This window comes from Oryzias latipes, chromosome 1, assembly GCF_053564925.1.
Source record: "Oryzias latipes strain Hd-rR chromosome 1, Olatipes_Hd-rR_3.1".
NCBI lineage: Eukaryota > Metazoa > Chordata > Actinopteri > Beloniformes > Adrianichthyidae > Oryzias > Oryzias latipes.
This window is the reverse complement of record NC_136237.1, coordinates 41,651,301-41,790,763: the sequence shown is the minus strand read 5'-3', so window position 1 is coordinate 41,790,763 and position 139,463 is coordinate 41,651,301. Positions and strand designations below refer to the sequence as shown.

Genomic DNA, 139,463 nt, shown 5'->3' with positions numbered 1-139,463 from the left:
GAGATTCTGGAGTGAGTTGGATGAGGTCATAGAGAGTTTTCCCAGAGGAGAGAGAGTTGTTATTGGACCAGACTTTAATGGGCATGTTGGTGAGGGCAACAGAGGTAATGTGGAGGTGATGGGCAGGTTTGGTGTGAAGGAAAGGAATCTGGAGGGACAGATGGTGGTGGACTTTGCAAAGAGGATGGAAATGGCTGTAGTCAACACTTACTTCCAGAAGAGAGAGGAACATAGAGTGACATACAGAAGTGGAGGTAGGAGTACTCAGGTGGACTACATCCTATGTAGACGAGGTCATTTGAGAGAGGTTAGTGACTGCAAAGTGGTGGTAGGAGAGAGTGTAGCCAGACAGCACCGCATGGTGGTGTGTAAGATGACTCTGGAGGTCAGGAAGAAGAAGAGAGGGAAAACAGAAAAGAAGACCAAGTGGTGGAAGCTACAGCATGAAGAAACTTGTGAGGAATTTAGGCAGAAGTTGAGACAGGTCCTGGGTGGTCAGGATGAGCTTCCAGATGACTGGGAAACTACAGCAGAGATTATCAGGGAAACAGGTAGGAAGGTGCTAGGTGTGTCATCTGGAAAGAGGAAAGACGGTAAAGAGACTTGGTGGTGGAATGAGGAAGTACAGGACTGCGTCCAGAGGAAGAGGTTGGCTAAAAGGAAGTGGGATGTAGAAAGGACTGAGGAAGGTAGACAGGAGTACAAGGAAGCACAGCGTAAAGTGAAAAGAGAGGTGGCAAAGGCCAAACAGAAAGCTTACGATGAGCTATATGACAGGTTAGACACAAAGGAAGGAGAAAAGGACTTGTACAGATTAGCCAGACAGAGAGACAGAGATGGGAAGGACGTGCAACAGATAAGGGTGATTAAGGACAGAGATGGAAAGGTGCTAATAACCCAGGAGAGTGTACAGAAAAGATGGAAGGAGTATTTTGAGGAGCTGATGAACGAGGAAAATGACAGGGAAAGAAGGGAGGAAGATGTGGTTGTTGTGGAGCAGGAAGTAGCAGAGATTGGAAAGGATGAGGTTAGGAAGGCTCTGAAAAGGATGAAGAGCGGAAAGGCCGTTGGTCCTGATGACGTACCTGTGGAGGTATGGAAGTGCCTAGGAGAGACAGCAGTGGAATTTCTAACGAGGTTGTTCAATAGGATTTTAGAGAGTGAGAAGATGCCTGAGGAATGGAGGAGAAGCGTTCTGGTCCCGATCTTTAAGAACAAGGGTGACACGCAGAACTGCAGCAACTATAGAGGAATAAAGTTGATGAGCCACACAATGAAGCTGTGGGAAAGAGTAGTGGAAGCCAGGCTTAGGAAGAAGGTGGAGATTTGTGAGCAGCAGTATGGTTTCATGCCCCGTAAGAGCACCACTGATGCCATTTTTGCTTTGAGAATGTTGATGGAAAAGTACAGAGAAGGTCAGAAGGAGCTGCATTGTGTGTTCGTAGATTTAGAGAAGGCATATGACAGGGTGCCGAGGGAGGAGCTATGGTACTGTATGAGGTCGTCTGGAGTGGCAGAGAAGTATGTCAGAGTAGTTCAGGACATGTATGAGAGAAGTATGACGGTGGTGAGATGTGCTGTAGGTCAGACAGAGGAGTTCAAGGTGGAGGTGGGACTACACCAAGGATCAGCTTTGAGTCCTTTTTTGTTTGCTATGCTGATGGACAGGCTGACAGACGAGGTAAGACAGGAATCTCCCTGGACAATGATGTTTGCGGATGACATTGTAATTTGCAGTGAGAGTAGAGAGCAGGTGGAGGAACAGCTAGAGAGGTGGAGGTTTGCTCTGGAAAGAAGAGGCATGAAGGTGAGTCGTAGTAAGACAGAATACATGTGTCTGAACGAGAGGGATCAAGGTAGAAGCGTTAGGTTACAGGGGGCTGAGGTGAAGAAGGTGCAGGAGTTTAAGTACTTGGGGTCAACAGTTCAGTGTGATGGGGAGTGTGGAAAAGAGGTGAAGAGGCGAGTGCAGGCAGGTTGGAGCGGGTGGAGGAAAGTGTCAGGAGTGTTGTGTGACAGAAGAGTGTCAGCAAGACTCAAAGGAAAGGTGTACAAGACAGTGGTGAGACCAGCTCTGCTCTATGGGTTAGAGACGGTAGCAGTGAGACAGAGACAAGAGGCTGAGATGGAGGTAGCGGAGATGAAGATGTTGAGGTTCTCCTTAGGAGTGACCAGGTTAGACAGGATAAGGAACGAGTACATCAGAGGGACGGCTCATGTTGCCTGTGTTAGCGACAAAGTCAGAGAAGCCAGACTGAGATGGTTTGGACATGTTCAGAGGAGGGATAGTGGATATATTGGTAGAAGGATGTTGGAGATGGAGCTGCCTGGCAGGAGGGCAAGAGGACGGCCAAAGAGGAGATACATGGATGTCTTAACAGAGGACATGAAGTTGGCTAACGTTAGGGTAGAAGATGTTCATGAGAGAGTGAGGTGGAAAAGGATGATTCGCTGTGGCGACCCCTGATGGGAAAAGCCGAAAGAGAAAGAAGATGTGCTGTGGTGCATTTCTGGATGAATACAACCAGAAATTGTTTGGAGGCGCTGACACAGAAAAAAATAAATGTTTTCATTGATCAGTGAATCGTAGGCAAGACTGTCCATGCAGGAAACTGGGCTTGGTGGCAGAAAATTATGCATTTAATAAATAAACCTAAACAGGACAAAATCTGTGGAGACACAAAAAGCAGATGACCTGATAATGTAGAACCAAAACCAGACACTTCTACTCACTGCAGAGAATTTAAAGACAGCTGATGATTAACATGAACCTGGAGTGACTGATAGAGGACAGAATATGATCAAAAACACAACTGAAAAACTGAACTAAACTGCAGAATCCTCCCAGCAACAGATAACATTAAATATTATAAATAATTTCAGCATTCTGGGGATGAAAGTTGTTAGAAATGTGTGTTTAAAATATTATCATCTAGATTCAACTTGATTTATTTTGATTATGTCTGCAGCACATTGAGTCAAACTAAATAACCTTCAGTGTTTTAATGCTTCAACGTCTTCCAAGTCTGTGATAAAGTGAACAAACTCATGTTGACAATAATAAGTTTACATAAAAGAAATGACGATTGTGTCACTTTAGCCTACACATGTATCATAACGGAGTAGTTATCTTTTAGTTGTTTCCTTAATTTCTGTATTATTTATAGGACAAAAAAGGTGTGTTTGCTGCACTTTCCCAACTTTTAGTCCCCCCCCCCCCCCCCCCCTCTGAAATCTTGTGCACATTCCTGGTCTTGTGAGCCATGAGTGTACCTGCAATAGTCGTGGACAAACCTCAACTTAATCTTTGTTTTGCAAAGTTAAGCCATGAAAGACAGGTAACAAAAATCTGCTGCAGCAGGAGGCTGCATGAAATCAATCTGTCTGCAAGTCCATTTGTAGAAACAAGAAATTATATCTAAAGAAAAAAGTAAAAATAATGTTTATGGCAAACTTTTCATGGAGACTGAAAAAACTGTTTACCTGTTACAGTCAGAGAGACTCCTGGTTTACCGGTGAAACTCCCATCAGGTTGGTTTGTCTCAAACTTGAACCTGTACTCAGCAAAGTCATTCAGTCTCAGACCACTGATCCTCAGTGAGCAGCTCTGTTCAGAACAGCGATATGTGACTCTGCCTGCATAGTCAGGATCTTCTCTCAGGTCCAGTGGGTTTTTGTCCTTCAGTTTAGCATACCAGAATTCTCTCTGAACAACAGTTTTCTTGTAACTTATCCAGGGTGGGTATGTGTAGGTGCAGGATATTTCCACTGTGGATCCTTCAAAGGCACAGATGTGTTTGGAGGCGTATTCCACTCCCCATGTTTGACTGTGAATCCCTGAAAAACATTAGAAACCAGAATCACTTTGAAGCAGAAAAAACATTTAAAACATTTTAATTTAACTGCAGTGGATGCAGCAAATGTTCTGACTGATTTATTGCTGATATACGATTCCAGTCAAATGTATGGAAACACTGGAGGGACTGTCTTTTTATTTGTCCTTGAAACTAATGTTTTATGGTGTGATATGTATCAGTAATGTTTTTATCTTGTTTTTTTATTATTATACTTTTAATTAATTAATTTTATTAACTATTTTAATTTTTCGTATACTGCTTCTTAACGTCTGTATTCTGTGTTCTCCTTTATTATTTATGGGACTATGATCATGAAATAAATTATAGTGAGCAATGAGCACTGAGCAATCTGGGGGGGGGGTCACAGCAAGAAGGCCCCTAGTTCAGAACACCCATGGGGGACCTTTCTGTGTGGAGTTTGCATGTTCTCCCCGTGCATGCGTGGGTTTTCTCCAGGTACCTCAGCTTCCTCCCACCGTCCAAAAACATGCTTTGTAGGTTAATTGGTTATTCTGAAGCAGGACTGGCCAACCTAAACCTACTCTAAGTTATCTGTAGGTGTGACTGCGAGTGTGCATGGGTGTGTGATTGTGGTCCTGCAACAGACTGGAGACCTGTCCAGGGTGGCCCCTACCTTCACCCACAAGTGGCAGAGATAGGCTCCAGCAGCCTTTCGGGGACACGGGGCTTAAAAATAAAATCCAAACCAACAGAATCATTGTCATCTGTTATTCTTTTAGTGTTTAAGTATAAACTATTATCTTTTTTTTTTTTTTTTTTTTTTTTTTTTTTTTTAAACTTGTCCTGTCCAACAGCTAGGCAAACAGATGAGAGCTGAGGGCCTCTTGTGTTGGACATATTTTATTTTAACAAGAGGGGTTATTCATCTTCAGACAAACCAAAGGTATGTCTGAATAAACCCCTTTTGTAATTGAGGCCAAACTTTATTAATTTCAATCATGTTTGAAAATCTTTGGTGTTGGACCGGACGGAAAAGGAAAGAGGGGAAGAAGAGAGAGGGACGTTAGAGAGAGGGGGGGGTAGGAGGGTGATAATCGGAGGGGAAAGGGGGTAAGACCATGAAGCAGCATAGAGCAGACAGACTTACTGGTTGTTTATCGTTACGGTTCAAATGTAGTACAAAAAGGGCGGGGCCTGTTCACACACACTCAAATATTATCAACACACCTGCTAGCCGCAAAAATGTCCACATGTCAACATGCACACAAAACAGATAGTGTTCACGAACGCATACCTATGCCTTTAAACCAACTAGTGTGAAATCTTTCATTCATTCAATCATGCAAACTATTAGTGCAAAGGTGAGCCAACACCTGTGCTCAGGTGAGTGTTTATGTTCTTCTAAAATGGATGGTGGAATGTGAAAAGAAGGAGGAGGAGCGCCCAGCCACCCCCACACCCACACCCCCGCCGCAGCAGCAGCGGCAGCCGGAATTCCCCCAACGCCACACGGGAACAGGCAGGGAACAACCGCCCCCCGGGCGACCAAGACCGCCACCCAGGCCAGGGCCAGCAGGACCGCCGCGAGGCCCCCAGAGCCAGAGAGAAGGGAGGCGCAGAGGGAAAGAGAGCGCCGCCCCAGCCCAGCCAGGAAGGCAGCCCCCCGCCGCGCCGGAAGAGCCCAACGCAGGGCCCCACCGGAGAGGGACGCCCACAGCCCCAGACGAGCACCCCACCACCACCCAGGAGTTCCGGGCATCCCCCCGCCCCGACCCCAGGTACGAGCCAGGACCCCCCAAGGGAGACCCGCTCCGCACTCCAGGCAGCCACCCACCCGGCCCACGGTTGGTCCAGGTAGGAGCAAGGCAGGGGCCCGCCGCCCCCGCCCAGGAGGGGGGAACCCCGGGGAAAAAAGGGCGGCCCACAAAGGGTGTTATAAATATGGCCCGACCAGGCTCGGCCATGTTGGAAGTTTGGCGGGGCCCAGCGCCCAGGGGCAAGGACCAGGACCCACCCCCCAGGGACACGAACACCCCCGGCTCTGGTGTAATATGAACCCCCCCACCGCGCGGAGAGAGCACCGCCGGGCCCAGGGAGCCGGCACCCAAGGGACACGGCCGCCATCGCCAAGGGGCCCACACCCCCCACCAGGGAAGGGGTAGGGGACAGATGGACCCAGGTCCCACCTTCCTTGTAAAATGTGTGTGCGTGTATGGGTGCTTGAGAGGGTGTTTGTGTGCATGTGTGTGTGTTTATGTTTGAATGTATATATTGAAGGGGGAGGGGTGTGTGTACTAAGGGGGGTGCAGTTAAAATTGGCGAGTAGGGCACTAAGGGGACATCTCCTGATTACTCACAGTGATGTCCCCTCACCCTCCACACCAAGGGGCCCTAAATGTCTAAGGTGCGGTTAAAATTGGCGGGTAGGGTGCCAGGAGGACATCTGCTGCTTGCTTGCAGTGATGTCCAAGCACCCCCCCTACCAAGGACCCTATATGTCTAAGGTGCAAATAAAACCGAAAGAGGGGGGGGCCCACTCCATACGGCAACCATAGGAGGGGGGCCACTCCCAAGTAGCCCCCCCCCCCAAGGCGCATCGCAGGCTAGACCCCCCACCCCCTCACCCTAATATGAGGTTATATAAGGAAGGGGGTAAGTTGGGGACAGCTGGTAAACTGTCCCCCGGTGGTCAAACAGCCGTCCCCCAGCCCACCCCCAGCAAAGGGGCCAGGGCCACCCAGCCCAGGGGCCCACCCCCGGAGGCGCCGACACCCCAGGCCCGGCACCACCCGCCCCACACAGAGAGAGAGGAGCCAGAAAGCTTCGCCCCCCCCCGGAGCAAGGCCAGGCCCCCTCCCCCAGACGCCGGCCCTAGAAGAGCTCTGGTCAGGCCTCGACGGGATCGAGGAGGCCAACCGGCCGAGGCAACCACTGATTGCCTCAGCGGAGACCCCGACCCGTTAGCCCCCCCGACCCGTACTAATAATGGGCCCCCCCTCCCCCCCAGAACGCCCCCCCACAGGACAGGGCCGACAAGACCCCCACCCCACCCCACCCCAGACCCCGCAGCCGAAGCGGGTGACACCCAGAGCGACCGGGGGCCCCGAGAGGGTTGTCCCGTCCCGTCCCAGAGCCAGGGAAGGGCCGATCCCAGCCCCAGGTGCAGATGGGCAGCCCATCCGGCGCCGCTGGGCCCCCCCCACCCGAGCAGGGCCCCCCGCCAACCCCCCCCAGCACAGGCAAAGGGACCACCCCCCCAAGCCAAGCCAGACCACCACCCCACCCCCCCACCACGCACCCCCACACCCAAGCCCAGAGGACCACGCAGCGCCCCAGCCCGCCCCACCCAGGCACCGGACCCGACCCCCCGACCAACGGAGCCCCCCACCGCCCCCGCCAGGCACCGGAAGCCCCGACCCCCACCCCAAACCACGGCAGAAGGGCAAGGAGCAGCGACGACCAAGCCCCCCACCCCCTACGTCATGGAGTCAACCACAGGAGACCAGAGAGACTGAATTCTTTCAAAGTTACTTGAGCTTTGGGCTGACATTTTTTCCAAGCTGATATGATCAAACAGCAGATTTCTGTGTTGACTTATGTTTATATTTTTCTTGTTTTTTCAATTTATTAAAATAGTTTTTTTGGCAATACAAAGAGTTATGAAAATGATAGATGCTAATCCTTCTTCTATATCGATGGCACTCATGTCACCAAGCACACAAAGTGACGCTGAGGCAGTGATTGAAACCTTAAGCCAGACTGATAAATCGGCAGATACCTGCTGCCAGAGAGCCTGGACAGGAGTGCAGAACCACAGTGCGTGCATGTAGCTGTCGGGTAGATTATTATCACAGTGCTCGCAAATGTCTGAGTTACTGAGACCCATCTTGAACATCCTTTGTCCAGTGTAGTAAATCCTGTGAAGAGTTTTGAGATGGATTAGCTGCAGATTTGGACTTTTTGTCAGTTTAAAGGTGTTTAGACAGAGTTCTGACCAGAAGCTTTCATCTGTGCTGATGCTCAAATCTGCATCCCATTTTTTTGTTGGAAGGGCAATATTGTTATCTAAATTACATAAAAGTTTGTATATTTTGGAGAGAGTTTCTATTCATTGAAAAATTAATCAGAGTGGTAACTACATCTGGTAGCTTTAAATCGTCGTCTTTAATTTTATACTTTTTAGTAATACTTGATTTAAGTTGCTGATATTCCAAGAAGTTATTTATTCCATGTTTGTCTTGAAGTTCCTGGGGAGTTATGAATCTTCTATCAATAATTACGTGCTCTAGTTGTTTTATGCCCCCTGCTTGCCAAGCTGGGAAGTGAATCATTTTTTTGTTAATAAGGATGTCCGGGTTGTTCCAGATGGGTGTCATTTTGCACGGTTGAATTGATGATTTTGATATTTTGAGAAATTCCCACCAGGCTGTTAAGGTGGCATTTATATTAATGCTTTTGAAACAATCCTGTTTTTTAACTGTTTGGCTAATAAATGGTAGCTGTGAAAGGTTGATCTTTCCACATAACGCCTGTTCCAAGTCTAACCATGAGTTGGTTTCTGGATTATTTTTTAACCATTTTAAGATATATTGTAATCTATTTGCAAGAAAGTATTTGTGGAAATTAGGTAGTTCTAATCCTCCACAGCTTTTTGCAGATTTTAAAGTTTTTAGACTAATTCTTGCAGGTTTGTTGTTCCATAGAAAGCTTGATATGGATGAGTCTAATGTTTTGAACCATTTTAATGGCGGTTGTGTGGGAATCATTGAGAAGAGATAATTAACTTTGGGTAAGATTTTCATTTTAACCGTGGCTACCTTGCCCATAAGGGACAGAGGCAGGTTGGTCCAGCGTGTTAGATCGTCCTGTATGCTTTTCAGTAATGGGGTGTGGTTTAGCTGCACCAGTTCTGATAGTTTGGGGGAAAAGTAGATACCCAGATATTTGATATTTCCTGTTTTAACTGGAATTGTGAGTCTTTGTTCCATATTCCTGTTGAGTGGTAATAAAACAGACTTATTCCAGTTAATGGAATAGTCTGATATGGAGGAGAATTCATTTATGATCATTGCTGTTTCATTTACAGATTGTAAATTCCTTAAAAACAGTAATATGTCATCCGCATAAAGACTAATTTTATGATGGCTGTGTTTGGTTTTTATTCCTATAATGCTCTCATTCTGTCTTATTGCTGCAGCTAAAGGCTCAATGAATATAGCAAAAAGAGAAGGAGAGAGTGGGCAGCCCTGTCTGGTTCCTCTTCCAAGAAAAAAACTGTTTGAAGTCTGTTTATTAGTTCTAACTGATGCATTGGGGTTGTGATATAATATTTTGATCCAATTGATGAATGCTTCTCCAAAACCAAACTTATGGAGGGCAGCAATAAGGAACTTCCAATTAACTCTGTCAAAGGCTTTTTCAGCATCCAGCGATAGTACCGTCATTTCCTGGTTTTCAATGGTGGCAAAGTCTATTATGTTAACGAGTCTGCGGACATTATCATCCGAGTGTCTGCCTTTGATGAATCCAGTCTGGTCGAAGTGAATTATGTGAGGAGTGATTTTTTCTATTCTCTGTGCTAGTGCTTTGCAGATAATTTTTACATCTGCATTGATTAGAGAAATAGGGCGATAGCTTGAAGGACTATTGGGATCTTTGTCTGGTTTTAGAAGAAGAATTATGTTGGCTGAGTTCATGTTAGGTGGCATTGATTGGCTCTCATTAATAGATGTGACAGTTTTATAAAATGTTGGTGCCAGTTGTTCCCAGAATTCTTTATAAAACTCAGCAGGAAAGCCGTCAGGCCCTGGTGCTTTACCATTGGGCATAAGTAACAGAGCTTCATGAAGTTCAGACAGCGAGAGCGGAGAATCTAAGTTTGTGATTTGATCCTCATTTAGCCTGGGTAGGTTTACATTATTAAGAAATGAGTCAATACTTTGCTCTGACGGATTGATCTGCGGTGTGTACAGGTTTTTATAAAAGTTTTCAAATGCGTTATTAATTTTGACCGGGTCATGGGTGACATTTCCTGTTTGGTCCATAATAGAGGTGATTGATGATTTTTCTCTGATTAGCCAGAAATTTGCCAGATTTATTAGAGTTTTCAAATCTTTCAAGTCGTAGCCTTTGTATTTGAAATTGTGTTTGTTTATTGATGATGTCATTTAACTGCAGCTTTAAATTTTTCAGATCTCCCAGAATGCGTTCCTGTGCAGAAGCAGCATAAGCAGTCTCCAGGGTTTTGATTTTATTTTCTAATTCTAATACTAAAAACTATTATCTTTTAAATACACCAAAACTTGAAAAACAAACACCAAAATCTTAGCAGAAGTTACCAGAAATGCTACAGCGTTGAGCGTTGTCATGGTTACAGCTCTGACCTTCTGTCACGCTTTAAGATGAATAAAGAGAGAGGGGAGAGATGGTAAAAGTTGAACAACTGTCGGTCAGAAAAAGTGAAGTAACTGCAGTTATTCAGTTGTTCATCATCAGTTTGTTACAGAGAATCCAGACAGAAAACTACAAACTAAAGGCCTGTTCACACGGGACGAATTTCGCCGGCGAATTTCGCCGACGTTTAACGCCTCGTGACTAAACAAAGGCCACCAATGAGAGTGTGCACACCGACGCGAAAAAACGCCATGCGTCAAAGCGTCGCGTCGAAATCTACTCGACCAATGAGAATGGCGCTTTTGCACACGTGTCTGGAGCTTCTGAAGTTACAGTAAAACACAACTTGGGGGCGCTCAAACACAAAACTGCCTTGCTGAGCACACATACCAGCGAAGAAGATAGACGCCAAGTAGCGTCTACACTGCCGCGAAGAAATAATGATGGACATTCTAAAATATCCCCGAACCAAGCACCAGTTGGAGCTACTGGTGCTTGAAATATTCATGTTTTCTTTGTATGATTCTGACAATCGCGTAAATACTTGCTCTCTTCTTCTGAGTGAAAAGCGACTTTAAGAAGCGTAAAGTTGCGCAGCGCCACCTTGTGTACAGGAGCATTTCTGTTTACATTAAGCGCCATCTAATGTCAGGGAATGAAATTGCATGTTCACTCCACTCATCGTCAGCGAAAATCGCCTGGGTGTGAACACAAAAAACGTGGCGAAAAACGCTGGCGAATAACGCCTGGCGAATATTCGTCCCGGTGTGTACGGGCCTTAATGTGATGAACTGCTGAAGACCAACAAGATCCCAGTCCGATCAGAGCTTTTAGAGAAACACTTCTGCTCTGAAAACTCCTCTGTTCTCTGTCTTTGAAGGTTTTTATGTTTCCTGAATACATTTATTAACTTTGAGTCTTTTACATATAAAAAAGGAATTTAAAATGATGATTGTTTATTTCAGCTTACTGTGACAACAGAGTGAAACGAAACAAGTATTTTTTTCTTCCATCTAATTTTAATCAACTCTCAATTTATTTGTTTACAAAATCACTTTTTAAAAAAAAATAAACTTTTTACTGTATTTTATTCAAAAGTTACTGAAATCTTTCACTAATAGACAGAAATAAAGATCCTTCTGTTTCTGTAGATTATTTTAGTTTTTGTTTTGCAGAATGAACTCACAAACTTCAGGACAACGATGCATCCCATAATATCTCAGAGTACAAGAGATCCTGTCTGTGGAAGAAGTCCAGCGTCTAAACGTAAACGTCTGTTGTTGATCTGGTTTCTTCTCTGTTTATGAAAACTGTTTATTGAAGCATTTTAGTCTCAAGCTCATCACTCAGAGTCAGAATGTGAGTTCTGAGGAGAAAATCACCAACTTTAGGATGAATGAACTTTTGGTTATAATAGAAAGAATTGATCGTTTTGCATTTTCTGTTCAACTTTAAATGAATTCTAAATCGGTTCAGTTTCTGCATAAAGCTTCAGCTCACAACCACATTTGACTCAAGGTTGTACACAAAAGACAGTTACAGTTTTAATAATCCAACTATTCAAACATAATTCAAAGTGTTTTTTGAAAAAAAAAACCCATAATTAACAGATTAAAATGAAGCATTTAGTGAGTGTAGTGAGAAAATAAAATGTGACACTGGAGAGAAAAACTCCCAAAACAGAAGATCAGGAAGAAACCTTCAGCATCCATCCATCCATCCATCCATCCATCCATCCATCCATCCATCCATCCATCCATCCATCCATCCATCCATTCATCCATCCATCATCCATCCATCCATCATCCATCATCCATCCATCCATCATCCATCCATCCATCATCCATCCATCCATCCATCCATCATCCATGCGTCCATGCGTCCATCCGTCCATCCGTCCATCCATCCATCCGTCCATCCATCCATCCGTCCATCCATCCATCCATCCATCCGTCCATCCATCCATCCATCCATCCATTCATCCATCCATCCATATCTGCTTCCAGGTTTCTTTAGGTCTCAGCAGCATTAAGGTTGTTAGATTTTTACCTGCAAACCAGCAAAGAACAACAACAAATCCTCTCAGTGCTGCAGTCAGACTCATGGCGTCTCCTCTCTCTGGGTTCCTTTCTTCACAGAGTTCATGAGCTGCAGAAAGAGTTTCAGAGAAAGAGTGCTGCTTTCCATCCTGTAAATGGAGAGGAGGAGTTTGCAGAAGTTACTCTTCCTCTTTCCATCATTAGCATGAACGGAAACAGAGGTGTAAATAAAGAAAACGAGGTGAAAGAACAAAATGATCTTGCATTTTCTTAAGAAGAAAAAGGAACCAACAGACTGTTGGATGTTAAATTTATTGCAGAAACAGTAAACACCCAAGCATAACATTTGAAAACAAGACAGTGATGCATCCTGGGAAATATTTGAAACTGACAACTCACAATAAATGTGTGACGTACACATATATGAGACTGTCAGCAAAATAAAAACAAAAAGAAATAACAATACAAACTTCAAAAAGTAATGAAAGTTTTCTGCACCATAAAATGTTAAATTATTATAAACTTTATTTACTTTGCTTTACGACTATTTAACAAACGTAACTGCTCAATTTAATCTGGCTTTAACATAACTTTTGTGATTGTTTCATTTTTTAACTCATTATTTATTGATCAATTCATCTAATTTCTGGACTTAATGTTTCTCTACTTATGTTTTTAATATAATACCCTTTTTATTTTTACTATATTCATGATATTATGTTTAAATCATTTAATTAATTTTATTGTTATATCTTATTTTATTTTATTATCAGTATTGTTATCTTATTATTATTCATATTCTGATGTTGTTTCTTACAGTGTTTCCTCTTGGGTGTTGTATTCTCCAAAAACATCTCCTGAACAGAAAACATCACAGACGTCATCAAAAAGGCCCAGCAGAGACTCCACTTTCTGCGGGTCCTCAGGAAGCACAATCTGGACCCCAGCCTGCTGACAACCTTCTACCGCACGTCCATTTAAAGCCTTCTGACGTACTGCATTACGGTGTGGTATGGCAGCTGCACCATGGCAGACAGGAAGAGGCTGCAGAGGGTAGTCAAAGCAGCTCAGAGGATCATCGGCTCCCCTCTTCCCTCCCTGTCGGACATCTATTCTTCCCCCTGTCTTAGCAGAGCTGGGAAGATCATAAAAGACAGTTCCCACCCTGGCCAGGGATGGGTATCGTTAAGGTTTTAACGGTACTACTACTCTTATCGATACTGCTTATCGATCCGGTATTTTAAGGGTACTCTTATCGATACTTTTTGAGGACGAAAAATAAATAAATAACAAATTAAGAACATAAAGTGTTTTATTTCCTCATTATGCAACAACACTGTTTTTTTTAACAAAACATTTTACCTTATATACATGAGAATGTTCCAGACGGGATATTCATTTTAATTATTTAATCTAATTATTGTTATTCTTTATGAGCGTGATGTTTCCTTTGATCTTTTGTCCATTTTCCACAACCTTGAATAGACTTTTCTGTCTGTCAAACAAAGATGAATAAGATGATGGAAACAAATTCACTTTGATGCAGACTCCTTTCTATTTGTTTGTTTAAATCCAGTAAACCCAATAAATTATATTAATTTTAGGGATGATAAATATCATTAGTCATTAATTATTATCAAGTATTAGGAAGCAGCTGATAGTTTGTCACGGGTCTGGAATCATAAGCTGTGAATCTAAGCCCCGCCTCTCTACCTGTTTGTTTTGTGTAGAACACGCCGCTCCAGCGCGTTCTACACAAACAGCGCAACTTGCGGTCATCGTAGCAGCAAGGTGACAGGATGGTGGGGGCTCCTTGATGCAAACTTCATTAATTTTACGCAGAAACGGGTGTTCTTAGTCTAGGGCGCTCACGTGTCCCCTACGAGACCGTGTGAGCGCTGCCTTGTCTTGTGTGTGTGCGCGCGCGGCGCGTGCTGTCTGAACAACAGCCCCGCCCCCGCTTGCACACAAATAGACACAGAGCTCTCCGCTTAAACGAGAATACCGAAATTAATATCATAATTAATTAACGGAAAGTTGACTGACTTGGTGAGTTAAATATGGCAGATAACGCTTGTGGGACACACAAAAAAAGAAAAAGTATCTTCTCCAGCAGTACCGATAGCAGAACCGTTCAGGTCAGATCTTAACGATACTGCGGTCTTGAAGAATGTGGCCCCGGGGCTGGTTCAATACAGGGGCACGGTACCCATCCCTAACCCTGGCTCTGGACTGTTTGACCTGTTGCCCTCAGGAAGGCACTAACGGTGCATCAGATCAAGGACAAACCGCCTTAGGAACAGTTTTTTCCCAAAGCCATAACCATCCTGAACTCCCACATGCACGGTCACTGACAGCTCCACCCTCATGTCTCTCTCTCTCACTATGCGCTTCCCATCATGTCAACACCATCTCAATATGTGCAATATCATCTCATCATGTGCAATACATTAAGTGCAATATATCTCTGCCATCATGGACACAGCAGGTTTTTTTGTGTTTGTTATAACTACCCCTCTGCAGAAATTTCTATTGTAGATTTTGTTCTTTTGTAGATTGTACTTCGTAAATTGTGCTCTTCATTTTGTGAAATTATTTTATTTTATTATTATTTTTTTTATTATTATTTTTTTTTTCAAGTTTACTTCTCTCTTGCACGTTGCGGCTTTAATTTCACTGAATGTGTGTGTGATGCGAATTGTACATGTGTACAGTGACAATAAAGGCATTTTATTCTATTCTATTCTATTCTATTCTCTAGGGATCCATCGTTCTGGGGCACTACCAGCTCCGCCTGCAGGGGGTGCTGTTGCTGCTCTCATTAGGCTGCCTGGGGTCCCTCTCTGTGGTCTAACAGCCTAGAGGGGCCCTGAGCTGCTCTGTGGCAATGACCGTCTGCTGTAAAGTGTAGCGTCGTGTGCCGCTCAGGTTCTGACGTCACTGAAGTCTGAGGTGAACAGACTCACAGTAGTCCAGCCTGACATGAAGGTAAAGTTCTGGCTTTGAGGTGAGAGCTAAAGCTCACATCTCAGTCAATTATGACTCCAAGATTTCTAACTTGATCTTTGGTTTGATTCCAGTGGAGCTCAACTCTTCAGTAAATTATCTTCTGGCCTCCAACTGAATTTTCTGTCTTTTTCTTGTTAAACTGAAGGAAGTCTGACAGCATCCAGGAGTTTGGTTGCTTGCAGCAGCACTAAAGCCTTGGTCACATGACCCGTATGGTTGCTGCTGGTTTTACGGTTATTCGGCCATTTTGATGGACTCAAAGGAGATATTTAGTTCCTCATAAGACAGAAACATTATTTATGTACAGCTCCACCTATATGTGGTTGAAGTCACTTCTGTAAAACAGGAACTGCATCTGTCATTCTGAAAGTTATTCAGTAAACCACACATTCTGTATATAGTTAGAACAAAAACATGAAAAAACAGACCTTCAGGTTAATACAAGTCTTTTAATGAGAACAAGTATTTTCAGAGTAAAGCAGGAGTTTGCAGCATTTTGGTCATTCGTGATCAAAAGTTCTTGATTTTGCATTTGAATGCTCTGAGTGAGGAAGCTTATCAGTCAGCTGGTCTGTTTCTCTCTGTCAGGTCACTTTAACCCTTGTGCTATCTTAGATGACCCCCCCCTTACATTGACGTGTTCTCCCTACCATGACAAAGGTGGATAAAGGTGGAAAGATTTCATGTAATCCATGGACACCAGGGAAGATCACAAATCATTGAAGAAAAAAGGTTCACAGCACTGTCTAGTGGGTCTAGATGACCCAACTCCCAATGTTAAAGTGCCTAGGATACAACAAGGGTTACAGCTGTTTTTTAGGAATATGAAACCATAATGAGTCAGGATTAGTCTTTTATATCTATAATAAGTATTCGCCATCTTTTATCATATTTTATTATAAAAGTTCAACCATTGATTCAAAATCAATTGTCTTCATACCTCCCAAATTATATTTCTTAATTAGTTGAGTTTTTCTGATGTAATGGGTCTTATGTCTCCAAATAAATGTATAAATAACTGAGTTAATTGTTGTAACATTCTTTGGGTTCATGTAGAGAGGTTGGCACAGATATAATTCATGAAATTCCATCTGATTTGGACAAGTTTCTTCCAAACATTTTTAACGGTCTAATTTCTGCATTGGATCAAGTTTTTCCATCATGTTTATTTCTTCTGGCTCCACGCCACGTTTTGCTCCACTTAGTCTACATCGTGGCCCATATTAAACATATCTGGCCTAATTTGTCACCGTTTTTCTCGGGGTGGGGGACTGAACTTTTTTCATCCTCCAAATGGGACAAACGAGACAAAAAGTTTGAGAAGCACTGCTCTTCTGAATAAGGGCAGTTACCTAAAGCTTTGTAGTTGTTATTTTTGTGGGTTTGTGTTTTCGTGTTTTTATTGAACTGTTTTTATCTTCTAATTATCAAAGTGCAGCAGTCGACTCTTTTCTATGGCAGCAGATTGATTTGTCTGATAGTTTAGAGACAAAAATGTCTGCAGGTTCTAGAAATGGAACCAAAGAAATCAGAAATACGTCAAGACATTTAAATATTAGCAGTTATTGGTTTAAAATTGGGACTATTTCTGAATCAAATTCCATAAAAGATGCTTTAAAAATCTTTCTGTAGCGAAAGCTGCAGGTGTTAAACATTAACATACGTGTTTTCACAAACATGTCATGAACAAACTGAGGCTCAGGAGGAAACGTCTCACTGACCAATGACAGCTGCAGCTTCTAGAGTCTGACAGGAAAGATTTGTAGAATCTGGACACCAGAGCCAAAAACTATATGTTCAATTTTTTGAGTGAAGTTGGGGTGAATACGTTCTTTGATGAATTTTAAAATAATTCCGAACAAAGTCTAATTTCAATACAATTCCAATAAAGATTGTTAATTGTCTCTGAGTGTTCTTTGCAAAAGAAACAGAATCAATTGTTTTAATGTCTCTTAGCATGAATTATGTGGTGGGGTTAATTTTGAGCAGCATTTTAAAAAAAACTTCTTTCATCTTATTATTTATCATACATTTTTGGGTCACACTCCAGCCTTGTCTCTAAACTGGTAATGAATAGATGGATGTTTATTTTTCAGAAGCCACACTATGACACTAATCATATCCACTCTGAAAGATGCTGTTTGGGGTCAGTTTGCTTCTTCTCAGTGACGCAGCGCCTCCTGCTGGTCGATGCCTTACATCGCTCTGTCGTCTCTCGGTGGTACCAGTGCTTTTATATATTTTTGTTTTTTTCAGGGGGAATATGGTGACAAAGTAAATAAGAAATGACTCTATATGAAGATGCAATAAACATTGTATATTTACACTAAGAAATATGGTAATCATAGTTATTGTTCTATTTTTATGTTGTATAAAGTTTGTAAAATAGGAAAGAAGAGATGATTAAGACTTATTGATGGTCCAGTTTAGTTTGGACGCTCCGCTCCGCATGTTTGGGTGAAAAAGCAGCAGGGATGGACGAGAGGCTGTTTTCAGAAATCTGATGGACGGTGGGCGAAGAACGACGACACTAACGGGCCGAGCATCCGTTCACCTCCACGCCGCCTCACCGCTCACTTTGGTGTCCTCCAGCAGGAACCCTGTGGACGTTTCATGTTGATCAGTTTTATCACTCGAAATAATTTCAAATTTCAAATCTTCTCGTGAAAAGCTTCATTAATGCCTAATTTTGTGCTGTTACAAATCAATTTCAATTAGTATGTGACCATGTGAGTTTTGACCCTTTCCAGAAAATTCAGTTTTATATTGTCGTTTGGGACTGTATTATTTTGGGGATAAATATTTACAAACTTAAAATCTGTGTCGAAAAAAGGTTACAAATCGTTTAATGAGACAGTTGACTTGGAGGGGGACCGTAGAGCCAGGCGGCGGGTGCTCCACTTCTCAAAACCCCCTCTCAGCTCACACATAATGGTATGATCCTTCATCCTCGCATCTGATTGGCCGTAACGTCGGTGCTGCTGACCAACCAGAACAGAGAGTTTGTCGAGCGGAGCTCACATCAGAGGGAAGCAGCGAAACAAACGGATTCTCTTCGAAAACGTTTTCAACTCTGCTCAGAACTTATAATGATCTGAATATGATTACTTTTCATGTAATGAGTTGAAATAAAAACGCTTTCTTCATTTCTTTTCTTGACCTCTCTTAGGTTTGTGTTTTCCGTTTTTGGAATTATCTGGCATTTATAATATAAATATTCTTGAGAGAAACTTTTCAGTCGTGGTTGTAAAGCATCAGCTTCACATATTCTGCACATGTCACACTGAAAAAATAGTTATTTAAAACATTTATATTATAATAAATAAAAACGGGCATTTTAAATGCATATTTACACTTTTTGTTCTCCAACATGATTGAACATGGATTGTTTCAATATTACAGTAAACAATCATTTTGATGCAGGACTATTTTATTCTAAACATTTTTCAACATCTTGACGTTTCCATGAATCTGGCATCTTGTTTCTCTTTACTGTCCGAGTGAAGATTTTTGCCGCGAAGTTTGAAACTCCCGCTTTGGTTCAGCCAATAGCAGCACGCGGAGTTGGAGCGAAATTGTGGAGAGGAGGGGCTGAGGGAACACGTGACCCAGCTACTAACGGAAGAAGAGCTCGTGAGAAACCGACAGGCTTCATCATGAGGAGTACCGAGAAACGTGGAACATACGAGGTAAACGAAAAAATTATCACCTATTTTAAAATATTTTTATGCAAAATATGAATTAATGGTTACAACCTACAGTTGTAGTGATGGGATGATGATGTTGAAGTGTTGCTCCTCTCTGATGACCTGCAGTAATTATTAAAAAATTAAACAAAAGATTTTTCTGGCTGAAGAAAAATTTTCTTTTTATGTGCTGTACAATGTTGTAGTAGCATTTTTCTCACCATGGAAGACGTATATAAAGAAAAAGACAAACATAAAACTGCGTTTTTGAGTATTTTTTTATTCAAAAAGTGGTGAATTATCAGCAGCAGACAGACATGCAAACCACAATCAGCGGACCACAGTCTCCCTGCTCTGCTCCATTCTGATGCATCCACTTGTAGACAAAGAGATCCATGAAGTCAAAGTAAACTTTATAGTCAATCTGTATAATGATTTCACACACATACAAATTGAAATTCAGATTATCTCGAGCTTCAGTCTCAACAGGGAACCTTACGTTCAGATTACAATTTCAAAAAAAAAGAAGAAATGAGTAGAGAAAATAGAGTGACTGTTGTATTTTTCCTCATTATTTTACAGCACCAGTGTACTGGTGGACGGTGCAGTTAGTGCTGGTGAGGGAGGGGAGGGGGGCACCGAGCATCCTCTCAGCTGCCCTCACGATGCGTTGGAGGGACTTCCGGCAGGACGCATTAGACTGAAAAAAAAATGTTGTTTTTAATCAGTTAAAAAGACATCCGTGAAACACGGAGGGAGGTTCAATACCATGTTAAGATGGATGAATGTAGAAACAAAGAGCGCTGCGGACTCTAACTGTAGTTGCAGAAAATGGCCAGAAGATGGCGCGCTTTCTCAAGCTTTGAGTTATTTCTTTGATTTTTGGAGAAGAAAAGTAGTAACTTAAACTTCTGACTATTGTTTCCTGTAAAGAAAGATTCCTAAACGTGAATATGTGCTGATCACTGCAGAATACTGAATGAACTGAGCTTTTCAGATGTAAAGTGGTGGTGTTCTGGGAATTGTAGTTTATATTTATTTTAAAAATATTTTATCTGTTAGGCAGTAGGTCAATACTTACTTGAGTAGGAATAATAATTTAAATGTTATTATATCATTATTATAGTTTTACCTTTTACTCAAATAAACGGTAAAACTGTATATATTTGCCTATTTAAAAAAAAGAGGATGAAAAAATGTGTCTTGTACCGTATTTAGATCAACAAATCTGATATCATTTCTAAGTGTGTTTAGCTGATAATACTCTACACTTTTATACAAACACAATTTCTCTCCCCATAACGTTTTTTTGGAACCACTATATATTTTACAAGAACAAATCTTTATTTTCCCCACATTGGTTTGACAATAAAATTCTACTGTACCGGTGGGTCAGCTTTGGTCGGCACTCAGTATCATTTCTAGAAGCCTTAATCAAAAAACTGTATGTTTATATAAAAGTTGTAGAATATTGAATGTTTTTATGTAGATTACATGGAACATGGATGCTTCGCTGGCTGGCATATTGAACTTTATTTTGTAAAACTGTGTTTTGTATTGTACTTCCGTTTTGTACAATAAAGTTTTTTTTTTAAAGGAGACACTAGCTGATCATTCAAACACTCACTATTACAATTTTAAATCATTTATATAAACTTTAGAGCATTTTCTAAATCTCTTCCGCCAATCGGGACTTTGGCAGAGTAGAAACCTTTAAACGAACACACGCAGCTGACCGGAAACTGACGTCACTCCGATTATTTATATATATATTTTTTATGTTTTAAGTATTTTAGTTGAGCAAAAAGGTTATTTAAAATGACTGTGTTAACATAGTCCTTTTTTATGTTTTTTATTTTTTATAAAAACCTTAACAAACACAATACAAAAAGACACCACAACACTTGCATAACAATGACGTCACTGATATATCCCGCGAAAGTTCAACTCCTCCATTCCCGATCCGCGGGCGCCGTCGTCGGTCCTTTTAGACACTAGTTTGATATTTTTTGAAGTATGGCTTTGCTTTTTGGGGGTTTACTGATAACGTCCGGCATTTTTGTCGGTAAGTTTTCAAATGTCGGTTCGAATCCGCTTCGTCAGGAACTTTGTTGACGTTCAGTTTAAAGTTTAACACGAAAGAATTAATGAAAAATGTCTTTGATGACGCTTTCGTCGCGTATCGAAGGCAGATGCCGACGTGACTTTATTGTGTTTGTTCTTCAGTTTTATTTGTGTTATATTGTGTTGTTTAGTGCTCAGGGAACCCCCTCGCCGTTCACAGTTGCCCCCCCCCCCCCCCCCCCCCCAACGTTTACTCGACGAAAAAGCATCAAAACTAACAAATTCTTCAGATTAAAGGCGGTTTACCTAAAGCTTCGTTTGTCCGAACAGCAATAATGATTCATCTCCATTCGACACATGAATGTATAAAGAGAAACGTCATCACTTTGTTTAACTATCAAAGTTTTCTTGAATCCAGAATCTGTGTCTTCCTGAGAATCCTGAAGGACCCCTGATCTGGTCTGGACTCCAGAACCTCCATGGGTCCAGTTGGACTAATCTGTAATGATCTGTCTCCACAGCAGGAAGTCATGACTCTGTGGCTGCAACCATCCAAGCACAGGAGGGGGAAACGGCTCATCTGCCGTTCAACTTTAGCGGCATCAACCTGCAGAATCAAACGTTGGACCTACGGAGAGTCGATGGGAATTTCACCGACTCCAACAAATATGTGTTCTCCATCCGAGACGGGAAAGAGAACTTTGAGCCTCAGTCTGAGTCGTACAAGAACCGAGTTTTCGTGAACCAAACCAGTCTGATCTCAGGAATCGTGATCCTGGAGATCTCTTCAGTGAACCGGTCAGACAGCGGCGTTTACCGGTTAACCGTCCCCAAACTGAAGAAGACTCAGACTCTGACGCTGGACGGTGAGTCATCTCAGAACCGTCCTCCTTCAGGAAAAGTTACTGATCAGAAATGAATATTTAGACCCACAGCTTCTGACTGAATGATTGTTTTCTGATTGAAAACAGTGAAAGAGTCTGAGATGAAGAACAAAGAAGGAAAATATGTTAATACCACGACTGCAGAGGAACAGAAGGATGAAGGTGAGACGGATCGTAACTAAACAGAAACGTTGTTCTAGTATGTGACTGAAATGATTTTTCTCTTCAATTTTATTTGTAAAGCCCAAATTCACAACAACAGTCGTCTCGATGGGCTTCCAGCTTGTAAACGCCATCATTGGTTTGCGGTCACCCCTGTGGCTTTGTTCTTCATCACCATCATCATCATCATCGTTCCGGTTAAAATCTGGCGTGAGTCACGACTGTAGTGGAGACTAAACCTGCATAGAAGAACATAAAGTAAGTAGAAAATATTCATGAATGTTTCTGTTTTTACAGCCTGGAGCCCAAATGATGAAGTGAAAAGTCCATCCTGTGAGATGAAGATCAAAGAAAAGGACTCAACAGACGTAGAGGACGAACTGCTGAGAGTTTGAACCCACACGGTTTTAGGAGACGACTGGAAAATGATTTTCAGAAGGTCTTCATTATTTCATTTCAGTCATTAATTAATTAGATGTTCTTAAGGCGTTCCTCCAAAAGAAAAGCTTCAAGTCAAACAATTAAGATTCTCCGAACCTCCTGGAGCTTCAGGATCCATCTGGTTAAACTAGAATCCAACAGAAACATTTCTGTGTTCCCATTTATTTAACATGTCAGCTGAGGAGGAGACGTCTGTCCCTCCAACCACTGCAGCCCCAACACTGAGGTTCAATTCCTTTCAATTTTATTTGTATAGCCCAAAATCACAACAACAGTCTTCTCGATGGTTCTGATTGGTTCCTCGAGCTGAACGTCGGTTTGAATCTGCTGTCTGTCTCTGAGTCCAAACGGCTTCAAACCAGGACTCCTGCTGGCTGCAGGACCACCTCTGATGCAGGCTGAAGTAGAGCGGTCGACCTCTGATCAGAAGGTTGTAGGTTTGGTTCCCGTCTTGCCCGTTCATGTGTCAAAGTGCCTTTGAGCAAAACACGGAAGCCTGTATTGCTCCTGCTGGTTACAGGTTTGTGTCAGAGTTCATCAGCAGAACTGCCATCAGACGTCTGTCATCTATGCTGAAAGAAATTCTGATCAACTGCTGATTCTGTTGAAGCTGCTTCAGTATCAAACACTCAAACGTGGATTTGGTTCAAATTCATGAATTTCTATTCTATGGAGTCTGAGACCGTTGCCATGGAAACCAATTCTGTTACTGTAATACTTCAGGACCTTTTTCAGTTTAAAATCACTTTCTGCCTTAAGATTTTAAAGCGCCCCCCGATCATCTTCTGATCTTATTCCAAAATGTCCCCAGTGGTGTTTTTCATAGTAAGTTTTTTCATTTTGAGCCAAAATAAGAATAAAACAAAGAGCCATTCTCTGGGACATAGTTTCTGCAGAGCAGCAGACTTTCATGGATCTATTAGTCTAGAGGTGAATGCATCAGAATGGAGCAGAAAACTTGTGACTGTCCTACATATTTTCTACGACACTAACAGCATTTTGAAATAAAAAATCAGAAATGCGGTTTTGAGCCTAGTTCTCTTTATCCGTGTCCTCCATCATCAGAAAATGCTTCACTGTTAAAAACACTATTTTGATTGAAGTTTACAGTAATTCAGACCAAGATGAAGGAGTCCAAACATCCATATTTATTATTTAAAACAATATTCATTGTTGGTGAAGCAGAAGAAATGGAACACTGTGATATTTTAAAATATGTTCTCTGTTAACTTTTGTCTTTAATTTATTTCACTTCAACCTGTCAAAAATAAATAAATGAAAGAATGAAGAAAACAGAAAAATGTTCATTTTTTTCTTCTAATTATCAAAGTGCAGCAGTCGACTCTTTTCTTCAGCAGCAGATTGATTTGTCTGATAGTTTAGAGAAGAAATGTCGTCAAACTGACAAAAATGTCTGCAGGTTCTAGAAATGGAACCAAGGAAATCAGAAATACGACAAGAGACGTTTTGGCTCAAGACAAAAACTATTTTTGAATCAAATTCCATAAAAAGATGCTTTAAAAAAATCTTTCTGTAATGAAAGATGCAGGTGTTAAACATTAACATGCATGTTTTCACAAACACGTATGTTAACACGTCAAGAACAAACTGAGGTTCAGGAGGAAACTTCTCACAATTTAAGACATTTCTGTCATTTATTGGTGATTAAATATTTTCTCATCACCAATTTCTTTTCCCAGTAAGTTTTGTTTCACTTATTAAGTTTGGTAGTTTAACTTGACCATTGGAAGACAACACTATTATTATTAAATGAATTAAACCTGTTTGAATTTCTCTGCAAGTTTTCTGGATTCCATCGGTTGAACATTCAACATCATATTTTGAAGTTGCTTAACTGAAGAATTTCTCCATTAAAATCAAGAATATTGTTTATAAAACTGATCTTGAGGTCCAACTAATTCTGATGAAACATTGTCTTCCGGTTTGTGGTAATTACTCTGTTGTTCCACAGGGGGGCGCAGTGAGGGGAACCATCAATTGTCTTCATACCTCCCAAGTTATATTATTTAATTAGTTTAGATTTTCTAATATGTTTTCCATATAAATGTATAAATAATTGAGTTAACTGTTTTGACATTCTTCGTGTTCATGTAGAGATATTGGCATAGATATTTTAATGAAATTCCATCTGATTTGGACAATCAGACAACAGTTTTTTTCCCAGAGCAGTCAACCTCCTAAATAAATGTGAATCCCACAAAAACTGTAACTCGTGCAATATCTGAAACCAATGTGCAATATTAAAAATTCCCAGTGCAATATAATGCAATTTAGAATAGTTAAGTAGCTTTGTACATATGTATATTTTCAGTTAAACTCAATTTTATTGCTTTTTTAGAAGATTATCTATTTTATTGTTTAAGCAGCTGGAGAGCACCGGAAATTTCGTTGTCACAAGTTTCTTGTGTTACAATGAATGGTGTGGACTTCCGGAGAACTCCCACCCAGCACGCTCCACTGATCGTCAATGGTTTTTTTTTTTTTTTAACAAACTTTATTGTACATTTTTCAATTTACAGACATTCACAGTCACTTACTTGCTCAATAAACAATTGTTAATATCAAACACACATATAAGACTGAAAAAAACGAAAAATAGTAATATTTTTAACAATGTGTGTGCCTTTTTTTTTTTTTTTTTTTTAATAGATGCTCATATACAAACCAAATTAGGGTGAACAAACGTTATAAATGCACATATAGGAAGAAAAAGGAACAAAAATGAAATAATAGGCAAAGGCAAGGCCAAAACAATTCAAAATAATAATACTTTTGATATATTTTGATAAATGACTGTAGTTTTCTTGTTTTTGTTAGGAATGCATTTAAGACACTTATAATAATCAGAAAAATAATTCAAAAAAATACTAAATAAAGGGCATGTATTTTTCCATTTACACAAATGAATGAAATGTTTGCATAAAATAATAACAACATTAATGACATCAGATATTCCCGGGTCCAGATTTTCCATATAGAAAAGAACATCATATAAGGAAAAAAAGGGAATATTTAAAATTTTGAGTGACAACCAATTGTGTATATCAGACCAAAATATTTTAACCTGGTTGCAACTGTAAAAAAGATGTTCTAATGTTTCAGTTTCAGATGAACAGAATATGCATGGTTCCGATTCAAATTTGAATCTTTTATGTAAAAAATCTCCAACAGGGTAAATTTTAGATATTATTTTAAAATGCGTTTCTTTCATTTTAGGAGGAAGTGGGTACTTTGTGTATAAAGTAAAAGAGTTGTTCATCAGGGTGGTTTCTAAATCGCATCTATTGTTTATACTAAAGTTGCAGAAAATTAATTGTTTAAAGGTTAGAGTTATTAATTTATTGTTGCATTTTTTATCTTTTAGGGGAATATTATTAATTTTCAGCTCCGAAAGTTGTGGTTTGATTTCATTGTATTGTAGTATGTTTTGAATGAGATTAAGTAGAGGTATGGGAATTGCTTTACAGACTTTGTTACAACAGTTACTAGAATCCTTAATCTTGTATTTGGTTACAAACTCATAGTATGATAACAGCCTTCCATCAGTATGCATCAAGTCATGGACAAAATACACACCATTATCATACCATTCAGACATTAACAAGGATTTGTTGTTCACAGTTATAAATCTGTTGTTCCATAAAACAGTGTTGTGGGGGGAAAAGTTGTGGGAGTTGTTGGCATTTTCCCAAATTCTAAGGCTTGTTTGTAAAAGTTTGATAGTTTTATTGGTACTTTTGAAATATTATAATCACACTTCAGCAAAAACTCCAGTCCCCCGACCTTACCGAAGAGTTTGTTTGGGATATGATACCACATAGAATGAGGCTGGGAAATACAGCCTTTTAACCATTTCATTCTAAAAGCCACAATCTGTGATTCAACATCTAAAGCTTTTAAGCCGCCATTTTTATAATCTCTGACCAATTGTGATTTTCGTATATAGTGAGTCTTATTTTTCCAAATAAATTTAAAGAGAATAGAATTAGACAACTTGATGTTCTTTGGGGATGTATATAATGAGTGACAGGGATACACAAGTCTTGAAAAACCTTCCGCTTTGGATAATAGAATGCGGCCAAATATTGATAGGCCACGTCCCAACCATTGATTTAAAGTTTTCTGTATTGTTTTTAGTCTGGGAGTGATATTTACACTTTCTCTATCATTACTATTTTTTGTTATTATTAGACCAAGATATTTCACTTCACTTTTTACAGGTATGTTTTCAATAATACTTTGATTGCAGGTATGTATAGGTAAGATTTCACATTTTTTGAGATTTAGGGTAAGGCCAGATGCTCTTGAAAAAAAAAGTATTTTATTGATAACAACAGGTACCATATTTTTATTCTTTAAAAATAAAGCTGTGTCATCAGCAAATTGACTAATTTTAAATTCCCTGTCTAAAATGTTAATACCCTCAAAATCTGGAGAATATTTAAGAAAGATGGCTAGTAATTCCGCTGAAATTATGAACAACAGCGGGCTAATTGGACATCCTTGGCGAACACCTCTATTAACAGGAAAACTGTTTGAGAAACCTCGGTTGAGTGCAATGTTGCTACTTATGTCTTTGTAGAACATTTTAATTATGTTACAAAATTTTGATTCAAAGCCAAAGGTTTTCAAGGCATTAAACAAAAAGGCGTGTTCTAATGAGTCGAAGGCCTTAAAAAAATCCAAAAAAAGGATAATACTTTCCTGAGGAATAATTTGATTGTAATCTAATATATCTAAGATTAAGCAAGTGTGGTGGTGAATATGTCTCCCCTTAAAAAATGCTGATTGTGATTCGTCTATGATCTGAGATATTCCTGATTTCAGTCTGTTAGCATAGATATGTGCTAGTATTTTATAGTCACAACAAAGAAGTGTGATTGGTCTCCAATTATCAATTAATAACACATCTTTGCCTGGTTTGGGTAAAATGGAAATAATGCCTCTTTTCATTGTAGGTGACAACATCTGTTCGTCGATACATTCATTGAATGCCTCAAACAACATTTCTCTGATGTCAGTCCAAAAGTGTTTGTAGAACTCAGCTGTAATTCCATCAGGTCCAGGTGATTTACCACTGGCCATCTGGGAAACAGCTTTATCAAGCTCATCTATAGTAAGTTCAGATTCCATGAGATCTCTAAATGTCTTGTCTATTTTAGGGACTTTATCATAGATTAACCTTTCAAATAAAAGTGTGTTTTGATTTGAATATTGAGTAGTGTAAAGATTTTTATAGAAGTTGGTGATATAGTCCTTAATATTGTTTTGATCGTCTACTAGAGAGTTTTCTATCTGTAACTTAGTGATTGTTTTTTTCCTTTGTCTACTTTTTTCCAAGTTAAAAAAGTAAGTTGAATTTTTTTCTCCATCTTCCATCCACTTTGCCTTTGAACGAATAAATGCTCCTTTGGCTTTTTCGGTATAGAGTTCATCTAAATTAGATTGCAATTTGTTAATTTCAATGACATTTTCCTCACTCAGTTGAGTTAAATTACACAAAGTGTTTCATTTTGAAATTATTTCAGTCTGTTCTTGTCTTTTTTTTCTAGCCAAAATTTTTCCTTCTACAATTGCAATTTTTCTAATATTAAATTTCAACCACTCCCATCTATTAATAGGAGACAGGTATTGTATTTCTTTTATTTCAGGAATAAGTGATTTGATTTTTTTACAAAAGTTTTTGTTATTTAAAAGGCTATTATTGAATTTCCAGTGGGATGTTCCATTTTTTGGTTGATTTTTTTCAGGGGAAAGAGCCAAAGTGATAGCAGCACAGTGGTCAGTGAGAGGAGAGTGGGAGATATTACAATTCAAGGTTGAAGATGTTAGATTACTTGTTACTAACCAGTAATCTATCCTTGAGCGTTGAGAGTGTTGAGAGTTATTCCAGGTGTATTGAATGTCGATAAGGTCGAGAGAGTTAGAAAATTCAGAAATAATTTTATTGAAATGAGGAGACTTGTGTTGAGTTGGATATCTGTCTTGGTTTTCATCTGGTACTACGTTAAAATCACCTGCAACAATAACCTTGTCAGTTGCATACATCTGTTTCCAGTTGATTATCTTGTGATTTATATTTGTAAGGAATTTCTGATTTTTTGTCCTATTATTGAAACCATAAATGTTAACAAGAATATATTTAGTGTCGTCCACCTCAATGTTAACCATTAGCTAATGACCTTCTGTGTCACTTTTATGATCAACAATTTTACCATCAAAATTATGTAAGAAAATTGCCACTCCTGCTGAACGAGGACTTCCATGAGATAAATAAATGTTTCCACTGCCCCACTGAGATTTCCAAAAATCAAAATCTTCTTCACTACTGTGTGTCTCTTGAAAGAAAAAACAGTTCACGTTAACTTGTGCCTTACAGTAAAGAAAAATTGCCTTGCGCTTTGTTACATTCTTAAAACCACGAACATTTAAAGATAACAAAGAAAGAACCATAAAGAATAGCTAGAAAGCAATTAACTCCATAAAGGGCTATAATGCAATTTCACATTTTTCTAATCGGTTTTCTCAAAGCTGTAATAACATTCAACACAATAACATACCAGCTTTGGATTTATTTTCTCTCTTCTTCTTCAGGAAGATGTCTTTGTCCATTCCGTCTAGATGAAGGAGTGTTGGTTTCAAGCAGTGACCTGATGACCACCGATGACCGCGTATCCGTCCTTTAAAAAGGCCTTGAGTCCTCTCTTCCTCGCCTCCTCCACTCTCGGCCAAAGACGCTGACGAGTCTCCCTGTCTTCTTTGCAAAAGTCTTCTTTGAAGCTAACATTTAGATCTTTGCAGATTTTTGCATTTTTTGAGATTCTCCAGACTTGGTCTCGAACAATTCTCATTCCAAACTGGATGATAATTTGTCTTGGTTGGTTATTTTTTCCTTTCTGTCCCAGCCGATGTACTGTGTCCACTGAGTTTCGTAGTTCCTCAACGTTGACCGACATCACTTTGGAAAGGATCTTGAGAGTTTCATCTCGTGTGATTTCCCCTTCTTTCTCAGGAAGGCCAATAAGTCGCAAAGACCATCTTCTTTTATATCTTGCATGTTCCAGACACATTTCACGGAGAGAAGCATTTTCTTTTTGCATAGACACCATCTGCAGTTTGAGGCGGTTCACATCTTCCACAACACTTTTAACAGCAGCTGTATTTGCATCAACAGATTCTTTAACTTGTTTAACTGCATCTGTGATCTCTTGCAGTTGAAACTCATATCCTTTCAGATATTCGCTTTGAGTGTCAAACTTGGTTGTCAGGGTTTGAATCGCGTTAAAGAGGACACTGTTGGATATTTCCTCCTTGCGTTCTTGTGGAGCATTCTTTTTAATCTTTTTAGGGTTTGGGCTTTTTACCGGTGTGTGGTGTCTGTTGACTCTCGTTTGATCTTGTGAGAGAGATGTCTTCCTGTTCCTCCATCCATTCAGCTTCTCCCTCGCTGCACGTCTGTCCTGAAGCCACTAGATGGTACTCATGGTCTTTGCTAGTGTTAGCCATTTCTTCACGTCGAAGTTTGAAAAATATAACGAAAACAGTGGTAAACAAACCTCTTTCAAGCTGAATCGGTTTGAGAGTTCTTTGCTGGTATTTTCTTTAGCTTTGGTTGAACTTGTCATATAGAAAGAGTTATTATTTCAGGTAAAGCGTCGGAGCCCAAAAAAAAGTAACCGCTTATTCCGCCATCTTGGTAACACCCCCACATCCGGTAACCCGAGAACATCCGGTACCCACACCGGCGGTGCTCCACTTCTCAGAACCCCCTCTCAGTTTACTCACAATGGTATGATCCTTCATCCTCCCATCTGATTGGCCGTAACGTCGGTGCTGCTGACCAACCAGAACAGAGATTTTGTCAAGCGGAGCTCACATCAGAGGGAAGCAGCGAAACTTTTTTTTTTTTTTTTTTTTTTTTTGCAGAATAAAGACAATATATATTTTTTTTTTTACCAATAATACAGAAAAATAAAATAAAATAAATACAAGACATTAAAATAAAATAAAAAATAAATTGAAAAAAAAAGGGGGGGGGGGTTACATAGACATTGCAATTAATCTTAACTTAGGGGGCTATCAAGAAGCTGTAATTTACATATGATACTTTGAAGTTCCATAGCAAGTTTGTTTTCCATGAAGTTTACAGAGTTCTTTATGAAATGTAGAAAAAAATGGTTTGATTTTAAGGAAACGGCATTTATGTATATAGAATTTACCCAAAATAATTACAACATTCAGAATAAGTTCTGTGTTCTTGTTTTCTAAAATAAACCCAAAAATGATATCCTTAATAGAAAAGTCTGCTAAAAGTGGAATCTTGGGGAAAAGCCAATAATGTAAGCTATTCCAAAAGACATCAGAATAAAAACATTCAAAGAAAAGATGCTCAGTTGTTTCAATCTCCACATGACAAAAAGAACAACAATTTTCAGGAATTCCAAACCGTTTTCTTAATAATTCCTTGGAAGGGTAAATACCTGAAAAGGTCTTAAAGTGAACTTCCTTGGCTTTAGGAGGAATGGGGAGTTTTAAATATTTAGTTCGTATTTGTTTCTTTTTTGAATTATTAAAATATTGGGTTATATAATTTGGATTTGAGACGTAGGGAAAGGACGTTACATTAAAATATTCTCTGATTTGAAGGTTTGGGAGTTTGGCAGTTGCTATGTTGTGTCCATTAATCAGAAGCTTGGGGACAGTAGGATGTCTGTAGATGTCATTATGAAACAAATCAGAAACTGAGCTCACAACATTCTGAGGAATGGCCTTAATAATTTTTTCAAAATCTTTTCTATTCGTTAGTGAACCATATTTAGCTGTGAAATCATCAAAAGACATGAGAGTGGCATTGTCATTAAGAAGATGCATTAAAGACCAAATTCCATTTTCAAACCATGTTGGAACAAAGATAGACTTGTTTCTGATAGTGATGTATCTGCAGTTCCATATGGGAGTGTTGTGTGGACTGTAATTGTGTTTATAAATGAGCTTCCAATACATGAGAACTTGCTGATGAAAAGACGAAAGTTGAATGGGAAGTTTCTTATTGTCAAAATCACAACTGAGTAAAAATTGGATCCCTCCTAGGCTGGAAAATATTTTATTAGGAACAATGAACCAAATACTATTTTGATTCCTAATAAATGATTTTAACCAGTTTATTTTTAAGGTGCCATTAAGGCTGTTAAAGTCTATGGCTTGAAGACCTCCATCTTCATATTTTTTAGTCAGCGTACCTTGTTTAACATAGTGTGTTTTCCTTTTCCATATGAAGTTAAAATTGACTTGATTAATAGATTTGATGGCTTGTTTAGGGACACCTATAGAATAGGTGGGATATATGAATCTTGATATGCTTTCAATTTTGGTGAGGAGAATTCTACCAAAAATAGAAAGATCTCTCTGTGCCCAGTTATTCAGCAGAGTCGAACATTTCTCTAGTTTGTCCCAAACATTCAGTTTTTCCAAGTCTGTTTTGTTTTTAGTTATATGCATTCCGAGGTATTTAACTGTGGATTTAATAGGGATATTATAAGCATTCAATAATGTACATGGTTTAATGGGTAAGATCTCACATTTGTTTAGGTTCAATTTGAGGCCTGAAGCTTTTGAAAAGATGTCAATAGTTTTAAGAATCTTGGGGATGTCATGAAGATTATTAAGGAAAATTGTTGTATCGTCGGCTAGTTGGCTTATTGAAAATTCAGCATTTGCAACTGTCAGCTTACCAAAGTCAGTATGTTTGATGAGCAAAGACAGCATTTCTGCTGCTGCAATAAAAAGAAGGGGTGAAATTGGGCAACCTTGTTTTATACCTTTGTTGATGTTAAATCTGTGAGACGTTCCCTGAGGTAAACAAACAGAACTGCTGGTTTCATAATAAAAAGTTTTAACTGTATTAATAAATTTGTTACCAAAACCAAAGAATTGCAGAGTTTGAAACATGAAATGATGCTCAATCATATCAAAGGCCTTGTAAAAATCTAAGAATAGAATCAAACCGTCTGTCTCTATGAGATGTTCATAGTCAATCATATCCAGAACAAGGCGTAAGTTATTATGAATTGAGCGACCTTTAATAAAACCGGACTGCGTTTCAGAGATTATTTGGGTTATGTCTGACTTGAATCTGTTTGAAAATATATGTGTTAGAAGCTTATAGTCAGTATTCAAAAGAGTTATAGGCCTTAAATTATCTAGAAATGTTGGGTCTTTACCCGGCTTGGGAATAAAGGTGATTACACCCTGTTTCATTGTATGTGTTAGAGACCCATTTTGAATAATTTCTTTAAACATTTCAAAAATTAAATCTTTGATATGCTGCCAAAAGAATTTATAAAAGTTACTGGTCAGTCCATCACATCCTGGAGCTTTATCATTGGAGAGACAGCTTAAAGCCTTCTCTAATTCCTGCAAAGTTATTTCTGAATCACAAGAATTTCTAAAATTGTCATCAATCTTAGGAATGAAATCTTTAATTGTCTGGAAAAAAGTATTATTGTGGGATTCGGAATAAGATGAAATGCAAAACGGGGGGGGGGGGGGGGGGGGGGGGGGTCATGTGAGATAGCACAAGGGTTAAATATTCAAATTTTCCAAAAATACAAAGTCTATCCATGCAAGTAAGTACTACATATACCTTTTGGTTTTCCAGAAAATAACTGTTCTTTATGCAATATAAACATAGAAAACACTTGGTCGTCTGTTTTTTGAATGTATATATGTTTACAGTTTTTGGGAGTTTTTTTTTTGGTGCTCATCAAAGTTTCATTTTCCTCTTTCTATTCAATTACAAAAACACAGCGTATTAACCCTTGTTCTATCTTAGATGACCCCCCCTTCCATTGAGGTGTTCTCCCTACCATGACAAAGGTGGATAAAGGTGGAAAGATTTCATGTAATCCATGGACACCAGTGAAGATCACAAATCATTGAAGAAAAAAGGTTCAGAGCTCTGTCTAGTGGGTCTAGATGACCCAACTCCCAATGTTAAAGTGCCTAGGATAGAACAAGGGTTAATTGGTGTAGTTTGTGGTAATAAATTATTATATTTGGCATTTAATACATAATATTAATATATGGATATATTAATTTCTGGGAAATTTTTCATTCATAAGAGCAGATTTTTAAAAATCAAACCATTATTAAATACATTTCATAAAGAAATCTTTTTATATTTATATTGCTGAAATTGATGAAAAACAAAAACGTAATAAAGCTGTCCATTTTTATTGAAGATCATACGTTGTATGACAAACCCTACTATTGTGAACTACAATTCTGATGTTTTTTTTATTTTCTTATTTTTTATTTATTTTATGTTGTCGGTATGTGAATGTGTGTTTCATCTTTTGAAGATCTAATAAAGAAAATAAAAACATGAAATGCATCATAAAGAACTAAACCGTAAAGAAACTGTCTTTGATCCATGACAGTTTCATCTCATATGAGCACAACGAAGAAATACAAAATGCAGTTTATTTAATTTAATTGGTTTATTAATTACAGTAATTCAGTTAATTTAAACAAACATTTTTAAAGGCAAACAAACACAAACGTCTTTACAATCCGGGGAAAACAAGGACCCGCCAAACGTAGTTCCGATTCAATTCCCGCCACCAGTTTATGTGTGAGCAGACGGAGATGACGCAACATCCGGTTGTTTAACCAATGAGCGTCGCGGCCGGCGTCATGATGACCAATCAGGGAGCAGCAGCGGGACATCCGGCGGATGGAGGAGGAGTTGCGGAGGAAATTTTGGCGCAAGTTTGATCTCAGTTCAGCGGTTCGGACAGAATCTGGATCCTGGTTTTAATCTAATCCTGCAGGACGTTTCTCTGTTTTTCAGAGGATTTCTTTAGGATCTCAGAAAGGTACGTTTATCCGCATCTGTTCGGTCTAAAGTTTAAAACCAAACTTGATAATGTTGCAGTTTGTTTGAGAGAGAAATCCGAGGGTCTGTTTCACGACAAAAGAGCACAGTTGTGGAGATTTTGTTTAAATGTTACACTCTCATTCCCGAAACCATGAATCTACATTTTTCTATTCATTATTCTGTGTTTTTCTTAAAGCAGCAAATATGTTTATGATCTGAATTCACGGTTTGATTCCCAAACTACAATTTGGCGCCATTAAAGAGCCAACTTGTTTCCTTCATAGATCTTTGTCATCATAGGGTTAACTTTTAGCGTCGATCATTAAAGATGTGATTGGATTATCATGTTACCTTACGAATGCCTTTAGGAGAAGATAAAACTCTATTATTAAGGTTAATGATCTCAGACAGACTCATTCATTCTCTGTTTAGACAAAGTTTACCCTAAATGGGAGGTTTCGATAGATCAAACGTCAGGAGACACAATTCTAATCCGCTGTCATCATAATTCTCATCCTCCTCTTGTTGTTTTTTTCATCCCAGAGTAACCATGCCGAGCACTCGCTCTCAGAGTGGATCTCAGCCCACGCTGCAGTTCCCTCGCCGTAAATCCTGCAGGGTTTCCCAGAAGACCCCACTGGCCCCTCCGTCCAAACCCGAGTCCTTCACCCCGAGTCAACTTTCACCCCAAAGGCCCGCGGACCCTCCACTGTCACCCCTCCGCCTCCCCGCCAGCCCCCCAAAGCAGCAGAGCAGCGTCCAACCTCTGTTATCACCCAGGCGACCCCGACTGCCGACTCCACCCTCCTCTCCGGCGCTCCAGACCCGGCTGCCGCTCAGTCCACGGAAGCGCACAGGTGAGACCCTGACCGTTTTTACCCCCTGCAGATGTTTACCCCAGTATAAAATTCCGTTTTTCTTCCACAGGTCAGGAAAACGGCTGCAACCTCGGCTCAGACCTGCAGGCTTCTCCTCCAAAGCAGAGCCGGCCGTCTCCAAGAAAACTGGGCAGCGACGAGAACTGCCCCGCCTCTGCTCGCAGACAGCTGATCCCCTCCTCGCCACGACAGCCACGGCGGCAGGAAACGCCCACAGGAAGTCCGGTCCAACATCACAAGGAGAGGCGGCCGCCTGTAGCTCGGCTGTTTGCAGAAAGTAAGAAGAAAAACGTCCATCAGACGATCCACAGAACATAGATTTGAGTAAATAGTTGGCTTCTCCTCTTCGTCAGACTCCAGGTTTCAGAGCGTCAAGCAGGCCCTCCACACCGCCGTCCCGGAGCGCCTGCTGTCCCGGGAGGCCGAGCAGGCGTCCATCCGCCGCTTCCTGCAGGAGAAGGTGCTGCAGCGCCGACCCGGCAGCCTTTATATCTCAGGAGCTCCGGGAACCGGCAAGACGGCCTGCCTGAACTGTGTTCTGCAGGAGATGAAGGTGAGGGGGCGACCCGCTTCATTCCGGGGTTCTAGTGAGGCCCGGGACGGCGTCTGAGTCTCAGCAGACGCCAAAGAACTGCAGTGAGGTTTGGGTTTCCTACTCTGCGTTTGCAGGGCGAGCTGGCCGGCGTTCAGGCCGTGACGGTGAACTGCATGAGTCTGAGGAGCTCGCACGCCATCTTCCCGCTGCTGGCCGACAAACTCCGAGCCCCTGGGGGGCAGAACGGCCTGCAGAGGTTCCTGACCGGCTCCGGACCCGCAGTGTGAGTGAACCAGAAGTGACTGAGCGTTGTTGGTGCACGCCCCCGCTGGCTGTGCCCTCCCCTGACGGACCGGTGTTCTCCTCAGGCTCCTGGTTCTGGACGAGATGGACCAGCTGGACAGCAAAGCTCAGGACGTCCTCTACACCATCTTTGAATGGCCGTTCCTGCCCAAGTCCCGCCTCTGTCTCATCGGTAAAACCTCCAATCGGTTCTGTTTCAACTTCTCTGTGTTTGGGTTTTGGTTCTGATTGTTCCTCTGCCTGCAGGTATTGCCAACGCTCTGGACCTGACGGACCGGATCCTGCCGCGGCTGCAGGCCCGCCTCCACTGTCGCCCCCTGCTGCTGCACTTTGCTCCCTACAGCCGGGACGAGCTGACGGCCATCGTGAAGGACCGGCTGGCACAGGTATGCGCCGCTCGGGTTCCAAGGCTTCTTGGGCCGCAGTTCTCGGTGTGACTCCGGTTTTTGCTGTGCCCGTCCTCCCAGGTGTCGGCCGAAGGGGTTCTGGACGCCTCTGCGGTCCAGTTCTGTGCCAGAAAAGTGTCTGCTGTGTCCGGAGACGCCAGGAAAGCTCTGGACATCTGCAGGTGTGTGAGGTGGTTCATGATCTGTGGTGAGGAACCGTCCTCGGTTCTGATCCGGAGTTTCCGCTGCTTTCAGGAGAGCGGTGGAGATGGTAGAATCCGACCAGAGGAAGAAAAAACTGCAGCCCGAAAACGAGAGTCCAGGTGAGGCAGACCCCCCCCTCAAGCTTCAGCTGGAGGAAGATGTTTGGTCCAAACTGAGACCGAGTCTCTTTCTGTCCCATGCAGCGTCTCGGGTCGGCCTCCCGCAGGTGGCCCGGGTTCTGTCGGAGGTTTACGGCGAGCGCATGGCGTCCCAGAGCGCGGACGGCGAGAGCTTCCCTCTGCAGCAGAAGCTGCTGGTCTGCTGCCTCCTGCTGCTCGTCCGGAGCGGGAAGAGCAGAGAGGCCAGCCTGGGGAAGGTGAGAGGTCGTCCTGAATGTCAGAACCACAGTGTCCGTGCAGACGTGTAACCGGGCCGGTCCGTTTCAGCTTCACGAGGTGTACAGCCGGCTGTGCGCCCAGCGGCAGGTGTCCGGCGCCGGGCAGGGCGAGTGTCTGTCGCTCTGCAGTCTGCTGGAGAGCCGGGGAATCTTCGGCCTGAAGAAAGCCAAAGAGGCTCGTCTCACCAAGGTAGGGGGCCGTGGCGGCCGGTGGGGGCGGGTCAAAGGTCAGCGGCGTGCAATCAAACGGCGCTTTCTCCTGGAACTTTTGTCCGTTTTTCTTCTGCGGTCTGACGGCGTTTCTGCTCCTCAGGTGTTCCTGAAGATCGAGGAGAAGGAGGTGGAGAACGCCCTGAAGGACCGCGCTCTGCTGGGCGCCATCCTGGCTGCAGGCCTCCCCTCCTGATGGATGACCTCTGACCTTTTAGGTCTAATGGGTTTTTTCTCATTTTTCTGAGAGTTTTTATCAGAGTTTTAGAATTTTTTCTTTTTAATCATTTTACTCCGTTCTGAGTTTTTTCACATTAAATTAGTTCTAATGAGCCTCAGAAAGTTTTTATTTTGCTGTAAATAAACAGATTTGAACTTTTATTGCGTTTATTTGAAGAGGAAAGTAATGATTTTACAGAAATTAGGTTTGTTAAAGTCAGACAGAAGATTTTTTCAAACTGCTTTGAAAAACTGTGACATGAAATAAAGAAAAGTCAACTTAAATGGGATTTTCTCTAAATTTATTCACAGCATCACTTAAAACAAACAAACAAACAAACACTGTGCACGTCTGCAAATGTGTAAACATGAGAGAAAAACAGGATTCAAACCCACAAACGTTTAGATTTGTTGATTGTCTCGACACTCAGACGTTAATGGAAACATGAAGGTCGTTCTCCTGTCAATCATCAACAAACCCCGCCCCCCAGCAGAAAGAGGGGAGGGGTTTTCTCTGTTTACATCACTTTGTTTTTCCAATATTTCGTTAAAATGTTTCATTTGTTTACCGACATCTGTGCATTTAAAAAAAAATCATCATTTAAAACTATTTCTCTGGATTCTTTCAGTATTATAAAATATTTCGTTTTTATCTTTAAGTTTTGTCTAAATATTCAGATTTCATTCTCAGGTTAATTTAACCCTTGTGCTATCTTAGATGACCCCAACCTTCCATTGACGTGTTCTTCCTACCATGACAAAGGTGGAAAAAGGTGGAAAGATTTCATGTAATCCATGGACACCAGTGAAGATCACAAATCATTGAAGAAAAAAGGTTCAGAGCACTGTCTAGTGGGTCTAGATGACCCAACTCCCAATGTTGAAGTGCCTAGGATAGCACAAGGTTTAACGATGTTAAAAAGAAAATCTGTCATCAAATTTAGAGAGAATCTTGATAAAGTTCATTCAAAAACATCTAAAGTCTATTTTCTTTTGCTTTTCATATTTAGATAAACAGATAAAAGTTTCATGAATTAAGTTTGTTTAACATATAAATAGAAAAATGCAGAAAAAAAGTGCAAGTTGAGATTCAGGAGTTTTTTTTCCCGCTGTAAGTCAACATTCACTGGAAGTCAAAGTGTATTAATAATAACTTTACAGTTAGCCCTCAGTGAGTCAACAACACAAAGCAACACGGGGATCGAACGCTTCACTACGACACCAAACCGCTGCACCTCCAGCCCCCAATGACCGGAAACAGACGAATAAATATGTGAAAAACTAAAGTAAAAGTGATCAAGGAAGGAGAACGGATCTGCTGATTCCAGAAAGTTTCCTCATCACGTTTAGCTCCAGACTGATCAAATCGATACGAGACTTTTGGCTTCATTCATGAACGATGATCCAGAACGGATCAGAACTTCACCCGAGAACTTTGATTTGAGGCAAACTGAAACCATCCGAGCCGACAGGAAACGTAATTAAAAAAAAAAAGCCTCTGGAAATAAAAGTCCTGCATATTTATCAGATTTTAACCTTAAAACATTTTAACATAAAAAAGTCTCAGCAGCTGCTCTGATGCATCAGAAAAGTCCAGATAAGAGCCAGAAAATGTTCAAATGACAAATAAATCACTGAAAAGATCACAACACTTAAAGAAAAAAATGATGGACTTCAAATCGAACAAGTGATCAAATCTAAATATATTAGTTTTATGCAGAAAACCACCAAAAAAACAGTAAAAAGGATCAACAGCAGCAAAGTTACCTTCAACAAAAACAAGAAACCCAAACATCAATCAAACTCTAAAATGAATAACAGTCTCTGCAATAAAGTGATGATAAATATATTTTCCTCTTTTTGCTGTGAACAGATACTTTAGCTGGTAAAGATGGTCATCCTGTAAGGGAATCGAACCGTCTCCACTTTGGTCCGTTGAGCCGCACAAACACTCAGCTGCCTTTAGAAGCATCGAAGCTGACACAAAAATAAAGATAAATAAAGCTCTACTGTGACGTTTCCATCATGCTGAGGATTAAAGTACATTCAGGAAGTGATGTGGAGCGTCCAGAAAAGAAGATTTCTATTTCGGTTTCTGAAACATCAACATTCAGCCGAGTGCAGGAGAAACTAAGAATCTGAAGAGATCCGGTAGAGTGAAGCGCGCAGGTGTGCAGGAGTCAAACGTGTAGAAAGAAAATCCAACGTGACATTTTTAAACTTAAACTAAAAACAATTTTTGTTTTGGTGAAAATTCGTGAAATAATAGTTTTTTACATCTGAAGAGCTTATTTGTGAATAGAGGTTGTTACAATATCTGCCCACTAGAGGGCGCTCAATACCTGTTTTTCTGTCTTGACATTTTTTTCTGCTTCAGCAAAAACATCATTAATGCTATAATGAAAACAATCATTGGATTAAAACTGTAGGTTTACAAAAAAAAAAAAAAAAATTTTCTAATCTTAAATAGATCAAAATCACAAACATAACGCGATTTATTGATAAAAAACCTACAAAAAAAGTCTACAAACGAATGATTTTGTCCTAATATTTGTTCAGCATTTAAAAATGTTTCTATTTTGGTTTTATCTTCATTTTACAAACTTTTACTCTGAAGAATTATCTGAACCAAGAGGCTAAAAACTTTTATATGTAGTTTAAAAGTTTTTCATTTTATTTGAACTTTGAGGTTTAGCATTACAGTGATCCCTCTCTATAACGCGGTTTACTTTTCACGGTTTCGCCACTTCACGGATTTGCATCGTGCATTGTGTTCTGCATTCTGATTGGCTGAAAATGTTACTCCGCTTCTTCTCTACCTGTGCGTCAATAATGTTGCAGTTTAATATGTACACGTACGTAAATCAGCTTTCCAAATTACGTACATGAAAATCATCTTGCAATTTCAAGTTTCTCTAAAACCCATAGAAAAAGAGCGACAACAACTGTCAATCACTATGTTCTTCTCCCGAACAAACACACACAGCTGCACCGCGGGCTTGAGAAGGAGAAAACACTGCAGCTTCTCAGACTGAAGAGCATTGAAATACACCTGAGCCACTATTTGTCCGTTTGTACTTTGTATTTTTTTCATGATCATTTTAAATTTTCTCCCGTTTAATTCAATTACTCTCGGGTCGCGGTGGGCGGGGCTAATCTCCGCGATTTGAAGCCTTCTGTTTACATCGATGATTCAAATTATTATTTGACAGTATAGTACAGTTATTTGTTGAAAAAAAACGTTTTTAAAGTACTTTGATTTGTGAAACAAGTGCTTGAGCCTGTAAAATGGTTTGTTCTTTCTTTTCAATGTATAATAGAGTATTTAATTGTCAAATAATTGTTAAAAAAAATAGAGGTTTCTACTTCACGGATTTTGCCTATCACGGGTTCTTTCTGGAACGTAACCCCCGCGAAAAACAAGGGTTTACTGTATTCCTGACATTTCTGCAAAAGTATTTTTGTTAAATCTGGAAGTTTTTGTGTCAGTTATGGAGTGATAAAACGAGAAACGCCATGTTTGGATTTTAAACTCCGCCCACTTCCTGAGCGCTCGCCCTTCAAAGCATCGTCAGATTTCTGCTTCCGGATCAGGTGTTTTCGGGAGTCCGGGCGGATCCGTCTCTACCTGACCCGGGCAGAGAAGCAGCGCATGTACTCCGTCGTCCAGCGGTCCTCCGCCGCCGCCACCAACTGCTTCCGCCGCCTCTTTTCCAGGTCCGCCGATCGGGCCCGCCGCCGGTCCAGGTCGGGGGGGCGCTTGTCCGCCTCCCGGCGGGTCTGAGTGCAGGCATCGAACGTGTGGCTCTGACGGGAGAAACCAGAGATGGTGAAACTCACACCAGCGTTTCATTATTGATGGAGGTCGGAGCGGCGGCTCCGGTGACGCCAGGAAGCTCAAACTATAACTATACCGGCCCGGTAACTATAACTTTCTGCATCAGAACGTAGAAAAACCACAAGCAGAGACTTCAGCTCACTTCCCACCAAAATGTGGCGCAGAGACGTCCTAAAAACGGTCAAACAACACAAAGCCTTTGTCTTTCTCACCTCCGTCATCCTCTCGGTCCAGTCCAGACGGCTGGACGCTCTCCGGCTCTCCTTGGTGCTGAACGGCGGTTGGCTCTTGGCTCTGGGTTTCTTGAGGCCGGCTGTCTTGTCGTCATGGGAACCGGCCTGTTGTGCTGGCTCAGAGCGAGAGACTCTGCACCGGTGCCGTCTCCGCGGTGCCGGGTTCCGCGGCTCTCCGTCGGAAGACGCTGAGTCGGCGGGCCCGTTGTCTGTCGCCGACCCGTCCGAGGGTCCACTGGTGGCTGGCGCCGCTGTTCCCAAAGCCTCGCCGGCTCCGTTCACGCCGTTCACCACGATGGATGCTTCCAAACAAGACAGGGGGAGGATGGATTTCACAGACTCCTCAGAACATTTTAAAAATTAAAAGGCAAGATGGTTCTGATGGCGCCATTACCGGCACCGCTGTGGCCCACATTCGGACTCACAAACATCTGCTGGTTGATTCCAAACAGACATGAGGAGCAGAAGAACAGATTCTAGGGTCTGAGCAGAACTTTGATGCTCCTTTCTCAGATGAAACAGGTTCTGTTTTAACCGTGTGAAGGAATCAGCCTCAGAACTGTCAGAACCGCCGGTTCTCCTGCTGCTCACCTTCCTCACCTCCAGTCTGTAGGTCCTCCACAGGCGGCGCTCCTCCCGTTCCCTCCTCTTCCTCTTCAGGACGCACCTTCGGCTTTAGGTCCAGGAGCCTCTGCTTGACCTCTGAGGAGGAAGCTGGAGGAGGAGGAGGAAGAGGAAGAGGAGCCACTTTGTTCCGGGTCAGTTTTGGAGTGGACCAGCCGCTGGAGTCGGAGCCGCTGTCCCAGCCTTCCCAGAACCAGGGCTTGTGGGAATGCTCCATCACCCTCCGGGTCAGACGGTACCTCAGAGAGTCCTCGTAACACTTGGAGAAGGTCTCCCATTTGGGGTCTTTGAACTTCTTCATGTACTCCGTCCTGACCTTCTTGGCCAACATGGTTCCTGGTTTTCCTCAAGTTTGCTCCCCGTCGCTCTGGAAGAAAAGAGTAAAAACGGAAAATCAGTCACAAACATTTATTTGACCAAATGAAGGAGAACGTGGACGAAATGTACGCGGTTCTTTATGGATTCACCACAACGTGTTGCACCGATTTTCTTTGTGTTTCCAGCAGCAAAACTCAACAGGATTTTCTGAGCGTCTGTAAGGAGATCAGCAAACATGTAAACCTGCAACCCGAAGAAGCTGCAGGAATGTCTGCATCTGGAAAAAGGAAGGCTTGAACTGGTGATGAAAGAAACGAGTCTGCCGCCTCAGCCGTGTTCGTGGATCTGGGTCACAGGAAAGCGTCTCGTTTCCCTCCGGCTCCAGTTTCTTTAGGAAACTTTTACTGATCCAGGGTTCAGTCTCTAATTTTCTATTATTTTATGTCCTTTATTCACAGGAGTTACTGTCGTTGACTGGATCTACACCTTCAATCCTGTTCACAGTGTGCTTTCAGGAGAGGATCAAAGCGCCTGGAACCGTCCTGCTGTTGCAGAAGGAGCTTATTTGAGACCAAGTTCAGAGAAAACCAGGTTCAATTCCTCTCCACAACTTTACCAGAGATTCTGCCTTTTTCACGCGTCAACTGGAGAACCAGAAAACTATTTTCTTCTGACCTTTTAAGCATTAACCATTTTTTTAATCATTTTTTTGGCAGCTATTAACCACGACCAAAAATATAAATAAATAGATAAAAAGCAGCAAAAAAAGGAAACAAATGAAAAAACAAATTCTTTATAAATTAATAAATTAACATTCAGTGAAAATGTAATTAATTAATATGAAAAATAGAAACAACATAAGTAACTAAACTAGGAACAGATGCCAATAATTATGTAAAAACAAATTATTAAATAAATAAATATGTAAATAAATATTTTAAAAATAACACATAAGAAAAACAAATGTGAAAAAAACTTAAAAAAAATACAGCATCTAAATAAATGACTACAATATATACATAAATAATAATAAAATAATAATAAAAAATAATTAAAATTTAAAAATAGAACAGTGGCCTAAATAACTAAATAAAATAGAAATGTAATTTAATAGAAAAAAACTCTGTCCACATTTGTTTCCCAACATGATGGTTGTGTCAGAATTCCTCCCTAACTCCTCTAAAGTGCCTTTGTCATTTTCTAGTTCTGTCTGAATCTACAATTCCAAAATCCAGTGTCCTAGAAAATTCCCAGAGGTTTCTGCGAAAAAAACAGTTTGCATCAATGCTCACAAGATCAGCGAATCTAGACCACAATGCATTGCATCAGAACCCTTTTTACCCAAAAAAAATGTATTTAAATGTACTTTTTTAATAAACCATCAATATTTTTATCTTCAGAAGACAGTGGACTCATAAATAATTTATCGCAAAGCGCTCATATGAATTAGATTTTAACTTCATGAAATCGATGATGTCATATCCGCTGTTTAAAAAATAGGAGTGGGCGTGGTGTCCAAATTGTTTTTCAAATCCAGGGCGCTGATGCACTGTACCGTTTTTTAGTGGTTGGGGTGGGAATTCAGACACAGTGAATGAGCTGATGTCACTTAACTCCTCCTCCTTCTGGTCCTTTTGGATTCACACTGAATCACACCAGGGTTCACTTGCCCGTGAGCCTCACAGGTAGGTAGAACTTTGATTCCACAACAAGGAAATGGATTCTTAGGATACAGTTATCTGAGTGAAAGGGTTCCGTAATTAAAAAAAAAAAAGTTTTTTAAATAAGGAAGTTCTTCTGGACAAACAGGTGTTTTTCGGGTGAAATCATTTACCTGAAAGATTCATGTTTAAAACCCTAACAAGGCTATTTAAATTACAGCTAACATTGAATTGCATTTGTTAAATGAACTTCCGGGTTTACCTGTAAGCCACGCCCACCGCCTCATCCATAACAGATTAAACCATGAGGGGCTTTAGCTTCCATTACTCACAACCTTCTTCACGGTCTCCGTCAGAACTCTGTCCGCCCACATTTCTGAGCGATTTTCCTCTCGTTCTTTCTCCGTAACCTCCGTCCCCAAACATCTAAATTATTCATCTCAGCTGGGAAACATTAAACTATAGGATACTGTTCACGTAAATGCGTTTTATCACTAATTTACTGATTTATTCTGGTTCAATCGCACGTTTTCTTATCGTAAAACACCTTGATTTTAATGTATTTTTAAAGTCGCTCTTTAATTCGATGTGATACAGAAATGTATGCTTGCAGTTATGAAATCTAAACGTTTCAAGATTTACACGTTTTACGTTTTAAACGTTAAAAAATGTATGGCTTAGTTAAATCAGACAATTTTGAGCAAAAATTTAACAAAATAAAACATCCGTTCCCTTTTCTTACCTTCCGATCTCCGTTTGTAAACTCGCGCCGCCCTGCAGGTTCCTGCGGCGATAATGCGAACATTTACGGTTCATCCACTGGAGATGGATTCCACGCGAGTCCGTGCTGCTAAATCCACCGCGCTGCTCGGCGGTCGGAAGGCGAGCGTCGCCCCGCTGAGCGACGGCGAAACACCGAGAGCTAAAACAGGAAGTTAGCTTCCATAACCCATGACTGTTGGCTGTGATTTTCACAATAAAAGCAAGTTCACGGGTAATAAAGACAAAACTTATTGTAAAACCCCTTTACTCAACATTATTTTGTTCTTCTATCAACCAACAGACAGAGATAAACTCGTAACATAAATATTAATGTTCTAAATGAATTCACTCCCCATTTTATGATCAGAAAAAAAATGAAGTTTGTTGTTTATTCAAATTAGGAATCACAGAATCATTTCGTTTAGTACAGTGTAATACAGTTAGTTGGCTTGATACCCAAAACTATCAACTTATTAAAATTAAAAGAATAAGATCAAAACATCCGTTTTATCCAATCAAATATATTTGGCTAAATTACTGCTTTTAAATGTAAATGACAATAAATGGAATTAACTAGTTCAAAGCTCTGGTTTATAATACATTAAAACCTAGAACTAGTGTATCTTCGTCATTTGGGGAATTATTTTGAAAAATTGACCCACGTCCGGTGTTTTGCAGTAGTGTTTTCTGCTGCTTTGATTAAAAAAAAAACGATTAAAAAAAAAAAAAAAACTGGCCTAAGACTGAAGGGCTGAAAATAAATGTTCAGAGGAAAACAGACTGTGCAGACTCACTCCTCTCCACCTGAGCACAACAGGTGAAAATTCTAAATATGCTCAGGACCTGACAGACCAGATTTTAACTCCTTAAAGTCTAAGGCCACAACAAAAGGTGTCGTCAGTCAGAATAAAATATTATTCATTTTGTAGATTTATTCTTGCTGGTGAAAATAACACCAGTTTGCACTGATCAAAACATCTGTTAATAAAAATCAATAAAGAAATGGTAGGAGTGCTTCAGAACATGAAATCTGAGGTCATTCTGGGTTTCATGGCTTCAGTTCCAGAACCGTTTACAGATTCACACAGCAGCCGCGCATCAGTTCATACTTTGGTTTATTTTGATGATTCATTTGGTCTTTTATTCTGACAGTCCGAGCTGGACCGCGTCGTACCTCGAAGCTCATGCACAGAAAAGGATTTACATTCAAAACATGACAAATATACGGAATAAATAAGTTATTTACAAGTTGAAAATACGCCCCCTGCTGCTGGAAAACAAATGTCACGCTGGGAGATGCAGCCGGGTCACAGTCCTACAGGTCTGACGGTTCTGACAGTTAGAAGCACTTGCGGTGGACGATGCTCGGGCCGGCCTCGTCGTACTCCTGCTTGCTGATCCACATCTGCTGAAAGGTGGAGAGGGAGGCCAGGATGGAGCCACCGATCCAGACGGAGTATTTACGCTCAGGAGGGGCAATGATCTGCACGGGGGGAGGAAAAGCACACGTTTGGGTTCCAGAAAACGCCTTGGATGGCAGAACTTCGTCTCTTGGTTGGGCAGGCGTACCTTGATCTTCATGGTGCTGGGAGCCAGAGCCGTGATCTCCTTCTGCATGCGGTCAGCGATACCCGGGTACATGGTGGTGCCGCCGGAGAGCACGTTGTTGGCGTACAGGTCCTTACGGATGTCGATGTCACACTTCATGATGCTGTTGTAGGCGGTCTCATGGATGCCGGCGGACTCCATACCTGCTCCGGTGCACAGCAGAGAAACAGAGTTAGGTCAATGATGAGAAGATGGAACCAGAAAGATCAAGAGAAGGAGGTTCTGACCGATGAAAGACGGCTGGAACAGAGTTTCAGGACAGCGGAAGCGCTCGTTGCCGATGGTGATGACCTGACCGTCTGGAAGCTCGTAGCTCTTCTCCAGGGAGGAGGAGGAGGCTGCCGTGGCCATCTCGTTCTCAAAGTCCAGAGCTACGTAGCAAAGTTTCTCTTTGATGTCGCGCACGATCTCACGCTCCGCTGGGAAGAAGCAGGCGGACGTTAGGGTCGTCTCAGCAACGTTCAGAAACTCACTTTGGGTTCGAGCGATCACCTGTTGTGACGAAGGAGTAACCGCGCTCAGTCAGGATCTTCATCAGGTAGTCTGTCAGATCCCGGCCTGCCAGGTCCAGGCGCATGATGGCGTGCGGCAGAGCGTAGCCCTCGTAGATGGGGACATTGTGGGTCACGCCGTCACCAGAGTCCAGAACGATACCTGAGGGTCCAACAAAGAGGTAAGGCCTTAGTCACATGCACCTATACGAGGGGTTAACCCGTACGGGTGCTGCAGGTTTTTGGGTTGTCCAAGTCCGTGGAAGGTCCTATGAGGAGTCAGCATCCACCTGAAAGGACAGCGGGGGCTAAGGCCCAAAACTACACACCAGCGTTGCCGGGAATCCAAATAAAGACACTGTTCCTGTGACTCATTCTGACTCTGAAACAACTTCTCATCAAAATGTCTTCAGGACGAATAGTTTAAAGCCACAAACATTACAGATTTTTTGAAGAAAAGTTCTCCCGACATGCAGCTCATCCTTGACTTTTTCACCCAAGTCTATAAAATGTATCCCTTAACCCCTTATGACCAGAGCTGTGGCTCCAGTGGCGACATTCTTTTGACGATCTCTCAGGTGTTAACGCGGATCCTGGACTCACCTGTGGTTCGGCCGGAGGCGTAGAGCGACAGAACGGCCTGGATGGCCACGTACATGGCAGGAACGTTGAAGGTCTCAAACATGATCTGGGTCATTTTCTCCCTGTTGGCTTTGGGGTTGAGGGGGGCCTCCGTCAGCAGGGTGGGGTGCTCCTCGGGGGCCACGCGCAGCTCGTTGTAGAAGGTGTGATGCCAGATCTTCTCCATGTCGTCCCAGTTGGTGATGATGCCGTGCTCGATGGGGTACTTCAGGGTCAGGATGCCCCTCTTGCTCTGAGCCTCGTCACCCACGTAGGAGTCTTTCTGACCCATGCCGACCATCACGCCCTGAAGGGGGGGAGAGCAGGTGAGCTCAGCCTGTGGGTGGACATGGATTTGATCCTTCTGGTTTGAGCTTTGTGCTGGGTTCTACCTGGTGGCGGGGACGGCCCACGATGGAGGGGAAGACGGCCCTGGGGGCATCGTCGCCGGCGAAGCCAGCCTTCACCAGCCCTGAGCCGTTATCGCACACGAGGGCCGTGGTCTCATCGTCGTCGCACATGTCTGCAGACTCTGGAGGAGGAAAGATGGTGATGCTTCAGCAGGAAGAGCTAAACCTGACCCACCAAACACGGGACATCTGCTCAGACAAATCTAGTTTTAAACAGAATTTCTTGTCTAGATAACACACAAACCTTGTGACATATTTAAGATATAAATAACTGGTTATTACTATGCTATCAGTTACAAAAAAACCTTTAAAGTTACTCTTAATTAATGCCCTTTTGGTTTTAAATAAGGCAACCTGTGTGGCTGATGATACAAAGCAGAGCAACACAAAGTAAACTTTGCTCTACTTAAACCGTCTCAGCCATAATAAACATTCATTTGAGCCCAGCAATATTCTCTGTGTGTTTATAATGAATCCAGAGGGACTTTAATCAATGGAAACGGCAGTAATCAGCCGCTGATGGAACGCAGTTTGTTTTCAGTAATGATGCGTTCAAAGACTCAATTTTAACTCCGTCATTACAATCGAAGGGCTCCAGACTTCAGGTATAGAAAACGTAAAATTAAAGGGTTGTTTATTTTTCTAAATAAATATTAAGTCTGTACAATTATAATTAAACCACGAGTCACTAAAAATTAATTTGCGCTCCGTTCGACTTAAGCACGAAAATGATTTGGCTAACTTTAAATACAAAACAAAACACTTAGAGTAATGTATCTCCCAAGCAAACCAACAAGATATAAAGTCTACATAAAGACTTTTCCAGATTTTAAAACACATAAAGATGTGTTTTTCAACTTGAATATAATAATTTTCCTCTGTCTTTGATTGAATTGAATATACTTCTTGAAAATTCCGACAGCACCCGAAGGCACCAATTCTGCCTCTCCGCCCAACCGATTAAGTTGAACTAAAACAGCCTTCAGTTCTGCCAGCATCCATTAGTTAACCACTTTGCCAGGATTATTCTCCATCTGTCCCGTCACTCATCCTCACAGGAACCATTAACCCCAATTATTGATGCTCCCTCATTTCCTCCAGTCTCCAATCGGTTCATCCAAGCCGCTTACCTCCGTTTGCCTCCGGCTGTCGGTGAGGAAATCAAGCGCTGCTGGTGTAGCCAGGTGACGGCGGTGACATCCCGACAACGCCGGGGTCCTTATATACGCCTTCCCCTCCATTCCAGCCCGGATTCCTTCCCTTTTCCTTCGCTGCAGACAGCTGTCAGGAATGTCCGAAGATCCGGCAGGAATTCAGCCGCCCTTCCTCCATATTTGGTCGCGCGCGGGGGTCACCGCGTGTTTGGAGAGGGAGCCCGCGCGCCAACAGGGACTTATATGGGAAGGATGACACAACCACGCAGGCGCGAGCGCACGAGCCCGTTTATGGAGAGGGACCGGGCTAACCGTTATCGTCGCGTGCGGTGTCCCACACTCCTCGTCCTATAGTTTAACAAAGATGTCGGTTAGTTTTACGGTTTTTCGAACGGTTTTTAGTTTTAAACTCTGTGGTCCCCCCCCCCCCCCCACCATTTTTGTAGTTGTTATTTATGTTTTGTTGATCGACAAAAAAATTATTGAATTTTAAAATGTATCGTTGAAAAAGTAAATTTTACGTGAAATACCGAATAAATTAAAGTCGAAAATGTGTGGGAATGCAGAAGCTTTTGACATGTCAATAAAGAGATAAAAACAAGAGGAACGGACTACATTAAAACAAACAAAACATTAAAAATAAAAACAAATGGTCAGTCTAAAAAACTATAAATAACAAATAATAAACTAACAATTACATGGCACTCAAACTTAAAGTCTGTCATTTAAGTTTTACCTGGGACATTGTATTTTAATGGATGTTAGATTTAATTGGAATTCACAACACAACATATTTTACTGACAATCACTCTTGTTTGGGGATTTAAAATAGAAAAATAAAACAAATATGTTGCTTAATGTATTTCCTCAACACGTTACCATTTTTATTTTTGAAATTAAGTGTTCAAAGTAGCGCCATCTAAATTTCCAGTATTCACTTATCCCTGTTTCTGCAACGACTCCATTGTTTTAGGCCTTCTCCTGTTTATGAGGGGGTCAGAAACGCCATCAAGCCTTTATGAATGGAATGTAAAGTGGTTTCAATGCATAGTATATACTCTTAATTTATTGACTTGCTATGAACAGTGCATTTAAATAAATATTTGCTGCATTTATTCAGATGACATCTAACAAACACAGGTAGAAAAAAATCAGTTTTGTTACAAAACAGTTTACAAACTTCAAACATTACCTGAGCAAGCAGGTAAAAGCAGGTAAAAGCTTGTAGACACTATCAGTCCTCAGATTATTATAGAAGTCAGAACAGGAGACAGTAAATCAAATTAGCCGTTTAGCTTTTGCCCCAAAAGTTTGGTGTTCTTGATCTAATGGAAACAAGTGCAGTTTTGGGTTTGCAGTGAAAATATACAACTCTGACTTTAAGCAAAAAAACAGAAAAAACAAAACACTTTTTTCAGTTCCATGTGAAAATAAATGAGAATTTGGACCAAACGGTTCTTGCAGACATTTTTGCTGATTGTTTAGGTTTACAAATGTAGTTTGATTGGATTTGATTCCCTTTTAATAAACATGATGAAAAAAGTGATAAAGTGCTCACAAAAATGAGTATAAGAAAAAAAAAAACGTATATATTCCGACACCCAATCTTATACTTTTACATATTAAACATATTATTTATGGGAAGAAGACTAATTATAAGAAAAATGGAAAACGCATCAAAATAACATCATGAAGTTTGTTCATTTTTCCGTTAAGAATCTCATTTTCTTATTTATACGTCTCCACATTTTTTTGTGTGATGATTATTTTTTTATTGTGTAACATTTTTACTAATTTTTGATATTTTGAAACCATGTTATTTCACAACCTCACCACACAGACACAAATGCACAGACGTTTTGGGTTGTCCATAGAAATGTTGTCATTTTTCTTTCTCAGTAAATATTCTCTGTCCTTAAACAGTTTCTGCTTTGTGGAATTACTTTTATTTTTAGCTTCATGAATTATTTGCATTGTATTATATTGTATTAGAGTTTTAACTTTTAGTAATTTTGATATATTGAATTGTTAAGACTTATGGAATATTAAAACTAAGATATGAAAAACAAAATAAAAAAGCTAAAAATGTAGCTGTACTCAATATATTAATATATTCGTATTAAAAGTTTATTGGATAAAATATGATGACAAATGTTCACAAAAAGGCTTTAATCTAAATAAAGAACTTCACACTACTACAGAGTAGCAGAGGGAAGTAAGTTAAAGTCACAAAAAAGCTGATAATCTGATTAAAATCTGAATATCTGCAGAGCAGCTGACAGAAATCCTCACTCATGTTTCTAAAACAAGCAGCTCAGGACCTCCAGACAGCTGCAGACGGACTAAAAGGCCTGCAGTGTTTATCCAACTGTTCTCTGGAGCCCACAGAGGTGTCAGGATTCACAGACGCTGAGCGTGCTCCAAAACAGAACCCGACCGGGACCAGAACCAAGTCATGGATCTAGAACGCCTCATTAAAACCAAACCTACAGGAAAACAATCATTTCATCTGAGAAAGATGCTCTTCTTAGTTTCCAGAACAAATCATTTGATGTGAACAATCATGAAGAAAGACAAAGTAATGGATCAGATTAAAAACAATCTACTACTTTTATAAAAACCTAAAGTTAAAAAAAAAGGTTTCATGATAAAAGTCTGCATTATATACACTGATCATACATGATATCACTCCAAAAAAAGATGTCAGTGTTTCTCATTAAATATAAACAATAGAGGAAAACAAGAACAGGAACACCACTTCAAGTTTTTATTATAAACTCTCCTCCTGTCATTTTTGTCAGCTTGCATGAAGCACAGAGCTGTTTTTTTCTAGATTAAGGCTTCTTAGGCAGATTACATTTGTCAGGATTGATGATTAATCCAACCTGCTTTCCGTAGTTTCAATCATCTGCAGCTTTTCCAGCAGAGGATCTCAGCTAGAGCACCAGAGTCGACTTATTTATAGACGAGATCTGCTCCACGTCAGCCGACGGCAGAAAGCCCTGAATGATGCAGCGAAGCGTCTGGAGATCTTCAGAGTCCAGAGATAAAAAAGGCTTTAAGGTTTCACTTTTGACTTCCTGGGAATTGAATAGAGGAGTTTTAGGAAGTGCGACTTATGGAAAACAGAACAAACGTCACTGTAGGTGCAGGAATACAAACGCGTTTATTTAGAAAAGAGCATTTCAAAACAGGGGAGAGAAAAGTCAAAGCTGTGCTGCCGTCACATCTGAGCCTGCAGGTAATGTTCATAATTGGCTCGAAGGACAAACTCAAAGTACGGTTTGGTCTTCAAACTGCTCAGCTCGTCCAGATCCAGCAGCTCCTTGACGTCAGGCAGGTACGTCTGCAGAGAAACACCTGAGAAAAAAACAACGAAAGGTTAGTTTGACAGAACTTCATAAACCTCCACAGAGACGCGCTGGGACTTTGTCTGAAGCCGTGACGGACGGTGTGATGATGTTCCTGGAGCTTGAGGTTCACCTTTAATCTCTCTTTTGTTACAGTTTATATCATCCTTCTCTTTGGTTTGTCATCACTTTTCTTCTATTGGCCCTGACCAGGGAGTTGGCTGCAGTCCCATGGATCTTACATTTCTGAATAATAGCTTCAACTGTAGTCACAGGAACATAAGGCTGCTTGAAAATGATGTAGCCTTTTGCTTTCACATGCTGGTCTGTGATTTTCTTGTTTATGTCCTGAGACGGCCTTTCCCACGTTGAGTGTGGTGCACGCCACGCCACCCTAATGTAGCCCTTTATATAAGGCCACTGACTGATGACAAGACTGTAGACGCCCATGAGGCTAATGAGTGGACTCAACAGTTCCCTTCACATCATTTTCAGTCTCTTCTAGGGGTATCATCCTTTTTGTCCAGGCCTGTTTCATGATTTAGTTTTATATGTATATAATTCCGCTGGTTAAAAAGGAATCTCTGACCTTCATTGGTTAAATTTCATAGAATTTCTGTTTATTATCACTTTTGTCAGATTCAAGTTTTTTCTGTGACCATTGTGAGTTTTGCTTTCATTAACTGAGTGGTGCCAAAAATTTTGTCCTCTTATGTATTTTAGATATTAAACCTTAAGATTTGAAACCATCCTAATCAAACCTGATTAGGATTTTTTCCCTTATTAGTTCAGAGCCAAAAAGCTTTAGGATCCTTTCGTTCATCTCAAGCTGACATTGATACTCCTGTTTTTGTGTTGACCCGATGAGCTTTTCTCACCTTCCTGCATGAGTTTGAGGAGGATCTTGACGAAGATGCTGTCTTTAGCAGCTTCCAGAGGATCATCGTTTCCGTCTGCAGTCGACCAGCTGGAAACAGACAAGTGTGACTAAACGGTAACAGCCAGTGTTTCCGGCGACGCTCCTGTAAGTTACTTCTAAAAAAACATGAACTCACTCGTCCCTCTTGAGAGCTTTGCCAAAGATTTCACATTTTAACGCCTCGATGTCCACGGCGTCCTCCTGCAACACAGCAAATCCTCATGAGTCCACGTTAGAACGGCAATAAAAAAAGAGTTTAAATCAAAGCCGACGTGACCTCTTCCATGTACTGCAGCAGGTCCAGAGCCTTCTTGAAGTCGTACTCGTTGGCTCGTCTGTTGTCGTCGCAGATGTACAGCTGCAGGGGAGACCAAGGAAGCGTTCGACAGGTGAGAAGAAGCCCCGCCTTTCAATGCAAGCTGCGTCCGTGTGTGTGTGTTCACCTGGATGAGGCTGTGAGCGTTGAGCAGAGGCATGGTGTCCGGGTTCTGCTGCTTCTCCTCCAGCAGCTGCCGGGGCAGAGTCTCCTGGTGGAGCAGGAAGCGCTCCTGCTCCACGATCTCTGATCAGACAGAAGAACCACAGCAAATGTGGATTCAAGTGGGCCTCAAGAACCGGCTGGACCGCTGCTAGATGTTCTGAATGGACTTTAAGCCATGTCTTTAATGGAGCCAAGCATCATGTCATTTCTCTTGGTTGTTTATTTTAGGACAGGAAGCAGAGCAGAAGATGCTGAGGTTCTCTTTGGAACCAGGAATGGGACATGAATGGATCCATCAGAGGAACAGATTATAGTCTGGAGATCAGCGCAGGGAAGCAGATGGAGACGTTTGAGAGGAGAAACAGGGAGGATGCTGGGAAAGGATGCTGAGGGTGGAGCTACCAGGAAGGAAGGATGGAAAAAAAAGGATGCAAAGAAAGAAAAAAGAAAGAAAGCATTTACAGAGAAAGAATAAAAGACAAAAAGATGAAAGAAAGGATGAAAAGACGAATGAATGATCGTTAAATAAACTTTATTGTCTGTTCATTAAATAGACAATAAAGTTTTGGTGCCTCCTTTTGCACAAACATCAATTAAATCTTGAAAGAAGGAAGACGTGCATTTATTTTGTTTTTATTCCTCAATAATCATCTATTCATGCCATTTGTTTTGACTGGATGTTCGAGATTAAATGTAATTCAATTAATTTTATTTATTTTCTAAAGCAACTTTCATGAAAATGCTTGACTAAGTTAAATAATTGGTTCAAACTTCCTTAAGTGCATTAAATTTTAAATCTGTGTTTTTATTTGAAGTCAAAATAATGAAAAACAAACATTCAATGTTCTTCATAAACACCATCCATCCATCCATCCATCCATCCATCCATCCATCCATCCATCCATCCAGTTTTTTGTCGTTTGCTTGTGTTTACCGTCCACTTGTTTGTTGATCTGGTCGTCGGGCAGATCTGAGGCCAGCGCCGTCAGCTTACTGAGCGCCAGCAGCGTCTTCTTCTTCACAAAGTAGCGCGTCTCCGCGGTGGCCTGGCTGTACAGCGTCCTGAAGGCCTGCATGGCAGTAGAAGCAGTTTAGGATGGAGGAATAACCTACAAATGATAAATATTTACCCCTTTCTTTCCCAACGTAATTAGGAAAACGTCTAATTCGTTTTTCATTTGTGCTATAAAAAAAACTTTATTTGCAGGTAAAATTTTAAATCCTACATTGACGACTGAAAAAAAGCAGGAATAAAGTGTTTTGAATGGTGGGACCTTAAAGGAGCAATAAGGGCATAAAATAATGTCTGCAGATGTAAAGTTCCTCTACAGATACTGACTCTTGTTTTTTAATTAATGCTTCTTTCATTTAAAGACAGACCTGGTGCTTTTAACTAAGAGGGTCCAATTACTTTATTTCCAGACTAAATCTCCTGATAACTGTGATTCTGAGCTGAGCTGAAGTAAAGTGTCCTGTGCTTGCTGTCGCCGTGCAGCTGCGGGTGTGAGGGGGCAAACGTGGCGTACGCTCTGGTAGTCGTGCACGTGGACGTTGTGGAGCCAGCTCAGGTGCTGGTGGGACTTCAGGAAGCTGGCCAGCTGCTGGTGCTGCGCAGCCGGCTGGGACAGCAGCTTCCCCCTCTTCCCCTTCTCCATGTACCACCGAAACACAAAGTCAGAAAAGTTCTGCAAAGAAAACGAGGAGGAAGAAGATTCATGAAGCGTCCTGACGGTTGGACGCTCAGCTTTCATTCAAGCAACAAGGAGACAAAGTCGCTCCCGAAACTTTTGCCTGAGTTCTGGCAAAGAATTACAAAAAATGGCAACAGATAAATTAATAATCTGTTGAAGCTCCAGAAGGAATTTAAAAATTGGATTTGTTTTTTTTTACTAAGCCATATGATGGAACTGCTGAGAAGGATGCTCCTGTTAGCTGTGGCCTTTTAACCTCTTCACACACAGTTTCTCTCTATACCATTTAATCCTGGACTCCGCCTAATTTAGCATCACCTTGAATGTAAAACAGACTGAAGAATATTTGTTTTACATGACTGGAAATAAATTCAGGTATGAAGGGGTTAAAAAGGCTTCAGAGGCTTTGAGTTTGTAGCAAAAAAAATGCTAATTTATGATAATAAAAAGCATAAAAAACAGAATTCAAAATACTGTTTTTTTATGTGGTTTCTCTTTTGCGAACCAAAGTTGATAAGAAGATAAATTACCCTAAAAAAAAGGTGGAGTAGCAGAAAAACAGAGATTTAGAATTTTAAAAATACAATCTAATAATAAATAGGCTTAAAAGAGATTTGTATTTCTTTTGTTTTCTTCCTATTAGGCATTTATTTGTAGATTTCAGTCTTTTTTAAATCTGGATGTATTTATTCTATACATTAGCTACACCTTTTTCCTTCTGTTCCATCTCTGTTTTAGTTTCCTTTTCAGATTTTATTATTCTGCATATTTTTATGAAGCTTTTTTTCAGGATAATTTAGCTTCTCGTCAACTTTCCTTTTTATACATATTTTTTTACTATTGAGTTTCCTTAAGCATTTTTTATTATTCTGAATTCTCTTTTTTCTTTCTTTAACAAATTTTAACATGTTTTTTTTTTTTGGCTGTAAACCCAAAGAGAAAAACATTAAAAACCTTTTAAAATATGTACATAGGTCTCAAACAGCAGAGATATACCAGTAATACTTTGAGGGTGCTAAAACAAAAAAAATGAGTTGAATAAACGTTTCTCCCTTAAACACCAGCGATGTCAAACACGTTCAGAGACATATCGTAACTTATTGATTGTTAACGTGATCGACACGAATCAGCGGATTCTGAAACGGAGAAAAGCGGTTTGCACTGTTTTGCAACACGTTACGTTCGCCGCTTTTCTCCACTTCACAATCGAGGCGGAGAATCAGAATTAACTAAACGCTTGAAAAGATACAGCCGTCGATAGACACTGGAGTTTAAGCTCTGGTGTTCAAGGGGTTCAGATCAGGAAAACGTGAGAAAAAAATCCCATCAGACACCATGAAGTATTAGCGCCTTTCAGGTACCTGATCTGCAAACTTGGCCATGTAGTGCTGCAGGCGGTTCTGGTTGTCGGTCTGCTCGCACATCTGGACCAGGATGTCAAAGTCGCAGTATTTCTCTGCCAGCGCTGCCACCCACTGGTACTGACCCAGCTCCACTGCAACACAGCATCCTGTCAGCTGCTGACTGTGTCTGATAAAAACATGGCGGTCTCACAGGAGCGTGCACGATGTCGGGACGCCGCCCCTCCACGGAGACTCACGCAGCGGGGAGAGCAGCTCGGAGCGGCGCTGGCTGTACTCCATCTCCAGGCTGTTGTAGCGCTCCTGCTGGGCTCCTGCGGGCCTCGGCTGCTGCAGGGAGGTCAGCTGGGCCACGTAGCTGCTCAGGTAGATGTCCAACAGCGCCACCAGCTGCTCACAGAGGGAGCTGCGCAGCTGGGAGTCGGCGTGCGGGTACACCGAGGACAGGACGATGTTGTGCTGGCGGGAAATGACGGAGCGGACGCCTCCGATGCCGCCTGACGCTGGAGAAAAACAAAAGTGTTTTTCCAACGTCAGCTCCTCAGGGTTAAACGAGGTCAACACTGAAAGGGACTCACCTGTCCAGGGGATGTACTCCGGCTCCACTGCAGCTCTTTCAGGGGCTCTGTACATGGAAGCCTTGGTGTTTCTATACTGACACGCAGCCTGCAGCATGTCCTGCACACAGACACGCATCAGCGGGCTGCACGGAACACCCGTTTGGTCTTTGGCGCCACGTTTACCTTGATGATGCTGTTAACTATCAGCACCACTTCAGCCCACTGCACAGAGTCAACCGGGTACTCCTTCAGACTCCGCTCCTCCTCCTCCAGCAGGCAATCGAACACCGAGGAGATCTGAGACACCTGGGAAAGCGCCGACACAACAATGAAGGAGCCGCCCCGCCGCCAAACCTCACAGTGACGACGCGGCGGCGGCAGGCACCTCTCTGAAGAAGACGTCGGCCGGAGTGAGGCTGGGCGGGATGGAGGTGCCGCTCCTCTGCAGGGCCGCGCTGATGGCCCGGTTCACCAGCTCGCCGTGCTTGGTGTGGTGGTTCTTCAGGACCATGGCGGCCATCAGCTTCTCGGCATGCTCGCACAGCAGCAGACGCGTTGCCATGGGGCTCGAACGCACCGTCACCTGGGTGAGGCGGTCCAGAAGACCCACCTGGACGGAAAGGAGGAAGAAAACATTTTCTTCTCTGACGTGGATTTCTGGATCAAATCTACCGAGTTCCATGTCTGCCATTGTTATCAAAGAAACAGCTACAGAAATATGGAAATCTTTCGTAGTTTGAGAAAAAAGTTTTCACTAAATGACATAAAGATGAGGCCTTTAAGAAGAATCCTTTCTTTGACATATAAACATGAGAAATGACGTCATCTTTCAGGCTTTACCTGCAGCAGGAAGTCCATGAAGCAGCCGTGAGCTTTCATCTTGTCCTCCAGTTGGTGAACGATGATCAGAGACATGAGAGGGAAGCCGGCGCTCTCTGAAACAACCACAAACGAGGGGAAATGAAAAGTTCAGAAGTGGTCAGGGACTAAAGTCACTTTGGTCCAGCTCGTCTTCTCCTCACCATCTGGGACGGACTCGGCCCAGCGGGGGTCTGAAGCCGGGTAATCGTCCACCAGCTCCAGGTTGATCTGAGTCACGATGGCGTCCAGCTCCGCCCCCTCCTCTGCATCGCCGTCGGCAGGGAAGAGCTCGTCTATGACCGTCTGAGCTCCAACCAGGTCGTTCCTGAAGGAAAAAAGACCATCTTTGTCGTTAAGTCTAGTTCTTTTGGAGAGGTGGATCTAAATGTCAGGGGATTTGTAAAAAAATAAACTATAAAGACACTAAACTCTCTAAATCACAGCCAGCCTGCAGATCTCAGCTAATCTTTATGTTTTCTATCAGTTCTTTAAACTTTCAGTTTAAAATTCTTTCCAGCCGAATTTATATTAATATTATTTGTTATTGTTGTTTGAACTCTGTTGTTAAGAATTATTCTTTTATTTTCACTTTTGCCATTTGCATGTTAAAAATAAATGAATTTATGGTGAACTCAACCTCAATACAACTTTAGTTTTGGTCTTTGGACAGAAAACTAAAAAAGGTCATTCTAGGTTATAGTTTTTAACATTATTAGCATCTTATTCAGCCAAACCTTAAGTTTTTCTTATATTTAAAACCTAAAAACTAAAATTCAAGTTGTTTGTTTTAACTGGAGGCACCAGCGTGGATCCATATGAATGAAGTCACACATGAGCTTTTAAGTAAAAGCAGAAGCATCATAAAAGTCGATGAACTCAGGTCAGGAAAATTTCAGACATTTTAAAGATTGAAAAAAAAAAAAAATAAACACAGTTGACATAAAATAAAGTTTAGACTTAGCTTTCTCCAGCTTTTATTTTGAAATAAATCTTTTTTTTACTCAGATCTACAGCATGCTGACCTGAAACACGTCTGAAGGTGTTATAGGAATCTGGGGAAATAAGTCTAACTCCAGTTTGCAGAGACAGTCAATAGTTTTTACTCGCCGTACCGACAGAACTGCAGGAAGGCGGCCTTCAGCAGTTTGGTTTTGTCATCCTGAGCCACAAGCTCCGCCTTGCTCGGAGTCTCCATGATAGAAACCTTCAAAACAAAATAAATTCTGGTCATTTCAGTCTTCTGGCACATCCCAGCAGAGAAGAAGAGTCGGCCTAAATCCACACAGACCTGGAACCGGGCTGACTAAAGCAAGCTCTCGGGAGGAACGGAGAACTGGTGAATCGGATCAGGTTCTGGTTCTGCTCTGATCGTTTTTAAGTCTTACCTCCGGAGCTGCAGCCAGAGACGAGCACAGCGAGTCCTCCATGGTCTCCGGCAGGATGGAGGCGCTCTCTCTGGCCACCACCGCCAACAGGCCGCTGTTCTGGGAGAAAAACACCGGCAGGTCGGCGCAGCAGCCCCCGCCACGCACACCGTCACCTGTCCAAGGGGGGAAGGGGCCGTTTTTGTGTAGTTAAAACAAATGTAGCACCAAAATTCTGCATCAGGAGGTGACTTTACAAGACTATCTGAGCACAAGATGAGCTGCAGAAGCCTGACAAGTGAAGCTGCTAAAAGTATGATCATGATAACGTGAATATTTAAAGCAAAATTTGAAAAAATGTTCCCAAAGGAAACCCAGAAAGAGAAAAAATTTAATTTAAATCATCTACAAGACAGCTAATATATGATATAGCTACAAGACAAAAATCAGAAATTAGTCTCAAGCTCTTCAATTCATTTATAGAATAATAAAGACAAAAAATTCTAACGTAGATTTTGATTTTAAACAAAAAAATAAGGAATTTTCAAAAGACAAGTGACGGAGCTGAAACGTCTGCAGATCTTTGCGGTTTGATTGAAAAACATCTTAACCAGCAAACATTTTAGGTTCCCTTAGAATCTAAAACCCTTGAGAGCAAAGGCATCAAATGACGGCATCGTTTCACCTGGAGAGCTGAAGCTGAGTTTCTCGTCAGGTACGGCGGCCCTGTTGGTGCCCGTGGAGCAGGCGAACACCAGCTCCTCGTTGTACAAGAAGGCGGTGAAGCCAGGAGAGCGCGGCAACAGGAAGCGGGTGGCCTGCAGCGCCGCCTCGCTCTGAGGAGACGTCGGGTTTCAGGAAGAGGGAGAAAGTCTTCAGGTGTGGATGACAAGAACGGGTTGTGGACGAAAAACTGCACGCTTTACCTGGAAAGGACAGGAGTACTTGGTCACCTCCACACTGAACTGGTCAGAGATGGAGGCGCCGTCGTCCTGCAGTGTGATGAGGCAGAAGTAGACGAGGCAGGGGGAGTCCGCCGGGTGCCAGGCGGCAGCTAGGATCACCAAACCGGCTCTGAAGGCAAACACAACGGGAAAGAGTGAGGCTCTGACCAAAATCCAGGAGGAACCGACTTTGACTGCATTAAGAAACGCAGAACGCATCCCAGCGGTTCCTCCAGAACATTTACAGGATTTCTGAAATAACTGAAGCTTCAAAGGTTGGATTTCCCTCTAAACGTCTTTAAAAAAGAAAAAGAAAAAGGGGGGTTTGAGGTTTTACGTTTTCAACAAACAAACATCCTTACTGGCTGAGCTTCATGTCCAGATAGTCCACGTTTGCTCCCTCCTTCATCTCCTGGAAGTTACTGTCGGAGCCCTGAAGACGAAATGTAGTCATGATCTCAGTTCTAGGAGTTTTTAAACCTGGTCTGAAACACGCCCGTCTTCGGAAAAAAAACAGGTAATGCTGGCTGGCAGCTTTTTAGTATCGTCAGATGTAGAAGTCTAACTGCAGAATTTAACATGCCAGCGTGTGGTTGAGTTCAAAATCTCAGAGCCAGACGACAAACCTGCCGTTTACAGACGTGATCAGGGGTCCTTCAGTGTGGCGATCAAGATGAGCTTTTTAGTATATTTGTATCAAAACAATAATAAGAGGCTCCCCTAATTTAATTCTTATTTTTCCTTCTTCAGACAAATGTGGGGCAGCGACTCCTCAAACTGGTCACAGAGACACAGAAGCACCACTGAAAGACGCAGCTCCTGCATTAGATGGAGAAGCTCGCCGTACTGTTAGAATCTCTGAATGATCTCATGAAAAATGACATGGAGACACGATTACTGATGATTTTGTAGAGCGCTTCAAAATAAATCAACCTGATCTCTCAGCATCATCCTCGTCTTGCAGTAAATGTGATATTCAGTTGATGCTTCCATGAAGCGACGAGGCTAAAAACTTTGAACAGTAGCTCCTTCCACACAGGCGTCAAGCAGCCAATCTGACACGTGAATCGTGTTCGGCGTCAATGCAGCACAGCGTGACGTATTGCTGTTAGGAAGCTCTGATAACAGCTGCTGGAACTGTGCGTGGAGGTTTGACTGACCCAGATGGAGTCGGTGATGCTTTCGGTCAGAGCTCTGCGGGTGTCCCAGCTGAAGATGTGCCGCTCTGAGCTGTCGTCCACCTCCCACTTGCTCAGGCTGGAGGAGGTCAGCGCGTACAGGCAGCTGGTTTGTTCCACCCACAGCACGCTGTGGAGCTGAGCAGACACAGCAGTGTGAGGCAGACATGCAAGGATTCCTGCAAAAAGATGGAGGGACTCTTAATGGAGCTCACAGTGTCATTGGCTGGCGGGGACAGGATGCCAAACAGGCTAGAGACGCGGCGTCCGATGCCGGACAGCATGCCCTGACCCTGCTGCAGAGCTCGATGCTGCAGCTTCCCAGAGGAATCGGCACTCGTCCTCAGCAGCTGATTCCTGACGGTCGACAAAACGAAGCTTCCACCCTGAGAGCAGCACAGGCCGTGGAGGAAAGAGCATCAAAATCCGTCTGTTTCAGGAGTGAAGCTAAAGATTCAAACCAGGACAAAAGAGTTCTTACTCTGACGGCAACAACAAAGTTGCAGAGATCTCCCAGATCCACATCTGACTCCTTGTAGTTTCCCTCATGGGCCAGACTCGGCCAGAAACGAGCCGATCCTTCTGCCGTCACCGCCAGGACAGAGATGGACTGAACAAGAGCCGTCTCCAGAGGAGCGGCGGAGGTCACGGCCACGAGGTCGGCGGAGTAATCGTACTGACTGCTGGGCAGCTGCAGCTCCTTACAAACGGATAACTGCAGGAAACAGTGTTTAACCCAACATGTCAGAGTCAGAAAGGGTTTGAAACCATCCAGAGTATGTTGTCGAGTTTGTGCGTCACACCTTTGCGACGGCGGTTTGGCAAATCTTCCATATGATCAGACTTTCTCCACAAACCATCCAGGCCCATCCGCTCTCATTCACCTTCACGGAGATGCGCTCATCAGCTGGAGGGGAAAACACCAACAGACTGAGAAAAATGACCCTGAATTACAAAAAAAACCTCCACTCCAGGCAGAGAAGAGGCTTCTCTCACCGTCAGCCATGGTCAGAGCCTCCATCACTTTGACGGGCAGCGAGGAACCGAATGTCTGAACGTCATAGTTGATGGTTTCTGCGGCTGCGTGGCTCTGCACGCGTGTGGGAGTAGACCTGCATGAGAAACACGCCTCACATCAAAACAAAGCAGTCTGGGCGGGACCTTCTGCTCGCCGCATGTGTCACAGAAGTCTGTGGTCTTGCATGAAGACCAAAATGAAAGTATAGAAAAAAAAATACATTTCCTGATCGAATAGACGCGTAATTCCTCAGTCTGAGGGTTACAGCACAAAAAACTATTTATCACTCAAAGAACACGGATAGAAAAACTGATCACAAAAAAGCTGAATAAAACTAACAGCTAAATTAGTTGAATACATTTCTGTTTGAAAAATTAAAAACTAATTAATAACAAAAAACAAACAATGAAACAAAAAAAAAACAAAAAGGAAAATATTTAGTACCTGGTTAGGGTGAGATGTTTTAAAGTTATTTAAAAAACAACAACTTGATTATAAAATATTTAACAGATGTAGTTGAATTTCAATAAATTTCACATATAATGACAAATAAGGCTTTCTTTTCCATATTACATAAAAATCATGAGGACCATTTAAAATATCAGTAAAAGTGAAATATCAAAAATGTAAAAGGATGCTAAAATCCAAAAGTCAATTAAATTTTAAAGCAAATCAAAAAAGAATAATAATGTTATTACAGTTCAGATTCCAAGGTGTCATTTTTAAAACTATTTCTTTCGTTACAAAAACATTTTGCACATAATTTAATGTTTCTAAACCACAATAAGTCTTATTTTCAAAAATGTAAGGCATTTCTACATTTTACAAAACAATTCATGGATTAGAAAATTGACAAAAAGTGTTTTGACTTAATATATATATATTTTTTAACCCAGCCATTAATCTGCTTAAATATAAAAACTTTTGGGAAATCTTTTAAAAGAAACATTTGCTAAAAGTCTTGAATAATTCTGACATGTTTTCCATTCATTTAAAATCAGAAAAAACACACATTTCGGGGGTGACAAAAGAAAAAGAACAAGCATAAATCCTCTGATGGAATCTAAAGTTTTGATGCCCAGTGACTGAAATATCTGAAATAACGAACTTAATGAGTCAGAAATGTCAAATTGTGAATTTCCCCCCACCTGTGCGTCTCCTCTGTAGCAGTAAACTGTGTTTAAGTGTTTGAATCCGGGTCAATTGAACTAAATTACTATATGAAATGTAAAATCAAAAGCCGGGTTTCAAGCAGAATGCCGTTTCTTCGGACAGTCCACTCACCTCGCCGACAGAGGCGTCCTGCGCGGGGAGAACAGCAGGCTGTTGGCCGGCCCAGAGAGGCTCTTCCTCCCGGGGGTTCGGCCCTGCGGCCGGCGACCGGAACCTGGAACAGTTCTGGGGCTAAACATACTTTGTGCCCCCCTGACAGCCCAAAAGCTCCGAAACTGTATTACTAGTTTGTCTCCAAAGCTATTAACGCGATAAAAGAGCAAAAAACAGAAACTGAATCCCTCGAACCAAACACCGCGCGGTACAGTCGCGTGAATAATACGTCATTATAGTCCCGCCCACATATGTATTTTTTTTCAAACTTTATTGAATGTAAAAATTCAATACAAAACAATGTTAAACAGTGAACAACAACAACGAAGGAACAAGCCAGGGGGTTAATACATTTTATGCATATATATTGAAATTAACACACAGATCTAATGTTTTGATGGCGTTCTTATTATCAGAGTTTCTTATTGTCTTAATGTATTGTTTGAACTCATTGATAAAGATTGAGAAATGAGGGGTATGATTCGTAAATTTTGACTTATGAATGTGCCATTTGCATAAAAACAACAAAAGGTTAATGAAGTACAACTGTTCTTTTTTATGAGATGGACAGTGGGTGATGCCAAACATAACATTTTCTAAGTACAGGCGAAAGTCTGGGTCAATGTGGGCGGAAATGAAATGACAAACTTTAGACCAAGAAGTAGTGGAGAAGGGACATGACCAAAATAAATGTACAGCATCTTCAGGGTGTTCTTGACAAAAAGAGCAGGCAACATCAATATCTTCTTTGAACCTTTGCAGATATAGTTTGGTTGGATAGAATTTATGGATTAGTTTGAATGAGATTTCTTTCACTTTATTGGTTAAAAAGTATTTTGCCCACATATGTATATTCTGAAACCACAAAAAAAAAATATATATATATTTATATATATTTTAATTAAAGGTAGAGAACAAGATTGTTGCAAATCAGAGCCTGAAGTTAAAGGGAATCATATAATAGTAACCTTTGTAGAAGGTTGACTTTAAAAACAAGAATTTAGAAACAAGATCCATGTATCTTCGATTTATTAGTTTGTCACCGCCAGGCAGAAGCAATGGAGCGAAGATACATAGCGGCTAGCTAGTTTAGCATTTCGGATGCAAGAACGGGGAGAAGATAGGCGGGTATCCACGATGGGGCGCCACTGTAATTCAGCGGCGTAGTTTTGGCGGACCAACGGCAAACGGGAACACCGGACCATCGTTAAAGAATTATCTGCTCACGGAACGGGACAAAAAGATATGCAGTGAGTAGCATTTTTAGCTGTTAGTGACGAAAAAGCCCGTCACTATTAAGAGCCACCTACTGGCTAATGCTAAATTGACCGGCTAGCTCAGTTTTTTAGTGCAATCCTCCAGAGTAACCACCGGATTATTTAGTCTTTATGCTTCCGATTTTTTAAAACCAAGATCAGAATTTTCAGTCAGTTCTCACGAATTTAAATATTGATTTGGTAAATATTTAGCCACTGGAACTGTTGGGGGCTTTGCTGCTGTAAATAAACATCATCTTCCACAAAAACTGACTCTCAAGTCCCTCATCATTTTATAATTGACTGGATTAAAACAAATATCCCAAAAGTTGTTTGTGGACTTTTCAGGCCATGAAGAGGGTCCGGACTGAGCAGATCCAGTACGCTGTGACCCAGTACCTGAAGAGGCGGCAGTATGTGGACACCGACGGCTCTTTGAAAGGAGCCAAACTGTCTCAGTCTCCAGAGGAGATGGCTGCCAGCCTGACAGGTGAGCTTTCTGCCCTGGTGCAGCTGGAGTTGTGTGAAACATTGAAACGGATCCTTGACTGTCTTTCTGTTCTCTGTCTGATCTGTAAGCAGTGAAAACAGAGTCTGGCTGTGGGAACGTGGTCTCTGCAGCTCCCTGCCAGTCTGACCCACAGCAGTATGAGGCGCAGTTCTCTAGGCTGCACTCCTTTCTATCAGGTATGCATGTGTGGAGTTTTTCCACTGTCAGTCCAGAGATTTTCAGGATTCAAACATAATTAAAAAGTAATTTTCTGGTGTCTTAATGCCGGACGTCAAAAATAGTCCTGCTGCTTATACAGACAATAGGTTTATTTACAAGTTCAGAGCTTTATTTTTAAGGGTAATTTAGTCACAGATAAAATGTCTGGTTTACAAAATTAGGATATTGACGCCTAAAAATATAAAAATTTACGCTTTAAAAAAACTTTCCAAAGCTATTTGTTAGTGTGTGTTGTTGATGTCTGTGATGATTGGGTCTGATGTCTACCACCGTTGTGTTGATTGGTGGGTCTTCAGCTTCCACAGCAAAGCAGTTCTTGATAGAGTTCCATTACTAAGTTATTATTATTTCGCTGACGAGACTGTGTGAGAAAATTGACAGTTACAAACTGATAAGTTGAAGATGTGTGCGGTGCTGCAAATACTGACAAAAGCTGACATGAGGTCTCTAAAGTGTCTCGCTGGGTTACAATTTCTCACACGCGTGAGGTGAAGGTGCTTTTTCTAATAGGAAACATTTCTCACAGCCACTGAGACCCCTGTTTGTTTCATGAAAACATTGTTAAATTGTTTAAATATTTGCTTATTAAAACTTCAATTATCGAATTCAACAAAAAACACACAGGAGTTGATGACTAAAAAGGCCGTTTGGCATAAAATAGTTACGTTTTTCAAAGGGCATGATCCAAACAGCAGGCCTTGCCTCATAAATGTAGAACCACTGAAAAAGGAAAATAAACAGACACAAAAAAATCAGATCACAGAAAGTTTAGTTTTTGAAAAAAATGTCCTGACAAAGTTGTCTCCCTTCTACAGAAACAGAAATATCTTGGGCTCGGGAGGTGAGCGGCATCCTCTATCCGCTCTTTGTTTACCTCCACTTGGATATGGTGCGGTGTGGCCTGAAGGGGGCGGTAGACGGGTTTTACACTCGATTCCATGAAGCCTTTCTTCAGGACGGCGAGCAGCGCGCCGTCATCGAGCAGCTCCGCCATGTTCTCACTGCTCAGGACGTTGCAGCCAACCCCAAACTCCGAGCTTTCCTGGAGCACAAGTATACTGTTCACCTGACAGAGCCGGCCTACAACTACCTGCTGCGCTACCTGCAGAGCGAGGACAACAGCGCCCTCTGCAGGGTGTTTAGCACACACCTGCAGGTGGATGTGGCAGCATTGAGACGCACAGACTATCAGCTTTATGGAGCAGCTGGGGGCTCAGCTACGGCGCCAAACTCCACCACATCGTGGGCGGGGGTGGATGGAGGAGAGGCTGCAGACGGGGTGGAGGTCCCTGTGGGGATCCCACAGAGCGAAGCGGCCTTGGAGGCTCTGCAGGACTGCATCAAGAAAGTCCGCGAAGGCCCGCCCACTCTCACCACCATCTGTTTCTACGCCTTCCACCACACGGAGCAGATGCTGAACACAGCAGAGGTGTCGCCGGACAGCCGGCTGCTGTCCGCGGGCTTTGATCACTCCGCCGTCAAACTGTGGAGCCTCAGAGCGAGGAAGCTGAAGGCCACGCCGCATCAGGTGGACGTGTCGCGCATCCACCTGGCATGTGACGTGCTGGAGGAGGACGTGAGTTAAGCTTTCCTTGTTCTTTGTCATGTCGGATCATCCGTACATCAAGGAGAACTAAGAGCACAAAAATGTTTCTATTTAGTCCAATTCTTTCCTTTTTGCAGCCGTTTTATAGTCCTTAAGTCTAGATCCTAAATACTTCAAATGTAATTGCTGCTGCTAGAAGACATTAATTCTTATTTCAACCAGCTGGTGGTAAACAATGCTCAGTGCAGTCTTTCATGCAAAAGAGGGGAGGTCAGCTTTTATTTTGAAAGCGGAAAGAAAAACTCAATTTTTCTCAGCATTAGTTGAAGGAACCACATTGCTGGTTTTGGGACTAAAATTTAATGTTTCTGTTACAAACTCAGCTCTACCTGTACTGCACTGTCATGTTTATATTTTTAGTATGACTGAATTTACAGAAAATGGAGACAATGAAGTTTGTCATAGGTTTGAAGCATACCATTCACTCTTTTTTTTGGTATAAAGTGGGCAAAAAGAAAGAGAATCTTGTGTTTAGTTTAATAAGGTAAATAAATCCTTCTAGTAAAATATAATCTGGCTTTTGGTGATAATTTGTAAAACTATAGAAAAGGAAATTATAATAATACTCGGAATAATTTGCCATTTATTTTCTTTTGTGATTATATTATTTTTTAATACATTGTTTTTCAGTCAAACATAAATGTTTAGTTATTTAAATGACAGATTTTTGCCCATTGCAAATACTTAGTCACAATTTTACTTTTAAGAGCTAAAAAGATACCTAAACATATTTCTATTTTCATAATAAAATAGCCTTAATGTGTTGAACGTCTCTTAGTGCATGTAGGTTTAAAACAAAAAAACACTGCAGGACAGAGAAGTCTCACTGGGAGAGAAAAAATATTTTTAAAAACACTTAAACCAACGAATCTAAGAGTTTAGAAAGGTAAACAATAAAAATGAGTTTATTTAAACAATATTTACTTCGTACTTCATGTAAGTAATGATGGTTTGTGGGTAGGGCTGCACGATATGAGGAAAACTCGCGATATGCGATATTGGTGATTAATATTGCGATAACGATAAAATTCGCGGTATATAAACAAACAGCAAAATAACCAAAAACATCATTTCCATTTCACTGCAACTGTTAAAAAATTATACTCCAACTTAGGAGTTGCCCCCCTCGTCGACATAGGGGGGGCAAACATCAAACATAAAAGGGCTCATCTGATTGATCAACAACGTAAACGGGTCCTTCCGATTGGTTAAATGCATAAAGGGATTTATTTCATTTGTTCAATATTTCAAGCTACCATGAGATTGTTTTAGCACATTTAAAGGTAACCATTTATTGCGATTTTCGCCGTCTTTTGCGGTATGCATATTGCACAGCTTAATGTCGCGATAACGATAAATTTTCGGCATATTGTGCAGGCCTATTTCTGGGTAAAGCAGCAGTCTGTCTTGTGTTTGTCTCCAGAGGGATGACGAAAACGGCTGTGGAAGTGAGATAAAGACGCTGAGGGGTCACAGCGGTCCAGTGTACCGGACCGCCTTCCTGACCGACAGCTCCGGCCTGCTCTCGTGCTCCGAGGACACCACCATCCGATACTGGGACCTGGGCAGCTTCACCAACACCGTACTGTACCAGGGCCACGCCTACCCGGTGTGGGACGTGGACGTGAGCCCCTGCAGCCTTTACTTTGGCAGCTGCTCTCAGGACCGCACCGCACGCCTGTGGACGTTTTCTCGCACGTACCCTCTGCGGATCTACGCCGGGCACCTCTCTGACGTGGACTGCATTAAATTCCACCCAAACTCCAACTACCTGGCCACGGGCTCCACGGACAAGACGGTCCGGCTGTGGAGCACCCAGCAGGGGGCGTCCGTGCGCCTGTTCACCGGCCACCGCGGCCCTGTGCTGTCGCTGGCGTTCTCCCCCAATGGGAAGTACCTGGCGTCCGCCGGCGAAGACCAGCGCGTGAAGCTGTGGGACTTGGCGTCGGGGACTCTGTTCAAAGACCTGCGCGGACACACGGACAGCGTCACCAGCCTGTCCTTCAGCCCGGACAGCAGCCTGGTGGCTTCCTCCTCCATGGACAACTCCGTCCGGGTGTGGGACATCCGCAGCTCGCACAGCGGGACGCCGGCCGACGGCTCCTCCAGCGAACTGGTGGGGCTCTACAGCGGAAACACCAACAACGTGCTCAACAACCAGTTCATGGCCTGCAACCTCCTGCTGGTGACCGGAACGGCTCAGGAGAAGACGGAGCAGTGAGGCGGACTGAACCAGTTACACTCAGTTTGGGTTAGGAATCCATTTATTTGTTCTTCCCTCCAGGAAACAGATGGAAAGTGTTTAGTTTAATAGTTTAGAGTCTCACTTTTCAGAAGTTTTCTCCATTTCACCCGTTTAGCTGTGATCTGACCAAAACATTTCTGATTTATAAAAATCCTTCATTTGCTTTTCCTACTGTTGATGAAGAAGTTTCTCTTTTGGTAAATGTTTCTATTTTTATGTAAAAAAACACAAACAGTACAACAATCAGTATCCCAAGAACGTTTCTCCTGATCCGAGAAAATTCAGAGAATCAGTTGAGAAAAAATTCTGCTCGTTAAAATTGACTTTGGAAAGAACATGTTGGGTTTTCTCAAACTTTTGGATGTTTATGGTCCGTAGCAGCAGGCACTGCAGGGACCATAGTTTGCTTTATTTTGACAGTAACCAAAAACAGTGTTAAACGTTTCACAATAAAAGCCCCAACAATTAAAGCTTAACTGAAACAATAAAAATATGACACTCATATTATTCTATATTTAAAAATATGCCAATTTATCCTCACAAAAACTGTTTTTGGCCAATTAAGTTAACTGTGGAACGCTGTAAAGAGAAGTTACATAGCACAAAACTAGATGCATAAAAATAAAAGTTTACAACTTTTTGATTAAATTCAATTAGTCTGGTTGAGCAGAAGCTTATAAGATCAGCAGAGACGATGGAGGCTGGTCATAAGTTCACAATCATCGTTCATTCGTTGTCCAAACAATTATTCCAGTTTTCATTGATGTTCTGCATTTTTTTTCTCTGTTTCCACCTGGACTTGACTATCATTTTATTGTCTGAAGAGTGTATATTAATAACAGGATGACTCCTTTCATTTAGTTGCTCAAACAACTTCAAACTTCTCATTAGAAACAGTCTGTCGGTTTCAGGTTTGTTAGATCTGTGTAAAAATGAAAAAGTGTAAATAAGCCTCGTTTGGATTATTTTTGTCTACAAAATATGATTCATAAGAGCTGAAAAATTATAAAGTTCAACAATAATTTGATCTTCCTTTTGTTTGTTTCTCTTTTGTTCCATGAAGTTCAAGCTAGTGCGTCTTGAATGAAAGACTAATTTTGTTTTAAAGCCCTTTTTTTTAAATATCATTTAGTTTGATCAGAGTTCAGAGACTTTCACGTGTGTTAAAATGTGTTTAAATCATGGATGTAAACACACTGGACTGATCATATGAACAGGGAAGAAAACCTAAAGTGGGACAGTGACTCCGCCTCTTTGGTGTTCCAAACAGGAAGTACCTGGTGGTTATAAGTTTTTTTTTTTTTTACATACTCTTGATAATCCTCATTTTTTATTCTATATGTTTTCCATAGGTTAAGTTATAAACAGATGACTCACTAAAAGTAGGAGGAGTCGGCTCGTCCAACGTTAACATTGTTAGGTAGGGGTGTGGTCTTCCAACAAGCTCAACCCTGATTGGTGAAAGTGGTTGCCATGGAAACATTAAGACGGTCTTGGACCAATCACAGCTTACTGATGACGTCTGCTTCTAGACTTCCTTTGGTTGGAGCTGGAAGTATCAATGGATGACATACTTGGTCGCTCCAGTTCTTGCATACAGTCAGTGGGCGGGACATAAAAGGAATTTTAGGTCTACCTGTAGGCCCACCCATCTGAATCATTTGCTCTAATGTTGCACTAATCTGAGTTGTAAGAAAGTAAAATAGTTTATTAAAACCTCACCACAGTTTTCATTTAACTTTTATTTAACCAGGAAAGTCCCACTTAGATTAAAAATATCTTTTCCAAGGGAGTCCTGGCCAAGAGGCAGCACACTTTAATACAAAAAATACAAGTGAACAAACATCATTAAAACCACACTAATCATGAAAAACAGCTGCACATTATTGTTGCAGTCTCTTATGCTTTGAGCTTTTTCTTAAAAGCATTTAAAAATACCACTTAGATTAGTTTCATGAATATAAAATAGAATAATAAACATCAAAATGTTAATGTGATAATTTTGAGTGCAACATCCGATTCTGCAAAACCTGTGTCACACAGCCGCAACGTAAATTTTAAAAAAGGAGGAAAATTGATCATACGTAAATCTACGAGGGAAAAGTGAGAAACGTGGTCTTAACATGAAATTTTTACAGATGTATTAGGAATGAACCACCTTAAAATCAAGGAAAAAAGGTACGAATGCACCAAGCAAAGACCTCATAAATCAACGTAGAACATGAACCGTGTGATTATTGTGCTGTTTAGTTTACATTCATTAGTGATTTTGCGTCACTTATGTAATTTTAACATTTGCGTCGTATACGCGATATAAGAGTTATACATCAGTGGTTCATGCTTTAAAAGTCTGATAAACATGGAATACCAGGTCGGGGAAACACACACTTGTGTATGGATCTCGCAAAAATCACGCACAAATGCGTATGTAATAATTGTGTGTAAACGATGTAAAATACATATAAAAAAAGTTTATGAAGTATTTTCCAAAGTGTGATAAACAGCTGGTGATTTTATTACCAACCAACCAGCTTTTTTCATAACTTCATTACTTACTCAACCAACAATGAGTAAGTAAAAGAAGTTCAATTCAATTTTATCTGTAGAGCCCAAATTCACAACAACAGTCGTCCCGATGGGCTTCATAATTGAAAAAGTAAAACATAAAATCAAAAAGGATCATGAATACATAGAATTTAATAGGATAATACTAAACTGACTAAACTAAGCTGGACACCCCCCCCCTTCTCTGAAAGGAAAAACTCCTTAAAAAAACGGATTCTGGAATTAACTAAGAAATCTCAGGGGAGGGATCCTCCCCCAGGACACACAGGCGATTAACCAGAACTCTTAGAGAAGAATTAACTCATCTAACTCTACAACTACACATTTAAAGTCCAGCAGACGAGCTTCATCCAGATGGAGTTGGGGGGACGGCCGGGGGCGCGAGTCGAGCCGGAGACAGGATCCACAGCCAGGTGTGGGAGCAGGAGCAGAGACGAGGTACACGCCCTGGTGGATCCTAAGTAAGTTAGATGAATACAGTACAATAACAGTAATGATGTTTAGTTTGAGTCTTAATGTGGTGAAGTACTGTTGTCAGATAAATGCATCTAGACCTTAAAGAAAAACACAAGAAGAATCAAAGTTACGTATGCACAAGGCAGAAAAGCAAGTGTGATGGAAGAGGTCCGCCACGCTTCTCTTCTCAAAGGTCTGCTTCTCCCAGTGCTCCTTTTAGGAAGAATTCAAGTAGGAGGTTAAGTTTTTCGAACAAAGACAAAAGTTCATTATGGGGGGGTCGTATAATGAACCATTTGGCAGGATTCTTAATTCAAACAGTTTTCCTTATCAGCTAAGGACAGTGTGCAGTAAAACCCCCTCAGCCTAATTTGGGATGAGAAGCAGATGAACAAACACACAAAGATGTTTCTAAAAAGGTAAAAATGTCAATCTGAGTTAACATTTAAAATACATTTAACCAAATACATTTAAACAATTATAATAATAAAACAATTTCTTTCACAACTGTCTAGAAAGTTTCAGTAAAATGTGGTTGCAAGACCATTTGGTATAAATACCCAGAAATGCTGAAGGAACACCAGCCAAATCCAATACTCTTGTAAAACTTTATGACATATAAAAAAGTGGATGTAAACAAAGGTGGCGCCCCACAGATCCACCCTGCTTTTCCGCAATGACAGGAATCCAGTGAGTCTGTCACAGGAATGAAAATGACATTCCTGACACCAGTGAGTGACAGACTGACAGGGTGTAGTCGACACCACACCCAAACCATCCGCTTCAACGCAGACACCAGACTCTCCTGGATTATCTGGAGGTTTGTAGTTGGAGTAAATCTCCAGCGCTCAGTTTTACGGCTCTTTTGCGGATTTGTGACTTTGAACGTCTCGTGAAAGTGTTGAGACGGTCCTGATCCTCCTAGAAAACATTTTTCATGTTTACATCTGTTCACTAAGTGCCAAAAAATACAAACTGTTCTTCAAATCTGATCTCCACTTTTGTTGAACATTTTTCCTCTTTTTGTCATAATGTATGTTTTTTCAGACAGAGTTTGAAGACACTCACTATGTTTGTCATCGTCACATGTACAAGAAAATTTCAAAAGAGATCAGTCATTCATTAAAACAAAATTCATGACTAGAAAAATGGACAAAAAGTTCATTGGCCAATAATTGAAATCAATAAATTATTAAAAAAAATAAAAAATAAAAAATAAATCAATAAATTATAACTGATTGATTTTCAGCTAAATAAAAAGGAAATATGTCATTAATAATGAAACACATTGAATAAGAGGGTTGCATTTGTTAAAAACCAGTATAAATAGTCATAAATATAAATAAATTTAACAAGCATTCACCATTGCAAAAATCCAGCAGGTCCAGATTTAAATTTCTAACGCTATTTTTTTTTTTATCTATGTTTAAGATGTTTATAGTTTTCTCACTGGAATCTGTAGTGTGATGAACCAGCAAACCGTCCAGGGTGAAACCCGCCTTCGCCCTCAGTAGCTAGGTAGACTCCATCGACCTTGTGACCTTTGTTAGTCGCTGAAATGTGCTGCTATTACTCAGTTAAGACAATAGTAGTACAATGATCCGGACTGAACTGAGTTACTAAAATGCCCATTAATAAACATCTTTTTGGAATTTTGTGACAAATTAATTTAAGCACTGGGACTAACAGCATCATCAGCTGGAAAACACGGATACAAAAGATTTAAAAACGTTTTCTCTTTCTCCTCCTCTGCTGTCTTTGCCTTTTTTCTGTACATGTGAGGCAAACAGAAAGACGTCCAATCACCAAGTCGGGTCAGTTGCAGTTGTCTGAAGCTGAACCACAGTGAGGGACGAGTGTCGTGTTCACTAAACATGTGATAACCTTTTTATTTCAAACAATATCTGAATAAATTAGTATGACTTCCTTTGTTAAGAAGAAAACATGCAGGTTTTAAAGTTTTTACCTGTTATATCAAAGACATTTAACTTCAAAAAGTAGCAGTACGAAAAATACAATGTTTCTGTATTATTTATAGTTTTAAATGCCAAATGAATAACAATTATATAGATTATATATGTTTAGGCTGGCTGAATCGTTTATGTATAGATTCGTGGAGCATTTATGAAGATGTGTATAAAATCATATGAGAGGAAAAGATACACAACTCTATGTTTGAATCTGTGTGTGTTTGCGTGACCCTGTCCAGCGTGAATTACCCTCCCCCCCCCCCCCCGCCCAGCATCAGTGGAGGTTCCAGCATCCCTGTGGAAACAAAGCGGATAGAATTAAAGACTTTCAAATCGTTGCAAATCTCAAATTGTCCTCCAATTTCTAGTGATCTTTTCTGCTGATGTCTTACTGTAAATCAAAAGGATCTACATTCTTTGGAGTTTTAAAGTGAGAACATGAAGCAGCATTCAGACCAAACCCATTCAGTGTGGGGAGGAGAAACCAGTTTGTGTTTGGAAGGCGTGCACCCAGCGGCCCTACCCTCCTGACAGACCTGCTCCGCAGAGACTCCATCGCGTCTCGCCTCTCCGCTCCACTCGCCCACCTGCTGCCAGAAGAGGAGGATGCCTCTCCAGTCCACTCTGTCCGGCAAGAAGTCCAGCTCCGTCCAGGCTGAGAGCACTCAGTGGGATGGGAAGACGTTTGAGCAGCTCAGGCAGGAATGTCTGCAGAAGGGGGTTCTGTTCGAGGACCCGGACTTCCCGGCCGTGGACTCGTCCCTCTTCTATAGCCAGACCGTTCCAGTTCAGATCCAATGGAAGAGACCAAAGGTACGTACGACGTTCTGCAGTTTGGTTGCTGGGTTTCACTCAGGATGACGGCTCATCTGAATGTTTTTGAAAGTAAAGATACGTCTGTTTCATGCTCCGGGTACAATATGACAGGAGAGGGAATTGTGTTGATTAGAAAGTTGTGTTTAAACTGGCAGCAGAAGAACCAGTTCTGCTTGAAAACTGTGTAAATAAGAGCGTTTACAGACTGGTCACCATCATGCAACTCCATGATCTGCAGAAGACGGAACATATTGATTCAGTCAGACCTTTACCTGTAACACGTCTCAGTTGTCCAGAACCTTAACGAGTTTGCCGGGAAGTTCTCCACCCATGTTTGTGGTTTTTTACTCTCCGTTTCTATCTGGGGCGTTCCGAACGTCTGCCGAACGTCTCGGCTGCCGGCGTGCAGGTTTGTGTCAGGTCTGTTTAAATTAAGACCGGCGTCTGAATCAGGCCTCTGGAATGTGAACACACCTATCAAAGCGCAGCTCTCACCTGTCTTGATCTTAAAAGAACCTGTTTCTTTTCCTGTTTTTCTGCTTGTCTTGCAGGAGATCTGTGAAAACCCAAAGTTCATCGTGGGAGGTGCAGACAGAACCGACATCTGCCAAGGGCAGCTGGGTGGGTTTCAGAGGTCACTTCCTGTCCTGCATGCATGTTCTTTACTCATTTAACAACGATGGTACCTGGTTGCTCTCACAGGTGACTGCTGGCTCCTGGCGGCCATCGCCTCGTTGACTCTAAAAAAAGATGCCATGGCTCGAGTCGTGCCCCCCGACCAGGACTTTGACCACAACTACGCCGGCATCTTTCACTTTCAGGTGCCTCATCGATGGTTGAACACATAAGGAAATGAGTCTGAGCATCTCAAGGACATAATTTACAATATTTGCTGTGCAGCAGAGAAAGTCTGATCAAAAAAGTGAAATCAAAACCAGAAAAGCTCAATTGAAAGGAAAGGCATTTTGGAAATGTTGACATGACAGAATTGGTTTTCTTTCTCAGCTGTTGAAAGTAAGTTAAGTTAAACACAAAGTAGTGCATTCATAGTTAAGATAAAATACCTATTGTCATTTTAAAAGCTAAATTTAAAAAATCTTTCTTTGGTTATTAAAGGAAATCTAATTCTTGCTGAAATTTCCATCATCTTCTGTTGCAGCAGAATCCTCAAACTGAACGGTCATTCCGTCACTGTTATCATGTTTTCTTTCTGCATCTTTTAAAAAAAAAATCCCAGGTTTTGTACCAAAGAATGTCACAATAATTAGGAATAATTCACCGTTTTGTGGTTTATTTTTTTTCAGTTCTGGCAACACAACAAATGGCTGGATGTGGTGGTGGACGACAGACTGCCGACTGTGAGGAACCGCCTCATCATGCTTCACTCCGCCTCCAACGACGAGTTCTGGAGCGCCTTGCTGGAGAAAGCTTACGCCAAGTAAACGTCACGGTGATTCTGACGAGAAGTCCATACCTCATCACCGTTTACCCTCCGTGACATTCTGTCTGTTTTTTTTCAAGACTGAACGGCAGCTACGAGTCCCTGAAGGGCGGCAGCACCATGGAGGCCATGGAGGACTTCACCGGTGGAGTCGGTGAGATGTATGAAACCAAGAGTGCTCCAGAGAACCTGTTCTCCATCATGAAGAAGGCCCTGGACAGAGGCTCCATGATGGGATGCTCTATTGATGTAACTTCCAGCGTCTTTCCTCCTTAACATCTGTGGATTAGCGCCTCCTTCAGGGCAGCCTCAGAATTTCTGATTCTCTCCAGATCACCAGCTCTGCAGAGTCTGAGGCCAAGACGAGCACGGGTCTGGTGAAGGGTCACGCCTACTCCATCACAGGCATGGAGGAGGTAAGGTCACCAGGGTTACCCAGGGAACTGGGGCAAAACTTTAGGCTGCTGGGGAGGGTCACCTCCATGCAGACTGAACATTCATTTGAGCCCTGAATCCATCCCAAACATCAGGTCTCCCCAGGAGCTTTGAGAAGATCCTCTTCCTGATTTATTGATGGCTGTTAAACCCTTCTTTAGTTTGTGCTCTGTGACGACCTGGAAGCCAAAAGCATCTGTATATTTTAAAACAGAAGTTTTTTTAATAAGTAACACAACTTTGATAAAAAGAGAAGATAAAATAGAAATATATCCTGAGCAATTATTTGAGAAAAAAAGTAGCATTAGGAAAAAAAATCTTTAAATTAGAACTTTTTAAGTTTTCCCCCCAAACTAACTCCTTTTATTACTCCCAAACAAAATAAAAGACTATTTTATTTCATTGCTCCAGTATTTCTACATGTTTATCAGATACTTACATCCTTACATAGACGTGTTCTCCCTACCATGATAAAGGTGGAAAGATTTCATGTAATCCGGACACCAGTGAAGATCACAAATCATTGAAGAAAAAAGGTTCAGAGCACTGTCTGGTGGGTCTAGATGACACAACTCCCAACGTTAAAGTGCCTAGGATAGAACACGGTTTAACCAGAGTCAGATGGAAAATTACTCCAATTATTGATCATTAGTACAATGTTTTATATGTTGCGGTTTCTGATGCTTATTTTTACATTTTCTGGATCTTCTTAGTTGCAGTTCAGGGGTCAGACAGTGAAGCTGATTCGAGTCAGAAACCCCTGGGGTCAGGTGGAGTGGAACGGAGCCTGGAGTGACAAGTAAGGAAGACGAAAAAAAAAACATGAAGAGGGTTAAGAAAAACCTGATCTTCTAAAAAAAATATATCTCTGTGTAAAAATTTTTTCTTTCTGAATGAAAAATAATGAAAAGCTCCTTAGGTCAAGCCCAGAAATGTAAGGAAACATTTTGTAGCAGTACTTTGTGGTTGTAATAACTTCCTGTTTGCTACTTCTGATGCTAACATTAAGGCAAAATGCAAATTTAAACAATTAGCTAAAAAAAACAGAAAATAAGGATTTTGGTTATTGGTGTCTCTGGGAAATTTAAAAAAATAGACTGTATTGATTATAAAAAAAAAAAAAAACCAGAGCAACCCCATACCATGACACTCCCTCCTAACATATCACTACTTTTTTTTTAACTGCATCTTTCAGAGGTCACAACAATGAATCAAAACATGAAACCTGATTTGTTTCCTTTTTTCTTTTTATTGTCAATCAGGTTTCAATACGTTGACTAAAAACATTTGATGAAGAACCGCCTCCCTTGACCTGAAGCGGAAAACATTAAAAATTAAGCGAATTCTTGATTTTGACGTATAAACATGACGATCCACAAAGAAAGTTCAGCCTCACCTGCACTTTGCTAGCCATGAAAAATTCAAATTTGAGTCTGCAAATATGATTTCTATGATGTGTATAGATAACTTGATTTTTGTCTCAGTTCCAGAGAATGGAATTACATTGACAAAAAAGAAAAAGACCGCATCCTGCAGAATTCTTTGGAAGATGGAGAGTTCTGGTGAGGGACCAAGAAGGCTTTGATGGAACTTTGATGGATGGAACTTTTGATGGAACTAAAAAAACAAACTAACAGTTTTAAAAATATTTTAGTAATGCTCAGTAGTGGTTTGGTGTTTGTTACATCAGGATGGAGTTTGAGGACTTTAAGAAGAACTACGACAAAGTGGAGATCTGCAACATGACGCCTGACGCCCTGGACGACGACACCAAACGCCACTGGGCGGTCAACGTGTTCGAAGGAAACTGGATCCGTGGCTCCACCGCTGGCGGCTGCAGGAACTACATCGGTGAGATTTGCTCAGTCCTTGTTTGGCAAAACACAGCAAATTTCTGAGCGTTTGTCTTGTCCTTGGCTGCTGTCCTCTTTTTGTCGTCCAATAAAATCTTTGCACTTCCGCAGACACTTTTTGGACCAACCCTCAGTTCCGGCTGCAGCTGGAGGATGCTGATGATGATGATGATGACGTGTGCAGCGTGGTGATCGCTTTGATGCAGAAGAACAGACGGAAACTGAGGAAGGAAGGCCTGGACCTGGAGACAATCGGCTTTGCTGTGTATGAGGTCAGAGGAAAACCAGCAGCTTTGATGTAAACTTTATTAAGAATAAATGTACAATAGCACCGTCTGCAAATGGTTTCTTAATACAGTGAAATATAAATATATATATTGAAAAGTCTTAAATGGGTAATTTGTTAACCCTTAATACTTCAGAGCCTTTTTGAGAGTTTTTACTACTTTATTGTTTGCCATAATAATTTATCTTTAAAACAGTTCTTTTGTGACAAAGCTTGATGTTTAACTTTTTATCACAATTGCTTCTTAATTACAGATTTTTTTCATTATAGTAAACAATAATTACATTGAAAAAACTGAAACTGTGCAAAAAACTCAGTTCAGAGCAGTACATTTTCTTACTGCAAAAATCACAAAAATATAAATTCACTGTTTCTGTGTGTGACAAAGGTGAAAAATCCAAAGACAAATTCAAAATGAATGAATCCAAAAACAAAGCAAAGAGAAAGTCAAAACAATGTAAAAAGAAATGTGTAGAAACAAAAAGCAGGTAAAGCTCGACTAAACATAAACAATGTTCCAAAGATTTATTCCAAAGAGAACGGCAATTATGTGTCATAGCTCTTTTTTAAAATTTCAAGCCCAAGAAATGAACAAGGTTATTAAAAAAAAAAAAAAAAAAAAAACAAAAAACTGTTTTGAACCCTTCAGGTTGAAGTATTTAAACCCGAGCTGGACGTCCTCCGCCAATCAGGTGCTCCAGACAATTTGGGTTCTAATCTGCACACAAATATAGGAGGGAAAGAAAAAGAAAGACAGAACCTCCCACTGCAGCAGAAAACAAAAGAAAAAAGAGACAGAAAACGTACAAAAAACAAACAAAATTAATTTATAAATAAGACCCTTTAAAAATATCAAACGGTAAATTTCTGCAGCCTTTTGTATAATTTCTTTGTCCAGATGTCAGCAAACGGCTTGGAGGAATTATAAAACATACAGTCGTAGCAGTAATGATATATTTTGTTTTTTAGGCACCTGATGATGAGAGTCAGGTGGAAAAGGATTTCTTCCGCTATCACCCGTCAAAAGCTCGTAGCCGGACCTACATCAACATGCGTGAGGTGTCTGAGCGCTTCACGCTGCCCCCTGGGAAATACCTGCTGGTCCCCACCACCTACCAGCCCCACCAAGAGGCGGACTTCATCATCCGGATCTTCTCGGAGAAAAAGGCTGATGCCATGTGAGTCTTTGGAAAGCAACCTGACAATAGATAAGGACTATTTAAAAACACACATGTGCCCCATTTGTCACTTTCGGTTAAAGTATCTGTCAGATGACTAATCCAAATCAAAGATATTTTTTAGTCCAGCTTGAATCTTAGTGTGCAACATTCATCCTTCGAGGCGACCCCAGTCCCACTCCATCCCATCAGAATGGAGAGGAGCAGGGAGCCTGTGGCCCGCCCGGGAGATTTTCTGTTACAAATATGATCTTTTTCAAACAACATTTTAGTGGTCTTATTTGAATAAAGAAATACTCAGAAATGCAGTTTTAATCCTAATTATATCTATGTTTGTCCTCCATAATCAGAAAATTCCACAAGAGCATGTTAAAAATATTAAAAACAGCATTTTTATTGGAGTGGGTCTTCATAGGCTTTTCCTCTATTAATTGGCTCATCCAATTTTCCTTAAATCAACCAAAAACTACAATTCCCAGAGCCCCCCTCTTCACATTTAGTGTCATCAAAACACCTCAAATGTCCCCTGCAGATACCCAAAGAAGTTTATTCAGAACTCTGCAGTGGTAGGGAGATATTCAGAAGATATAAATGTTTGGTATCGATCTAATGTAAATGTTGCAACGATGGATACAATGCTAAGAGGAAGAGTTCCACATCAACAAAAGATTAACACAGTTTACACATCCTCCATCAACTATGAAACTGTGTCATGAATCTGGAAACTTTTCTGTTTCTCAGAGAGCTGGGGAGCAACGTTGATGCTGACCTGCCGGATGTAAGTGAACCTCCCGCAGTGGGTCGTCTGTGTGTGTGTGTGTGTGTGTGTGTGTGTGTGTGTGTGTCTGTGTGTGTGTGTGTGTGTGTACTGAAGCTGCTCTGTTTCTGCAGCCACCCATGCCCACCCCTCCAGAGGAGGAGACGGATGAGGAGAAAAGCCTGAGGAGACTCTTTGACCAGCTGGCTGGAGATGTAAGAGAGCAGAACCAGAACTTTCCACCCACCAGAATCTCTTACGTTCATCATTCGGGTCATTTTCTCCTGATAAATGTGACGGTCGGCTGATCGGACCTGCAGCAGAACTTTACTTTATTAGGACGTCTTTACAGCATCCTTTTCTTTTGTTTTGTTGCAAAGTTTGTGCGCATAAAAATGCCAGCAAGACATTTTCAGGACTTAAAAAAGTACTTAAATAAACCACATTTTTTACTTTTTGAAAACAGAAAAGACAATTTAATCCACCTGTGTAAAAACAAAACAGTTTGAAAAAGAACTTAAAGTATTTTGCTGTGATTTTTCTCCCCTGCGTGTTAATTTCGCAGTTTTTGCTGATCTTTGTTCCATTTTCCCTCCAGGACAAGGCGATCTCTGTCAGAGAGCTTCAGCAGATGCTCAACGGAGTTCTCAGCAGAAGTAAGTCGGTCCCAAAAAAAACTATTTCTACTCATTTCATTTGACAAAAAAGACAGATGTCACAAGAAAGTGGAAGTAATTCGATTTTCCATCCAAAAAGAAAAATCTGCTTTTTTCTTTTCTTTTATTCATTTCAAATTTTAGCCTGACAAAAGTGAGTCATTTGAGTTTAAGTTTAAGTTAAAGAAAGTTGGTGATCACAGAAAATAATTGGTTTACTATAGGTTTTCGTGTAAAATATGATGTATTTATTATGATGTATTTAGTGTGATATATTTATTATGTTGTTTTTATGATGCATTGACATGTGAATGTTTTGTCTTCAGGAAAAGAGATCAAGTTTGACGGTCTGAGTTTGAGCACCTGCCACAGCATCATCAACCTGATGGACGTATCCTTGGAAACGCCTCACATTTACACCATAACTCCTCATTTATCCCACACTTTTGTTATTTTGTGCAACGCTTTATTTTTGGAACATCGTTCAGATCGCTCTATATGATTGGTTTTTTTTTAATGCAGAAGAAACCAATATTTCCTGCTCCTACACCTGGCTGTGGATCCTGTTTCCGGCTCGACTCGCGCCTTTGACTGTCCCCACAACCACGGCTGGATGAAGCTCGTCTGCTGGACTTTTATATATGTAGTTGTAGATTTAGATAAGTTAATTCTTCTCTAAGATTTCTGGTAAATCGCCTGTCCGTCCTGGGGGAGGATCCCTCCTTCATGTGGGCACCCCTGAGGTTTCTTCGTTTTTTCCGGAATCCGGTTTTTTTGGGAGTTTTTCCTTACCGCGAAGGGGGGTCTAAGGGCAGGGATGCCAGTATAGCTTAGTCAGTTTGTTAGTTCATTTTAGTATTTTTCTATTGAACTCTTTGTATTCGTGATCCTTTTGATTTCATGTTTTACTTCGAAGCCCATCGAGACGACTGTTGTTGTGATTTTGGGCTATACAAATAAAATTGAATTGAATTGAATTGAACAAGCACATGATGACAGTGGGCAGAAAAACCTTTTTTGGACAAGACAAAGAAAACCAGTCATTTAAAGTCTTGGCTCCTGTTTAGGAGGCAAATCTTCTATCTGGTTGTTTTCCTGAACGCAGAAACCAGGTGGATAACACGGGGATGATCGAGTTCCAAGAGTTTAAGGTCTTCTGGGAGAAGATGAAGAACTGGATTGTACGGACAGCTTTATGTGGTGACATGTTTATTTGTTGTCATCAGGAAAGCTTCATATCTATCTTTTTCGTGGCAGATGCTCTTCCTGGCCTTTGACACAGACCGCTCAGGGAAAATGTCATCCTATGAGCTTCGCAGCGCTCTCAAAGCTGCAGGTGAGTCACCTGACTGCTGCCGACGCTTTGGCCTGTTTTAGTAGGATAACAGTAGAATTACACAGCTTTGGAGAATAAGTAAAGTTTTTCAAACAGTCCTTAGCTGCAGAAACAGACATCAGTTCCTCGTTACTGCGTACAGATTGTAATCTTCTCTGTGTGAACCTCACATCGCCAACATGACGCGGTGCTTCTCCTGAATGCAGGGATGCAGCTGAACAACCAGCTCCTGCAGCTGGTGGGCCTAAGGTTTGGAGACGACACCTTCAACATCGACTTTGACGACTACCTGACCTGCATCGTCCGCCTGGAGAACATGTTCAGTACGTTCACCAGACACACAATCTGAATTCATCTGACAGGATTTATGTTACCTTTCAAAGTTTATAAAGGTGGTTTGTGTCGTGCAGGAGTTTTCCAGGCTATGGACAAGTTCAAAAGGGGGCGGGTGAAGATGAACATGATGCAGGTAAACTGACAGAAAATGATTGATCTGGTATTTTATATCATTGAAAAATTTCACTCCGACTTTTTATTGATCCTTCTGATTTATTGAGCAGCACATTAACAGATTACTGCTGCTCCTTTTTGTTTATTTATGATTAGAACTTACAGAAATATTCTTCATGTTTCAGTTTCTCATGTTGTCGATGAACGTCTGAAGAGGAGCAGAAAGAAAACCGACAAGAGCAGAAAATCAAAAAGACGTTGAAATATTCTGCCATCTGTTTCAGTTTAAAAGACAAATTCTCATTTTAAATGTCCAAAGTTTGTCTGGTTTGCTTGCAAAACGTTCCTAAACCTGTGAAATGCTGCTTTAAACTGTGCTGAGCTTCTGAAACAATATGTTCTCTACTTGATACATGAAAATACAATTTATAAAGAAAAGTGTCTGTTTTTTCTTTACATTTCACATCTACATGGAAAAGTAGCAAATAAACCAAAACACACAAATACTTGAAAGGAAAAAGAAATGCACCGTTCCTCCAAAATAAGAGCATGAACATCTCAAAGTAGAATCTTATTTTAGAAAAAATTAAAATCTTCTTCCTCTCTCCTAATGTTGTCATTTTAACAGTTTATTGTAAGTTTCTGCAAATCCTTTTCATGAATCCATCCAGCTTCAGAACCGACAGAAGCCCTTTCGGGGTCAGAAATCACAACACCCACACAAAGGTGTAATTTAGAGACACTAACAAATATTTATTTTCAATATTTAGAAGCGGACATTTAAAAAAAATTGCATAAAAACAAGTAATATTTATGATGGTAATCAATCTGTGCATTTTAAACAAATATATTAAAACATTTACTTATAAAGTAATAAAAACATTTTTTTAAAAGTGTTCCACTTTTTAAACTAGAAATTGCTGGATGTTACATGAAAAGCCTAAAAACTGAACATAAAGTCTGAGCAAATAACCCAAATTAATTAAATAATAACTGGAAGAGCCTCCTGTTTTCATGTTAGCCCAAACTGTAACCCAGAATTAACTGAATTATTTACTGACTACTTGTTACGGCCCGACAGCCAAACCTGTCCCAGTCTAGGGGAAATCACAACGGGGCCAGAACATATGAAAAATGGACATCAGTATGTTTAGGAACACAGTTTATTGAGTGGAAGAAAGAACCTGTGTCCTGTAAAACAAAAATAAATCATTACTGTGCTGGTCCCAACAAAAGAAAAGAGGGATTGGAGCCTTGGCCAAAGATAAAATAAGTCAGAGAGACAACTGACCCAGCCACGGTGACCGTCAGAGTCCGCAGCTCCCAAGGCTGCCTGACAAATCTAACCAATGAAAGAAACAAACAAAGCCCGTAAATAAAGACTACCACGGTCCAACCCCGAACTGAAATACCAAAACCCAGCAGTATAAGACTGCTGAGGACCAAGAGGGGATAAAGAGAGAAACAAACCAACCAGCACAGCTCCAACTCAAACCAACTGCTCCTCAGCCTCCTGCTCTGCTCTCTCTGGTTGAGGCCTCCTCTGACTGAAATACCTGGCAGGTGAGCAGAATGATAGGGGATGCAGCAAAGCAGCAGCAGCAGCAGCAGGAAGACGTAACACTACTGAATCAATTATTCAGAAAATAATTTGGATAGAACCACTTCTGAGTGATAATATTAATTGTACATATGGGTTCTGAAAGAGTAAATAAAGAGTGGATAGAACAAAATTAAATGTTAATAAAATCAAAATTGGAAAATTCTATCTTGGATAAAGTTGCCTGTTATTTTTTTTAAATCAATTTTCTTTTTATTTATTTTTTTTATCACAAACAGTATTTTATTTAGAAATATAAAACTGGTCGAAATACATATTTTGGATTAAATAAAAAAACTCTTATATTATTGTTGAGGTGCAAACAATGGTTTTTGCAAGAAATTTACATTTGATGCATTAGAAATAATACTATTATAATATTATAACAGAGATCTCAACACATTGCTAAATCAAGTTATCATTCAGATTTCTGGCAAAGATTTTCATTAAATTTTAACTGTTTTATTTTCATTTTTTTTGGGGGCTGAAGATTTCTTAACACTTAAAAATATCGGATTAACTTTGATTTTCTAGAAGCTGCATGAGGATCTGGCTGCTGTCTGTGAGCAGCAGGACTTTAGTTTGACATAATTTAGTCACATCTGAACTCTAAGACTTTTTTTTGCTAAAATGTGAACAAAAATCTTCTCTGAGGTAATAAAAGATGAAATCAATACAGATAAATTCAGTTTGACATTTTTTCATCAGAGCAAATGAATTCCTGCAGCCAGCTGCCATGTTGGTGTGTTTGTTGTCGCATATTAGATTAGATTTTAAATAAAACAACAATTGACACAATTCTGTCGTTTATCTGAACATGTTGGTCGATTATAGACATCATTTTCAAAAAGTTTAAATGTATTTAAAAGCGTTTAAGGAGACAGAATATTCGCTAAAGTCGCTCAGCAGCGCTCAGCTTTCAGAGGTTTGGGTGACTTTTGAAGGCTCTATTAGGAAACTGGCGGTAGATTCAGAGCTGGACATGAGCTTAATCTGAAGAGACTCTTGTCCGCTGTGGACTGCTTCATCTGGAGTTTTTGGTGTTGCTCCAAAACAGATTATTTACTCTTTTATCTCGAGGAAGAAAACACAAGTTCCGCCATTCCGCCTGCACGCGCGCGCGAGCCGCCTCTACTTGAGTCTCCACGGTTCTCATGGTGTGTTTAACTGCAGCGTCAGCGCTCAGACTTCTTCAAACTCAGTCAGGATCGTTGATCAGCGACAGACCAGACAGTAAAACAAACATGGCAGAAGTAGCTCCAGCTCCCGCCGCCGCTGCGGCCAAAGCCGCCAAGAAGAAGACTTCCAAGCCGAAGAAGGCCGGTCCCAGCGTCAGCGAGCTGATCGTCAAAACGGTGGCCGCTTCCAAGGAGCGCAGCGGCGTGTCTGCCGCCGCCCTGAAGAAGGCTCTGGCGGCCGGAGGCTACGATGTGGACAAGAACAAAGCCCGCGTCAACACCGCCATCAAGAGCCTGCTGACCAAGGGGACTCTGGTCCACACCAAGGGCACCGGCGCTGCCGGCTCCTTCAAGATGAGCAAGACGACCGAAAGCACGAAGCCTGCAGCCAAGAAAGCCGCTCCTAAAGCCAAGAAGCCCGCCGCCAAGAAACCCGCAGCGGCTAAGAAGCCCAAGGCAGCAGCCAAGAAGCCCGCAGCTGCTAAGAAGTCTCCCAAGAAGGTGAAGAAGCCCGCAGCAGCGCCCAAGAAAGCAGCCAAGAGCCCCAAGAAGGCCACCAAGAGCCCCAAAAAGAGCCCCAAGAAGGCGGTGAAGAAAGCCCCCGCAGCCAAGAAAGCTCCCGCTAAGAAGGCAGCCAAGCCCAAAGTCAAGAAGACAGCAGCCAAGAAGAAGTGAAGAAACATCCTCAGAATTCTGTAGAAACAAAGGCTCTTCTAAGAGCCACCACTTCTCCTGTCAGCAGCTCATTCCTTTGGTTTCAGAAAACACAGAACAAATCAGTGCAAATATGAGATTAGTTTGACAACTAATTTGCTGATTTATATCAATCTAAAAGGTTTGTCAGTCATTAAAACACAACTAAGAAATGTTCCACCTTATGTATAAACGTAGATCAGTCCATCATTAAACATAAACCATAAACTAAAAACAATAATTAACAGTTTAAACGTGTTTGTAAAAAGATACATTTGTTTTAAACAAAATGAAAAAACTCAAACTACAAAGTAATACTGCGGAAGTAGCATAAATGTTTACAATTACACTTTGATAAAAAATGCATGATTATTGTTTAGGTCTGCACACTACAGTTTTTAATATATCAACTTCAATCGGGATATGTTTTAATTTATTAGAATTTAGAGACGTTACTGTTAGCAACTGCAAAAGACAATGTTCAAAAAAATATTCTTTACAGTTATTCAAAGTTCCAAAGATTCAAGTAATCATAAGAGGACAAAAGACAAATCGATTTCATTACTAAATTTAATTGTGAATTATTGGCATCTTGTGATTTTAACATGTCAAAGGTTTTTTTAAGTGGATGTTAAACTGTCTTACATTATAGTACTGCAGAGCTCCAAATTACTCTCGATAGAGTTCAGTTTGTTATTGATGTTGTCACAATTTCTCTTGTTGGCCACCTGGAGGTGCACAAGAGCTAAAAATCGGGACCTGGGGATAGGAGAAAAAAACAACACATAGAAGAAGAAATCAGACTTTTGTCTTCTAACAGGTCCTCAGATGAAAAATATATCTCAGAGAACATTGACCTGAGCTTCACTTGCGACTTAGCTCCAAATAACTAAGAATGAGCGGAAGAGGAAAAGGCGGGAAAGGACTCGGTAAAGGTGGCGCTAAGCGTCACCGTAAAGTCCTCCGTGATAACATCCAGGGAATCACCAAACCAGCGATCCGCCGTCTGGCTCGTCGTGGTGGAGTGAAGCGTATCTCCGGTCTGATCTACGAGGAGACCCGCGGTGTGTTGAAGGTTTTCCTGGAGAACGTGATCCGTGATGCCGTCACCTACACCGAGCACGCCAAGAGGAAGACCGTGACCGCCATGGATGTGGTGTACGCTCTGAAGAGACAGGGACGCACTCTGTACGGATTTGGAGGTTAAATCACTGATCCGCTGTCTGCAGACAACAAAAGGCCCTTTTAAGGGCCACTAACTTCTCTCTAGAGCAAAGAATCTACGTTCGTTTCTCTCGAACTTTGCTGAATTCCATAAACAAATAAGGTTCTCAGTAGATTTTTTTTGTCATAGGCACGCTAAATGAACCTGCAATGTTAAACCAGCCACCTCCCATTTCATTAATTCTTACAGGGTGTCGGATGAGCTTCCACATAACCACAGTCCTGTGGCCAATTCAGGTATTCATTAAACTATAATCCTATCGTGTATTACTCGCATGTTTTCAAAATTGTGTGCCTTGTCTAGGCTACCCCACCTTGGTGGGACACAGCCTTGGTAAATAAAAAAATAAATGTATTCAAAACGTCAAATATAAATAAACCAGAACCACCAGAAGATGTTCTACAGTCAAATCAGAATTTAATTAATAACATCTATGGCCCCAATACTTTATATATTTTATTTTCCTTGCCAGTAAGTAGATTTTGTCCTATAACAATTCACCAACATGTTTCAAAGTTTAATCTGCTTACAGAAAGTCATTGGACAGATTTTCGTTTTGACAAACCTGCATTACAGTGATCCCTTGTTATAACGCGGTTTACATTTCACGGTTTTGCTACTTCACGGATTTGCATCGTGCATTGTGTTCTGCATTCTGATTGGCTAAAAGGTCACTCCGCTTCTTCTCTACCTGTGCGTCAATAACGTTGCAGTTTAATATGTACACGTACGTAAATCAGCTTGCCAAATTAACATTACGTACGTGCAAATTCTCTAGCAATTTTTAGTTTCTCTAAAACCCATAGAAAAAAGAGCGACAACAACTATGAGGTGCCGTGTAGGACATAATTCAGAATTAGCATTCACATACACATGTGAAATCTCTCACATACACATGTGAAAATGCTCTCACATACACATGTGAAAATGCTCTCACATACACATGTGAAAATGCTCTCACATACACATGTGAAAATGCTCTCACATACACTATTCAAAATGCTCTCACATACACTACTGAAATTTTCGACAAAAACGGAAGGCATTTCAGTAGAAACGGAAGTTGGCTGATTATCGCGAGATAATCATTCGTCTGAATCATTCGAAAATGGCAGCCGGTTGCGCAAGGAAAACCACCGAAACGTGTAAGTATATTAAAAAATATCCAGTATCTGTTGTAAAATATATTTGTAAATACTTAAGATGATGTGTTTAATATGTTAAATTCCTCAATCAACAACCTAGATTGTTTTGAAGCTCATCAATTTCAGTAATGCTAAAGCTAACGCTAACGAGAATTAGCGCCGAAGGCTAAAAACAAACGCTAGATATTACATCAAAAAGCAGTGACTTCTAACCGTAGTCACAAGTTATTAACACATGTTTTAAATGTGTTCATATATGTAGGGACAGACGAGGATGAGGAAAATCCGATCCATTTGCGGATGGAGAAAGATAGCCTGTTTGTTTTCAAGCTAGCTCGTGCCAGATGGGTAGAGACATATGATCAGATTTGACTTCATTTTAATAAACGGTTAATCGTTGTCGTACTGGGTTAAAGGTTTATGTTAAAGACCCAGAAGAGAGAGGAGGAAAGGGCTAGAAGGGAGGAACAGCGACAGGAGAGTCTGTTAAGTTTACTTGAGTTGAAATTATTGTTCTAAAATGTAATGCAGCCATTGTTTTTCCAATTTGTTTAATAAATGTATGAACAAAAATGAATAATTTACATGTATTATTTAAATCTGAGCTATTTTTAACAATCTTAAAAGGATTTTCATATAAATATCAGATGTACATATTTAGAATTTCGTTTTATATGTTAATAGTTATTTTTATACATGTTAACAATAATCCTGGTCTTCTAGAGTCATGTGTGTCACAGTTGGAGCTGAAAGGAAAGCAAAGATTTGTCCTTGCAGACAGACATGACTCTGCTCGTCCTGCATGTTCCTGGTGTTGTCCTGCTGTGGCTCAACATCTGTGGCTAAGCAGTCGCCTTTGCTGATGCACAGAATGTGCAGAATTGAACTGCAGGCAATGAAAGTGGTAATGCGCCACTTTGTTTCTGTGTCAAGCGCGTTATGAACAACACCCAAAAGAAAAAAGTACTGAGCACGGGTGTCTGAATTGCTTTTAAATTCAGAGAACTATATATAGTTCTGCACTATATAGGGTTTTAGTAGTTAGGGATCAGGGCAGGAATTCGGACACAAGTTCTGAGGTTCCCTTTAGGAGTAAGGAAGGAATCACATTAGGACATCTAAACATCAGAGGAACAGCACGTTAGAGGTATGGGAGATAAAGTCAGATAACAGTTTGGACATTTTATAGTAACTTGGAGTTTTATAGTAAACATGGATTTAGAAGCTCTGACCATGGAGATCTGATATATTTCAGAACACAAGTTTAATTTTGACAGATCATTTATGGAGAGTTTTTATTTTAAAGGCAAACAAACTAGATTTAAACTGCCAACAGATATGGTGTTTATGGGTAGAAGACAGTAAAGTGACATTCGATGAGAGACAATCAACATGCACCCTGGAGACCCCAAATCAAATGAGATTTTACAAGTGTAAAATAAATGTGGATGAAATGCTCTGCAGATGTGTTGGTGGCTCTTAAAAGAGCCGTTGTGTTGTTTCATCTGCGGATGTTTAAGCTCTTTCCCCACGGATGCGGCGGGCCAGCTGGATGTCTTTGGGCATGATGGTGACCCTCTTGGCGTGGATGGCGCACAGGTTGGTGTCCTCGAAGAGCCCCACCAGGTAAGCCTCGCTGGCCTCCTGCAGAGCCATGACAGCAGAGCTCTGGAAGCGCAGGTCGGTCTTGAAGTCCTGAGCGATTTCTCTCACCAGCCGCTGGAAGGGCAGCTTGCGGATCAGCAGCTCGGTGGATTTCTGGTAGCGACGGATCTCACGGAGAGCCACGGTACCGGGACGGTAACGGTGAGGCTTCTTCACTCCTCCGGTGGCCGGGGCGCTCTTACGGGCAGCCTTGGTAGCCAGCTGCTTCCTCGGAGCTTTGCCTCCGGTAGATTTACGGGCGGTCTGCTTGGTTCTGGCCATTTTACTGACTCGTCTGTCTTTACAGAATAATCTGTTACGGAGGGGAAGTCTCGCTGCTCTTAAAGCCACCGAGAAACTGACGCAGCTTCACAGATCTGGATCCTGATTGGACAGCAGCTCCTCCTGCAGATAAACGAGGGGCCTCGCGCCCGAATGAGACCTGCTGATTGGACCCAGATCCGTTCAAAAAGACCGCTGATTGTCAGAGCGGACTCCTCCTGCCACTCTGCTGGAAGCCTGTCCTCTGATTGGTCTGGCAGGAAACCGACCCGCGCTTGCAACGATTTAAAGAAGGCAGAGCGACGCTGTGGCTCATTTCCTAATCTCTGTAGGATCAATAAAGAACATTTATCATGTCTGGACGTGGAAAGACCGGCGGAAAAGCCCGTGCCAAGGCAAAGACCCGCTCCTCCCGCGCTGGTCTGCAGTTCCCCGTGGGTCGTGTCCACAGACTGCTGCGCAAAGGCAACTATGCGGAGCGTGTGGGAGCCGGAGCCCCCGTGTACCTGGCCGCCGTGCTGGAGTATCTGACCGCTGAGATCCTGGAACTGGCCGGAAACGCCGCCCGCGACAACAAGAAGACCAGGATCATCCCCCGTCACCTGCAGCTGGCTGTCCGCAACGACGAGGAGCTCAACAAGCTGCTGGGCGGAGTCACCATCGCTCAGGGCGGCGTGCTGCCCAACATCCAGGCGGTTCTGCTGCCCAAGAAGACCGAGAAGCCCGCCAAGACCAAGTAGATCCTTAATGATCCACCAACAACACAACGGCTCTTTTAAGAGCCACACACTTACAACCGAAGAGCATCGCTTTTTTAGACTTGGTCTCTATACCTGCTTGTTCCAAGACAGCTCTGCTGGAACCAACCAGCTGCTGACAGGTGAAGAGTTCACCTGGACAGTTAAAAAACACAAACATATATAGCATTTCAGGACGAATTGAAATACCGGTAACTATCATTTATATTAACAAATTTGCACTTATTTATGTCTTCGACAAAAAAAAATAAATCACTGTAAGTTGCTTGGGACACCTGTCCTATTCACTGTTTTTATACTCTGTAATTTATTCCGACTTTATTTTCAGGAACTAGTTTTATTTTTTGAATGAAAACCGGAAATACAATTGACAGAAAATGCATAGATGTATTTGAAATGGATTCTTTCATGATTGTCTCTGTTCACCAATAAAACATGCAGCAACATGAAACTACAGCTTAACGGTTTATATTTAAAAGGCTGTAGAATATTTTCACAAGGCCTCAAGTTCAGATCTGATTGTTTAAAAAAATATAAGATTTTATGTTCATTTATGTTTGGCAAAATCTTGTGACAAATTGCCAAATGAATCTATAGATGAAACTAATTTTTTTTAGGTGTTTCCAAATGTCTTAAAGTAAGTCAAAGGCAAACTGAGTCAAGAGTCAAAATTTCATCTGGAGTATCAGTTCAAACTGATTCCCTTTGATTTTAAAGACTGCAAAGCTGCACGTTTCTTACAAATTTGTGTTAAAAATGCAGTTTATTGGCACAACTTGGATACTATTCTTTGTAACAGACAAAAAATGGAACATGCAGTTTAAGCCACTTTTGCAGCCAAACAAAAGCATCAGAAGGTGTGAGGAGAGAATGTGATTAACTGACACTGACACTTCCTTCAGTGAGCAGTCTGAACTGTGGTGAGAAAACGGATCTGTGGTCTAACGTTGCATTGAAATGTTCATCTTTATGGTTCATCTTCTGAATACCCTCTTTGTAAATAATACATGCTGCAGGCGACAGGTTGGCTCTTATGCACCCTGTGGCGGTGAGAAAGGTGTGGTAGGGGAGATGCAGGCTTGTCACAGACATTTATTTTTTCAAACCCCCAAATCCAGCACCTGTATGGGGTCTCTTATTTAAAAATCTAAATCTCTTTAATTAGAAATAAATAAAATGTTGCTTTGAACCTATGGAAAATTTAAACGTTTAACTCCACACAAAACTGCTTCTGTGTTGTTGGGGGCGGAGTCAGAACACAAAGTTACTCTATTTAAAAATCTCTGATACAAAACTGAAGAAAACCTCTGTTTATTCCAATGACTTAATTTTTTTTAATTGAATTTAACAAAACCTTAGAGGTTCAATCATTGTTGGTGTTCATTATTTGTAGTTGTCTGTTTTTGGACATCAGTCTTTGTTTTGGTTTATTGAAGCCGGTCAGTCTGTCAATCATCCTCACATTTATCTGGTTTGGGGTTTTTATGCAAAACTTAATAAGAATGTTGAAACTGGCTTGTTTTTTTAAGTGTTAACCAACATTTTGTGTAACTGTAAATCTCATGTTTGTGTGTAAAATTTTTACAGATAAATCTAAACATGTTTGTGATGATTTCTCTGTTACAGCAGCGCAGAATGAAGAAGGCTGGAAACTGAAACACGACGAAACTGAAATCTGTAGGAATAAAGGATCAACTGTGTACATATGGTACTCATATGATTATCCAGCAGAGATAAACGGAGTAAGAACCACTGTTGAGAAAAGCTTCTGGTTCATCAGAACTGCGGCAGAACCTGTGGATCTAAAAGAAGATCCAAAATACAAAGATAGAGTGACGTACAGCAGAAACGGAAAGAACTGTTATCTGCAAATCTCTGAAGTGAGAGAGAGCGACTCTGGAGTTTATAAGTTCATATAAGTTGGTTGATAACAAACCATGAGAACAGAAGTTTCACTGGAGAACCTGGAGTGAGATTTACTGTTGAAGGTAAACTCTCATCAGATTATCAATATTTCTATCAATTCCACGATCTAAAAGTGTTTGATGTTTCCAGCGTTTTTCTTAGAATTGATCGTCTGTCAGATCAGTTCTTCTAAATCTGACCTGACAGATTTATTCTGAACTTAAAAAGCATTCAACTGTTTCCAGAGAACACAGAGAAGAGAAGACCTCCAGGGAGCTGCAGATATCCTCTGACCTCCTTCATGGTGTTGCAGACTTTCACTAACATCCATGTTTTCTTCATATTCCAGAGCTCCAGGTTCAGGTCATTTCCAGATCAGACCAGCAGGAAGATTCAGGCCTTCAGCTAAAGTGTTTCAACAAAGTTTGTGAGGTCATTCTGCGAAACAAAAATCTGAAACAATCTATAGAAACAGAAGTATCTTTATTTGTGTCTATTAGTGAAAGAATTCAGTAACTTTGGAATAAAAAACATTAAAAGTTGATTTGATACAAAGTGATTTTTCAGACAAATAAATTGAAAGACAGTTGATTAAAAGTGGATGGAAGAAAAATACTTATTTCATTTTCTTGATGTTTTCAAATTAAAATGAAAAGCCATCATTTTAAATTCATTTTCATATTTAAAGACTCAAAGTTAATAAATCTAATCAGAAAACATAAAAACCTTCAAAGACAGAGAGAAAAGAGGAGTTTTTCAGAGCAGAAGTGTTTCTCTAAAAGCTCTGATCAGACTGGGATCTTGTTGGTCTTCAGCAGTTCATCACATTAGTTTGTAGTTTTCTGTCTGGATTCTCTGTAACAAACTGATGATGAACAACTGAATAACTGCAGTTACTTCACTTTTTCTGACCCACAGTTGTTCCATTTTTACCATCTCTCCCCTCTCTCTTTATTCATCTCAAAGCGTGACAGAAGGTCAGAGCTGTAACCATGACAACGCTCAACGCTGTAGCATTTCTGTAAACTTCTCCTAAGATTTTGGTGTTTTTTCATGTTTTCATGTATTTTATTCTTACATGCTATAAATACAAGAGATACAAATGAGCCTGTTGGTTTAGATATTTTCATGTAAATGTTTATGAACCATTTATGAACTTCCATTTTAATTACTTATCAAATTAACTGATCTGAAATTAAAACCTTGGGGACACATTGAAATAAAAATGAGATAAAATATCAGATCAGTTCTTCATCCACACATTTTTCCGATGCTTCCATCCATTTCTCCTAAAAATCATTTGTTGTTGTTTTTTTCAGATCCTCCACAAACTGCCTCTGTGTCATGGATTACCCCCGGAGAGATCCTGGAGGGCAGTTCAGTGACTCTGACTTGCAGTTGTGATGCTAACTCAGCAGCTAACTACACCTGGTTCAAGGAGAGAAATTCAAAAGTTCTCTCTGTAGGTCCACAGTTTGTCTTCAGTTCCATCCAGTCCACAGATTCTGGAGAATATTACTGTAAAGCTGAGAACCAGCTGGGTTGGAACAGATCAGACTTCAGATCTTGAGGTGAAATGTGAGTTGTTATTATTATAATGATGATGATGATGATTATACCAACTTTTCATACGAGATACTTTTACAATCAAATCCAGATAAACATTTGAATAAAAGCGCTTTGTTTGTTTTTAAACAAAAACATTTAGTTTCTCCAAACTTTCCCCTTTTTATCCAGATGCTCCACAGATCCTCTCTGTCTCTGTCAATCCTCCTGAGATCCTGAAGGGCAGTTCAGTGACTCTGACCTGCAGCAGTGATGCTAACCCAGCAGCTAGCTTCACCTGGCTCAAGGAGAACAAAGACTCTCTGAAATCAGAAGAACAGATTTTCACCATCAGTGACATCACAGCAGAAGACGGAGGGCTTTACATCTGTGTGGCTCAGAACAAACTGGGGCAGCAGAACTCCACTGTTCAAGTGTCGGTTGGATCAGGTAAGTTAATAATGTCGTCTACGTGACAAAAGCTGCCATGCTGCTGAATTCAATCAGTTTACCACGACGTTCCAGACGACACTGTAGCATCTTTGAACTGACTGAACTTTTGATGAGCTCAAATGAGTCTGTCCCACTTTCTCTTTGGAACTAGAAACGTTTCATACAGGAAGGCAGAACTGTCCTTTGATTGATGTTCTGGGGAATTTTTGGTGTTAAATAATCAATGATCCAAAAGTTTGTACATGTGAGTGTTAGCCTAGCTAATGTCTGTACCCAGCTGGGACCTTTCTGTGTGGAGTTAGCATGTTTTTCTTCCCCATGTGTGGATTTTCACTAAGCAGGCCGACTTCTTTTCACAGTAAAATTATGGATCTTAGGATCTTAGGTCAGTTAATGTCTCTAAACTGTCACTAAGTGTGAATGTGTGGTTGTATGTCTCTTTCTGACCCTGGAAACTATCCAGAGGGAACCACTGACTGTATCAGATAACTGGACTGAGTGTTAAGTCATTCATAGAAAATGGTTTCATTCTGTCTCCAACCAGATGAAGTCAGTTCACTCGGTACAATCACTCCAACCTATAGGGCCCTTGCAGGACTGGCATACCCTGGTCCTCAAGAGCCTCAGACCTGCCTGTTTTTTCAGAGGTGGGCCATCAGGGCCTTCAATGCCTTCTCTTAAGGCCTAAAAATGTCTGAAGCATGTGTCAATCATATTTTGATCATGCATACTTATTAAATCCTTTCAAATGATCTGGCCATTCCATTTCATTGTGTTTATGTTGGTTATGCTGCTTCCAGACAGACATATTTTCATATTGGAGCATTTAACCAAATCGCATTTCAGCTGTCCATTGTTGCCAGGCAGGGTCAGAGCTAAGTAGCCCTTCACTGTCAATTATGAAGGTCCTGTAATGCATATCAGTGTTGGACATTGATTCCTTTCAACCAATCATTTGAGTTGTTGTCAGCAGAGTCTTCTAGCAGGCTTAAGGCCCGTACACACCGGGACGAATATTCGCCAGGCGTTATTCGCCAGCGTTTTTCGCCACGTTTTTTGTGTTCACACCCAGGCGATTTTCGCTGACGATGATCCGAGCGAACATGCAATTTCCTTCCCTGACATTAGATGGCGCTTAATGTAAACAGAAATACTCCTGTACACAAGGTGGCGCTGCGCATCTTTACGCTTCTTAAAGTCGCTTTTTACTCAGAAGAAGAGAGCAAGTATTTACGCGCTTGTCAGAATAATACAAAGAAAACATGAATATTTCAAGCACCAGTAGCTCATACTGGTACTTGGTTCGGGGATATTTTAGAATGTCCGTCATTATTTCTTCACGGCGGTGTAGACGCTACTTGGCGTCTATCTTCTTCGCTGGTATGTGTGCTCAGAAAGGCAGTTTTGTGTTTGAGCGCCCCCAAGTTGTGTTTTACTGTAACTTCAGAAGCTCCAGACACGTGTGCAAAAGCGCCATTCTCATTGGTCGAATAGATTTCGACGAGACGCGTCGAAAAAAAAAACGAACCCGAGAAGATTTTTTTGTGACGCTTTGACGCGCGGCGTTTTTTCGCGTCGGTGTTCACACTCTCATTGATGCCCTTTGTTTAGTCACGCGACGTTAAATGTCGTCGAAATTCGTCCTGGTGTGAACGGGCCTTTAGGTTGAAGTCACGGTATTCAGACCTCCTGATTAGACAGAAGTTTCAGGAATACAGTACAGGAAACATTTCCCACATGTAGCCTTGTCCAGTTTGACACAGATCCATGGAGCAGTTTCTGATCTGTCTCAGTTAAAAACAGACTGACTATAATGTACTCCATGGAGGATTTAGTAGGAAAATCTCCCACTGTTCTCATTGACTTCCTTTATCAGAAAAATCTGAATGAATCACAAAGCAGCTGTACAGATTTGTCTGTTTGGTGCTGACCTTCCCAGTGTCCACTGCGTTGATCAAGTGGACATTTTGGGCTCTATGGTGAATTCAAACGTATGCAGAACTAGCCTTGATGGAATAGAAAACGACTTCTTGACAGAATTAAAGTGCGATAATCTACATGACAGGATGATCAAAGTGTTTTTGAGAAAAGAAAAGGATGGATTTTGTCTTCAAATAATCAGATTATTTGATGAGTGAAATGATAAATATCATAATCAATAAAATTTTAAATTGATGTGGGTATTTTCAATGTTTTTTGCTGACTCTAGTTACAAAACAAAATTAGTTTACTCTTTTGTTTATTCAGTGAATTCAGAGGCATTTCTTGCGGCTACAGGAATTTTCAGTGTGCAAAGCTCGTTTTCTACATCGTAAAATGGTTCATGAGGGGTTGAGTGATTCAGACCTATCACTACTTAACCTTCCTATGGTGTTAGGATCCCTACGGACCCGTTTTGATTTTTAGTATGCATAAAAGTACTTCATACGTTTGTTTTTTGCGTTGAAACTTTTTGACTTTGTCAGGGACTTCCATTTAAACAAAATAAAAGCTTTTTTTTTTTTTTTACTAAATTATAAGGTGCGCTGGTGAAAAAAATGACTTTTGTGGTGTTCGGGTCATTTTTGACCCGGTTAAAATTTTAGATTATAAAACAATAAAAAATGACAAAAATGAAATCGTAAACACACAATCAACCAACAGCCTCTTCCTCCAACCACTTGAGCTTCATTTAGTGGCCTTTCTCCTTGCCTTTTTGCGAAAACAAACAATAGGAGACATGTCCAGGGTTGTCAAGCCATTTGAGTGTAGAAGTGGTGACTTGCAGAGTACACATCTCCAATTCACAGGATGCAACAATGAGGAGAAGATTCAATGTAAATGAAGTTTTGGATCACATCTTTGCTGCAAATGAGGCAGAGGACACACAGGATTTTAGCAATAGAGATGAGCAGGCCTCTGAGAACGAAGATGATGTGGAGTACCAATTGGAAGAAACAGACACAACTGATCAGTCTGAAGAGGAGGTCACTGGTGCTGAAGCTGCTCCTGCTGAATCATTCCAATCCAAAGGTGGCAACATCCGTTGGAGCACAGTTCATACTGTCCAAAAAAGTGTGATACCTATGTCCACTCTTCACAAAGATGCTGCTGTGTCATCAGGAATTGACAAAAACCCCATAATCATCCTGGACTTCAACAAAAACAAAGGAGGAGTGGGCAATCTGGACAAGCTGACTGCCACCTACACTTGCCAGCGAATGACCAGGAGATGGCCAATGGTTGTGTTTTACAACATCCTCAATGTGTCTGCATACAATGCATTTGTGTTGTGGACCAATATTCACCAAGGGTGGAATTCAACCCAAAACACCAAGCGGAGAATGTTTCTTGAGGAGCTCGTGAATTCCCATGTCAAGCCGCACATTGAGCTACGGGAACGGGTGCCCCAAGACCCAGCTGCTGCAGACTTGGTCAGACAGCTGCAGGGGTCACCAAGCACGCCATCCACATCCACAGTAACAAGAAGAGCATCAGCATCACCTTCTCCTTCAGAAGCCAGCCCTGCCTGAAGCACTCCATCCACAGCCACAGCCACAATGCCAGTGAGACCACCTCACTCAAAAAGAAAGAGGTGTCAGGTTTGCTCTAGCAATATGGACAGAAAAACCTACATAGTGTGCTTCACCTTCAACAAATATATCTTCAAAGAACACACTAAAAGTGTAACTTTTTGTAACATATGCATCTGAACACACATACACACACATGTTCTTTGCACAGAGTATTTATAGAACAAGTACTTGATCTCTTTTGGTGTGATTTTCTCGATTGGTTGTTGTTTATTTGACTTTGCAAATCTTTGTTTAATTGTAATTTTTATTATTTATGACTGTTCTGTTTTTCATATTGTTAAATATTGTATTAAAGTTCTAATGTGTGGAAGAAAAAGACTTGTTTTTGCCCTTTTTTGAAGTGAATATATACGGGTCAAAAATGACCCGAAACACCATAGATGTTACTATATTTGATAATATTAAAATTAAAATCTTTTTTTTGTTGAACATTTAAGAAATGTGTTTTAATATCTTTCAGTTACACTCAGGTAAAAGAACAACTGATTATTTTGTTGCCTTCTTCTCTTAAGGTTCATTTGACCACTTTTTAGACATTGAAAACGAGGGGTGTGCTGTTAAAAACAAAGACCCAGAGGGCCACAAAAAACATTAAAACCAATCTTTTCATGGATAAGGGAGCCCAACCAGCTAAACAAGAGTTAAGAAAAACATTGGATGATAAAAGATTGTTTTTTAGGGTATTTTATGGCTGATTTAATACACGGGTCTAAAATGACCCGCCAACACCACAGATGGCAGTACAAAGCTAACACCAGAGGAAGGTTAAGGCCCAGGTGTGTAATTTACGGTCCGCTACTTCTTTTTCCCAGCACTCACTGGACTACTTGATGGTAACAACCTAAATCAGTTGTGCTTAGTCAATCAGGATGGCCAGACCAGAGGCCTGTTGCAATGAAGCCAAAACATGTGCGTCCAGGCTTAATTGGTTGCACAAAGACCAAGCCAGGATGAGCAGACACGGATTCATCAAGCCAGGTTAAACCAATCCTGGATAGGTGCGCGCTCACAGCTCACTCAAATAGACCCCGCCACAGATCACAGATTAACTGATTTACCATGGCAACTAGAGCCGCGTACTTTTCCCCGTCGGAAGCACAAATCCTCATGGAGGCATACGAAAAAGATCTAATTAAGAAGAAAGGCAACACCGCAACAGTGATAAAGCAAAGAAAAAAAAAGGAAATTACCAGCCAATTAAGTTTACGAAAATGTAACTTGTCATTTCAACCAGAAAATTTTATGTTTGTAAATCTTACGTGAATGAATCATGTCGATCGTACATAAAAATAATCCATTTAAAAGTTACTAATTTCAATCATGTTGATCCAATATGATACCATTAAATTGGATACATTAGTAATCGCAAGGAATTGTGGGATTCCATTTTCTTTGTTTATCTTGGCAGATTGGGGTCCAAGAGTGAGTTTTTGTCCATGGGTTTTATTGTCTAGCTGTTTTACTCTGTTTTAACTAGTGATTTAAACTGTTGTGTTTATTTTTTTTTGCACCACGAGTTAGTTTGGGAGAGGATGATGACCAACCCCCTTGATCGGCAAAACGGTTAATGTTCCTATACTTAAGACAGAATTCGTGGTATTGGAGTTCTTGTCTTGTGATGTGGGACTTTTCTGCGTAATTCATGTCTTTAATATAACAATTAAATGACCCATTGGATATAATTTTGGGAAACATTATCAATGTCAAATGTATGAATTAAACCAAAAACTAAAAATTTAAGTTAGATCAACATAAATTGTGTTGGGTAGTCATACAAATTTAAATTGAATAAACTTAATTTAATTAGGTGTGATCAATTAAAGGGATTAAGTTGGATCAACTTTCTTTTGAGAGTGAGCAACAATATTAATTTAAAATTGGGTCCAACTGCAGTATATAGATTGAATCAACTTAAATTTATTAGTTTGAACCTAAGGATATTAAGTTGACCCAACCTAAATACATTAAGTAGGACCAATATGATTCAGTTTTGTTCAAGTAACGCTATCTAATCATGTGGAAATCATTTCCATAATTTTTTTATGTTCATTCAAAGTTAACGTTTTTTGAGTGTAGTTTACCTGCTGTGGTTGTGTTGTTTTGTCCTTATTCAATAAAGGAACATAATGTTACACATTGTGTTTATATATTCATATGGAATGTGTATTTGTTTATATGACAGAGTACTAGGGCCCCACTGAGGAAAAAGGATAAAGTCATAAATTTATGAGGCTGGTTCTTTCTGCAGAAAAGCAGCATATTCTTTTTACAGTTTTGATAGTGATACTTCATATTCTGGCACATCAGCATGTCGTCGTTTATGAAACCATACTGAGGTACAATTTCACAAAATGCCCCACATATGTCATTTTAACAACTATCCTCCTTTATTACAACTGGTTACAATATTATGACTTGTCTTTTTTTTCCCCTCTGTGGCCCTGATATTCTATCATTTTATATTTAGCCTCATAGTCTATGGGAAACTGTAAATTATCTAATGATAGCAACATCATCTAAAACATTATCTATCCAAAATGATTGAAATTAATGATCACTAACATTTAAATAATGACATGGGTCTAGTTATATGTGATAACAATGTATAGTGAGCAGTGAAATAACTATTGGTTTCCATTTGTGGCGACTGCTGACTGACATTAGGGATGAGACTAAATAGATCCTGGAATTTAGCCTGGTCTGGAGCAGGCTAGCTCCACAGAATAAATCTCCATGGTAATTTATACCATAACATATCCTCCTGCCCCCTATACAGCTTTAGTGCAACCGGATTGGGGATCAATTGAGCCAGGATCACCAAGATATCCTGGCTTAATCCCTTATCCTACTTTTGTGCAACAGGCCCCAGGGTTGGCCAGTCTTGTTTCAGAGTAAACAATTAACCTATGAAGCATGTTTCTGGACTGAGGGAAGATGCTGGAGTGTCCAGAAAACCCACACATACCCACTTGTTCCTCAGGTTCAGTGGGTTTAGTTGCTGCTTGGTCGATCCCTGCTGTTCTTCTGACTCTCATGTTCTTGGCTGTTTATTCCTGAAGGTCTTCGGGTGAGTGGATCAAATCCTGCAGGATTAAAGGTCTGATTTAGTCACATTGTGTATAATTTGATCATAGAAGGAGATCCGCAGAAGAACCTTCATTGATCAGGAGTCAGGATGAAGATGCACAGGGGGGTATTCCAAAAAGCAGGTTATGCTAGCTCCCACGGTAAGTTTGAGGCTAAGGAAGTTGATAACCTCAGCTTTCGGTTCCAGAAATGGAGGTATGTTTCAGGATATGTTAAGTTGCCATGGCAACTCATGCTCTGAACATAACCTGGTCTGGAGCAGGTTTAGTTGAAGGTTAGTCTGTTTTCAGAGAGGTGAAGCAGCATGGGGTGTCCATTTAAAATTGATTTAGTGGATGAATAAGCTCAGATAATACTTTTTCCACCATGAGAGGTGTCGTGTTATTTGAACTGAATGGAGCAAATAAGGGTCCAACTGTTTGCTTGTTAGGGCGCTTTATTCGAACCTTCGTTAGACAGCCTTCAACATGTGTCTACCGGTCTAGCCACGCTTCCCCGCTGCCCTCACACCCTGTCACGTCATAACCATGCGACCCTGTAGTTCTTTAACAGAATCATGTTTAACCAATGGCATAACACCACATCTCCCCTTTTTGAAATAGAACAAACAATCATTAAACTATCATTATTTAACAACCCTCACAAAGAACTCTGCATTAAGCTTGAAGAGTGTTTCTATATAAAGTAGTTATTAAAAAAAACACAACTACAAAACATTCTTTTTCTCCAACATCCCTGAAAATGTTTCATATTCAAACAAACTATAAGTCCAGTCTGGTTGGTTTTATAACAGCTCTCCCAGACCTGGTTCTAGGGGTAGATGTCAGTTCAGATGAGTTCTGGATCAGCGACTCTGGTGGTTGTTGTTCTGGAGCACAACCTGATACCAGTTGCTCTGTGTCGCTCTGGCTCTGTTCGGGTAAAGTCTTCATGGCAACAAGGTGACGTCGCTTTCTCCTTACTGTTCCATGAGGTCCTTCAACCATGTATGAGCGAGGGGTTGTGTGTCTGCTCACCACAGCTCCACCTGATCCTAGATCTGGTATCCACACTTCTTGTCCTGGAACAAGTTGGTGAAGGTTCCGTGCTCGATGGCGCTGATTGAACAGCTGTGCATCTTTCATCCTATTCTTGTTCTCCTTATGTGAAACAGCCTCCATGTCGGGAAGAGCAGGTTGTAGAAGATCTGGAAATGTCGGCACTGTGGTGCGAAGCCTCCTCCCCATGAGAAGCTGAGCCGGGCTGTATCCGTTCTGCAGTGGAGTAGCTCTGTATGCGAGCAGTGCAAGATAGGGATCAGCAGCTTTCTTCAGGAGTTCTTTTATGGTCTTTACTGCCCTCTCAGCCTCACCATTACTCTGAGGATGTTTGGGACTGCTGGTGATGTGATGGAATCCATACAATTGTGCAAACTCTGCAAAAACAGCTCCAGAGAACTGAGGTCCATTATCTGTCACCAGCTGCTCTGGAATGCCGTGGCGTGCAAAGATAGATTTTAAATGGTGAATCACATTTGCAGACTTTGTGGTTGAAAGCAAAGCAATTTCCACAAATCTGGATGCATAATCCACTACTAGCATGTAAGTTTTAGCTCCCAGCATGAACAAATCTGCTCCCAGTTTTTGCCACGGTCTTCCTTGGTACTGGGTTGGCAACAACGGCTCTGCAGGATTACACCTCTCTTTACTGCAGATCCGGCAGTAGAGAACTAACTCATTTATCTGCTGGCTTAATCCAGGCCACCACACCGACTGCCGTGCACGTTCCCTGCATTTCACGACTCCTTGATGACCTTCATGCAGTGTTGTGAGCACCCCATTTCTCAGTGAAGAAGGGATAACAAGCCTGTCACCCTTAAGCAGCAGTCCATCATGTACTGAGAGTGATGCTCGTTCCGCCCAGTAGGGTCTGATTGCTGGTCCACCGTTGTAGTGAGTCGGCCATCCTTGCTCACAGAGTTTCATCACCCGTGCACACACACTGTCCTGTTGCAGCTCTTGTTTCAGGTGATCCAAATAGAAGGTGCTTGCAGGTAAGTTCTCCATTATCCTGTCCACATATATATTTGTGTCCTCCAGCAACTCCTTGTCATCCGGTGTTTCATTATTCAACAGGGGAGCACGTGATAGCATGTCTGCCGTCCACAGGCTCTTTCCTGGCACATGCGATATGGAGTAAGAATAACGCATAAGGCGCATTTTAAACCGTTGAATGCGTGGAGGAAGGGCATCCAGTTGCTGGGACCCTAACAAACTCAGGAGAGGTTTGTGGTCAGTCTCCATCTGGAAGTGCTTGCCTATGAGGAAGTTTCTGAACCTTTCACAAGCCCAAGTGAGTGCTAAGGCTTCTTTTTCTATTTGGGCGTATCTCTGCTCTGTTGGCGTGAGAGAGCGTGAGATATAAGCCACAGGACGCCAATCACTGCCCCATTTTTGGAGAAGGACGCTCCCTAGACCATATGACGATGCATCTGCTGAGACTTTACTGTCCCGATTCGGATCATACATGGCCAACACTGGAGGTGAAGCCAAAGAGTCTTTTAAATCTTGAAATGCTTGAGCCTGGTCAATCCCCCACACCCAGTGGTTCTTTTTAGAAAGAAGATCTCTCAGGGGTTTGTCTCTTTCTGCCAGCTGAGGGATGAATTTTCCAAGCTGATTAACTGTTCCAAGAAAACTCCTCAGTTCGGAAACATTTGTTGGTTCTCTCATTTGTCTCACGGCTTCTGTCTTGCTTGGATCAGGACTAATGCCATTGGCTGAGATGACATGTCCTAAGAAGATCACTTTCTGCTTTGACAGCTCACATTTTTCCACATTCAGTGAAATGCCTGCCTCCTGCAGCCTTTTGAGCACAATGTGTAGGTGAGTGTCATGTTCTTCCTGTGCTCTGCCCCAAACCAACACATCGTCCATGTGGCAAACCACACCTTCCAGACTGTTTATGACTTCTGACATTCTGTTCTGGAAATGTTCAGGAGCAGAAGCAATGCCAAAGGGTAGCCGACTAAAATAGTAACGGCCAAAAGGTGTAATAAAGGTGGTGTATTTGGCTGACTCTTCTGTAAAGGGAATTTGCCAAAATCCCATATTAGCATCCAGTTTGCTGAAAATTCTGGCTCCAGCCAATTTGCCTAGTGTCTCTTCCACTGATGGCAGGATGTATTTTTCTCGACACACAGAAAGGTTGAGGTGTGTGAGATCAACACAAATACGCACCTTGTCTGTTTTCTTTTTGGGTACCACCACCATGCCAGAACACCAGTCTGTTGGCTCCTCTATTTTGGTTATCACACCTAAGGCTTCCATGCGGGACAGTTCCTGCTTCACTTTGTCCATGAGCGGCAATGGAACTCTCCGAGGTGTCTTTAAAGAGAAGGGCTGAGCATCTGGCCTTAACTTGATGTTGTATGGCTGCTTCACTTCGCCAAGACCGCTACACAGTTTTGGGTAGCTGACTTTTAGTGTCTCCATGCTGAGAGTGTCTATTCGAGTAACTAATTCCAACTTGTGAATAGCAGGTCTTCCCAGCAATGCTGTGTGCAGGTGTTTCAGGATGTACACATCCTCCCTTGCTTCTTTAGCTCCTTTCCTTAGTCTCATCTCTGTGAACCCGAGGACTTCCAACGGCTTTCTTCCAGGTCCAAACAGAGGCTTGGTTGGTTTTTGAAGAGTGGGTGGGCGACTGTCTCTGAAGATCCCTTTGAACACCTGAAGTGGCAATACTGTGACATCAGCTCCTGTGTCTATTTTGAATGACACGCTTTTGTTGTTTAGATTAGATTAGATTAGATTCAACTTTATTGTCACTGCACATGTAGGTACAAGGCAACGAAATGCAGTTGGCATCTAACCAGAAGTGCAATAAGCAGTAAGTACAGAATAAAGTTCTATAGTATGTACAATAACTATACAGGTTAGTATTATGGACATACTTTACAGATATTAATACTATAAGCACGATATACAGATAGGTGTACTATGAATATACTATACAGATGGGCTATGTAAAAGGGTATGAACACTATAGGCAGAACTATGAACATAATTTACAGTATTGCAATGGACAGTAAAGTGCATAGAAAATATTACAATGTGCAGATGGATTATACAGTGTTCCTGGATGAACAGACAGTAGTGCAAGTAATAACAAGTTACTGTTTTTGCTTGTTGTGAATAAATAAATGATTCAGAGTGTTGAAGAGGGGGGGAGGAGTCTATGGTGGTGTGGGGGGGGGGGTGTTTTAGGGGTGTCAGAGGGAAGAGTTCAGCAAGGAGACAGCTTTAGGGAAAAAGCTGTTCCTGAATCTTGTGGTCCTTGTCCGGAGGCTCCTGAAACGCCTCCCGGAGGGGAGGAGGTTAAACAGTCCGTGGTCAGGGTGAGAGGAGTCCTTGAGAATGCTGCGAGCTCGACGTAGACAGCGTTTCCTCTGGATGTCCTCAAGAGCAGGAAGTGGTGTCCCTGTGATGCGCTGGGCAGTTTTCACCACCCTCTGCAGTGCCTTGCGGTCAGCCACTGAGCAGTTCCCGTACCAGACTGAGATGCAACCCGTTAGGGTGCTCTCGATCGCACACCGGTAAAAGTTCACCAGGATGGATGAAGACAGCTGGTTCTTCTTCAGTGTCCTGAGGAAGAAAAGGCGCTGGTGAGCCTTCTTGACCAGGCTGGAGGTGTTTGTGGCCCAGGACAGGTCCTCCGAGATGGTGGTTCCCAGGAACTTGAAGCTGGAAACACGTTCAACAACCATCCCGTTAATGTGGATGGGGTCATGAGTGCTTCCATTCTTCTTCCTGAAGTCCACAATGAGCTCCTTGGTCTTGTTGGTGTTGAGGAGCAGGTTATTGTCAGCGCACCATGTGGCCAGGTGCTGTACCTCTTCCCTGTAGGCAGTCTCATCATTGTCACTGATGAGGCCAATCACCGTGGTGTCATCTGCAAACTTAATGATGGAGTTGGATCCATGCACGGGCTTGCAGTCGTGGGTGTAAAGGGAGTAGAGGAATGGGCTCAGCACACAGCCCTGTGGTACGCCAGTATTAAGTGTGATGGTGGTGGAGTGGGTGTGACCTGATCGAACATGCTGAGGCCTGTTGGTCAGAAAGTCCATAATCCAGTTGCAGAGGGAGGTGTTGATTTCCAGGTCTCCAAGTTTTGTGGTCAGCTTGGAGGGAATGACGGTGTTAAATGCTGAGCTGAAGTCAACAAACAACATCCTAACATATGTGTTGTTATTGTCCAGGTGTGTGAGTGCAGAGTGCAGCACTGTGCATACTGCATCCTCTGTGCTCCTATTTCTGCGGTAGGCAAATTGGTGTGGGTCCAGTGTGGGTGGGAGGCAGTCTTTGAGGTGTGCTAGGACCAGTCGCTCGAAGCACTTCATAATGATGGGTGTGAGTGCCACGGGGCGATAGTCATTCAGGCACGTTGGGGAGGAGTGTTTCGGTACTGGCACAATGGATGTGGACTTAAAACATGTTGGCACAGTTGCCTGGGAGAGGGACAGGTTGAAAAGGTCTGTGAAGACCCCTGCAAGCTGCTCTGCACATGCCCTAAGCACACGTCCAGGAATGCCATCCGGGCCAGCAGCCTTGCGTGCGTTGGTCCGGCTCAGTGCAGTTTGGACATCTGAGGGGGTGAGTTTAAGGGGTTGGTGGTCTGCTGAGGGTGAGATTTTGGTGGCCGTCCCCTTGCTGTCGCTGTTGAAGCGAGCATAAAAGTCATTTAGCTCGTTAAGGAAGGAGACGTCCATGACTGTTGGTGTGCAGTTGCTTGACTTGTAGTCACTGATGATCTGGATGCCCTGCCACATGCGTCGGGGGTCGGAGTTGGAAAAGTGTTCCTCTACCTTCAGCTTGTAGCAGTACTTGGCCTTTTTGATGCCCCTTTTCAGGTTAGCCCTGGATTTACTGTAGGCCTGAGCGTCATCTGACCTGAAGGCAGCGTTGCGGTCTTTCAGCAGGAGTCGAACCTCCTTGTTCATCCATGGCTTCTGATTAGGGTACGTTGTTATCTGTTTTTCTGTTGTTACACTGTCAATGGTGGAGTTGATGTAATCCAGTACAGAGGAGGTGTAGATATCAATGTCCGTGTGAGAGCCACAGGTAGCCTGTGAAGCAAACATGCTCCAGTCAGTGTGTTGAAACTTGTCTTGAAGTAAAGAGTCTGCTTCAGTTGGCCATACTTTGATGGTCTTCACTGATGGCTTCACACGGTTGATGAGGGGTGAATACTTAGGGGTGAGAAACAAAGAAAGGTGATCAGACTGTCCGAGGTGGGGGAGGGAGTTCGCGTTGTAAGCTCCATTGATATTTGTATAAACATGATCCAAAGTTTTGTCTCCTCTGGTGTGGCAGGAAACATGCTGGTGAAATTTGGGGAGTACTGTTTTTAATTTGCAGTGATTAAAATCACCCGCAACAATAAAAGCAGCCTCTGGGTGAGCAGTCTGTTGTTTACTAATGGCTGCATGAAGTTCGTTCAAAGCAAGCTTGGCATTAGCATCCGGTGCAATATAGACTGCAGTTATTATGGTGGAAGTGAACTCCCGTGGCAGATAAAAAGGTCTACATTTAACCATGAGAAACTCTAGGTTAGCTGAGCAGTGTCTTCCAACAATGACAGTGTCTGTACACCAAGCTTTGTTGACATAAATGCACAATCCACCACCTCTTGTCTTGCCGGAATCATCTGCTGTTCTATCTGCCCGGAGCATGTAGCGTCCTGCTAGCTCAATAGCATTGTTGGGTACGTCGTTGTTTAGCCATGTTTCTGTGAAAACCATGACATTGCAGTCCATAAGTCTCTTATTGTGGGTGATCCGGAGTCGTAACTCATCCATTTTGTTCACCAGTGACCGCACATTAGCGAGGAAGATGCTGGGTAAAGAGAGCCGGAGCGGTGTTAGCTTTAGCTTGGCTCTTACGCCTCCGCGCTTCCCCCGCCTTTGTTTACGATCCCGACGCCGCCTGCGAGCACTTCCGCCCGGCCGGGTAGAGTGCGAAGACTCGGTTGTTCTAGCGATCTCAGGGATGAGTCGAAGATTGGTGATAAAGCTGCTGGTAAAGTCCTCACCGATATCCAAAAGCTCGTGTCGAGTGTATGATGTTAAAGCAAAGCTGTTCAGTACGAACAGACCCGAAATGAGCAAGAATAATACTGCAAAATTGCAAAAACTGGAGAGACGCTGAGCCTCGCGATGCGTTCGCGCCGCCATCCTCGCCGAGGATGTTTACAATGATGTTTACCATCCACGGCTCTCCATTGCTGGTAACACTGCCAAGGAATAAGGCATTGACATCTTCCTCCACTTCACTCAAAATCTTCCTATTTTTACACACTCTCATGTGATGTCCCTTTTTTCCACATGCATGACACACTGTTTCATTAGCTGGACACTCGCGTTTTGGATGGGGTGATGAGCTGCCGCACTTATGACACTGTGCATTTGGTTTACTGTGTTGAGGCCTCCACGATTTGCTCTGTTTGACGTCTGGATGTGATTTGGTTTTAAACTTTCTGCTGCTTTTGTGCACCCTGTCAACACATTTAGCATCTCCTGGCTGTGTCCTGGTGTCACCTTGCAGTGAAGATTGCTGCCTTTTCACTTCCTCGCTCTGTCTTGCCATGTTAATAGCTTTATCCAGCGTAAGATCCGGGTCTAGCTGCATGCGTTCAGACAGGCGTTTATCTGACAAACCGACCACCAGTCGATCACGTATGAGCTCATCATGAAGTGTCCCATAGCCACAGTGTTCTGCTAATGCATACAGTGCAGTAACAAATGCATCCACAGTCTCATTTTCTTCTTGCTTTCTCATGTTGAATTTTGCACGTTCATAGATAACGTTTTTCTTCACTATGAAAAATGCTTGGAAGCCATCTCTCACCCCTTGATACGTCCCTCGTCGATCTGCAGGTATATTCAGTCCGCGCATGACGTCATCAGCTTCATCACCCATGCAGTATATCAACGTATTTATTTGATTTTCCTCCGTGCTTGCATTCAGGTTAGTGGCAATGCGGAATCTTTCAAACCTTCTTATCCACTTTTCCCATTCTTGAGGCTTTGAAAAGTCGAAAGACTCCGGAGGTTGTAGATTGAAGGTGGCGCCATTGAGAAAGTCTTTATGTACACGCCGTGCACGTGCATTAACCCACGGTTACCAAGTCGAGCGTAATTACGCCAACTCATATCCTGTCTTTTGGAACCGACATACCCAGAGTAAGCAAGTTCAGGCGGATTTCAGCCAGAGTTCAGGCTTAAAGTCAGGGTAGTTTAAACATGCTTCCTGGAATACCCCCGTGGTCTTCTTTCTCCACACATCCTCCTCCCTGATCTTTCATTCTGTCTTCTGTGATCATTTTTTAAAATAACATTCCTGTTGCTGTCTTTTCCTTAAACAAGGGTGTATTCAGACTGGAAATGTTTGTTTGTCTGGACCAAGTCTTCTTCATTTGATCTGGATCGAGTCCTGAACCTTGTGTTTAGTCTGTATTCAGACTACCATCAAGCAGACTTTCTTGTTTCTTGTGAACAAAAGCTTGTAAACAAAACCACATGACTAAAGATCTCTTAAGTCATTCGCCAGGAATTGTGAGGGTGGGGCAAAGTAACTAGACAAAGAAAGATGGACGTCCTGTACTTTACAATCCTTGTCAGGACAGTTCATTCAAACTTTATGTTTCATTGATAATTTTGAACATCTGTATTAGGAACAACACTTTTTATTGCTACCTTTATTGCTACGGTGGAGGCGTGCTGCACCTCCATCTCCTCATCTACCTGCTGATCTTCATAAGGGAGCGGCTCACCAGAATTCAGCGCCAGTCCGTTATACTCTCTCCGGTGCTTACGTCTGGCCTCTAGTCAAGTAACCTTGTTCTAGCAAATCCAAGCCTTGTATTTACTCTTTGTCTCATGCCTTCAGGTCAGCTCTCCACTGGTCACGCTGGTTCCTCGCCTCGTTCCTGTCACGCCGTCCTCGGCTCCACCTCTCCCTCCAAGCGGTGCTCGCCGTCCTCGGCGCTCCACCTCGTCACCGGCTGTCTACGCCGTCCTCGGCTCCACCACTCACTCCAAGCTGTGCTCGCCGGCCTCGGCGCTCCACCTCGTCACAGACTGTCTACGCCGTCCTCGGCGCTCCTCTTCGTCCACGACTCTCATCTCAACTCTCATATTCCCTCTCAGATTAAAACTTCTGACTCTGCCTGGTCTCCTGAGTTTCTTCTGGGTTCCAGCATCTGGGTCTCCATAGAGTTCAACCATGACACTTTCTAACTTTACCAAGTTTTCCGTGTCCTGCATACTGATTGGTTGACTCCGCCTCCTCTAACCCTCCCTCCACCCCACTTCCATTTTCGGACACAGATCATTTTTGACACAAGTTTCTCGCAGAGTGCAGTTGTAGCGCACTTGTGATTTGCGCCAGCAGATTTGAACACACGTGGCAGCACATTTGAGCAGTTGTAATCACAGATTTGACGTTGTAACTCTAAATGAACACATGCAAATGGGAATTTGTCAGTTGTAATTTAGTTTGTCAAACTATACAACAGAAGATTTTTACACACAGATGCAGATTTTTGGTGTGCAAGTTCTCACATTCTATTTTACAAGTTATCACATCAAATCTACAAGTACGTTCTTTTTGGAACATATTTACCTTCATAAGTTTGCTCAGACTCCAGTTCATCGTTAGTATCAAAAGTTGTTATCCAGAATGTAGACCACATATTTTTTTTTATTCATTTGCATGAATAGACTAAAATCTGTAGCAGTGTAGTTGCATTGATGTGGGTGCCGGCCCACGTTGGACTGAAGGGAAATGAATTAGCAGACAAAACGTAAAATTTTGCAGCCAATAGGACTAACATTGTGTGGGTCATGGCTGGATCCTGTTTTGATGTTAGTCCCAACAGTAACCCCGAATTTATTATATACTGACTACTGAATTAATCATTCAGAAAATAATGTGTATAGAACCACTTCTTAATGATATTAATTATACGTTTTTTCCCTTACGGGGTCACGGGGCTGCCGGACCACTAGTGGGCGAAGGCAGGGGACACCCTGGACAGGTTGCCAGTCTGTCGCAAGGTAGAATGTCCACAATCACACATCCATTCACTCTCACAGCCATACCTATGGTCAATTTAGAGTTGCCAATCAACCTATGAATTATGAACCAACATTTGAATACAGAAAGAGTAAATAAAGAGTGGTTTGAACAAAATTAAATGTTGATAAAACAAAAATTGGAAAATGTGATCTTGGAAAAAGTTGCATGTTTTTATTAAAAATAAATTTTCTTATTTTTTTGTTTATCACAAAGAGTATTTTATTTAGAATTGTAAAACTGGTCGAATAACATATTTTTGGATTGAATAATAAACGTTAAAGTTATTTTAAAGGTGCAAACAGTGGCTTTTGAAAAGAATTTACATTTGACACATTAAAATGAATACTATTATGACATAATATAACAGAAGTCTCAACACACAGCTAAAACAAGTTCAGTTGCAAATCATTCATATTTCTGGCAAAAATTCTCTTTAAATAAAAAAAACTGTTTTATTTCCACTTTTTTGGGGGGAGTTTTGTAAAACCACTGAAGATTTTATAATACTTAAAAATATTGGATTTACCTTGAATTTCTAGAAGCTGCATGAGGATCTGGATTCTCCATGAGCAGCAGGACTTTAGTTTGACAATTTCTTCATATCTGAACTCTAAGACTTTCTTTTGCTAAAATGTGAACGAAAATCTTCTCTGAGGCAATAAAAGATAAAACCAATACAAATAAATTCCGTTTGACATGATTTCATAAGAGCTCATGAATTCCTGCAGCCAGCTGCCATGTTGGTGTGTTTGTTGTCGCATATTAGATTAGATTTTAAACAATACAACAATTGACAGAATTATGTCGTTAATCTGAACATTAAAGATAACATGTTGGTCGATTATAGACATCATTTTCACAAAGTTTAAATGTATTTAAAAGCATTTAAGGAGACAGAATATTCGCTAAAGTCGCTCAGCAGCGCTCAGCTTTCAGAGGTTTGGGTGACTTTTGAAGGCTCTATTAGGAAACTGGCGGTAGATTCAGAGCTGGACATGAGCTGAAACTGAAGAGACTCTTGTCCGCTGTGGACTGCTTCATCTGGAGTTTTTGGTGTTGCTCCAAAACAGATTATCTACTCTTTTATCTCGAGGAAGAAAACACAAGTTCCGCCATTCCGCCTGCACGCGCCTGCGAGCCGCCTTTGCTTGAGTCTCCACGGTTCTCATGGTGTGTTTAAATACAGCGTCAGCGCTCAGACTTCTTCAAACTCAGTCAGGATCGTTGAGCAGCGACAGACCAGACAGTAATATAAACATGGCAGAAGTAGCTCCAGCTCCCGCCGCCGCTCCGGCCAAAGCCGCCAAGAAGAAGACTTCCAAGCCGAAGAAGGCCGGTCCCAGCGTCAGCGAGCTGATCGTCAAAACGGTGGCCGCTTCCAAGGAGCGCAGCGGCGTGTCTGCCGCCGCCCTGAAGAAGGCTCTGGCGGCCGGAGGCTACGATGTGGACAAGAACAAAGCCCGCGTCAACACCGCCATCAAGAGCCTGCTGACCAAGGGGACTCTGGTCCACACCAAGGGCACCGGCGCTGCCGGCTCCTTCAAGATGAGCAAGACGACCGAAAGCACGAAGCCTGCAGCTAAGAAAGCCGCTCCTAAAGCCAAGAAGCCCGCCGCCAAGAAACCCGCAGCGGCTAAGAAGCCCAAGGCAGCAGCCAAGAAGCCCGCAGCTGCTAAGAAGTCTCCCAAGAAGGTGAAGAAGCCCGCAGCAGCGCCCAAGAAAGCAGCCAAGAGCCCCAAGAAGGCCACCAAGAGCCCCAAAAAGAGCCCCAAGAAGGCGGTTAAGAAAGCCCCCGCAGCCAAGAAAGCTCCCGCTAAGAAGGCAGCCAAGCCCAAAGTCAAGAAGACAGCAGCCAAGAAGAAGTGAAGAAACATCCTCAGAATTCTGTAGAAACAAAGGCTCTTCTAAGAGCCACCACTTCTCCTGTCAGCAGCTCATTCCTCTGGTTTTAGAAACAACGGAACACAAATCAACATCACTTTATTAACATATGAACAAACCAGTGCAAATTATGAGATTAGGTTGACAACTAATATGAAGGAGCATAATCACAAAATTAAAGAAAACAAAAGGAATATTAACTTATATGTTCAGCAGTCGTTAAAAAAAATAATCTACAACTAATGTATAAATGTGGAGTATTTCATCATCAGAACACAAATACAAAATTACATCAAATTATAAATAGCCAAAGGGTTATCAGTCGTTACAAGAATTTAGTTAGAAAGTCTTTGTGAAAAGTTACATTTGGTTTGAAGAAAATGACAAACTCAAGCTACAAAGGAATACTGTGGAACTGGCAGATATGATTAAAATGACACTTTAATAGAGCATGCAATCTATTTCAATCAGGATATATTTTAATTAGAATTTAGAGAGGTTACTGTTCGCAACTGCAAAAAACAATGTTCAAGAAGATGTTCTTTACAGTTATTCAAAGCTCCAAATAATCAGAAGAGGGCAAAGGTTAAATTAATTTTATTACTAAAATTAATTGTGAATTGTTGGCTTTTTATGATATTTAACATTTTAAAGTTTTTTTTAAGAGGATGTTAAACTGTTTTATATTATTGTGCAGCAGAGCTCCAAATTACTCTCGATAGAGTTCAGTTTGTCTGTTTGATGTTGTCACATTTTCTTGTTGTTGACCACCAGGAGGCGAACAAGTACCGAAAATCGGAACCTGGGTGAATGAGACAAAATAATACGTAGAAGAAGAAGTTACACATTTGTCTTCTAACAGGTCCTCAGAAGAAATATATATTTCGGAGAACATAGACTTGAGTTACACTGGCAACTTAGCTCCGAATAATTGAACAATGAGTGGAAGAGGAAAAGGCGGGAAAGGACTCGGTAAAGGTGGCGCTAAGCGTCACCGTAAAGTCCTCCGTGATAACATCCAGGGAATCACCAAACCAGCGATCCGCCGCCTGGCTCGTCGTGGTGGAGTGAAGCGTATCTCCGGTTTGATTTACGAGGAGACCCGCGGTGTGTTGAAGGTTTTCCTGGAGAACGTGATCCGTGATGCCGTCACCTACACCGAGCACGCCAAGAGGAAGACCGTGACCGCCATGGATGTGGTGTACGCTCTGAAGAGACAGGGACGCACTCTGTACGGATTCGGAGGTTAAATCACTGATCCGCTGGCTGCAGACAACAAAAGGCCCTTTTAAGGGCCGCCAACTTTTCTCTAGAGCAGAGGATCTACGTTTATGTCATTTGTCTTCCCTGGCAGTGTTGCCAGACTGGGCGGTTTTGGTTCAAATTTTGCGGGTAAAAAATGGCTTTGGGCGGGTGTGCATAATTTGGGCGATTTTAGGGTTTGGTCGGCGGTTTTTTTCCACTTATGAATATATAATAGACTACGTTAGGCTGGGTGGGTGAAGTCTTATGTTCTGAAGCTCCGTGAACGCACCAGGCAGAGACGCTTAATGGGTTCTGTCATCTAACCTGTTGTTGGGGGTTTGCCGCCCCGCCCCTCTTAGAAGTTGCGTTGTTTAAAGCCAACACCGCGGTCGCGTGTGGGCGGAGCTACGAGCAACGTTATGGTCTGATCGCTGCATGTCTGTGTGTATCGATGCACGGTAGAAACGGAGAATGTGGAGAGATCAGGTTTAATATTTTGTAGAGTTCTACTTGGTAATGTTTCCATGTTCATGGAAAGTTGAGTTCATGAGATCGTCCCAGAAAGTCTCTGCTTCAACTCCCGCAGGGAAAGCTGCGTGTGAACCTGACGCCCGTGTTTCCATCTCTGACAGAGTTTGAAGCCAAAGTCCCTCCCCCGCCCCTCTACCTGCTTTTCCTCTCTACCTGTTCATATCCTCTGCAGCTTTTTTCCCCCGCCCTCCTCCAGTGTGTCCAACACAGAGAGCGCAAAATACGGTCATCATAGCAGCAGTTCAATACTGTACTCCTTTTAATAGTCTGAATTATTTTTGATTTTGAGAAATGTTTTATTTTGAAAAATCACCGCATCGGGTACTTAATCAGTCCAGTAGGGGAAAAATCTACAAAAGCTGTATATTGTTGTTTCTCCCAATCATAGATATGATTGTGCTTTTAGACTGGACAGGTAGCTGTGAAAAAGCCAATCGAGTACTATCCCCCTTCTACACCTGTGATTTGTGAATGTGTAATTCATTTGACTTGATCTTATAATCCCCCCCCCCCCCCCCCCCCCCGGTTGGGCGGGTTTTTGCGGGGCCTGGCGGTTTTCAGATGACTTTTGGACTGGAAAACTGACTTATCTGGCAACACTGTCCCTGAGTTCAAAAATAGAGACGTAAAATGATTATAGTATATGAAAGTTTGTTTGTCATAAACAAAATAACTTAAAATATAGTGCAATAAATATAGTGTAAACATAGTGCTGCAGCATCATTACAGCCAACTCTTATTTCATTTGATCAATGCTTATTGGGAGCTAAATGAGCCTCCAATTTACTACAGCCCAGATAATTTTCCTTTCCCCAAACTACAATCGTGATTACAACTCACATTTTCCAAATGTGGAATATAAATTAATAAACCAGATCCACCAGAATATACTCTAAGCAGTCTATAAATTACAATTCAGATAATCATGAACAATTAAAAACATGACCCTTTTTGGCCTTAACTTTATTTTACTTTTATGTATTTTAATTTTCTTTCCCTGTAGACCTTGTCCTATAGCCATTTACCAACATGTTCCAGAGTTTCATCTTCATTACAGAAAGTCATTGGACACATTTTTGTTTTCACAAACCTGCACTATGGCTGAATTTGCTGGGTGAGAAAAGCCAAACAGTGTCCGATGTTTTCTGGAATTATTTTAGTTATTCTTTTTTTTTTTCCTTTAAAAGAGTATTTAGTTTACTTGGCCTTTTTTTGCCAACTTTTTGGATATGTTCATTGCACAGTTTTAAACCGCGACAAATTTGCGATTGTAAATTTGGCCAAAAGTAAATTCCCTTTCCTGTCACGATCTGCAGTTCTCACAAAACCATTGCTACAATCTCAGTCCAAAATGAAAACGTATTTTATTTTTCTATTCAGTCAATGATGCAGGATAAAGGGAGACTCATATTGAACATACACACTCTTGCAATGTTATGCAAATTTTACTTTAATTTGAAAAAAAACTTATGTGATTACATTTTTTTACAGTACAAAATGCATGGCACACGCTTGAGTAGATATTTATTTTGGATTTTTTTTGGTAGTTTTTGAACCAACACTCAGTTTTTGAATGCTGACAGTGTTGGAGGATCTCTGGAGTAATGCTAGGAGGAAAGATCAATTTATGTAGCCCAATATCATGACTGATCGGTCCGTTAGTGTCATACAAGTAATTGTAGTGTAATGAACATGAATGGACCATTGTATTCTTTCTAAACAAACCTCCAGATATGAGATCATTCAAAAACTTTTGAATTATATTTTGAACTAACATCTTTGATTTCAGTTTTCTGGTGAACATGCTGAGGTTTTCTTTGAGAGTAGTCAGAATAAATTGGATCAGGCATGGAGACAGAGGAACAGCATTTCTCAGTCTGATAAGTCATTTTTTCAACCTCCCCAAATCCTGCACCTGTATGTCAACAACCCCGTTCATGTGTCTTTAGGTTTTCAGAGTTTTCATTTGTCTTTCCAGATTCATGGATATGACCAGCAGCAAAAAAAAAACACATTTGCTGTATTGTTGTTTTTTTTATCCCCGCCTTTCTTTGGATCAGGTAAAGAACTATTTAGTAACTATTTGGACTGAAGTTTACATTCATGCGTCTTTTAATAACTTTGTCAATTTTTGACTGTCAAACGCCGCCCGCGACAACAAGAAGACCAGGATCATCCCCCGTCACCTGCAGCTGGCTGTCCGCAACGACGAGGAGCTCAACAAGCTGCTGGGCAGAGTCACCATCGCTCAGGGCGGCGTGCTGCCCAACATCCAGGCGGTTCTGCTGCCCAAGAATACAGAGAAGCCCGCCAAGACCAAGTAGATCCTTAATGATCCACCAACAACACAACGGCTCTTTTAAGAGCCACACACTTACAACCAAGAGCACTGCTTCTCTAAACTTAGTCTCTACCTTCTTATTCCAAGATGGGCCAAGAGGAAACACTGTAAGAAACAACATCAGAATATGAATAATAAAAAGCGAACAATAGTGATAATGAAATAAAATAAGACATAACAATAAAAATAAATGAAATTATTAAAACATAACTTTAAATATCATGAATATAGTAACACTAGAAAGTGTAGTATATTAAAAACATAAGTACACAGCAAAAACTGGAGAAACATTAACTGCAGAAAATAGATGAATTAATGAATAAATAATGAGTTAAAGAGTTAAACAATTACAAAAGTCACATTAAAGCCAGATTAAGTTGAGCAGGTACATTTGTTAAAATAGTCTTAAAGCAAAGTAAAAGTTTATAATGATTTAACATTTTATGGTGCAGAAAACTTTCATTACTTTTTGAAGTTCGTATAATAATTCTTTTTTTTGTTTTTATTTTGCTGAAAGTCTCATATATGTGCATGCCACATACACATTTATTGTGAGTTGTCAGTTTCACATATTTCCCAGGATGCATCACTGTATTGTTCTCAAATGTTATGCTTGTGTGTCAAAGTTTATAGAATAAAAAACTGTTTTCTGCAGTAAATGAAGATTTTCTTCAGATCTTCTGACTCCTCTTCCTCTGCAGAGTTGATGAATAAAAGGCAATTCTGTGCAAACTTGATCTTTTGTCTAAAATGAGTTTTAACATCCAACAGTCTGTTGGTTCCTTTTTCTTCTTAAGAAAATTCAAGAACATTTTATTCTGTCACTTCAGTTGCTATATTGACACCTCTGTTTCCGTTCATGCATGCTAATGGTGGAAAGAGGAAGAGTAACTTCTGCAAACTCCTCCTCTCCATTTACAGGATGGAAAGCAGCACTCTTTCTCTGAAACTCTTTCTGCAGCTCATGAACTCTGAAGAAAGGAACCCAGAGAGAGGAGACGCCATGAGTCTGACTGCAGCACTGAGAGGATTTGTTGTTGTTCTTTGCTGGTTTGCAGGTAAAAATCTAACAACCTTAATGCTGCTGAGACCTAAAGAAACCTGGAAGCAGATATGGATGGATGGATGGATGGATGGAGGGATGGATGCTGCAACTTTCTTCCTGATCTTCTGTTTTGGGAGTTTTTCTCTCCACTGTCATCTTTTGTATTCTCACTACACTCGCTAAATGCTTCATTTTAATCTGTTACTTATGTTTTTTTTTTTTCTTTTACCAAAATACACTTTGAATTATGTTGGAATAATTGGACTTTTAAAACTAAGTGTCTTTTGAGGAGAACCTCGAGTCAAATGTGGTTGTGAAATGAAGCTTTAAGCAGAAACTAAACTAATTTAGAATTCATTTAAAGTTTAACAAAAAATACAAAACGATCAATTCTTTCCATTATAACCAAATGTTCATTCATCCTAAAGTTGGTGATTTTCTCCTCAGAACTCACATTCTGACTCTGACTGATGAGCTTGAGACTAAAATGCTTCAATAAACAGTTTTTATAAGCAGAGAAGAAACCAGATCAACGATTCCGTCTAAAACCAGTCAGACATTCACGTTCAGACGCTGCACTTCTTCCACAGACAGGATCTCTTGTACTCTGAGATATTATGGGATGCATCTTACTCCTGAAGTTTGTGAGTTCACTTTGCAAAACAAAAACTAAAATAATCGACAGAAACAGAAGGATCTTTATTTCTGTCTATTATTGTCTGTGAAAGATTTCAGTAACTTTTGATAAAATACATTAAAAAGTTGATTTATTTTTAAAACAAAGTGATTTTATGAACAAATATATTAAAAGAGATTTGATTAAAGTATATGGGAGAAAAGAATACTTTTTTCCTTTCATTCTGTTATTAAGCTGTAATCAAAAACCATCATTTTAAATTCTTTTTTATATGTAAAACATAAAAACCTTCAAAGACAGAGAGAAAAGAGGAGTTTTTCAGAGCAGTGGGGATCTTCTGATGCTCTGTTCAGTTGGTTGACAGCAAACCTCTGACTTTCATCTGATCGCAGGTCAACACGAAGTACGTTTTACAATCCTCATGCATGGTCACACAATCATGAAGATACAACAGTCACCATCAAATTGTTTACTGCAATTCGTGGACAAAAGTATACCTTTGAACAACAAATGTTAATGTGGACATAAAAACTACAATCACACAAATTAGTAAACGTTTTCTTACTTGTAGGATATAGGAGGCCAACTCAAAGACAACCTCACTGTCTACTTCAATTAGCTCCTGCAAAAGAAAAGACAATGACATTCATGAGTAACACCTCCTTTTCTTGTCTGAAAGTGCTGAAGTGAAATACAAACTGTGCTGAAATGTGGATTTAAAATGTTCCTGCCTCTAAAAACGTTTACTTTATCATTGAAAATATGCTGTTTGTTTCCAGCATGCACACTAATGATAAAAGATAATAAGTTTGTGTAAACTATAGTATACGTGTCTATATCATAATTTTGATTCTCACTCAATATTTCATTTTTTATTCGAGTTGACACAAAAGCACGAGCTTTGTTTACATTTTGACATTTGTGCAGTGGTGTTGTGTGTGTGTGTGTGTATTTTTGTTGCGTTACACAATTGTTGTGTCATTTTGTGCTTTGGGCGACTTTTGACCTCCTTTTTTGGCGTTTTGACACATTTTTTTGACGTTTTGAACTTTTTTGAGTGTTCGACCCTCGTAGCAATTACAATATGATCCTTGCAGTCTGTGACTGCTGCGGGCCATAATTAAAGCTGCAAACGGTGTTGTATGGCCCGCAGACACAACCTGCCTTCCATGCCCAACTCTATGCACCACCGCCGCCCTCACCGCCCTCACCCCCCTAACCGCCCACCTTTGATCAAGGCAAGTCAAAACTGCATTTGCTAATTATGCTAACCATGTCAATTATGCTAATGTGGCTAAAAGTGTTACAATTGCGATCAGCATCATCAACTCAGAATAACACATTACTCTAAAATGGCGAGATTGCAGATTTTGGCGCACAATGGCCGCCAAACCGTAGGTGGTGTCCCCATCCCGTAATGATTTCAAAACTTCCGGACAAGGGTATATTGGTTTCGTTAGTCAATTCTATAAAAAAAGTTCAGAATTTTGTCGTTTTTGCTGAGTCAGCACATTTCTTTGCAACGGTTTTTTGCTTACCACGCCCACATTCCTTTATCGATCTTGTCGTGCGTAACATCATTTTGTTCAGCGTGGGTCAGGGAATTGCATATTTCCTCTTCACGACGTTCTGATAAAAAATGGGCGAGCTAGCTAAGATGGCAACGCGCACGCCATTCACAAATCTACAACTTCTAATTCCAACATTTTGTCCACATCACCTTGCTATGGATTGCTGAGAAGTTACGAGACAATGGCAAAAAATCCATAGGACGAGTTTTTGTTTGTATCTGGTGCAAAAGGTGCTTTTTAGAGAAAATTGCAGATGGCGGCCTTTTCCCAAGGTCAAAGCTCAACGACACTTCTGTGGGACACTTCCTGGGGAGTGGGAGTGCTTCCAGACTCCAGTTGGCTCATCCGTGCTCCTGTTCCTGACTGTGTACCTCGTCTCTGCTCCTGCTCCTACACCTGGCTGTGGTTCCTGTCTCTGGCTCGACTCGCGCCCCTGACTGTCCCGATAACCACGGCTGGATGAAGCTCGTCTGCTGGACTTTATATATGTAGTTGTAGATTTAGATAAGTTAATTCTTCTCTAAGAGTTCTGGTAAATCGCCTGTCCGTCCTGGGGGAGGATCCCTCCTTCATGTGGGAACCCGTGAGGTTTCTTCGTTTTTTCCGGAATCCGTTTTTTTTAGGAGTTTTTCCTTGTCACGAAAGGGGTCTAAGGGCAGGGATGCCAGTATAGCTTAGTCAGTTTGTTAGTTAATTTTAGTATTTTCCTATTGAACTCTTTGTATTCATGATCCTTTTGAGTTCATGTTTCACTTCGAGACGACTGTTGTTGTGATTTTGGGCTATACAAATAAAATTGAATTGAATTGAATTGAATTGGTGTTTGTAGGCTGGAGCTGGCAACAAGTGTGTGCAATTGCGTGAAAATCGCTCAAACAAAAGTGTCGTTTTCCCATATTGTCAAAAAACACAAAAGTCGCCAATTCTCAGAGTTCGCCACAAAATGGCCGCCAAGCCGTAGGTCGTGTTGCCTTCCCATAAGTATTTCAAAACTTCTTTGGGATATCCCCAACATGCGTGTTTTGGTTTCGCAACTGCATTTTTGAGTACATTTTGTTCGGCCCCATATGCGATTTTGGGCCATTCACTTTTTTTGATGGGATTGCTGGCCGTGATGTCATCGTCTTTGGGGGGATGACATTGACTTTGTGGAAAATTCATTTGCAATTCATCCCAGGTGTGTGCACATTTTGGTGAAATTTCGAGTATGCGGCGGGGGTCACATTCTCGCTGAAAGGCGGCAAAGTCGTTCCAACTGCGAAAACAATATGGTCCTTGCAGTCAGTGTGACTGCTGCTGCGGGCCATAATAAAAAAAACATTTGAAAAACAATAAGAAGTTTTTGCGGTTAGGTTTCCTATGGATTTCAATGCAGCCTATCTTTTACTATATGCCTGGCATGTCTTCTTGGCCTTAAACCCTTCCTTTGAGGGCTTTTTGGGGCTTTTTTGTGTTTTTGTCGTCATTTTTGCGATTACAATTTTGACGTTTCTGCGGTGGTGTTGTGCGTGTGTGGGTGTATTTTTGTTGTGTTACACAATTGTTGTGTCATTTTGTGCTTTTGGCGACTTTTGACCTAATTTTTTGGCATTTTGACACGTTTTTTTACGTTTTGGACCTTTTTGAGTGTTCGACCCTCGTAGCAGTTACAATATGGTCCTTGCACTCTGTGACTGCTGCGGGCCATAAATATTAAGAATATAACACTTATATTTAATTCGATTTTTAAGAATGTGGGAACACTAACATATTTACATAGTATTTATACATTATACATTATTTACATACCAAACATTAATTCACTCTTCAAAACAAAAAGGTCCTTGATAATTTGCCAAAACACAGCAGTTAAGCCAGATCTGATTCACATTGGCAATCAGTGTGAGCGGCACGGGAGAGTCCCAGATGTGAAAGGACTTTATCCTACCGATCACTCTTTCAACTATAATAATGAGGCAGGCAATGGCTTGGGTTTGTTCCGTTTCCTCCTTGCTAAATTGAGCTGAATGCTCAAAAGGTGGAATGATGAGCATAGATCCAATGTCAGTGTGGAGGTCTTGAATGAGGAACCCTTTGTCCATCATGACATCATCTGCTGGCTCCAGCAAGGGAAGGACTCCACTGATCCTGGTGATATCCTTTTCTGAGATGCACCCAGTGTACAGGGGTGAAATGAAAGTCACCAAACCATTGGGAGAAACTCCAATTAGCCCTTTCAATGGTGTCCTGTTTTTGTAACTTGAAAATGTTTCTGACTGTAAGGTCAGTGATGAGGCTGTCTCTAGGGCAATTTCTGTGCAGTCCAGTATCACTCGGACATTGGGACAGTAGCTCTGGAATTTGTCGTGAACTTAACCTTTTCCCTGCTTATCCAGATGGGAAGTGAGCTCAGCATCATAAAAAGATAATTGGCCCAGGTGATGGTTACCCTGCTAACCCTGGCAATGCTCACATTGACCCTTGTGCTATCTTAGATGACCCCACCCTTCCATTGACGTCTTCTCCCTACCATGACAAAGGTGGATAAAGGTGGAAAGATTTCATGTAATCCATTGACACCAGTGAAGATCACAAATCATTGAAGAAAAAAGGTTCAGCGCACTGTCTAGTGGGTCTAGATGACCCAACTCCCAACGGTAAAGTGCCTAGGATAGCACAAGGGTTAAACATGTCAGCAATGAGCTGCTCCTTCATGCCAACAGCAACCTGCATAGAGTACATCAAGAACTTATCTATTATTGGCATGATGGTATCTTCGCAGCATTCCTCACCTGCCTTCTGTGCTTTGGTCCAGTACACCAGTCTATGTGCAGATGGTGCAATCGACTCCCAAAAAATAGTAGAAACACTCTCGGATGGAAATTTGGTGTAGAAACTTATTTGGTCGTCTGACGAACAGTATCAGCTGAAGAGAGTAGAGGGTGGTAGACCAGTGTTTTGCAACTTGGCTAGGTCATGGATGTAATCCAAAGCCTCATCCAGGGCACCTGTAAAGATAAAGAAATTAAAAACCAGTCTTAACATATTTATGCTACCTTTCAACACAGCACAGTAATCATGTTTCAAAAAGTATTTTAAGTATTTAATTACAAATTAAAGTTCATTTATTTTTGTTAAGGAAAATACAAATGACAAAACACTCAAAAGTAATCAAATACATGTAATTAAAATAGGGGAGAGCGGGACACAACCTAACACATGGCCAGTTGTAACACACTTGTTTTAAATACTTCCACACATGCTAGTATGGTGAAACTTAGTGTATTTACTAGGTGCCATATCAATAAATTGTTTCATTATTTTTTTTAATTACATTATTTTATATGAGCACTTAATAATTCTATTTTATTGAGAAAATATTTTAGGATTTCTTGTATATTTTTTATATTAGATCATACTACATTTTAAACTGTTATATGGTCGTTTTATAAAATTAATTTGGGGGAAAAAAACCTCTAAACCCAAAGTAGGTTTACAAAAATGGAGAAAGTCAAAAAGCGTTAGGTTGTGCGCCGCTATCCCCTACTGCCCATCTCTGGCCCCTTACAGCTAGACAGCATTAGATTATGTTACAGATGTAGGATAACATTAGTAAAATTTCGTGCGTCAAGTAGTCGTGATCCATCTTTACTGCCTTAGCCACCATGTCGCTATCTTCACAGCATAGCTGTATAGACTGACGTTTAAAGGTTCTGTCATATACTGACTCCCTTCTCAAAGAAGCAGTAAAGTTGTTCCAAGGGAATAGGCTCGGGACAACACCTCTCTTCAGGCGACGAACGACGCAGCCACCACTGTAATCATCCGGAGCAAAGTGCTGGCTGCAGACATAGGTGCTACCTGTTTTTACATTAAAACTAGACGTCTCCTCTGTTCGGATCGCCTGTATCCATTTGGGTTTCAGGTTTGGATCCACAGGAAAAGAATGAAACGAAAAGTAGGACTGTTTTTGGTTGGAAGACGAACAGCATAGAACACAACAACTGCGACTCTACGACTCCGCCGTTTTTCGTATCTGCTGCTATGATAACAGGAAGTTCTAATACACTTCATTGACGTATTTCTGTTCGGAAAATGGGGAAGTGCGTAAATGGTCTATAAAGGAGTACAAAGATCCTCTCCATAAAAAATTCAGTATCAAGAGTGCACTAGTAAACAACAGACGAAAAATTACAATAGTTAATAAAGAATAAATTAATGAAAAGTATAATAATAAAATAACAAGAGAAAAACATTACTTACACATATCACACCATTAAAGATTAGTTACAAGGACAACTAAAAAGACAGTTCCTCCAGTATTTCCATAAACTTCACTGGAAGCGTATATCAGCAATATATCTGTCAGAACATTTGCTGCATCAACTGCAGTTAAATTAAATTTTTTTTTAAAAAGAATTCTGCATCAAAGTGATTCTGGTTTCTAATCTTTTTCAGGGATTCATAGTCAAACATGGGGAGTGGAATACGCCTCCAAACGCATCTGTGCCTTTGAAGGATCCACAGTGGAAATATCCTGCACCTACACATACCCACCCTGGATAAGTTACAAGAAAACTGTTGTTCAGAGAGAATTCTGGTTTACTAAACTGAAGGACAAAAACCCACTGGACCTGAGAGAAGATCCTGACTATGCAGGCAGAGTCACATATCACTTTTCTGAAAAGAGCTGCTCACTGAGGATCAGTGGTCTGAGACTGAATGACTTTGCTGAGTACAAGTTCAGGTTTGAGACAAACCAACCCGGTGGGAGTTCAACTGGTTAACCAGGAGTCTTTCTGACTGCAACAGGTAAATATTTTTTGTGAGTCTCAATGAACAGTTTGCCATAAACATTACTTTTTTCTTTAGATATAATTACTTGTTTCCATAAATGCTCTTGCAGACTTGCAGCCTCCTGCTGCAGCAGATTTTTATTACCTTACATATTTATTCTCTCATGGAGAAAGGAAGCTTTGCTTGAACTTGGTCCAGGAGAACCTTGTGATGACCCTGATTAATGGTATTAGGTAGTTTTCCAAGACATAACCTTCTGTCCAACAATACAGCAGAGAGAACAGTCCAAACCAAATTTTAAATCAGCCTGACCCATCTTTAGATCTGAAGAGACGCCATACCAATAACAGCCACTAGGGGCATTCCAGCTCAGTCAATGCAGGAACATTAGGTTGGAACAGTTTCCATGGTGATTGGTGAAATCTGTCACACATGACCTCGTTCAGCTGAACTAACTCTTGAACTCACCTCTCCCGCTTCTACCTGGAGAGGTGGTCAAATTGAAGCTGGATGAAGCTGGAGTTCATGATGATGAAACACCGTTTACAGGAGTCAGAGAACAGAGTTAAATGTGGAATCTGGGTTTTACTCATGGGTTATCCATTTAGTCTAAGATCTTTTATTTTATTTTTTTAATTTCTTAATTCTGTTTGGAACAACGTTTTGGTTTGTGTGTCATGTTATCCAGAATTAAGGGTTTAACGTTAACTGTTTCTGATTTTCTGTATTTTTCCAGATCTCCAAGTGCAGAGTCAAACAATTGAGGAGTGCTGGTTTAGTCAATGTGCATGGTTTGACATTTTGTGCAAAAGCAGTTGTGTTCTTCCTCATTCTTCCTACGTGTGGTACAAAAATGGTGAAATAATCACGGATGGATCAGAACAAAAGTACTCAGCTTACATTTACGCTGGAGACAGTGTTTCCTGTGCTGTAAGAGGACACGAGTCTTTCCACTCTCCTGTTGTGTGTAAGTTCACGTACAGTAACTTACTAAGCAGATTATGTTAAACTCATATTCAAAAATTCAAATTCAACTTTATTTGTATAGCACTGGTCCTGCTACACAGCATTTCAAAGTGCTTTCCATAATAAAATAAATAATAGTAAAATAAAAAATAGTAGTTACAATAGCAAAGATCATTAAAAAAACCAACACACACATAAAAACCCAGCACATATGCATCCCACAAGAACAATAAAAATAAATCGAATATATTGTTAATGAAATTTATACAATCAAGAGTGTCAAACCTTTGAATCAGCTTGGGCCTGAACCACAAAAATGCATCAAATTATTGTTTTTTTTACACCCCCCTAATTACAATCTTGACAGGTGAGGCACAGCCTCACCTGTCAAGATTGTCAAGACTTGTCTTCATTTAATAACATTAAAGCACCAGAATATGAAGTTGGAAAAATACCAGAAATTGTTACTGGGGGTCAAATGAAATGTGTCCTGAACACATCTGTATACTTTAATTTGTTTACTGTATTTATGAATAATTTATACACAAGAAGAGTGTTCTATCCATGTCTATAAAATAAATATTCTATGTAGGACAAATATGTTCTTGTGTGGATTTTATAAGCTGTTAGCTGCTGTTGGATGAATGGTGAAATACTCAGTTCTTGCAATTGTAAATCTGACTCCAGAGGAGTCAGGGCCTTACCAGCCATCAGCCTCACTGCACGTCACTGGATTGCACTTCAGTTCATATATGGGTTAGGGCAGGGGAGCCAATACTTTTGGTAATATAGTGCACCTGTAGCTAAATGTTCTGTGCCAGTTCACAATCAAACACAAATGCATTTTAAATGGAGACAAAGTTCTCATGACATATAATGTTTCTTCACAAGTCTTACAGTCTGATCAAATAAAACGTTTTTTTTTTTTTTTAACAAAATACTACCGTACTTCTTTACAATGAAACAAACGAAAAACTTGGACTTATTGTTAGTAAGTTATTGGTAGTGTGTTTACTGATCCGACCCCTTTAGATAAAACCAGTTAGGTCTCTGAACCAAAATGATTACAACACCCCTGATTTTATTCAAAAACAGAAAGTTAGTGAAATTAAAAGGTTGTTGTATTAAATGAATGACATTTGTTTTCCAGGTGTTTATGGGAGTTCATGCAACAAAGTGTCTTACACTGAAAGAAGCATCTGTGCCTTCAGAGGATCAACAGTGACCATTTCTTGTTCTTTTCAAAGTGAAAGCTCAGATTCATTAGAATCCTGGTTCAGTGTTCGTGGTCAGCAGCACTACTACCAGAACACTGGAGGACATGATTCATCTGAAAATCGGTTTCAAGTAAAAATGTATCGAGATCAATCAAGTCTGACCATCAGTGACCTGACAGACAGTGATGCAGATGAGTATCGGTGTAAAACAACATGGTGGGGCAGAGATTTCCCTGGAACAACTCTCACTGTTGTTGGTACAGATGAACACAAACCTGTCACCTACATTTTAGTTACAGTTGTCAAAGTACAGTTTTTCCATGACATTCTTTGTGTTGTCAGATCCTCGTATGCAGGTGATCCGGTCTGGACAGGAACTGGTTTGTCACAGCAGCTGCTTTCCTCTGCATCACCTTTCCTTCGTGTGGTTCATGAATGGACAGGAAGTTCAGGGAGAAACTTCTTCTTATTACAGAAAACCTGTTTCTCCTGAAGCCTCCTACTCCTGTTCTTACCAGGGTCACCGCTTACCTGAAGTCTGTAAGTCAATGTCAACAGTGTCTTCTGTCATCGCCTCTGTCAAAAGCAGTTTGTTTATCATCATATAGACTTTGATCTTAAAAATCACATAAAGAAATCATGATTCACAGTTCCTTTAAAGTTATTTAATGAAATCAATACTGTTGGACTGACAGGGAATTTTGAAAAAATGATGACGGATATCCGAAACCTTTCTTATCTTTTTCTCTGACAAAAACAAATATAAATATTGTATGTTTTGGACAATAAGTTTCTCTGGAGTATTAGTTGCAGTAGCAAAAAAGATGCATACTAAAGAAGAATATATACAGTGCTTTGCGAAAGTATTCGCCCCCTTGAACCTTTCAACCTTTTGCCACATTTCAGGCTGCAAACATAAAGATATAAAACTGTAATTTTTTGAAAAGAATGAAAAAAAAGTGGGACACAGTCATGAAGTTGAGCAAAATGTATTGGATATTTCAAACTTGTTTAACGAATGAACGAATTATTGTTGTTGTTGTTCTTAATTTCATTTTTTGTAGTATTTTATTTATTTATTTATTTAGCCTGGCGTGTGGGGACCCTGTTAGCCGAGACGGTGGCCGGGCGTGCAATGCTGGGGGGTCGGCTGGCTGGAGGGGGTTACTGTGTAGTGTCGGGGGCAGGGGCAACCAGAAAAATGTGTGTTTGTGAGAGAGTGGATGGGTGGGGACAGGCCTGGGGGCTACCTCGCCAGTCCCCTCTGGGGCTCACCCTCCCTTTTGCAGAGTGGGAAGGACAGTGGAGGGGGATTAGGGAGGAGGGGTTGAGGAATGTGTTGGGTGAGGGGGGGCTGTAGAGGGTACTGTAGTGTGGGCTCGCCTATACCTCCCGGTGCCGAAGGGGCCCCTGTACGGGGGACTCCTCTTACCTGTGAAATGTTATGCCTTCCTCCTTCGTGGACTCATTTCTCTGATTTTGGCAGTTGAAACCCGCAAAATGAAGTGGTATTTTGCAAAAAATGTGTTCACATGCATGCACTGCAGCAGTGACTTGACCTCACCAAGATGGCGGTGCTCTCCTCCCATGAGGAATCACGTGATGTCTCCTCTAGTGATTTAACTCATTGGTCCCGTCATTAGGGGTGCTCCTGGTCCGGGGTTTCTCCTGGTCTGGCTAACCCACAGTGTATCAAAGGACAGATATATTCAGCTTCTCTTAGTGTCAGAATTTCACGTTTGTATGTAATATTTGTCTTTGCATAAATTGCGGAGAACAATTTCCCCATTGTGGGATAAATAAAGTCAATTTGAAAAAAAAAAAAAAAAACCATGGCACTTTCTCCCCCTCCCTCTTTATTTATTTTTCTTCAACCCCCGCCCACCCCACCCACACACAAACACACAGACTTTCCCCCTCTTCCTCCCCTTTAATAAAAATAATATGTAAATGTACAAAATGTAACAAATAAATAAAAAATAGAAAAAACAAAACCACCCTGATTTACACCCTGGCTATCCAAAGATTCATAACCCCTTTTTGTAATAGTAAAATCTGTCCAAAACAAAAGGGCTTCAGCTCTCATCTGTTTGCTCAGTTGTTGGACAGAACAAGTAAAAAAGTAAATTAAACAAACAAACACTCTTTGACGTAACTCTAAACTGTTTACATGATAAACGTGAATCAGATGAATCTGAGGTGAAGAAAAGCGAATTTTCAAATTGACACTATATCAATATACGACACATTAAGTTAGTCATGTGTTGCAAAGAAGTGCAAAGCTCATTTTCTCTGCTTCAAAGTATACTAGAATTACGTTAATTGTGTAACTAGTTGTAGTTATAATAATTCAAAGAATGTCAACACTTGAGCTAAAGCTCCAGTGTTAAATGATTAATCCTGAATTTAACTTTGATTAGTTTCATCAGAAAACTTGAAATATCTCATTAAAAATTAATTCTGATTATTATGTTTAAATTATCTAAAATCTGAACCATTCAGACATCGATCAGTTTTCATGTTAACCGGCTTGAAGGGAAATGGTGGCGAGTTTAGGTTGGATCAGGGGAATCCAAGTCTTGATTGACAATAAATCATCAAAGAGTTCAGCAGAAAATAGTGCAAGAATAGCTGGAAAACAGGAGGTTGATGGAACTACCGGACAAGGGTTGGGCTGCATGGCTCAGAGGAACTGTGGAAGCAGACGGGAAGTTGGCCTGATCACTCCAGAAATCAAAATCAGAATGCAGTTTTTCTTGAATGATTCAAGTAAACCAGATGCTGCAGGAGAAGAAGGAGCCTGAAGAACTGAGGACCACCAAGCAGCAGTTAACATAGAGACAGAGTCTATAACAAAGTGTTTAAAGCTGCTTGATTCTCATCTTTGAGTGACATGTTACTTTTTAGTTGTATATCTCTTTACATGCATGTGTGTTTGCACACGGATGGATGTTCTCAGATGCTCCAAAAGCTCCAGCAGTACAGATGTTTCCCTCTGGTTTATTGTCTGTGAACCTTCATGAGCTTCATTTTTTGTCTTCCAGATGCTCCAAAGTCCGTTTCTGTATCCATGAGTCTGACTGAGATTATGGAGGGCAGTTCAGTGACTCTGACCTGCAGCTGTGATGCTAACCCAGCAGCTAAATTCAGGTGGTACAAAAACAACCAAACTCTGCTCCTTGAGGATCAAAGTCTGATCCTCAGGTCCGTCCAGCGTTCTGACTCCAGAAAATTCCACTGTGTAGCTGAGAATAAACTTGGAGAAGCAGCATCTGACTATGTCTTCATAAATGTGGAATGTGAGTCCAACAAAGGAACCAGAATAAATCTTCAGATCTTTGTGATGTTTGACCTTCAGTAAATTACTTGAATTTTTATGTCCAGATCCTCCAGAAACCTCCTCTGTGTCTGTGAGTCCCTCTGCTGAGGTCCTGGAGGGCAGTTCAGTGACTCTGACCTGCAGCAGTGATGCTAACCCAGCAGCTAACTACACCTGGTTCAAAGACAACAGACCTCTGCTTTCAGAAGACAAAGTTCATTTCTCCTCCATCAGGTCTGAACACTCAGGAAATTACAGCTGCAAGTCTGAGAACAAACATGGACAAAGCAGCTCGACCCCTCTGCTCCTGGATGTTCAGTGTAAGTTTAGACTCTGGTTTAGAGATTTAGGTTTTCTTTGACTGAGGGTTTCTAGAAATTCATGTTTTTTGTTTTAAATCTCAGATCCTCCCAGGATTCCCTCAGTGAGTGTCTTTGGTAAAATCTCTAAGGGCAGTTCAGTGACTCTGACCTGCAGCAGTGACGCTAACCCAGCAGCTAACTTCTCCTGGTTCAAGAAGGATGAAGACTCACCAAAAGCATCTGGACCAAACTGGACCATCAGTGATTTAAGAGCTGAACACAGTGGCTTTTATTACTGTGAAGCAGAGAACAGAAGAGGAAGTCTGAACTCCAGTTTACATCTGATTGAAGCAGAAACAGGTTGGTTCTTTCAAAAATGTGTGTCTGCTGACGTAATCTCTGCAAATGACAACATCCTTAATCCATATAAGGCCTTAGTTCCAAGTGTCCTTACAGGTGAATAAGATAAGATAAGATAAAGATACTTTATTGATCCCAGCTTGGGAAATTGGGTTTTTGCAGCGTCGGCATTAGGCTCAAGATACAAACATACAGACAATAGACGACAACAGAGAACCAACACAATCAATCAGAAAGAAACATCTGTGAAAAAGAACAGTTGTATTGCGTGCCACATCAGGAGAGAAAAACAGACAGACCATAAATGAGTTTATCTATTGCACATGGATGAAAAGTTATAGAGTCCAATGGAGTGAGGTATGAAAGATCTCCTAAAGCGGTTGGTGTGACAGCGAAGTTGCCTTAGCCTATTGGAGAAGGAGCTCTGCTGACCATCCAGTACAGGATGGAGAGGATGCTCAGTATTATCCATGATGGATAAGACCTTATTTAAAGTCCTCCTCTCCATCACAGATTCAAATGTGTCCATTTTACAACCGATTACGGAGCCAGCTCTTCGGATCAGTTTGTTCAGTCTATTACTGTCCCTAGCAGATATGCTGCCCCCCCAGCAGACCACTGAGAAGAACAGAGTGCTAGCCACAACAGACTGGTAAAAGGACCTTAGCCTCCTCAGGAAATGGAGTCTGCTGCTGGCCTTCTTATACACAGCGGTGCTGTTGCTCTTCCAGCTTAGTCTGTTGTCAATGGTTACTTCCAAGTACATGTGCTCCTCTACCTCTGCCACATCTCTGCCAAAGATGCTGAGAGGCTGGGAAGCTGGTGGTTTCTTCCTGAAGTCCATCGTCATCTCTCTGGTCTTCTCCACATTGAGCAGCAGGTGGTTTGCTCTGGCCCATCTCACAAATTTATCCACAAGATCCCTGTACTCCTCCTCCCGCACACCATTAATGCAGCAGATAACCGCGGAGTCATCAGAAAATTTCTGAATATGGAATGACTCTGAGTTGTACCGGAAGTAACTGGTGTACAAAGTGAACAGGAAGGGAGGGAGCACAGTTCCCTGTGGGGCCCCCACACTGCTTGTCACCACGTCAGACAGGACACCGCCCAACCAGACAAACTGCGGCCTGTCTGACAAGTAGTCAATGATCCAGGAGACCAAGCCACCGTCCACACCCATCTGCTGCAGCTTCTTACCCAGTAACCAGGGCTGGATGGTGTTGAACGCACTGGAAAAATCAAAGAATGTGACCCTCACAGGCTGTCTGTGGAAGAACGTTCAGACCTGTACAGAGCACACAGGTGGCCCAAATATATCAAGGTCGTAGACCGCTTGGTCAACCCATAGAGAAAATGTTAATGCAGATTTTACTACAGACATGCCGCAGGCAACAGGTCATAGTGAGCACTTATACACCCTGTGGGGGTAAGTAAGGGTCTGGTAGGCGAGATTCAGGTGTGTCACAGATTTCTCATTTTTTAACCCCCAAATCCTGCACCTGTATGGGGTCAACAACCCTGTTCATGTGACTTTAGGTTTTCAGAGTTTAATTTTGTCTTTCCAGATTCATGGAAATCAGCAGCAACTGCAAAGACCATAATTGCTGTTTTGTTGTTTGTCTTTCTCCCTGCCTTTCTTTGGATCAGGTAAAGAACTATTTAGTACCTGTTTGGACTGAAGTTTACATTCATGCGTCTTTTAATGACTTTGTCCTTTTTTGACCGTCAAAACCAGAAAAAACAGGCGTGTCACAGAGCAGCGGGAGAAGAGAGCTGCCAACAGAACTCAGGTAAAAAAGGTTAGCTTTGTCTTTGTGAGGCGTCCTTCAGTCAGACAGCATCCACCAGAGAGCCCACAAATACAGATGTGCAACTCATCTCTATTTGTCTGCATGCAGCAGAAGCTAGAGATGAACAAACATTAACATCATATGAAGTAGCAGGTCCTTAAGGGAATATCTAAAATAATGTATGCTTTAAAAAAAGGCTCATTGAACCATGTTTATTTCCCAGTAAAAGAGGTTTGAAGGGATTCTGATTTAAAATAGATGATTTCACAGCAAACAGCCTCATGAAGATGAGAGTTGAAGTCCAGGTGGGGAAGGTGTGAGTTTGTGGATCTTCTCGTCCTGCAGCTCAACACGAGTCCAGACATCAACAGTCCATCTGCAGAAACAGAAGCAGCAGAAGAGCAGCTTGAGCTTCATTACAGCAGCATCCATTTCTCTAAGAACCAGGAGGAATGTCTGTACTCCAACATCAGGAGAAATCCCAAACCCAGACAGAGACCAGAGGACAACTCTGTTGAATAATCTGCAGTTGGATTCAAGAAATCTGCTGAAGCTAAAAAGTGAGCAACTTGCATGACAACCAAGTTTATTTTCTTTAGAAACTGGCAAATTAATTAAACTTTATTTACTTTTTCTTACAGAACAACAGAAGCTGAACATTCAGAGGATTTTGCTCTTTACAGCACCGTCAACAAAGTCTCATCCTGATGAAGGAAAATCAGATTTACCTTCACCTTCTGCTGTTATTGACATGTTTGCTTTAGTTTAGTTCAACAATTCTCAAAATAAGGAAATTTCTTGGAGAAGACAGAAAAAAATATATAGAAATTGATGCAAGAAGATTCTCAGCTTGGTCACTTTTTCTCTTGAATGATTCATGAAAAACACAACAATGTGACATAAGCAGCAGAACCAACTGTTTTTTTTAATAAAATTATTTTCAGTTAAAATTGTTTTCATGGTTTTTTGGGGGGGTTTCTTTTAATTAAGTCTTTAGAAATAGAAACATCTGCCATTATTGTTTTGCCGGCTTGGTCATTATTGCACAGACGAGAGGCACTAGAGTTCCTGCATTGCTGTTAATTTGGTTTTCTTTTCTTCAGACTTTACTCTGCATCAACATCGTAGAACTAGCAAACATAAGTAATGAATAACTATAGCACATGAATTACATACCTTCACACAAATAATGCACAAAAGAATACACCCCGGCATGCCAACCCCGTGCCACAGTTGGCATGCCTGCCCTAGGTTGCCGCCTCCTGACATTTCCATTTACCATTAAAAGTACACATAATTAGTTCATTATAAGGAGAACATGATTCTTATTCTGGTGTGACAGTACCTCCATTTCACTGTACTTTGTACAAAGTATGCAAAGAGAATAAAGACTTATTTTAAGTTTACACTTGTCAATATTTTGTGGTTTGCCGTTTGTGGCTCCTGGGGTTTACTAAATGTGTCTATCATTTTTTAAACATTCCTGTTTGTTTGCAGGTCAGTGGGCGTTTCACAAGCAATGAAACAGCTGAGACGAGGACTTGAGGAGCTCTAGTGTGGACAGTGCAAAGTCAAAGATGTTATTATAAATTATTTGTTATAAAAAAACTTTTTAAATATTCAGAATCTATATTTATAACGAATGGCTTAATGGTCAAAAAAACAGCAATCAAGTGTGTTTTTCTAAAGCAGGAAGTGGGATTTTGTGGCTCTGATCAGTAAGAAACTGGGCTAAAAAGCTCTCAATGTGACAGACTCCTGATCTAAACTGTTTAAAACTGTCTGATCCTAAACGTAAAGTGAACATTTTCTTTTGGGGATGTCATTAAATAAACTAAAATCATTTGTCATTGTTTTTTATTGGAGAACTATTTATTACTGCTGTCAGCTGCCATCTTTGTGTTTGTTGTCGTCAAGTTAACTTCATTTATGACAAAATGATAAACAGCACATATCTGCTGTAACTTTAAACAAGACTTTAAACATGTTGGTCAATTATAGACATACTTTTCAAGTAGTTTGATCGTTTAAAAAAGCATTTAAGGAGACAGAATATTCGCTAAAGTCGCTCAGCAGCGCTCAGCTTTCAGAGGTTTGGGTGACTTTTGAAGGCTCTATTAGGAAACTGCCGGTAGATTCAGAGCTGGACATGAGCTGAAACTCAAGAGACTCTTGTCCGCTGTGGACTGCTTCATCTGGAGTTTTCGGTATTGCTCCAAAACCGATTATTTACTCTTTTATCTCGCTGAAGAAAACACAAGTTCCGCCATTCCGCCTGCACGCGCCTGCGAGCTGCCTCTACTTGAGTCTCCACGGTTCTCATGGTGTGTTTAAGTGCAGCGTCAGCGCTCAGACTTTTTCAATCTGAGTGAGGATCGTTGATTAGCGACAGACCAGACAGTAAAACAAACATGGCAGAAGTAGCTCCAGCTCCCGCCGCCGCTCCGGCCAAAGCCGCCAAGAAGAAGACTTCCAAGCCGAAGAAGGCCGGTCCCAGCGTCAGCGAGCTGATCGTCAAAACGGTGGCCGCTTCCAAGGAGCGCAGCGGCGTGTCTGCCGCCGCCTTGAAGAAGGCTCTGGCGGCCGGAGGCTACGATGTGGACAAGAACAAAGCCCGCGTCAACACCGCCATCAAGAGCCTGCTGACCAAGGGGACTCTGGTCCACACCAAGGGCACCGGCGCTGCCGGCTCCTTCAAGATGAGCAAGACGACCGAAAGTACGAAGCCTGCAGCTAAGAAAGCCGCTCCTAAAGCTAAGAAGCCCGCCGCCAAGAAACCCGCAGCGGCTAAGAAGCCCAAGGCAGCAGCCAAGAAGCCCGCAGCTGCTAAGAAGTCTCCCAAGAAGGTGAAGAAGCCAGCAGCAGCGCCCAAGAAAGCAGCCAAGAGCCCCAAGAAGGCCACCAAGAGCCCCAAAAAGAGCCCCAAGAAGGCGGTGAAGAAAGCCCCCGCAGCCAAGAAAGCTCCCGCTAAGAAGGCAGCCAAGCCCAAAGTCAAGAAGACAGCAGCCAAGAAGAAGTGAAGAAACATCCTCAGAATTCTGTAGAAACAAAGGCTCTTCTAAGAGCCACCACTTCTCCTGTCAGCAGCTCATTCCTCTGGTTTCAGAAAACACTCAACACCAAAACCAGCTTCACTTCACTTATTAATATATGAACGAATCAGTGCAAATTATGAGATTAGGTTGATAAACTTAAGGGCACAATCACAAGAAGGAACAAAGAATTAACTAAAAAGATTCAGCAGTCGTTAAAACATAACTAAATAGACTACAACTAATGTATAAATGTGGATTATTTCATCATTAGACCACAAATAAATTACAGCAAATCACAAATACCCAAACAAGACATTACAGTTCAAAAGTGTTTGTGAAAAGTTTGGGAGAAAATGACAAACTCAAGGACTGCTGTGGAACTAGCATTTATATTTAAAATTACACTTAGATTAAAAAAAAAAGTTAGTTATTGTTTCACATCTTCACAATACACTTTTATATATGATGTCCACTTCATCAGGATACATTAATTTATTAGAATTTAAAGAGGTTACTGTTCGCAACTGCAAAAGACAAAGTTCAAGTAAATGTTCTTTACAGTTATTCAAATTTATATTATATTCAAAATATCACAAGAGGCAAAGTTAAATCGGCTTTATTACTAAATTTAAATGTGCATTATTGGCTTCTTGTGACTTTAACATGTTAAAGGTTTTGTTTGTTTAAGTGGATGTTATATTGTTATACATTATTGTACAGCCTGTTGCACAAAAGTAGGATAAGGGATTAAGCCAGGATATCTAGGTGATCCTGGCTCAATTGATCCCCAATCCGGTTGCACTAAAGCTGGATAGGGGGCAGGAGGATATGTTATGGTATAAGTTACCATGGAGATTTATTCTGTGGAGCTAGCCTGCTCCAGACCAGGCTAAATTCCAG

At 41.3% G+C, this 139,463-nt stretch overlaps 13 protein-coding genes, 1 long non-coding RNA gene and 3 pseudogenes across 21 annotated transcripts in view; 12 read left to right on the top strand and 5 right to left on the bottom strand.

The window, feature by feature from the left end:
• Positions 1-12,477, bottom strand: part of LOC111947741 (B-cell receptor CD22-like) — a 22,112-nt gene extending 9,635 nt beyond the window's left edge. Inside the window, exons 1-2 of the mRNA XM_023957486.2 lie at positions 12,261-12,477; positions 3,484-3,837 (exon numbers count right to left, since the gene is read on the bottom strand). Of these exons, the coding sequence (XP_023813254.1) occupies positions 3,484-3,837; positions 12,261-12,315 (409 nt within the window). The 5' untranslated portion in view covers positions 12,316-12,477. The remainder of the gene's footprint in view (positions 1-3,483; positions 3,838-12,260) is intronic.
• An 8,352-nt stretch (positions 12,478-20,829) lies between these two features.
• LOC101164867 (uncharacterized) lies at positions 20,830-23,797 on the top strand. The gene is made up of 5 exons (XM_011485604.4): positions 20,830-21,010; positions 21,531-21,875; positions 21,981-22,055; positions 22,137-22,265; positions 22,353-23,797. The coding sequence occupies exons 1-5, from the start codon at positions 20,962-20,964 to the stop codon at positions 22,448-22,450; spliced, it is 696 nt and encodes a 231-aa protein (XP_011483906.1). The 5' UTR covers positions 20,830-20,961; the 3' UTR covers positions 22,451-23,797.
• Positions 23,798-34,237: 10,440 nt separating this feature from the next.
• On the top strand, positions 34,238-37,812 carry cdc6 (cell division cycle 6 homolog (S. cerevisiae)). 2 transcript variants are annotated; one of them, XM_004065487.5, is made up of 12 exons: positions 34,238-34,393; positions 34,939-35,252; positions 35,323-35,550; positions 35,627-35,826; positions 35,943-36,091; positions 36,177-36,283; positions 36,358-36,497; positions 36,579-36,679; positions 36,753-36,820; positions 36,905-37,077; positions 37,148-37,288; positions 37,412-37,812. In XM_004065487.5, exons 2-12 carry the CDS (start codon positions 34,946-34,948, stop codon positions 37,502-37,504), a joined length of 1,707 nt encoding a protein of 568 aa, XP_004065535.1. In that variant the 5' UTR covers positions 34,238-34,393; positions 34,939-34,945; the 3' UTR covers positions 37,505-37,812. The 2 variants fall into 2 exon arrangements, with proteins under 2 accessions (XP_004065535.1, XP_011482671.1); XM_011484369.4 differs by having other exon boundaries at positions 36,753-37,077.
• ccsapa (centriole, cilia and spindle-associated protein a) lies at positions 37,813-45,122 on the bottom strand. Of its 2 annotated transcripts, none has more exons than XM_023958531.2 (4): positions 44,944-45,122; positions 42,199-42,589; positions 41,578-41,900; positions 37,813-41,334 (listed from the first exon to the last, which is right to left on the bottom strand). In XM_023958531.2, the coding sequence occupies exons 2-4, from the start codon at positions 42,551-42,553 to the stop codon at positions 41,152-41,154; spliced, it is 861 nt and encodes a 286-aa protein (XP_023814299.1). In that variant the 5' UTR covers positions 42,554-42,589; positions 44,944-45,122; the 3' UTR covers positions 37,813-41,151. The 2 variants fall into 2 exon arrangements, with proteins under 2 accessions (XP_023814299.1, XP_020562372.1); XM_020706713.3 differs by having other exon boundaries at positions 42,190-42,589; positions 44,944-45,103.
• A 939-nt stretch (positions 45,123-46,061) lies between these two features.
• acta1a (actin alpha 1, skeletal muscle a) lies at positions 46,062-49,480 on the bottom strand. The gene is made up of 7 exons (XM_004065488.5): positions 49,224-49,480; positions 48,076-48,215; positions 47,666-47,990; positions 47,064-47,225; positions 46,799-46,990; positions 46,533-46,714; positions 46,062-46,446 (listed from the first exon to the last, which is right to left on the bottom strand). Exons 2-7 carry the CDS (start codon positions 48,202-48,204, stop codon positions 46,303-46,305), a joined length of 1,134 nt encoding a protein of 377 aa, XP_004065536.1. The 5' UTR covers positions 48,205-48,215; positions 49,224-49,480; the 3' UTR covers positions 46,062-46,302.
• Positions 49,481-52,394: 2,914 nt separating this feature from the next.
• nup133 (nucleoporin 133) lies at positions 52,395-64,533 on the bottom strand. Its single transcript, XM_023956223.2, has 25 exons — positions 64,259-64,533; positions 62,953-63,068; positions 62,760-62,863; positions 62,438-62,671; positions 62,172-62,342; positions 61,939-62,094; positions 61,141-61,211; positions 60,761-60,908; positions 60,520-60,670; positions 59,856-60,010; positions 59,583-59,674; positions 58,632-58,795; positions 58,450-58,544; positions 57,995-58,219; positions 57,793-57,915; positions 57,628-57,727; positions 57,289-57,552; positions 57,050-57,183; positions 55,524-55,682; positions 54,932-55,067; positions 53,960-54,078; positions 53,794-53,874; positions 53,653-53,717; positions 53,476-53,564; positions 52,395-52,607 (listed from the first exon to the last, which is right to left on the bottom strand). Exons 1-25 carry the CDS (start codon positions 64,384-64,386, stop codon positions 52,471-52,473), a joined length of 3,417 nt encoding a protein of 1,138 aa, XP_023811991.1. The 5' UTR covers positions 64,387-64,533; the 3' UTR covers positions 52,395-52,470.
• An 832-nt stretch (positions 64,534-65,365) lies between these two features.
• Positions 65,366-71,164, top strand: taf5l (TAF5-like RNA polymerase II, p300/CBP-associated factor (PCAF)-associated factor). Of its 2 annotated transcripts, none has more exons than XM_004085049.5 (5): positions 65,366-65,550; positions 65,905-66,046; positions 66,139-66,243; positions 67,102-67,862; positions 69,316-71,164. In XM_004085049.5, exons 2-5 carry the CDS (start codon positions 65,908-65,910, stop codon positions 70,111-70,113), a joined length of 1,803 nt encoding a protein of 600 aa, XP_004085097.3. In that variant the 5' UTR covers positions 65,366-65,550; positions 65,905-65,907; the 3' UTR covers positions 70,114-71,164. The 2 variants fall into 2 exon arrangements, with proteins under 2 accessions (XP_004085097.3, XP_023813103.1); XM_023957335.2 differs by having other exon boundaries at positions 65,368-65,550; positions 66,136-66,243.
• A 4,421-nt stretch (positions 71,165-75,585) lies between these two features.
• Positions 75,586-84,774, top strand: capn9 (calpain 9). Its single transcript, XM_004085047.5, has 20 exons — positions 75,586-75,941; positions 76,496-76,565; positions 76,647-76,765; positions 77,249-77,382; positions 77,466-77,634; positions 77,718-77,801; positions 78,534-78,619; positions 79,305-79,382; positions 79,511-79,671; positions 79,785-79,945; positions 80,929-81,137; positions 81,879-81,915; positions 82,029-82,109; positions 82,493-82,550; positions 82,877-82,941; positions 83,663-83,731; positions 83,808-83,886; positions 84,093-84,209; positions 84,297-84,355; positions 84,522-84,774. The coding sequence occupies exons 1-20, from the start codon at positions 75,735-75,737 to the stop codon at positions 84,546-84,548; spliced, it is 2,070 nt and encodes a 689-aa protein (XP_004085095.1). The 5' UTR covers positions 75,586-75,734; the 3' UTR covers positions 84,549-84,774.
• Positions 84,775-87,108: 2,334 nt separating this feature from the next.
• On the top strand, positions 87,109-89,382 carry LOC101160134 (histone H1 pseudogene; annotated as a pseudogene). The gene has a single exon (XR_013656250.1). The product of XR_013656250.1 is annotated as a histone H1 pseudogene (transcript).
• On the top strand, positions 88,703-89,066 carry LOC111948080 (histone H4). The gene has a single exon (XM_023959543.2). The coding sequence runs from the start codon at positions 88,703-88,705 to the stop codon at positions 89,012-89,014; it is 312 nt and encodes a 103-aa protein (XP_023815311.1). The 3' UTR covers positions 89,015-89,066.
• Positions 89,383-91,458: 2,076 nt separating the features above from the next.
• On the bottom strand, positions 91,459-92,154 carry LOC101165374 (histone H3). The gene has a single exon (XM_011480631.4). It carries the CDS (start codon positions 92,101-92,103, stop codon positions 91,693-91,695), a length of 411 nt encoding a protein of 136 aa, XP_011478933.1. The 5' UTR covers positions 92,104-92,154; the 3' UTR covers positions 91,459-91,692.
• A 189-nt stretch (positions 92,155-92,343) lies between these two features.
• Positions 92,344-92,894, top strand: LOC101160784 (histone H2A-like). The gene has a single exon (XM_011479912.4). The coding sequence runs from the start codon at positions 92,457-92,459 to the stop codon at positions 92,841-92,843; it is 387 nt and encodes a 128-aa protein (XP_011478214.1). The 5' UTR covers positions 92,344-92,456; the 3' UTR covers positions 92,844-92,894.
• A 21,846-nt stretch (positions 92,895-114,740) lies between these two features.
• Positions 114,741-115,514, top strand: LOC101161030 (histone H1 pseudogene; annotated as a pseudogene). Its single transcript, XR_013656256.1, has one exon. The product of XR_013656256.1 is annotated as a histone H1 pseudogene (transcript).
• An 802-nt stretch (positions 115,515-116,316) lies between these two features.
• LOC101162022 (histone H4) lies at positions 116,317-116,770 on the top strand. Its single transcript, XM_004065495.5, has one exon. It carries the CDS (start codon positions 116,364-116,366, stop codon positions 116,673-116,675), a length of 312 nt encoding a protein of 103 aa, XP_004065543.1. The 5' UTR covers positions 116,317-116,363; the 3' UTR covers positions 116,676-116,770.
• A 2,354-nt stretch (positions 116,771-119,124) lies between these two features.
• Positions 119,125-119,573, top strand: LOC144992383 (uncharacterized). The gene is made up of 2 exons (XR_013656276.1): positions 119,125-119,261; positions 119,367-119,573. It is a non-coding gene; the product is annotated as an uncharacterized LOC144992383 (long non-coding RNA).
• Positions 119,574-128,300: 8,727 nt separating this feature from the next.
• LOC110015796 (B-cell receptor CD22-like) lies at positions 128,301-136,478 on the top strand. Of its 2 annotated transcripts, XM_023957762.2 has the most exons (10): positions 128,301-128,538; positions 129,688-130,011; positions 130,097-130,294; positions 132,799-133,053; positions 133,139-133,393; positions 133,478-133,735; positions 135,304-135,385; positions 135,474-135,528; positions 135,874-136,088; positions 136,170-136,478. In XM_023957762.2, the coding sequence occupies exons 2-9, from the start codon at positions 129,891-129,893 to the stop codon at positions 136,048-136,050; spliced, it is 1,401 nt and encodes a 466-aa protein (XP_023813530.1). In that variant the 5' UTR covers positions 128,301-128,538; positions 129,688-129,890; the 3' UTR covers positions 136,051-136,088; positions 136,170-136,478. The 2 variants fall into 2 exon arrangements, with proteins under 2 accessions (XP_023813530.1, XP_078804306.1); XM_078948180.1 differs by lacking the exon at positions 128,301-128,538 and having other exon boundaries at positions 129,694-130,011.
• Positions 136,479-137,880: 1,402 nt separating this feature from the next.
• Positions 137,881-138,564, top strand: LOC111947943 (histone H1 pseudogene; annotated as a pseudogene). Its single transcript, XR_013656258.1, has one exon. The product of XR_013656258.1 is annotated as a histone H1 pseudogene (transcript).
• The last annotated feature ends 899 nt before the right edge of the window (positions 138,565-139,463 follow it).

Coding starts and splice junctions, on each gene's coding strand:
- LOC101164867 (XM_011485604.4), top strand. CDS start 20,962: ATGGCTTTGCTTTTTGGGGGTTTACTGATAACGTCCGGCATTTTTGTC. Junction 21,876..21,980: donor TCAGACTCTGACGCTGGACG/GTGAGTCATCTC, acceptor GATTGAAAACAG/TGAAAGAGTCTGAGATGAAG. Junction 22,056..22,136: donor AGAGGAACAGAAGGATGAAG/GTGAGACGGATC, acceptor TTATTTGTAAAG/CCCAAATTCACAACAACAGT.
- cdc6 (XM_011484369.4), top strand. CDS start 34,946: ATGCCGAGCACTCGCTCTCAGAGTGGATCTCAGCCCACGCTGCAGTTC. Junction 35,551..35,626: donor AGCTCGGCTGTTTGCAGAAA/GTAAGAAGAAAA, acceptor CCTCTTCGTCAG/ACTCCAGGTTTCAGAGCGTC. Junction 36,498..36,578: donor TGAAGGACCGGCTGGCACAG/GTATGCGCCGCT, acceptor CCGTCCTCCCAG/GTGTCGGCCGAAGGGGTTCT.
- ccsapa (XM_020706713.3), bottom strand. CDS start 42,553: ATGTTGGCCAAGAAGGTCAGGACGGAGTACATGAAGAAGTTCAAAGAC. Junction 41,901..42,189: donor ACAGACTGGAGGTGAGGAAG/GTGAGCAGCAGG, acceptor CTTGTTTGGAAG/CATCCATCGTGGTGAACGGC. Junction 41,335..41,577: donor GGACCGAGAGGATGACGGAG/GTGAGAAAGACA, acceptor TTCTCCCGTCAG/AGCCACACGTTCGATGCCTG.
- acta1a (XM_004065488.5), bottom strand. CDS start 48,204: ATGTGCGACGACGATGAGACCACGGCCCTCGTGTGCGATAACGGCTCA. Junction 47,991..48,075: donor TGGGCCGTCCCCGCCACCAG/GTAGAACCCAGC, acceptor CCCCCCCTTCAG/GGCGTGATGGTCGGCATGGG. Junction 47,226..47,665: donor CGCCTCCGGCCGAACCACAG/GTGAGTCCAGGA, acceptor TTGGACCCTCAG/GTATCGTTCTGGACTCTGGT.
- nup133 (XM_023956223.2), bottom strand. CDS start 64,386: ATGTTTAGCCCCAGAACTGTTCCAGGTTCCGGTCGCCGGCCGCAGGGC. Junction 63,069..64,258: donor AGGACGCCTCTGTCGGCGAG/GTGAGTGGACTG, acceptor TTTCTCATGCAG/GTCTACTCCCACACGCGTGC. Junction 62,343..62,437: donor ACTTTGTTGTTGCCGTCAGA/GTAAGAACTCTT, acceptor TGCTGCTCTCAG/GGTGGAAGCTTCGTTTTGTC.
- taf5l (XM_023957335.2), top strand. CDS start 65,908: ATGAAGAGGGTCCGGACTGAGCAGATCCAGTACGCTGTGACCCAGTAC. Junction 66,047..66,135: donor GATGGCTGCCAGCCTGACAG/GTGAGCTTTCTG, acceptor CTGATCTGTAAG/CAGTGAAAACAGAGTCTGGC. Junction 67,863..69,315: donor GTGACGTGCTGGAGGAGGAC/GTGAGTTAAGCT, acceptor GTTTGTCTCCAG/AGGGATGACGAAAACGGCTG.
- capn9 (XM_004085047.5), top strand. CDS start 75,735: ATGCCTCTCCAGTCCACTCTGTCCGGCAAGAAGTCCAGCTCCGTCCAG. Junction 76,766..77,248: donor CCGGCATCTTTCACTTTCAG/GTGCCTCATCGA, acceptor ATTTTTTTTCAG/TTCTGGCAACACAACAAATG. Junction 83,887..84,092: donor CAGCGCTCTCAAAGCTGCAG/GTGAGTCACCTG, acceptor TCCTGAATGCAG/GGATGCAGCTGAACAACCAG.
- LOC111948080 (XM_023959543.2), top strand. CDS start 88,703: ATGAGCGGAAGAGGAAAAGGCGGGAAAGGACTCGGTAAAGGTGGCGCT.
- LOC101165374 (XM_011480631.4), bottom strand. CDS start 92,103: ATGGCCAGAACCAAGCAGACCGCCCGTAAATCTACCGGAGGCAAAGCT.
- LOC101160784 (XM_011479912.4), top strand. CDS start 92,457: ATGTCTGGACGTGGAAAGACCGGCGGAAAAGCCCGTGCCAAGGCAAAG.
- LOC101162022 (XM_004065495.5), top strand. CDS start 116,364: ATGAGTGGAAGAGGAAAAGGCGGGAAAGGACTCGGTAAAGGTGGCGCT.
- LOC110015796 (XM_023957762.2), top strand. CDS start 129,891: ATGTATCGAGATCAATCAAGTCTGACCATCAGTGACCTGACAGACAGT. Junction 133,394..133,477: donor TCTGCTCCTGGATGTTCAGT/GTAAGTTTAGAC, acceptor TTTAAATCTCAG/ATCCTCCCAGGATTCCCTCA. Junction 133,736..135,303: donor TCTGATTGAAGCAGAAACAG/GTTGGTTCTTTC, acceptor TTGTCTTTCCAG/ATTCATGGAAATCAGCAGCA.